The sequence below is a fragment of the Cricetulus griseus genome, chromosome 3 (assembly GCF_003668045.3).
Source record: "Cricetulus griseus strain 17A/GY chromosome 3, alternate assembly CriGri-PICRH-1.0, whole genome shotgun sequence".
NCBI lineage: Eukaryota > Metazoa > Chordata > Mammalia > Rodentia > Cricetidae > Cricetulus > Cricetulus griseus.
In genome coordinates, this window is record NC_048596.1 from 16579195 (window position 1) to 16714081 (window position 134887).

The 134887-nt window shown below is 44.7% G+C and overlaps 1 protein-coding gene, 1 long non-coding RNA gene and 1 other non-coding gene across 5 annotated transcripts; 1 reads left to right on the forward strand and 2 right to left on the reverse strand.

Moving 5' to 3' along the window:
* Positions 1-8115: 8115 nt before the first annotated feature.
* Slf2 (SMC5-SMC6 complex localization factor 2) lies at positions 8116-59164 on the reverse strand. Of its 3 annotated transcripts, none has more exons than XM_027407209.2 (20): positions 58861-59163; positions 56025-56068; positions 54744-55483; positions 53194-53248; positions 48578-49548; positions 47517-47587; positions 42496-42618; positions 41617-41784; positions 40049-40151; positions 36227-36302; positions 34440-34584; positions 26682-26784; positions 25923-26099; positions 25300-25397; positions 24111-24198; positions 22154-22285; positions 21756-21833; positions 18469-18555; positions 12855-12923; positions 8116-11324 (listed from the first exon to the last, which is right to left on the reverse strand). In XM_027407209.2, the coding sequence occupies exons 1-20, from the start codon at positions 58998-59000 to the stop codon at positions 11289-11291; spliced, it is 3504 nt and encodes a 1167-aa protein (XP_027263010.1). In that variant the 5' UTR covers positions 59001-59163; the 3' UTR covers positions 8116-11288. The 3 variants fall into 3 exon arrangements, 2 of the variants coding, with proteins under 2 accessions (XP_027263010.1, XP_027263011.1); XM_027407210.2 differs by having other exon boundaries at positions 34440-34581; positions 58861-59162; XR_003483690.2 differs by lacking the exons at positions 8116-11324; positions 12855-12923; positions 18469-18555; positions 21756-21833 and adding an exon at positions 22571-22700 and having other exon boundaries at positions 22212-22285; positions 58861-59164.
* On the reverse strand, positions 45786-45893 carry LOC113831573. Its single transcript, XR_003483739.1, has one exon. It is a non-coding gene; the product is annotated as a U6 spliceosomal RNA (small nuclear RNA).
* On the forward strand, positions 58754-78074 carry LOC113834820. Its single transcript, XR_003483691.2, has 3 exons — positions 58754-58856; positions 77096-77163; positions 77924-78074. It is a non-coding gene; the product is annotated as an uncharacterized LOC113834820 (long non-coding RNA).
* Positions 78075-134887: the final 56813 nt, after the last annotated feature.

Sequence of the window (134887 nt, forward strand, 5' to 3'; positions counted from 1 at the left end):
CTGGGCAGAGTCAGTTAATGGGCCTTTGTTAATTTTGTCCTGTTTTCCCTTTGTTTTTTCTTTCCCATTGGCCTGAGAGCTCCCTTTGGAATTTCTCTTTAATTAGACACTCTCTTTGGCATTTTTCTCTGAGGGGGTGCACATCCCTGCCCTGCCCATGCGAGTCCATACCTCACCCTCTGGCTGGGCATCTACACGAGTCCCTACCTGCTAGACCTACCTGCTGGCAGGCGGCACAAGTGTGAGGGGGTGGGAGTGAGGTGCAGGTATCTAGTTCCGTGAGCTGCACAAGTGTAATGTCTGTGCAGGAGACTGCAGTGTGTGTGAGACCAGGTAAGACCTAAGCAATGTGGAGACAGTGAACAGTGGGATTCTGAGACTCCTGGCCACCCTTAGTCCTACAGCCGAGGTGGAGGTGGGTGACATGGCCTCCCTCTTATCTCCAGGGTATTTCCAAAGATTTCCTGGGCTGGGCAAGGTGTGGAGGAAGCCTGATCCACCCAATGTCATCAGACACCCATAGCCAGGGTCAGAGGGTGTCACCAGCCTCTCCTTTCCTTCTGGGTCAAATATTAACCATATGGCCCTAAAGAGAGGGGAGGAATCTGGAGCTAGTCAGAGGAATAGCAGGAATTTGGAGGGTCTGTTCAGGAGTTAAAGGTGAGCATGCTACGAGAGGAAGAAAGGGGGGTCTCTACCACAGAAAGGGCCTCCTCAAGCTCCTGTTTTGAGGGCTGGGGCAACAGGAGGTTTCAGGCTACCTGAGCCCCACCTTGCTGTAAAGGCACACCTGTTTGCTTTTGGGGCCTCCTATTTGCTCAGCACAGAAGGGGAGCCCTAGGGCTAGCAGAAGTGGGAATTAGTGCTAAGGGTCAGGCAGGAGCCAGTCAGTGTGGAGTGCATGGGTACATGTGTGCATTTAGTTTTGAGTCACATGGTTCCTGAAGAATGTGACACACTTGCTCACAGGTGTGCACACATGTTCAAGTAGGCTGGAGAGCACATGTATTTACAAGAGTCATGCACACACCCCCACAGAGGCTTAGCAAAAGTATGTTCACACAAAGGGCCAAGGCCGCACAAAGTAATACATACACATAAGGTTGTGCTTACATGCCATCCATCCAGTGGTTCACAAATCCTCAGAGGCGAACAAGCCAGGTACATACATGCTTCCTATTCAACAGGAGTTTCTTGTCCACACACATTTGTATAGGGGCATGCGCACAAAACTGTTGATAGTGGGCCAGGCATAGTGCACACATGTATTCAGAGTTCTCAAACACAATTACATCCAGGCAGAGACAAACACTCGTGAAATGCATAAGGGGTACGGCTTTTGCTGCAGGTTTGGTGGCTGCTAGTGTCTGCTGGGGTGAGACGCACAGCAGAAAATCCTGATACCTTTTCTGAAAGTACTGGTTGTAAGGCCAGCTCTCTGTCTGTCTCTGTGTGTGTGTCTGTGTGTGTGCGCGCACAGGCGTGTGTGTGTGTGTGTGTGTGTGTGTGTGTGTGTGTGTGTGTGTGTTTGTGTGTGTGTTGAGTGACCTGGGGTGAGTGACTGAAAGGGAGAATGGAGATAACTAACCCAGAGAGGAGGAGGAGGAGGCCCTCAGATCCAGTGAAGGGAAAATGGGATGCTACCTCAGCAGCCTCTTTTCCCTACAGACTGCAGCTCTAGCTCGGAGGAGCTGGCTGAAGCGTTCAGCCCCCACTTAACCTGTTGGGAGGGCCGGGTTAATGGGCAAGGTGGTGGTGGAGCATGCCACCCCTCCCCCAGTACGAGGAGGGTTCAAGGTCTCCAGTTCACACCCCATACTTGACTCCAAGTTTGGGTTCCTTCCCAGGGCCTGCCTGCTGAACTCTGATCATCTTCTGTTAGATCCTAGGGTGGAGAAAACTGGGGAGGGGAGGACTCCCCCCAACAACAAGCTCAATAGGCTCTCGACCTTCATCCCTGATGTCCACCCGCCTGGGGTTAGCAGTATTTCCCTCTGCCCAGTAGGATGGCGGTCTCACCTGGCGTGAGGGCGCCTCTCCCTCATCTTCCCCTCCCTCCACCATCCTGAACAGTCCACCGTTCTCTCCTTTGATCAGATCTAACCTCAGTATCTACTGCTGCAGCTCGAGGACAAGCTCTCCTTCGATCCCGCCGGACGTCAGAAGACATGACCCAGATCCAGGGGAACATCGTTCTCTACCCGGGTCCCTGGCCCGCCGCGGACCCCGACTCCGCGAAAGCGGGTCTGCGCCCTGCGCGACCCTGAGGCCTGGCCCGAGCCCCTCTAGAGCCTAATATGCGGGACCGGGGGTCTCGGCGGCGAGAAAGGCCTGGCCTAGCTTGGAGGGTGGAGTGGACGTGGACAAGGCTTTGCGCGACCGCGGCCCCCGGCCCTGCCACCGCCCGCACTCCCCGCCTCCCTCACCTTTGCGCTGGGATCCGGGGCCATAGAGACAGCGGCGAGCGGCTCCGCGGCCCCACAGCACAGCACAGCACCAGCTGCGGGAGGAAGGGGCCGCGGCCGGAGCGAGGCGGGGTGGAGGCGGAGCCGGGGGTGGGGCGGGGGCCGGCGGGCCGGAGGCGGGGGCGGGGAAGGGCGCCCGCCTTCCTTCGCGCCCCTCACCACGCACAATAGACACGATTTGTGGGAAATACTCGAGGCCCACGGCTCCTGGCGTCCCCTTTCTTCCAGGCTCAGTCGATCTGGGTACCGCCCGCCCCTTAGTGGTGGTGGTGGGTTCTCACCACTGCGTGCGCCCTAAAACTGGCTGAGCCTGCCTGTCTGTCCTGGTCCTAAGACCCCTCCCATTTACCTATTGCAGGGACGCGTAAACCTCGGGTCCCGAGTCCTGTACTCTGCTCTCTAACCTGCACTTCTTGCAAAACATGTTTACCATGCCCTCCTGCCTTTGGCCTAGGGTGCGTGTGCGCAGACGGCGACTACAGTAAAGGCACCAGGCTTCTTCTGCGTAGCTCCTGGTTCCTAGTTTAAGGTGTATGGTTCCCCCATCCCAGCCCCGCCATGCTGTTCAGCTTGACGTGTGAGCGGGTGAACTGGAGGCCTGGAAGGATGGACAACACACAGAAAATGTTCTTCATGCATAAATAAGTCACGGCCATGCACACGGATTCATTCAACAAATCTTAGTCCAAACCGAGGCTCACCCTCAGGGACTGTTTCTCATTTTCCACCATTCTTCTCTCCAAACTTTCAGTGTTCCCAGTCAACCAAATAGCCTTTGCTTCCCAGCCTCAATCTCCTTTAGGATGGTCTTGCCTGCAAACTCAGGCTCTCCTCCTTCCCGAGGATTATTAGAATCAATCTAGGGCTGGGGTTGTGGCTCAAGGGTACAGTGCTTGCCTAGCATGCAAGACACCCTGGTTTCATCCCCAGCACCACAGAAAACCAAAACCAAAATCAACAGCGAACTCAGCATTAAATCCTAGTGAAACTTGAGTTTTGGCCACCAACACCCCCACCCCACCCCATGACAATATTACGATGGGCAAAGAGGACCAAAGTAAGTGCAAAGAACACATTTGCATGTACCCAGATGTTTGAGTGGGCTTCTAGTAGTACATCAAACTGATGAGCCTGAGGAGAAACTTCATTCTTCTTCCAGGATTCCCCAAAGCTCATACAGTTTGGCACTCAATCCATACAATTTCTCAAGAGTCTGGACTGTGTGTGACTGCAGACTGCTAGACAGAAGGGCCCAGATCACACTTCCACCCCGTCAGAATGTCTCCTGGCACTCTGCAAACACGATACTTACTGTGTGTGGGGTGCAGCAGGGGAGACTGGGAGAAATGCTTAGATTTAAAAGTGCACACACTTTCAACATTTCTGATATTTACTTTGTATGTCACCACCCATATGCAGCAGTCCAGATAAATTGCAGGAGTCTGTTCTCTGTCCACCATGTGGGGATAAAGCTCAGAGGTTGTCAGGCTTGTGACAGACAGCTTGTATCTGCTGGGCCATCTCACCTCCCAAGCCAAGCACACACTTTGTAGGCTGCCCTGACTCACTTCTTTTTCAGTGTCCCCATCCCATTCTGAGGAGTTCATAGCTTCATTTTATAGCTGGGAAGACAGGTTCTAAGCAGATTGTAACTTGCCCTGAAATATGTCTATGTAGGACGGAACTGGAGGAGTCTGAGAAGGGTTAGCTGCTGGGCAAGCCTAGGGAAAATGACCAGGACAGGCTGGAGTGGAATAGAAAGAAGGGCATATAAAAGGCTAGTGGGTTTGCTCTAGTGAGACAGGAGTGTTCTTAGAGGAAGACAGAGGTCAAATAATAGCTTAGAAAAACTTCAGAAGAGCTGACAGATGCAGTACAGGGTGAATGAAGACTGTAGGCTTTGTAGGAAAGCGTGGAAGAGGACGGAAGACTGCCAGCCCCAGTACCTGTCATTGTGGAGAAACTGTAAGGCCCAGTGAGCTAAGAAATCTGGCTCCCCAAGTATACAGACTTGCAATGCTGACTCCACATGGCTTAGGAGGAAGCAAGTAAGCCAGTGTGGCAGGTTCTGCTGCTCACTGAGCTGTAGGGAGCTGAGGAAGCCTTCAGCGAATGTGTAAAGAACAGATGAATTCCTGAGTGAATGTGTAGTGTTTCATGGGCATGGCATGTCAGGGGCCGCAATACCTCAGGCCCCTGGGTGACCTGACTTTAGTGGGCGTTTGTGCAAGTATAACAGTGCATGCAAGACGATGGTGTGTGCAACTAAAGGTGCTTACGAATGGTTGACCAAGCTGGGCGGTAGTGTTAGCGCGCGCCTATAATCCCAGCACTCAGAGGCAGAGGTAGACGGATCTGTCAGTTTGAGGCCAGCCCTGTCTACAGAGTGAGTTCCAGGACAGCCAGAGTTGTTACACAGAGAAATCCTGCCTCCCCCCTCCCCACAAAAAGAATGGTTGACCATTGTTCGTAAAAACTAGCACCTGCAGCTTCCTCCTCCTGGCTGACTGCAACCTGAGTTTGCTCCCAATAGAGACCCCTTATGGAGATGAGCTTACTACTTCCTGTGCTGTACACAAGAAATTCAGAGGGTCCAGTTGCTGGTGGCTGCTCCATCAGAGTGGAGCATAGCTCATGCAACCCCAGCTTTTCTGTACGAGAGACAGACAGAGAGAGAGAGAGAGAGAGAGAGAGAGAGAGAGAGAGAGAGAGAGAGAGAGAGAGAGAGAGAGAGAGAGAGAAAGATCCCTTCATTCCCCCTCTGCCCTAGTCAGGTTTCCAGGTCCAAGGCCTGCTAGCACTTAGCTCTGAGGTGAGATTTTCTCTGAGTGGTTGTGATGACTGATGTAGAATCTTACACCTTTTTGTTTTGTTTTGTTTTACTGTTGTTGTGTAGCCTGGGCTCTCCTGGAACTCCATCTGTAGACCAGGCTTACATTGAACTCAGAGATTTATCTGCCTCTGCCTTCTGAGTGCTGGGATTAAAGGTATGCACCACCTCCACTAGGCTCTTGCACCCTTTTAAATGAATAAAATGTATGGTTTCAAAGCCATGTTCTAGGATGGTGCTTGTAAAACTGTCTTGGGCATTGACTTCAGTGTTTCTGGCAAGACAGAACCCATTCCCTCCTGCTCTGCTCACACTTCATCTCAGCATCCCCCACCTTTCTGAAGGGAACTCCCTCAATAGACAACTCCACTCCTTGCAAATCAAGCTGGTAAGAGAAAAAGTCTTGACTGTGAAAAGAATTGAAATCCAAACAAACTTACTGGAACAGGGTTGTTGGGACACACCTTCCATCTTTGCAGTGGAAGCAAGAGAATCAGTTCAAGGTCAAACTGAGCTATATAACAATTTATATAGCTTATTATATAATAAGATCTTGTGTCAAAAGAAAAAAAATTAGCTCTAATATAGTAGTGACTTTGTTCCCTGGGACTCAAGGAAGGCCATTTGTTGAGTGGGGTGTTATTCATCCTTGATATCACTGTTAGCTGCTTCACAGGGCAGATAATATTTGGAATTCTTTGGAGAACACAAACTTTTGCTAGACTGCCTTCCCCAGTTCTGCTGTAAGACAAATAAGTGACTGAGGCTGGTGACGATGGTGTCTTCACAGACACTTCAGGGCTGGCTGGCCTCTAGTATTGGCACATAGAAGTGAACTCCTTATGTTGGGGACTTGAGAAGCCTGCTATGTTTTCCAGATCTTTCACTACTTGGAGTCAGACCCAAAGCTGGGCCTTCTGGTTTGACTTCCCCTGACTCCAGGCCTGGTTAGCAAGAAGGGTGTGTCAGGACATGTCTGCAGGTGCTGGAAAACTACCCTCCATCAGCACGCTCAGCAGTGGTGGTGAAAACTGCCCTCCGTCGTCATCAGCACGTTCAGCAGTGGTGGTGACCCAGGACGACCCCAGATTTGTGGCCCTGCTGCCTCTGCCTCCCATGTGCTGGGATTATAGGCATGATGAGCTGTAACACTAAATCAGAATCTTATTTTTGGCAGCAGAACAGGGGTGGAAGCTGCTACAGTTCCCAGTCTGAAGAAGCAGCATCCTCAGCTGACTGTTGGAGTTAAGGTCTTATTTAGAAGCAAACACAGCCACAGTTGCCTGCTTCTGACCGATTTTCTTTTTAGAATGAACTGATTAGTTAATATTTTATGGGTGGGTGTTTTTTTCCCTACATGTGTAACTAAGCATTAGGTGCCCACAAAGGTCAGAAGAGGGCATAGGAGTTACACTTGTTAGCCACCGTAAGTGATGGGAATCCAGATCCTTGGAAGAGCAGTCACATTAACTACTCAACTATTTTCTCCAGGAACATCAAAATCTTTTTCTGAGACAGAGTTTCTCTGCCTAGCCATCCTGGAACTCATGTTGTAGACCAGGCTGGCCTCTAACTCACAGAGATCCACCTGACTCTGCCTCTTGAGTGCTGGGATTAAAGGTGTAGGCCATCACCACTTGGCTCAACTTTGTTTTCTCTCTTCTTATGGGGGTGGGGTGGGGTTTCCAGACAGGGTTTTTCTGTGGCTTTGGAGGCTGCCCTGGAACTAGCTCTTATAGACCAGGCTGGTCTCAACTCACAGAGATCTGCCTGCCTCTGCCTCCCGAGTGCTGGGACTAAAGGCATGCACTGCTGCCACCACCACCTGGCTTCAACTTTGTTTTCTTTAAAGAGCCTCCTTGGGGAACAGGAGAGTTGGCTCAGGGGTTACGAGCACCGCCTGTTCTTCCAGAGGTCCTGAGTTCAATTCCCTCTACCATCTGTAATGAAGTCTGCCCTCTTCTGGCCTGCAGGGATACATGCAGGCAGAATACTGCATACATAATAAATCAATCTTAAAAAAAAAAAAAAAAAGCCTTCTTGGAGCTAAGGTTTGTTCTGTTCATGCTGTATGTCAGACTTTGTGCTGAGTTATTCCTTTCAACAGGCTGAAGAAACTCAGGTAACTTGCCAGTATGGTGATCTGAGGTTGGCGGCCAAGCCTAAGTCCTTTCTTTAAACTACAGGCCTGCCCAGCAATGCCTGCTTCTACCTGGGCTGTCACCATCCATCTTCTCAACCGTGTCTACCATAAGGGAGGAGACACTGCATGGCCGTGACACTATGGCACTGACAACAATGCCTAGGCCTTCTATGAGGTGAGGTCACACACTTCTGAGTGTCAGCTTTCCCACAGCTGGCATATCATAAGCTGTAACTGTCTGCCAGGTCCCAGGTGGCTCTGAACCCTTCTGCATTGTAAAAATCACCTTTCTTGACCCTGGGCTCTAGAATACAACACCCAGGTCAAGGGTACTTTTTCCTCTTCTGTCTGTTTTCCCCAGATACCAGCAGGTAAGAGTCATGAGTTTTGTATTGTTCACCACCAAATCCTAACATGTAGGTACTCAAGCAGCCGAATGGATGTGGAGAATGAAATAATAAGATTATTAAATTCCTGACCGTAAAGTATATAGCAAGTTATTAATTGGGTGATGTAAACATGAACTGTAGACAGCTGTGGCTTTGTTTTCCACAGATAAGGAGACATCAAGTTAAAAAACCCCTGGAGAATCCAGAGCAAGGAAGAAATCATTTAAAGACAGGACATTCCAGATACTTAGCCACCTCCACTCCTCAATCAAATGTCACCAGACACAATTAAACTGAGAAAAGTTTTAATAACACATACACATACATTTAGAGGACTTTAAACAAGACATAGTATAAAATCTTAAAGAAAGGGAGGAAAGAGGAGGAAACATTGCATTTACTGCCTAAGAGCTAATAGATGAAGTGGCTGGCAAGAATGCCCGGGGAACTGACACACAGATGATGAGGCCTGCCTGCACCATCCAGCAGGCACACTCACTGAGATTGGACTGCGCTGACCGACTCCCAGGCCCACCATCTATCTATACCCTACCCTTGCCTCCTGAGAGACAAGCCAAGTCAGTTCTCTTAACTCAGCTGCTTGTCAATGAGCCACTTTTCAAATGTAAAAAAAAAAAATTACTCCTGGTTTAAGACTGGACACATTATTACTGGCCAGGCCCCAACAACTGTATGCATTTGATTGGAAAGGAAAAAAAAAAGAAAGAAAGCAAGAAAGCAAATGCTTCAATAGAGCCTGGATGGTAACACACTATCTTATCTATCTTTTACTGAGGATATATATATATATATATTTTTTTTTTCTTGTAAAGTCAAAAGCAAGCTACTACTTGCACTCAAAACAAAAACAAATGCCAACCTTCCGAGAGGTGACAAAGGCACCACTGCCACCAGGAGGAGATAAGACAAACAAATGCACAAATGCTGACTTCAGTGCTAACACAGATGACTTGTGTACGGAGCCTCTTCACGGAACGATATTACAGAACTGTATTTTCAGATAACAAGAGAAGCAGGTTAGAAAAGGCAAACAGTTACACACAAAAGCATAAACACAAGTACTTTAATTTTCAGCTTGCAGTAAGGGTAATAAGTTTGACATATACATCCAGAAAATTAGACAAGGTGATTTTTTGGCACAGTAAGATTGCCAAACACACCACCACTCAGTGCAAGCTTTGTTTGCCAAGTCCCAAAGGTGGCCTGACAGTCTTTGTGCAATGAGCATTTTCTCCCTCTTTACCATCCCATTTTCTGGGCAACAACAGCTGGAGGGAGACAAAGCATGGGGACTCAGAAGGAGATGGAAAACACTTGATTTGGGAGAAAAACCATGAACTACTTGTGCTAAAATAGAATCACAAAGTTTCTATGAGAACCCAAATGCAAATACTGACTGGACTCTGACCCGGAGACTGAAGACTGCTACCAGAGTCATAAATACAAGGGCCTAAACTGTTGTCTGGCCATTTATTTTAAAGGGAAGGATAAAGTATTTTTCTCTCATGGAGAAAGACAATTGAAAATAGAGATTTTACTCTTATTGGAACTGCTAAATAAGAATGTATCAAAGTGGTTTTAAATTTGATGGGTGGTTATCAGTTGAAACTGCAATATAAAAGGGTCACTTAAAAACCTGAATAACCCACTTGTCCCCGTCAATGTACACAATAGAAAATATTTACACACTGTAATTACAAGCAATATAAGCAGATTTTTATACTTTTGAGATTTTGTACACTTTACACAATGCAAAATGAGAAAAATATGAACACTTATAAAATTACACACAAATAATGTATCTACAAGGTATTAAATTACAGAGTGAAAGCCCCCATTGTTGGGCAGATAGATGCCAGAGTTTCAAGCTTCTGTCAAATATAACTCTTTGTATCTATCTCTTTAACCATAGTGGCATTTTGTAATAATACCCTTGAGAGGTAGCATCAAGATACTATTCTTACCAGTAAACTCAACACAGAAGAAAACTTTTGTTGGTCTGACTCTTGGAGCCTCAATCAGCCTCAGTTCTTGAAAATTTGATTTGTTCAGTCTTCACTATAAAATCTCTAACTGCCCAATGCTTGACATGAGCTCAAAAGTTACTAATGTTATTTTAAATGATAAATTTAAGATAAAATGGTTTTTATTCCTAAGCCTCAATTTAGAGGTAGAAAGTTAGCTCTCAGAACTTATTTTCTCCTCTCAAACCATAAACTTTGAGCCCAGGTCCCTTTTCACCCCCAACCTGGACCCACACAGACATGAGCATGCTCAGGAGGGAGCAAGCCACTTCAGCCAGTTTTCAAAGAATAAGCAACTGGCATCCCTTTTCAGGAAGCAACCCTCCCTAGACAGACATCGGTCAATTAAGAGTGTTACTACCAAATGTTTCAGAGAGCCTCAGGCTCAATCTAGCATGTGCACCTCTGCTAACCCTCTACCATCTAAACTAAAGGATGGCTTTCCAGTGTTTAAAAGAATTTAGAGCAGCTGTGGTTTTCAAGTGCAACAACTTCAAGATACAAACGCTCGAGTGAACACGCGCGCGACACACACATACACACATACACACAGTGTCCCCAAAATAAACATCATCAAGGTCTCTGCTAAATTATATACTTGTGGGAACAAGGTTTTGGAAACTTCCAGATTTTTAAGCCTTTATACAGAGACTTTTGTAATATAGTTACCAATGGCCAGAATTCTGGCTTAGCTAAGATTTTATGATTGAACCAGTATTTTAAAAATATATGCATTTACAAGAAATCTTAAACAAACTGCCCATGAATGTTCTGGCATTTTAAAAACAGCCACTACTTTGTAGCTTCATCTCTTCCTCTAAGGGCAATCTGACAGCTTGTTTGTTCCTTAATTGACTTTAAATAGGTTTAAAAACTTCAGATTTGTAATCTTGAATAGTAAAGGGACAATGTGTGGACTGAAACTGCCTATGGTTTACAGAGTTACAGAAGAGACCCACACCTCTGATTATAGAACTCTACTCTAGGCTTTCCCTTTGTATCCTAAAATAACCAAGAGGGAAATGAAAACCAGATGGACCTTGGCCTTTGTTTCAATGTCCAACTCCTCAAGCTGGTCCACACTTTTCCTAATTTTCTGTGATGATCCAAGTGCTATGACGCCACCTAACATGATAACTCCTGAAAACTTAACAAGAACTGCTAGGAAGGGCAGGCTGGATTCTTCTACCAGCTGAGCCTACCTCCACCCTCCTTTTATAGACCCCCGTTCCTTCCTCTAAGGTCAACTGCAAATGGCATTTCATATCTGCTTCAGAAACGGCCAAGTCTTCATCACCAGCTTCACACTACATATGTGAGCGGCACACAGCTGTGTTCCTTAGCATCTGCTGGATCCCACAGTAACCCTCTTGGAAAGACCCTTCTGGCTTTGTATTTCTGCTGCTGTAACTCCTGTTAAGAATCTGGCACCCAGAAGTCATGAAGCTGCCCCTGGAGAAGAGGGGGGAAAGGAAAATTTAATCAGATTATGAATTAATCCTTCTAATCACTGGACAGCAGTAAAATCATCATATATACACATCTCTGAAAACATCTTTCTTCTTTTGAGACAGGGTCTTACTATTAGCCCTGGCCAACCTTGAACTCCCAGAGATCTGCCTGTTTCTGCCTTTCAAGTATTGGGACTAAAAGCACAAAGCCACTTGTGCAGTTGAAAATTTCTTATGATTTTTTGGCAATAAAAAGGAATAATACAAATATAGAACATTTTTCTCATGGGCACACTCACAAAGAGACATATTTAAGGAGATTACTATGTTAAACTTATTAATATAAAGTTTTGCTATTAATACCACATTGGCACAGAGCACACATATTTTGAGGGAACTAGAGAGATGGCTCAATGGTTAACAACACTGACCACTCTTCCAGAGGACCTGGATTTAATTCCCAGCACCCACTTAGTCGCTCACAACTGTCTATAACTCCAATCCCAGGAGATCTGATACTTTCTGGCCTCCAAGGTTATCCAGCATGTGAATGGTACATAGACATACATTAGACAAAAAACTCATACACACAAAGTAAAAACAAACAAACAAACAAAACAAAAAGCCCCATAACCCTGCACTTAGCAGAAGTCTTCCTAGCATGCACAGGACCCCAGATTGACCCTCAGCTCAGAATGAACAGGATGTGGTGGTGTATACATGCAATCCTAGCAGTGGAGGAAGAGGGAAGATCAGAAGCACAAGGTCACCCTTGGTGTCACAGAGTTTAAGGGCACCCTGAGCCCCAGACACCGAAATGCTGTAAGGCACAGAGATTCCACCCAGAATATGCTCAAGATATTTTCCTTTGAACATAAAAACTTGTATATAAACAAGGAAAAAATCTTGTTTGATTTTGAAACAGAGTTTCTCTGTGTAGCTTTGGAGGCTATCCTGGCACTCGCTCTGGAGACCAGGGTGGCCTTGAACTCACAGAGATCCACCTGCCTCTGCCTCCTGAGTGCTGGGATTAAAGGCGTGTGTCACCACCAAAACAACTTGCACTTATCTTGTAAGTGGATAAAAAATGTTATGTATCCATACAGTCAAATATCGTTTAGCAGTAGAAAGGACATACATATCACAACATGGATTTCTTTATCATTTTTAGGAAAAAGAAGCTGGCCACATAAGACCACATAGTTTATTTATGTGTAGGAATCTAGAAGAGGAAAATCTCGACAGAAAGCAGATAAACATCTGCCTTGAGCATAAAGGGAGCAAAGAGAGGCATGAAGGCGGTGGAGGAGCAGGGAGGGGCTGCTGAAGTCCAAGTGTGGTGATGGCTACACTAGTCACCACAGACTAAGTGGTGACATGGACAACATGCATTTTACCTTAACAGACTGTTAGATTACTCATGAAATAACCTGACACTTTTAAATGGATGCAAACAAACGCCCCAAATCAGACAAACCATACATCATGCAGTGGGTTTCATAATAAAATAAAACTGTTAAATAAACGACACCTGAGTAGGTCGACAGTTGTGGATTATTTCCTGCCATTTTCCATGTATCCGGGCAACCAAATCTTTCACCTTAAAAATAACAAAAAGAGAAAAGGGTATCACAGATCAGAATACGCTCACTTAAAATCAACTTAACACTTGATACAAAACATCTCATAGTTGCTGCTATAGAGCTGCATGGCTATACTCCCAGATCTCAGGAGGACTGTTCAAAGTCCAAGACCAGTTTGAGCCGTAGCGTGAAATCCTGCTTCAAAAACCCAAAACAAAACAATAACAACAAAAATAAGTATAAAAACCACATATACCTCATAGCTATCACGGGCATGTACCCAACAATTCTATTTGACCACAGTCAAGAAAAGGCTACTCATCTTTTGGGGAGGCTTTCAAACGACAACATGTCTTATAATCACAATTTATGTTTTCACAATCTAAAATGTCAAATGATTATGACTTAATTTACTTATTTGTTTTTTGAGACAGAGTCTCTATATATAACCCTGGCTGTCCTGAAACTCCCTACTTACACCAGGGTGGCCTCAAACTCAAAGTAGAGATCTACTGCCCCTGATTCCTGAGTGCTGGCATTAGGTATGAGCCAAAACACCCAGTCCAGAAGAGGGCTTTAGAGCCCCTGGAACTGGAATCATTACATATACAGTTTGTGAGCTGCGTATGGGTGCTGAGAATCTAATGTGGGTCCTCTGGAAGAGCAGTCAGTTCTTTACCACTAAGTTCACCTCGCTAGTCCTTAATTTCCTTTTTAAAAATTATTATTCTATGATACAGGGTTGCCCTATATAACCCTGGATAGCCTTAAATTTAAAGCTATTTTCCTGCCCCTGCCTCCCAAGAACAGGAATTACAACAATGCACCACCATGCCTGATTTCCTGTTATGAAAGATAGTCCAGATGGTCCAGAGAACTACAACTCTGCCTTCAAAGAAATTTCTACTTTCTACTCTCTGGCTTTTGAACACCCAGCTCGGGAAGCTGAAGGGGACTGTTTTATAGGACACAGTGCATTGGCTGTTCCCAGCCTTACCATAGCTTGCTTTTAAAAGGCTCAACAGAAAGACAACAAAAAATGTAGGATATGGCTCAGTACTTAAAAGCACTTGTTGCTCTTGCAGAGGATAAAGGTTTGAATCCCAGAACCTACTTGTTAGTTCACAACCATTTATAACCCCAGATCCAGGGAATTCCATGCCCTCTTCTGATTACTGAGGGTACCAGGCACAAACCCAGTACTCAGACATACAGTCAAAGGACAAAGACATAAGATTACACAAATCTAAACTGGGCGGTGGTGGCTCACACGTTTAATCCCAGCACTCGGGAGGCAGAGACAGGTGGATCTCTGTGAGTTCGAGGCCAGCCTGGTCTACAGAGCTAGTTCCAGGACAGCCTCCAAAGCTGCAGAGAAACCCTGTCTTGAAAAACAAAAAAACAACAAAACAAAACAAATCAAAATCCCACAACTCTAAAATATTTTAATGTGTCACCGGCTCCCTCCACAGAATCAGAAGATCCAAACTCAATGTCCCCTCTCTGTAAATGCTACACAAACCTCTGCACTTGGCACCTGCTGTGAGCAGAGATTAGACCAGTCTGCCAAACTCAAAGGTTTCCACAAGTGAAGCTCTCCCACCAGGGCTTCACACTACCAAACGAGCAAGGTAAATGGAAGGCCCATTTAGCATGCTTGATTATCTCTTGAATTTCGATGCTTGAGAAAAACATTTCTCTGTGTTATATATGTTTTGAGCAGGGTCTCATGTATTTCCCAGGCAGGCCTCAATCCCCTTATGTAGCTATAGCTAATTCTGACTGGTTTTTCTTTTTTCCCCTGCCTCTACCTGCTAAGTGATGGAATTATTGCATGCTCCACCACAACCAGAATTAAAATATTTAAACAAGTCAGCAATATTTTTTGGGGGAAACATTTTATTATGGAGAGCTGTGGTGGCCAAGAACTGGTTATGTAGACCAGGCTGGCCTTCAGCTCACTGAGATCTGCTTCTCTGTTTCCTGAGTGCTAGAATTAAAGAAGTGATCCACCATTCCTGGCCTTAAGTCAGGAAGAAGCAGGCATAGGAAGCACAGGCAGATAGATCTGAGTTCGAGGCCAGTCTCTACAAAGAGAGAGCTCCAGGACAGCCAGGGTTAAACCGTTTAGAAACCCCGTCTCAAAAACAAACAGAAGTCAATTAAAATCTCCACTTTCCCCAGGATGTAAAGTTTAGCAAACCATCTTTATGACAGCTACCGCTTCTCTAATAGAGGTTTTGGAGAAGTATGAAACTACTAACCTATTTCAATGAGCTCATCCCCTGAAGCAATTAACAGGGACCACTGGCTCACCCTCTAACAGAGGCTCTGGTAACAACCTTGATAGGCCAGCTTTAAGAAACAAAACTCAGGTCAGTGAATGGCTCAGTGGATAAAAGTGCATGCTGTGTAAGTCCAGTGGCCTGAGTTCCATCCCTTGGACCGTGTAAGTTGTCCTACAAACCCCCACGTGAGCAGTGTGAAAAAAAAAGGAATGAATCATAAACCTTAGTGGTCCCTTTCAGGATGTATATCACAGCAGCTACACGCACTACATGCACAGGTCAGGAGCTAGTCACACTTCAGAGTACACCTTGAGGCTTAGGCTTCCTGTATGAGACAAGGACCACTACTGCCTAGTGTATTTGGAAGTCTGACTCAATTTCATTAGTTGCTCATTTTCTTTTCTTTTCTTTTTTTGGTTTTCGGAGACAGGGTTTCTCTGTGGCTTTGGAGGCTGTCCTGGAACTAGCTCTTGTATACCAGGCTGGTCTTGAACTCACAGAGATTCACCTGCCTCTGCTTCCAGAGTGCTGGGATTAAAGGCGTGCGCCACCAACGCCCGGCATTAGTTGCTCATTTTCATATTTACTTGAAAATGACTAAAACACTCCACAACACACTCCCAATGAGTACTGTTCAAATAACCAGCTTTTGCAGCTAACTGATATAAAGATACAAAGATACCAGGCATTGGTGGCACATGTCTTTAATCCCAGCACTCCGGAGGCAGAGGCAGGTGGATCTCTGTGAGTTCGAGGCCAGAGCAAGTGCCAGGATAGGCTCCAAAGCTACACAAAGAAAACCTGTCTCAAAAAACAAAACAAAACAAAACCAAAAAAAAAAAAAAAAGGATACAAAGACACAGCCCCAAAAGCCACTATCCACTATGCAGACATAAGCCAAGAAGGGATCCACTTTATACGACAAAAATCTGTCAGTTATTTAAAAGAAAAAAAAGTTCAGATATTTGTAAAAGTAATTTTTGTGTGTTTCAGGAAGATTTCAGATCAGTCTATTAATATTAAAGTTGCTTTTCTTCTCCATTCTCAACAATATGGTTTTCTACTGTTTTTTGTGCATTAAAAAAAAAAACCTGAAACTTTAAGAAAAACAAAACAAGAAAAACCTTGGTAGCTGACTGCTGAATCAATTCCATCTGACAACATGGGTTAGGTGATACAGAACTCAGATTGGAGTCTTCCTAGAACAGACTTCAGGGAGGCAAACGGTAGCAGCTATTCTAGTTCTTCTCTATAAATAAAAGGACTTTTCCACCATCATGAAATTTTATAACCATTGTTTCGTAATTATATATAGGTATAAATTTAAATAATGTCTCAATCTTTATAGTGTCTTCCTCCATCATCAACCTTATTTTTTGAGACAAGGTCACTCACTGAACCCAGAGTTCACAGACTGATGAGCACTGGGGGGAAGGGGTGGATTGGATGACCCCGTCTTTCCCCAGCAGGAGGGCTACAGATGCTCTGGGATCCAAACCCAGATCCTCAAGCTTGTACAGCGGGCACTTCACCACTCCCTGGGTAAGTACTTTAATTTGTACAATGGAAAAAACCAGAAAGTCCCAATAGTGGAGAAAGAAATTTATGCTTTGCATGTCAGGAATTTCAGAACAGAAAGTAAAGTGAAAAATGTATTTGCATATATATATTTTACTTGTACTTTCAACCTAGGTAGAAAAGTACTTAGTAGAAGCTAATTTGTTATCTAAGACCTAACCCTTGGAATAATTAGCACCTGTATTCCAAGTACTAGAAAGGCTGAGGCAGGAGGACCAAAAATCTGATATCTGGCTATTGAGATAATTTAATAGGTGAAGACACTTGACACCAAGCCTAACAACCTGAGTTTGGTACTCAAGATCCACATGGTAGAAGGAAAGGACCAAACCCACAGGTTCTCTTGTGATCTATGCACCCCAATAAGTGTACATACACTGAGGTATGTGTACCCCACTCCCACCCAGGAAATAAATGAATGTGTTAGAAAACAAAAACAACACAAAAAATCTCCAGAAGATTGAGGAAAGGCAGGCACAGTAGAGGACACTTGTGATTGACACTGGAAGGCAGATCTATGTGAGGTAAAGGACAGCCTGCTCTACACACTGAGGTCCAGGCAAACCAGGGCTACATAGTGAAATCCTGTTTCAACAAAACAAAAAGAGCTCGGGGCAAGCCTGGGCTATATAACTAAAATGTCTTCACTCAAAAGAGCCCACTTTAAGCCGGGCGTTGTTGGCGCACACATTTAATCCCAGCACTTGGGAGGCAGAGGCAGGCAGATCTCTGTGAGTTCAAGGCCAGCCTGGTCTTTAGAGCGAGTGCTAGGATAGGCTCCAAAGCTACACAGAGAAACCCTGTCTCGAAAAACCAAAAAAAAAGGCCCACTTTATGTTCTTTGAAATATATATACATGAAACGAGGGTCCAATGAAGTGGCTCAGGCACACCACCACTAAGCTATACCCACAAGCCCTTATAATGTTTTTTTTTTTTCCCTCCAAAGAGTGGCTTGTGTATATTTCTTGCTTACATTTTCTTGTTCTTCCAACAGGGTCTCATTGTGTTACATAAGAAGGCCCAGGACCTGGTGATGGGGGATGTCCTGTATATGTTTCTCTTATTGGTTGATGAATAAAACACTGTCCAATAGCCAGGCAAGAAGAATAGGCGGGGCTACCAGACCAGGAGAAGGCTGGGAAGAGGAAGGCAGAGAGAGGCCACCTAGAGATGCCATGCTGCCCAAGGAGTAACATGATGGATTATGGGTAAGCCACAGCCTGGTGGCAATACACAGATTGGGTTAATAATTAAGACAGAGCTAGCCAGTAAGAAGACCTAGCCATCAACCAACAGTTTATAAATTAATATAAGTCTTGGTGTATTTATTTGGGGCTAATTGGCTGTGGGACCAGGCTGCCTAGACACTCCAGCTACAACTTGGGTTTTCCTGCCTTAGTCTTCCAAGCGCCAGGATTACAGGTGGCACTGCCAACAATACATAAAAACAGAAAGCAGGGCACTCAGTGAGTGAAGTGCTTGCTGTGTAAGCCTGAGGAATGGAGTTCAAATCCCCAGAATCAATGTAGAGCCAGGTGTAGCAGTACACATCTGTAATAACTGGAGACTCTAAGGACTAGTCTCTTGTTTTAAACAAGGCAAGGGTTGACATTCATAACAGCCCTCAGACATCCCCATGTTCACCACCTCTCAGCATGTGGACACCGCACACCCAACACATATCATACACTTACTTTAGTTCTGTAGAAAAGCCTTGCATCTTCCCGAATATCACATTTAACATGCTTTTCCAAAGCCCCACAAAGCAGCACGAAGTGTTTCTATGAAAAACAAAACAAATGCAGTAGATGAAAACAATTCTGAAGCTAGTCTTGAAAAGTAAACGACTATGCAGTTAAAAGAATCACTTAAAACTTTTACTTGATGGAGTCCTACCAGTGAAAGGTGTTGAGTTTCATAAGAACAAATGGTTATGGCTCATTGCTAGTTAGTTAAAAAACACACAAAGTGCCGGGCAGTGGTGGCGCACGCCTTTATCCCAGCACTTGGGAGGCAGAGGCAGGTGTATTTCTGTGAGTTCAAGGCCAGCCTGATCTACAGAGCAAGTTCCAGGACAGGTCCAAAGAGAGACAGGACTGAGACAGGAAGACCAGTTGAAGATCATTGTGACAAAACACTGAGATTCTCTCTATTGGAAAAAAAAAAATCTGGCCCATTAGAATGATTCAGTGGGTAAAGTCCCTGATGCCAGGCCTGACCTGAGTTCAGCCCTCAGCACCAACCACACTGCCTGCCGAGTGGGCTTTGGCATGCTCATGTGTACATGATGTAACTCCTACTGCTTTCCTCCACCTTCTGAGTGTAGAATTCTGGGGCTGCAGGTATGTGACCTGCCTCCTTGTCCTTTACTGGGCTTGGAGAGATGACTCAGTAGATTTTGGTTCCTAGTATCCACATTAGGCATTTCTCAACCATAGCTCCAAGGATCTGGGGTCTTTGGCCTCCAAGGCCTCTCATGTGATTCCTACATGAAAGCACATACACCTACATGAAAGTAAGACTTTTTAAAAGTTAAAAAAAAAAAAGCTTTTATTATTATGTAAGTATACGAGTCTGCATGGGCATGAATATATTACTATGCACGTGTGGAGGTCAGAAACATCTCTGTAGAGCTGGTTCCCTCCTTCCTGGTTAGTAAACTAGGGTAGCAAGGCTTGCTTAGGAAGCACTTTACCTGCTAAAACAGCTTGCTGGTCTCTTCCATGATTTTTTTTTGGGGGGGGGCGGGGAGTTCAAGACAGGGTTTCTCTGTGGCTGTCCAAGAACTAGCTCTTGTAGACCACACTGGTCTCAAAACTCACAGAGATCCACCTGCCTCTGCCTCCCGAGTGCTGGGATTAAAGGCATGCATCACCACCGCCAGGCTCTTCCACGATTTCTTTTTTTAAAGATTTTATTTATTTATTATGTATACAACATTCTGCTTCCATGTATATCTGCACACCAGAAGAGGGCATCAGATCTCATAACAGATGGTTGTGAGCCACCATGTGGTTGCCGGGAATTGAACTCAGGACCTCTGGAAGAGAAGTCAGGGCTCTTAACCTCTGAGCCATCTCTCCAGCCCTTCTTCCATGATTTTTAACTGTGTATTTTTCTAGTTTTCTGAGAGGTAGTTTGGCCATATTATTCAGACTGGCCTTAAAACCTTAGGTGCAAGCAATCCTCTTACCTATTCTCCAGAGTAGCCAGTATGAGCCACAACATCTGGCCCAATCTCCCCTTTCACCAACAATTGATATTGAATAAGGTATCTCTAACAAGCTAGAAAGTGTTTTATCACTGAGCTACATTCCCTTCTCACAAACAGTCCAAACTGGCCTTCAATTTGTGATACCTGCCTCAGCCTCCTGGGCAGATGGGAGTACAGGCTTGTAACACTTGTCTTTTTTTTTTCCAGTGCCCACCCACCCCCTCCCGGATTTTTGAGACAAGGTTTCTCTGTATAGCCTTGGGTATCCTGGAACTCTGTAGACCAGGTTAGCCTCAAACTCACAGAGATCAGCTTGCTTCTGCTTCCTGAATGCTGGGATTAAAGGTGTGCACTGTGTGCACCGACACCATGCAGCATTTTTTTTTTTTTTCTTTTTGAGGTAGGGTCTCACTCCTTGGCTGGCTTGGAACTCATTATGTAGACCAGGTTGGCTTCAAACTAACAGAAACCTGCCTATCTCTGCTGGAATTAAAGATAAGCAATACCACACTAAAGTAGGCCTGGTTTGCTGTTTTTTTTTTTTTTTTTCTTCCTATTTCTGAGACAAGGCCTCACTATATAGTAGTGGCTTTCAACCTGTGAGGCGAGACCCCCTTCAGGGATCACCTATCAGATTTCCTGTATATCAGATCAGATATTTATGTTACAATTCATAATAGTAGTAAAATTAGTTATGAAGGAGCAACAAAAATAATTTTATGGTTGGGGTTCACCACAACACGAGTAACTGTATTAAAGGGTCACAGCATTAGGAAACTTGAGAACCACTGCTCCATAGGCTAGCCTGGAATTCACTATATAGCCCAGGCAAAAACTCATGGTAATCCTCCTTTCTTGGTCTCCAAAATTCTGGGATTATAGGCACAAGTCAGTATAACCAGCAAGCATAGGCTTCCATTAATAGAGAATCAAATTTATTTACTTAAAAAAGCTTCCTAGTCTGGAGAGGTGGTACATACCTTTAATCCTAGCACTTGGGAGATGGAAGGAGGATCAGAAGTTCAAGGTCACCCTCATCTATATCAGGAACTGGAGATCAGCCTGGGCTATATGAGATACTGTCTTACAACACACAAAATAGTAGCCTTGGTAGCACATGCTTTTAATCTGGTTCTTGGGAATGCTTGGATTAATGGTGTACACTTCCATGCCTGGCTTCAAAAATGAAATTCTTACTGGGTGGTGGTGGTGGGAATTGAACTCAGGACCCCTGGTAGAGCAGCCAGTACTCTTAACTGCTGAGCTATCTCTTCAGCCCAAAAGAAATTCTTAATATGGAAAGATAATTCAGAAATGCTTATTTGAAGTAACGTGGAAGGCAAACATTTCTAAATAATATTAAAAATTTAATTTTGTGTGTGTACATGTGCCATGGTGTCCACATGGAAGAGATAATTCATATATTGGCTTCTCTTTCAATCATGTTGTGCCTGGGGTTGAGTTCAGGTTGTCAAACCTGTCAGCAAGGCCCTTTACACCACTAAATCACCTCCAGGTTCCTCTAAATAAACATTTTTAAAGGCATTTTAGTTTTTCTAAAGGAAAATGAAAGTGAGTGGAGTTTCAAAGGAAGAAAAGTAAGGAGAAGCCAGCCAAAAGCTGGGTATGGTCACTAAGTTCTATTCCAACAAACTGTTGAGACTTCTTCTTACACGCACGCACGCACGCACGCACGCACGCACGCACGTGCGTGCTGACTCATTCCACCAATGGAAACACCTATCTATAAAACTGAATATTACCTACCCGTTGTCCAGAAGAAAAAGAATGAGAACAACTAACTTCCCCAACTAAATGAAGAAGAACGTAGGTCAGGTAATATGCCTGTTAGAGAGATGAAGAAAATTACTAGTCATGAAAAAGCTGCATAAACACCACCCCAGTCTACCGATTAGCAAAGCTGCCCAGGAGAAACAGTATTTAACTTTTCAAGGAAGGAAAAGTCATGCACTTAAACCAGACTTTCTGGTTTCTAAATTAAGTGCTTTCTTTTTACCACCTTACAAATGTCTTAGTACAGGGCCAAAACAGAACACATTCAATTACTAACATCTGCCCTTTGACCCAGCTCGCAATTCTGAAGGCTTTTCTGACATCATCTATTGTATGTTCCTATGTGTTTTCCGAGCTGTAGCTCTGGATACCTGCTTTTCTAGTTCTAAATGAAGGCTGTCATCAATAGTTCCATTTGGTTCTTCAGCCTTTTTCTTCAAGACCATTTTCTTCAACAAATCAGAAGGCTTCATCTGCACTAGGTATCGGTGTAGAACTGAGATCTACCAAGGGAAAAGAGACTCAGTCAATTCTAGTGTATGCTTTATCTTGAGCTAATTGCAGGGTGCCCACTGTCATTCTGGCTCCTTTTCCTGGCGTGGTAGTTCTACAATACCCATGTTTTTCTTTATTTGAAAGTCTTCAATTGCTTAAGAAGGTGTTTTATGTTAAGACTTAATATTTATAATTTAGGTTAAATGCTTAGAACAAAATCAAATGATAGTTTTATAGAAGTCACTAAATTCTAAAAATGAAGCACTATATCCAATGTGGTGGCTCATGCTTACATTCCAACCTGTGATGCTGAAGCAGGGGGATCACTGGGAGTTCAAGGCTGACTGGGCTATTAGTGAGTGGCAGGTATGGCTGACGTCAAGTAGTATGCCTGATGGTTAATTATTCATGCAGTTCGCTTTTCTATAGATATAAAAAGGAAAAGGTGATGACAAGATCCTTGAGGCTATAAATATTGCTGAATAGAATGAGGACTTTTAATTATCTTAGTGGCTCAGGAATGGTGCCCATGTATCTGCATCAAATCTGCTTTCACCTAACTGGGGTGGCAGTCAGTTCTGTCCAATGGTATCTTGTGCATATTCTAACCCTGCTCTCACATATAATGGTTCATACTACTAGATTATGTCTTCTAGAGCACAGTCTCACAGTGAACTGCAATTCAAACAAGAATAATACAGGGAACACAATGTTCCAATGAATTTCCAAATCCAACTAAGGGCAGCCCTGTTCATAGTTAAAGTTTCTATTACTGTGATGAAACACCATGACCACAGGAACTCTTACAAGGAAAGCATTTGATTGGGGTGGCTGGATTACAGTTTCAGAGGTTCAGTCCATTATCATCATGGCAGGGACCATTGCAGACATGATGCTGGTTACATCTTGATCAGAAGGCAACAGGAAGTCAACTGAGACACTGGGCGGTATCCTGAGCATAGGAAACATCAAAGACTGCCTCCACAGTGACATACTTCCTCTAACAAGGCCACACCCACCCCAACAAAGCTACACCTCCTACTACTGCCACACCCCATGAGATACGGGGGTCCTGTTGGTGTTACCACGTTTGCAAAGTCATCAGAACTCAAGAGTGGTGCTCCTAATAAGATATATTTATACACATTCATATATATCTGCCATACCCTCTACTCAACAAGTACTAGAGGCAAACCACATTAAGTTCTATGATCCATAAAGACCACCTCTATTAAAATAGGTGTCAGATGTGGCTAATAGCTTTGCAATTTCTAATCCTGCTAATCTTGTGAAAGTGAATACATTTTCAATGTCATACCTGCTAACAGCATATTATGGTTTTCTCAGTTTAGTAACAGATTAATTCATCTGTCTATAACAGTCCTATAGGATACAGGCTATACCACCTCCATTTTATAGTTGATAAACTGGGTCTTTCTTTATTAGGTACAATGCAAAAGATTACCTAATCATACTTGAAAGTTAAGTTTAATCAGGACTTAGAGGTGTTTTTTTTGTTTGTTTTTTGGTTTTTCCAGACAGGGTTTCTCTGTGTAGTTCTGGCTGTCCTGAAACTCACTCTGTAGACCAGGCTGGCCTAGAACTTAGAGATCCATCTGCCTCTGCCTTCCAAGTGTTGGGATTAAAGTTGTGAGACACCACTGCCCAGCACTAACTAGTTTTGGTTTTCTGAGACAGGGTTTCTTGCCTTCAGAGTGCTTGGATTAAAGGCATGAGCCACCACATCCTGCTAGTCAGGACTTCTGATTTAGGGTTCATCAAATTTCCCAACACCTCATTAACTCTCCCATTTATTACAAAGTATATTTATACCTGAAGATTATTGATATTAGGGATATCTTCGTGTTTTTCATCCAAAAGCTTTGAAATAATCACCAGACTGAGGCACTGCCTCAGTTGCCTAGAAGAAGAAATGAAAAGTTTTTATAATGTGTTTTAGCAATACTATTTGACAAGCAAGCAAATGAGCCAAAAGGAGCCTTAGTCTCAAGGTTTTTTCAGAACCAACCAATTGTTATAGAGCAGCAGTGCTCATGTAAAATATGTGCACATCAAGTTAGAATTGCTTAGAGCTGGGGGTAGTTCAGTGGGTAGATTGTCTACCTAGCATGCACTAAGATCTGGTGTGACAAGGCACACCTGCAATCCTAGTGCTTAGCAGGAAGATCAGAGTTCAAGATCATCCTCCCCCACAAGGTGAGCTCCAGACTCTGCTTGAGCTCCTAAGAACTTGTCTCACAAAAGCAGAAAAGAAAGGAAAGCCGAGTGTGGTGGCACATGCTCTTAACCGTGCACTTGGGAGGCAGAGACAAGCAGATCTCTGAGTTCACGGTCAGCCTAGTATACAGATAGTACCAGAACAGCCAGGGCTACACAGAGAAACCCTGTCTCACCCTTCGCACCCCCTGCAAAAAGCAAATTAATTTTTGCTTTGCATCATCTACACCATCAGTTCTCAATCCCTGGCAGTGGGGTGGTGGTGGTGGGGGATAGTTCCAATGACTCTTTCACAGGGTAACATATCAGATATCCTGTATAACAAATATTTACATTACGATTCATAATCATAGTAAAATTACAGTTATGAAGTAGCAACCAAAGCAATTTTATGGCTGGGGGTCACAATATGAGGAACTGTATTAAAGTGTCACTGAATTAGGAAGGTTGAGAACCACTGATCTAGACTGACTTAAAAGCTAAAAATAAAAACCAACACTAGTCATGTTCTGAATTAAGTAACATAATCAGGATTTCTACACATTTTCCCTCAATAAAATAAAAGAACATTCAAAAAATGATGAGTAGAAACAAAAGTCCCAAGTTGGGTGTGGTGGCATAGGCCTGTAAACTGAACACCCAGGAGAGGATGAGGCAGGAGGATCGTGAGTTTGAGGCCAGCTGAGGCTACATAGTAAGACCCTGTTTCACAATAAGAATTCCAAAGCATTTAACTAGCAAGAGCATTGTAAAACATCTTGATGCTTATCTCACTTTTCAATACCTTCCACGAGATGTCCAGTTAGGGACCAGCTGTACCAGCCACAGAAGGTTGTGGGGATGACTGGAGAGTTCATTTATGCCCAGACAGAGTTCATGCACCTGGAAAAATAGAACGTGCTCAGATCAGATCTATAGGCCTTCTTGCCTTAAAGGAAGTCACTAAATCAGAACTGTGAATTATGAAAATGCATGCCATTTAGAACCTTCTAAAATGCATATAATGCAAATTCTGTTTTTCTTAAAGTACCCTAGAATGGCCACATACATCTGCTTGTATTTCATGTCACTCTCAGGCTGTTGCTATACTTTACATATTTGGTGGTCCTTCTTGAAAGAATAAAGTATTCAAATACCAGTTTCCCCAAGTGTGTATAACACACACACACACACACACACACACACACACACACACACACACTCACACACTCACACACACACACACACTCAATCATATATATTCAAGACCTGAAAATTCTTGCATGCTTGGATCCTATTTCAATTATTTTGTTTTCTTCTGCTATGGAGTCCAGCCTTTTACTTGCTAGGCACATACGTAACTACTGAACTATGCTTTAGTTCTCTAGCCATACTTGGTGTTAACACCTAAATTTTAAGAAATGTTACCTTTGTGTTCCAATCTCTGATGTTTTTCATGAGATTTATCAGGAGGCTTTGAAAGTCTACTAATGGAATCTGTTTCAGCTCTTTTTCCAAACTCATTTTAAATAGCATTAAAATCAGCAACATTATTTCTCGATCTTGGTAACCTTCCGGATGTATAGATGTACACAAGCCTAGGAACTGTCAGAAATGCACAAAGGAAAAAAAATTACCTCAAGAGTTTAAGTCTTGACAAAGATTAAAAAAAGGGACCCCCCCACAGATAACAAGTATCAGATGTCTAGAAAAGGCAAGAAAGTCAACACAAATAAGTATTTTCTTCTCCATTTTTCAATATTATTGATTGGATTCAGCAACTAAACTATTTTCACACTGCAATTAATTCTTGGTCACTAAACTATACTGTAACACATTTTTTTTTCCCAACATTTTATTTATTATGTATACAATGTTCTGCCTGCATGTATGCCTGCAGGCCAGAGGAGGGCACCAGATCTCATTATAGATGGTTGTGAGCCACATGTGGTTGCTGGGAATTGAACTCAGGATCTCTGGAAGAGCAATCAGTGCTTTTAATCTCTGAGCCATCTCTCCAGCCCTACTGTAACACTTTAACAGTGAAATTCTGAAGTTCCCTTTAGCTCTTATTTATAATGGAAATACAATTCCTAAGACCTTTCATTTGGGAAGAAACCAGTGAAATTTTAAACAACCACAAAACTGGTTCCAACTTTTGCTACAGATATACAAAGTCTTTCATACCTTAACTACATTTAAAATGTTGGTTTCAGGAAGAGTTGAAAAAACGGGATCACAAGACGAGTCTTCACTTCCTCTTCCCCCGAGCGCTTTCCGTGTTTCAAAACTATTGAGAAGGGAATAAAGCATGTGTTTCAGAGTCACTGAGAAAGCAGTATGGAGTCAGGCATAAAACACTCACTGTAGGAAACTATGAACAAGTACTTTAAGTCAGGGTCTCACCATGCTGCCCAGACAAGCCCTAAACTTATACTCAACTGCCCAGTCTCCTAAGAAACTGGGATTACAGGTGCATGCCACTGTACCCAGTTTAGTTTTTATTTGAAACGGCTACTTTCCAAACCGGACGGTGGTGGCGCACACCTTTAAATCCCAGCACTGCACTCTGGAGGCAGAGGCAGGCGGATCTCTGTGAATTCGAGACCAGCCTGGTCTACAAGAGCTAGTTCCAGGACAGCCTCCAAAGCCACAGGGAAACCCTGTCTCGAAAAAACAAAAACAAAACAAAACAAAACAAAAACAAAACAAAAAAACCCAAAACAACAACAAAAAAACCGGCTACTTTCCTTAATGTCCCAAGTCAGAAAGCTATGTAAGACAGGGCTGACATAACAAAAGTGAACTGATGACTGTTACAGGCCCTCTGAGTGGCCTAAAGAAACTGCCAAACTAAAATGAAGAGGCAATCAGAGAGGCTAAGATGTCTCAGTTCTACAAAAGCATAAAGACCTGAGTTCTCATCTCTAACAACCTTGTACAACCTGGAAATCCAGCACTGGGAGATGGGAACAGGAATATCTCAAGAGCTCACCAGCCAGCCCATGTTTCTGGTTCAGAGAGAAGACCTTGCCCCAAGGCAACTGTGTGGGAAGTCATATAGGAAGACACTCAACCTGCTCTGGCCTCTGCAAGTGCACACACAGAAGAGTAGGGACAGGCATACTGATGTGTATATACCACATACAGATACATGCAGACTTGCCAATTCTAAGCATCTGAAAAAAGAAGATGCATGATCCTAGCTGTTTAATTTTTATTGTGTATATGCGTGGATTTGTGCACATGAGTACAGTGCCAAGGAGGCCAAAAGAAAGCATGGGAACCCCTGGACCTACAATTACAGATTATGGGGAACTAAACTCAGGTCTTCTGTAAGAGCAGTGTGTGCTTTTAACCACTGAGCAATCTCTGCAGCCTTGGATTTTGACTTTTGAGACATATTTTTACTTAAAACAACAACAAAAACAGAACAATATTCATTTGGCAAAACACCAAAAGCAGAAAACCCCACAATGTATCAAATGATTTGCCTTCCCAACTGGACTCTCTCAGTCACTTGCCTCCTCTTCCTATAGCTGCTATTGGTTTTAATCCCTCCTCCCCTTCTACAAGTATCTTACACATAAAAAGCAAACAACGACATAGGACCCTGTGCTTTGAGAACATACTTTGGTCTTTGTTCCAGGTTCCAACAAGAGCTCTTAACTGCTGAAACTCCCTTCATGCAGATAAGGTGACTCATGAAGACCACAATAACTAGCCTGTGATAAGACGTTAGAAAGTGAGCTCCACACAAAGGGACTAGAGATCAAATTGACTATCTAATGGCCAAGTCTTTCATCCACTGTGTCCTTGTGAAATAGAACCTCTATAAGAACTCTTAAGTTGGACTGGAAGAGGTGGCTTGGTGGTTAACCCCCCCACACACACACACATATTTTGATGTTTAGGTGAAAACCCACATATTTGGTGTCAGAACAGAATGTTTCCAGCCTTTTACAGGGGCCTCTGTACCCACTTTACCACAAACAGTGGCATCCTATACACTGTTCTCCAGCTTTCAGTCTTCTCTTAGTGAGGTACTGTGAAGATCCCTCCATAGCTTCCTCTCTTTTTCTCCTGTGCCTCATTACCTTTGATAGGGACTCTCGAGTGAGCATGACAGGGGTTTACTTCTCGGCAAGGCTGTTACTAGTGGCCATAGCAAACAGTAAGACAATCCTGCTCTCCTTGTAATCACACTGATTACAGCTCCTCAAGAAGTCTCATGCAGGTAACCACTGCTAAGTTTATAGGGACAACAGCCATGTCATGCCCAGAAGACAGCATTTCACAGTTCTCCTTCCTAACTTTCAACTTGTAAACTCTTCTGTCCTCTCTTCTGTGATATTCCCTGGGCTTTTTTGTTTTTTGTTTTGAGATGGCCTCACTCTGTAGTCCAGGCTAGCCTGGAACTATGTAGCCCAAGCTAGCCTCTAATTTATGTTGATCCTCCTTCCTTAGCCTCTCATGCTGGGGTTACAAACATGAGGCACCATACTGACTTAAAAAAAAAGTCAAGTGGTGGTGGCACTCATCTTTAATCCAAACACTGGGATCTCTGTAAATTCAAGGCCAGCCAGGGCTACATAGAGAAACCATTTTTTTTCTGCTCAGGGTTTCTCTGCGGCTTTGGAGGCTGTCCTGGAACTAGCTCTTGTAGACCAGGCTGGTCTCGAATCCACCTGCCTCTGCCTCCAGAGCACAGTGCTGGGACTTAAAGGTGTGCTGGTGAAGCTAAGAAACCCTGTATTGAAAACAAAACAAAACAAAAAAGAGCTGGGAGTTGTTAGTGCACCAGTTTAATCCAGAGATTAAAAGAGAAACTTTGTCTCAAAAACAAAAAAAACAAAACAAAAAAAAAAAAAGGAAAAGAAAACTAGGTAAGTATAGCCAAGGTTGCCCTAGAAATTCCTATTTATCATAACTGTGATACTTGAACTCATAGCATTCCTCATGCCTCGGCCCCCCAAGTGCTGAGATCACAGGTGTGAGCCACACTCAGCTTTTTTCACCCTTTTTACAAGTAGCATCTTAGTGGATCTTATTTTCCCTCTTTGTATAACTTTCAGCAAATTACTTCATCTTTCTGTGCCTAACTCACTTGTAAAATGGGAATGAATTACTAGTAATATCTGTAGTTAACTATATTAAGATACTATGTTAAACCTTCAACAGTGTCTGGCACACAGCAAGTACTATATAAAGGCTGCCAACAGTGATGCAATGTTCAAAAATAACAGGCAGATCAATTTGGTAAGAACAAAAGGCTAAAGAACAAAACAGAAAATTGTTCAGAGGCCCAGTATTTCACAGCTCTTAGGTTTAAGCTGGAAGCTCACAACCATCTGTGATGAGATCTGATGCCCTCTTCTGGCCTGTGGGCATGCATACAGGTGGAACAGTGTGTGCATAATAAATAAATAAATAAATCTTAAAAAATAAAAATAAAAAATCCTGCTAAATTAACCCAACCTATATATTTTAAGAATGTCTTAACTTCAGAATGGAAGTCAAAAAATATGCTGCATTAGGAAAGGTTATGCTTTTGTTTCCACAGAAAACAAAAAGTTATGGCTCTCTTAAAAATTAATAGAGATCAGATTTGTTTGGGAAAAGACCTCCTAAGGATCTTTGCTATAGACATTAATCCCAGCACTCGGGAGGCAGAGGCAGGCGGATCTCTGTGAGTTCAAGGCCAGCCTGGTCTCCAGAGCGAGTGCCAGATAGGCTCCAAAGCTACACAGAGAAACCCTGTCTCGGAAAAAAAAAAAAAAGAAAGAAACCAAGACTACAGGACAGGTGACATATAGGCTAAACCTTCTACTACATAAAGAGCTCTGAGACTGGACAAGACACAGTAAATCTTGTTGGTAACAGAGTCCTCATGACTTATTACTACATGCCATCCTTTCCTATGACATGAAGATTTAGTTTGGTTATATAGTCCAAAAAGACTTATAAAATTGACAGATGCCTTTCACCTGCTCAAACCCAGAACAGAAAATCTTTAGCTGACTTGTGTATACCACATATTCCATACCTGTGTTGATGCAGATATACGTTACCTTTAAAAGTTTGTGTTTTTAGAAACAAAACAAAACCAAACACCAATGAAGACACAGAGCCCAGGCAACCCTGCCTCTCAAAATGCCTGTTATTCTTTCCTCAAAATTCTGCAACCAGAACCACTTCAGTGCTGCTAGCTGAGATGGTGCAGCCTCAGACTACTCCAGCCAAGACGTCAGATAAGCTCTAACTTTCCAATCACACAGAGACTAAACAAAATAAACAATACAGCTAGCTCTCCCAGGACTTGAATATTGTACCAATTTTCTCAGGATCTCCTAGAGATGCTGTCACCCCCAGACAACAGGAAGCAGTTTATAGAACATGACGCCCACATTCCCAAGAGGTGAGATGGATGCTTTTTGGTTGTCCAATGGATTATGGATGTTCATCATTGTTTGTAAGTTGTTACTGGTCATGGTAAGGGAAAAAAAAGTGCAAAGGCTTACAAAAGAAAACAAAATGGGTATAGAAGGTCATAGAAAAAAGTAGTTTATGAGCAAGATAGTCTTTAGAGAGAGAAGAAAATAGAAAAGGATAAGTCATGTAAAGATGGAAAATTCAGAGAGTCTAGATCCTATACGATGCCTAAAGAGGGACTGCTGAATTAAAACCAGCCTAAGTGTCTTAACCCTTAAAATGGAAGCCAGAAAAAACACTGCTTTGGGAAAGAGGTTATGCCTTTGTTCCCATGGAAAAGGCTGTGGATTCCTTCAAGGTTGACAGAGATCATTTTGGTCAGGGAAGGCCCCCCCCTGAAAATCCTGACTACAGACATGAATAGACCTAGAAAAACAACAGCACAGGTGACATATATGTTACTTGTTCAAACCTAAAACAAAAAATCATCTTTGGCTGGCTTGTGTACAATGCACAGGCCAACTTCAGAGGGTCAGCTTCCCCATAGTTAGTGTGCCCAGGACTTGACCTTTATCTCAATTGTCCCAAACTCCCTAAAGATGCCATTGTCTACACACGTCAGGGACGTCTAGAAAACCCAAGAGCTGTGGTGGGTGGCTTTTGGTTATTTGGTGGGTTATGGATGTTCATCATGGTTTGAGGGGGGGAGACTGGTTACAATCTGTTATTGTCATGGTCAGGAAAAAAGCTGAGCCAAGGAGATTAGATTCAGGGATCTCTTTCTGAAGGGGAAGGGGGGAATACAGTATAGAAATGATGTGATAAAAGGGTGGATTATTGAGTCTATTTTTGAACTAAAAAAACTGGTAATCTCAAATATTTTACATTGGTATGGATTTTTGTATACCGGTACAATTTTACAGTTACTTATTATACTATCTGTATGTTACTATTTTTTGTTTAAGGTATTGTAACTATTCAGCTCATTTAACAAAGCAATGTAAATTTCTAGTCCTTGAAAGTTATTATTATAAACTATTTAGGATAATTAAATACAGGTTAGTAGGTAGTTATCTAACAATCAAGCTGTGGCCATGTGAGGTATGTTTTCAAGGTCAAACAGATATATTTAAAATAGTTTTCAAACACTTTAAAGTCCTAAAGAACATGGCATTTAAAATGTTTTAATCACAAGGCTTTTCATGACAGTGAGACATGTCTACTTCTAACAGCACCAATTTACTTGAAAATAGGATGATGGACATCAAAGAACCTCCATATGGAGTTTGCATTCTGCCCTTGCCTTGACCCTAACAATACGCTGTCCAATTGAGACAAGCAGGACACAAAAGAAGGCTGCCAAACTTCGCCAAGACAAAATAGGACAGTCTTTCAAAATTCCTGCTTCACAGAAAAGCTTGTCAGATAATCTAGGCCTGTAGGCCAAAGATGTGTGCCCCAACATTGCAGGAAGAGGTGTCTAGCTGGCCGAGTGTGGTGGCACACATCTGCAATGTCACGACGTAGGGGGCAGAGGCAGGAGTTCAAGTTTACGACAGCCAGAGCTGCTTCAAAACACAAACAGAATGCTTTAATAATGTAAAAGGACTTTTTTGATAGGCTAGGAAAGCGTTATTTCTTCTATTTAAATTATTAGAACATGTCTAAAATTTTGCTGTTCAATGTATTTTCTGATATGAAGTGTATGTACCTAAGTAACAAGGGGTCCAGTAACAGTGAAAAGAGAATTGTAGAAGTGAATTTGGTTTTGGACACACCATATTATAACAATTTGCATTTTTCTTATGAGCCAAGATGAATATGTGCTCGAAATTGAAGAATGGCTTTTACTTCTTTTTTTCTGCAATTAGTTCATTTCTTTTGCCCATTTAGTAATGTTTCATACTTAAAGCAAGCCCTTGTCTGTGGCCAGGCGGTGTTCTTACTTGTGCTCCCACCATGCTTTCTTCTTCCCCTTTATTTCCAAGGTTCTCTTTAATATTATTTAAAATTACCATTGCTGGGGCCGGAGAGATGGCTCAGTCATTAAGAGCACTGGCTGCTCTTCCAGAGGTCCTGAGTTCGATTCCCAGCAACCACATGGTGGCTCATAGACATCTAGAGTGGGATCTGTTGCCCTCTTCTGGCATAAAGTCATAAATGCAGACAGAGAACGCATTAAAAGAAAAAAAGAATCATTGCCAAGACTTCAAAAATGTGATCAAATTCACATTTCCTTTCATGAAGGATTTTACACATAAACTCATCTTCTCTTCTGTAACTAAGGCCAGTTTTGCCTCATATTTCTTTTCTTTTTTCCTTTTGTTGGTTTTTCGAGACAGGGTTTCTCTATAGCTTTGGAGCTGGAACTCACTCTGGAGACCAGGCTGGCCTCAAATTCACAGAGATCCGCCTGCCTCTGCCTCCCGAGTGCTGGGATTAAAGGTGTGTGCCACCAATGCCCGGCTTCATATTTCTATTTTCTATACATTTGGAATCATTTGTATGGTATCCTTCCTATTGCCCAAATCCTGCTGATATTTGGTCCTACATCTGAATACTTAGGCTAGAATTCCATGTTAGAACACGTAGTATGATTATCGTGTACAATCCTTAGTAATTTACATACATACATATCTAGTTAGGTGTATTTCTAGATTTTTTTCCCCCCTACTGTCACTAAATTCCTTTCTTTTTGCATACTTTTAACTAGTTACTGATCAGATACCTGAAGGTTATTGGCTTCTCTTTATAAATTTTACTCCCTGGTGTCCATACCATATCTGTCAGGGTTTCTCAGTTGACTCTTAGGACTTTATGTGTAGACTAAGTCATTTATCAAGTTCTTTACCAAGTTCTTTCCAATTTTTATGCCCCCCCACTAGGTCTAAATGCTTTGACCAAAAAATATCTGCATAACATTTAAAAAAAATTAAATGTATTGAGGGTGGGGTTGGGTATATAGATAGGTAGATGATGTGTGAGTTTGGGTGTGTGTGCCAAGGCCCCTTGGGAGTCAAGTTATTTCCTTCTACCACATTTCCCAAAGACAGAACTGAGGTGAAGCTATCTGGCTTGCATGGAAAGTGCTTTTACTTGATCAGCCATCCTGCTGGCCTGGCAAAACAATGTTAAATAACAATGAGAAGACTTTAAAACTCTACAAGAATGTTTCTATTATTTTCCCATTAAACTTGACGACAACTTTTAGATTAGGGAAGAGATTAAGAATGTAAATATTTCTAGATTGATTACAGCTTTAAATTTAAGAATGAATACTGAATTTATTAAATCAATTACAATGACAATGAAAGGATATCATTAAAATTTTTCTGTTTGAGCACAGTGTGGTGGCGCATGCCTTTAATTTCTGCATTTGAAAGTCAGGCAGGTGGATCTCTGTTTTCCAAGGCCAGCCTGGCCTACAACATATCAAGTTCCAGACCAGGTAAGATACTGTCTCAAAAAACCCAGAAGATCTTTTTTGGCATTTACTATGAGAAGAAAACTTACATTAGATTGTCTTCATTAAAGTCTGGCTGAAGAGTCTCCAGGGGAAACAAAGATCCAAATCCAACGCCCATGTTTAAAAACACAGCTGCTATATCAGACAATGATGGGATCCAGGGCCAAACTGGTGAGTCACTGAAAGTATCTGCTTAACATAAGAAATTATTTTATTGGAACCACTCATGCACAAAGGCTCACCACACAGCTGCAGTCAGCCTGTGAAGCAGATTACTATCACTTTTTCCCCCCTTTCACTTCTTTTTTTTGAGACAAGAGTCTCACTATACAGCCTATGCAGGATTATAGGCACATGCCACCATGCTAGCTGCTAATGGTATGTTAACATAATTAATGTACATCATAGAAAGTGTAACTTACCAGATTGTGTGAACTAAATAATACAAAGAAAATATCTGAGTGATCCATTAGAGTGTAAGTCATAAGGAAATAACACTTTTTGAAATGACTACAACACTGGTTAAAATCCTAACTACCATTAACAATGGAAGATTTCTCATCTTAAGTGGCCTTATAGTTGCCATCCCTCAAATAAGTGATTGGCTAAATCACGATGCTTCTTGTAGTAAAAGGGCCTTCAAAGGTGAGAAAGCAAAACTCATACAATAGAGTTTCCATCTGCCTTAATGCACTATTAACACAATACTGTTGTTAAATCATAAGCAATTAATATCAGTTGGTTAAATCTGAGCTCAGAGGTATATACTTGTAACCCTAGCACTCAGAAGACTGAGGTAGAAGGATCAACAGTTCAAGGCCAGCCCAACTTACAAAGTTAGTTTGAGACAGCCTAAGATGCATGACACTGTGTCAATAACAATAACTAAGCCTAAATAATAATTTTAATTGGGTGATTTAACGAATGAACAAGCTTTCAAATATTTCTAGTGACCCTATAAAATAACTCACGTGTTAAATATTAAGGGTTGTCATCTGTTAAGATCTGAGAGTTTTTTTCCTCAAAGAACACAGAAAATCAGACACTTGTTTATGATTGGTATATCATTTCTTTCTTTCTTTCTTTTTTTTTGGGGGGGGGGGTTGTTTCGAGACAGGGTTTCTCTGTGGCTTTGGAGGCTGTCCTAGCTCTCGTAGATCAGGCTGGTCTTGAACTCACAGAGATCGGTCTGCCTCTGCCTCCAGAGTCATTTCTTTTTTAAAGATAATCGATTATAGGGCTGTAGAAATGGCTCATTGGTTAAGCACACTGACTGCTTTTCTAGAGGACACAGGTTCAATTCCCAGCACCCACATGGCAGCTCATAACTGTGTATAATTCTAGTTCTAGGGGACCTGAAACCCAAGGCAAAACACCAATGCACATAAAATAAAAATAAATTAAAGGGCTGGAGAGATGGCTCAGAGGTTAAGAGCGCTGACTGCTCTTCCAGAGGTCCTGAGTTCAATTCCCAGCAACCACATGATAGCTCACAACCATCCGTTATATGAGATTTGGTGCCCTCTTCTGGTGTGCAGATATACACAGAAGCAGAATGTTGTATACATAATAAATAAAATCTTTAAAAAAAAAGAAGAAAAAGAAAACAAATCATTAAAAAAATAAATTAAAAAGGTGTGATTACAAAAAATAATTGTAGAGCTAGGGATACAGGCCAGGTAGAGTGCTTTGTTTAGCATTCATGAAGCCGCAGGTTTAATCTCCAGTACCAGCAAAAATCAAAACAACCAAAACCACAATTCTAACATTAAGCAATATGAAAGAGATCATGAAATAAGTACAGCACACACTGCAAATCAGTTTATGTACTCACCATTTCTAATGGTGATCTCCATCAAAGTACTTAAAATCTGTACTGACACAATACAATTTGTGTGAACTGACATCATCTGTCAAAGATATAAATAACAAAGTGTTAGAAAGAAAGAAAACATGAGTTTAGTATTTGCTAGGCTTGTATGAAGCTATTTTAAGTTTGGTTGTTAGTATTTAGATATCTGTATAGGCCTGTCCTTGGGGTTCTGACAGGGTACGCCCTCAGCTGCAGCCACTAAGAGCCCCACCTGTGCATACTCACTATGTTCCCTTTTAAAAGGGCTCTGCCTACCTCCCATCTTTCTGTCTGTCTTTCTCTCCCTCTGTCTCTCTGTCTCTCTCTCCTCCTCTCTCCTGCTGCTCTATCTCTGGCGGCTGGTCTCCTCCCTCCCATTTCCCCTTTTAATGATCCCTTTCCCTAATAAAAAACCCGTTTGAACCTGTTCCACAGCATCTTTCTCGAGCCGCTTCTCTTAAATTATAACACCGGTGATCTGGAGAATGTTCTTAACCCTAGCTCTTTAGGAGGCTAAGATAAGAAAATTGTAAACTTGAGTCCAGCCTGGGTAGAGCAGTGACATCCCAATCCAAAATAGTTTCATGTGCACTTTACTTAACACAGTAAGTTAAGAAGAATTTTCATTATATTTATAAACAAACAGACAAATACCTTACCAATATATTCATTAATAGATACAAAGGAGGTGGAACCAAACACAGGTCTAGTCTCAGGTCAGGCCTCTTTCTAACAGGCTATTTGGTTTCTGCTGTTTGTTTTTATTTTTATAACTTCTACTTGTAATTAGGTAAGTAACACTTGAAACTATAAAGTTACTTTTCTATGATGTAGCACCACTCCCAAACTATACATGAAGGAGGGGCTAGAAGACTTAGTTGTCAAAGTGTTGGTGAACAAGTGTGAGGACCTGAGTTCTATCCTTAATACCCACATAAAACCCAAAAATGGCTGGGTGTGGTGGTGCGCACCTTTAATTCCAGAACTTGGAAGCCAAAAGCAGGCAGATCTCTTGTGAGTTTGAAGCCAGCCTGGTCTATAAGGATTCCATACCATTTAGGGCTATGCGTAGTGGTGTTGTCCATTTGCATTTGTGTATTTTGTTACTTTCATGTGCATGAGTGTTTGCCGGATTGTGTGCCTGTGCACCACATGAATACAGTTCCCATGGAGGCCAAAAAGAGGCATCAGATCCTCTGGGACCGCAGTTTAGACAGTTGTGAGCTGCCATGTAGGGCTGAGAATCTAATCCGGATCCTTTAGAAGAGCAGCCATCCTCTTTCCCACTGAGCCATCTCTCCAGCAGGGTGATATACATTTGTAATTAATTCTCAGCTTTGGGGAAAGATACAAGGATACAAGGATCCTTGTAGCTCCTTGGCTAACCCAGTCTAGCCAGTAAGAGAGCTCCAGTTTCAGTGAAAGACTCTGTCTCAAAAAATAAAGTGGAGAACAACTGAGGACACCCACGTCTACCCATAGCCAACCCATAAAGAAAAAGACTGCTCCTAAAATGCTCATGGGCAAAAATCACACAGGGCTGGGAAGATAGTTTGGTTGGTAAAATGTTCTCTGTGCAAGAGGACCTGAGTTCAATCACCAGAAACTGTGAGGAAAAAAGCCAGGTGCCATGGTTTTGAGCATTCAATCCCAATGTTAGCTAGTGAGGCAGAGGTGAATTCCTGGGGCTTGCTGAATGTGGTGGTTTGAATGAAAAGGGCCCCATAGGCTCATAGGGAGTGGCACTATTAGGAGGCATGGCCTTGTTGGAGCAAGTGTGACACTTGGGGTAGGCTCTGAGGTCTCAGAAGCTCAAGCCAGGCCCAGTGCCACACTCTCTGATATCTGTTGATCCACATGTACAATTCTCAGCTTCCCACCATAACAATGGACTAAATCTCTTAACTGTTAAGTCAGCCCCAATTAAATGTTTTTCTTTATATGAGTTGCTGTAGTCATGGTGTCTCTTTACAGCAACAGAAACTCTTAACTAAGACAACATGTAATGGAGTGTTCTGATACCAGTAATACCTGGGTCCTCTGCAAAAGCAGGCAGTGAGCTCTTAACTGTTGACTTATCCTCCCCACCCCATTCAGTAACAGGTAAGGTAGATAGATCTCTTTGAGTTGGAGACCTGGTCTACACAGTGAGTTCCAGGCCAGGGAGGGTTACATAATAAGACCATCTTTAAAAGAAGATAGGGTTTCTAGGACAAGACTTTTGTGTGCATGTACATGAAGGCATACACAGGCCCCATGAAGACAAAGGTCAACACTAGCTGTATTCCTGTATGACTCCGACCTTCACTTATTGGAGGTGGACCAACAAATGCATGGCATGGCAAGCCAGTGGTCTGAGGACAACCTCTGCAGCCTGCTGTCTCCTACCTTTTGGGGTCTAGACACTGAATCCAGGCTGTCAGGCTTGGAGGCAAACATCCTTACTGAATGAGACAACTTGCCCAGCCCACTTCACCTTACTTTTTGAGAAAGGGTCTCTTGCTGAACCTAGAGCTTATTCATTCAGCTAGAATAGCTGGCCAGTGAGCCCCCAGGATCTCCCTGTATTCACTTCCAGCTGTGGAGATGCAGAGATGTGTTGCCACTCCTTGCTTGCAGACTGGTCCTTAGAATCTGAACTTAGATCCCTTGTGCAGGAAGATTTTATGTACTGAGACATCTCCCCTGCTGATATGGCAAACTTTTGCACAGTGTAAAACATCCTTTTATACTTAAGAACTATTTACTCTTATTATTTTCTATACATCCAAAATTTTATCAAAATAGAACACTCCAGTAGCCTGAGAAAAATGTGACAGGAATCTTGTCCTTGGAAGAAGAATGATTTTTCCTTAGCTGGGCAGCATTGTAACCTATTGCAGCACTGAAAGCCCTAGCTTTGTCCTCCTAGCTTTGTCAAAATAGACTGTATTAAATCTTAACTTACATATGACAAGAGTTAGTAAACACATACATTCATGTTTAACATATCTAGACGAACACCAAAACAATATATAAAATCAACATTGCTTAAATAAAACAAAAATGAAGATATAGCTGGGCATGATTATGCACGCCTTTAATCCCAGCACTTGGGAGGCAGAGGCAGGAGGATCTCTATGAACTTGAGGCCAGCCTGGTCTATAGAGGGAGTTCCAGGACAGCCAGAGATACATAGAGAAACCCTGTCTCCCCCCCCCCCAAAAAAAAAAACAAGAAAAAAAAAGGGAAGGGAGGAAGATATAGAAATGGATTTAAGTGTTAAATGTGGACAAGAAATAGACAGTTGGGTTTGCATAAATACATGGGGGCTGCCAACATGGCTGAGTGGTTAAGAGTAGGAGCCTGTACTGCTCTTAAAAAGAACTGGAATTCAGTTCCTAGCACCCATATCTGGTCACCTATAAAGCCAGCTCAACTTCAAGAGATCTTACACCTCTGGCCTCCACAGGCACCTGCACTCACATGTACATATTCACACTCAGACACATACATGAAAAGAGAACATCGCTCTCCCTGCCTCATTTTATTTCCCCAGAAATCATGGGTGCAATACACTAATTTTTTTCTGCTTAAGAAGTGAAAAAATTAAGAAAAAATTTCATTCATTCATTCATTCAATGTGTGTGTGTGTGTGGGGGGGGGTGCACATGGTCCACATGGAGACCAGAGCACAACTTTCATGAGGTGGTTCTTTCCTTCTACCATGACAGGCCTGAGAATTGGCATCCTACTAGACCCTAGAAGTTTATTGAGTAGGAAATACAGCAGGAACCCACTATAAGCCCCAAACATTTCTCTTACCCGAAACAGCCACTTTAACACAGGTACAGGACACTGGACATAGTGGTATGCAGAGGTAAGGAACCCTTGTGTTGTCAAAAAAATTTGATCTGTTTTTCCTGATCTGAAAACAGAAGATCAATGATTGTTACCCATGGCAAAACACTTCTAGCACCAACACATTTGACATAATCAGAGAAATGAGTAAACAAACCTCAGTCAATGGAGATTCCATACTAACATGGAAGAGGTTTATACATAAAATCAACTAATGGCCTAGCTGACTCGATCGATGGGCTCCATATTCTTCTGTGGACAAAGGCACATTTGCAGGCAGTGCTCAGAGTCTACCAAGTCTAAGGACACGGGCTTTTGTCAATTTACAGATGAGCGCGCTAAAACTCATCACCAGAATCCACATTGTTTTCTAGACCTGAAATGCCACACACTGAGAACAACCATCCTAGTCTAGGCATTGAGCTGATCCTAAGAGATGTCGTTCCCATCCCCCCACCCTAACCCCACCCGCCCCCAATAGCTGTTGTTTGTCTTCTCACTGATACCTGAGTTCTGAAATGTAGCTGGGCAAAAATCACTTACTATGTATGGCACTGCTAACTGAAGTTCACTCAATCAGCAGAAATCAAGCACAGGTTGTATGTGCTTTCTGGGAATCTGAACCGAAAGCTGACACTATTAAGCAGTAAGATACTTTAAGTGGAGAAAAACATGGCAAAAACAATATACCAGAGCCAGGACTTCCTAGGCATGAAATAAAACAAATCTGGTTAAGCTCCTGCTATTTTGACAGCCACGGTTATTACTCGTCAGCACTGATCCTGGGAATATGTTTTTGTAGACAAGGTATTGCTCCATAGCTCAGGGCAACTTCAAATGTGCAATCTTTCTGCCGCAGGAACTCTAGGATTATAGTTGCAAACTGCCATGGCTAGATATTACATACTCATTTCCCCACTTTGACACAGTATCTCCTGCAGTCCAGACAGGCCAAGCACTTGCAATGTAGATGAAGACCACTTGGAGCTTCTCACCTTTATCGACCAAGTGCTGGACTACAGGCATGTACCACTACTTCTGATTTATATGCTGTATATGCTACATAATCACTCTACCAAATGAGCTACATTCCCAGCCATTACACATCGATCTTAATCCTAGTCAATAAAAAAAAGTAAGGGATGTACCATGGTTGAAGCTTTCGGTTTTACTTCTAGCACTGTAAACAAAAAGAAAAATCCATGTTGATGTGATGGTAATACCAGCACCCAGGAGGCAGAGGAAGAGGCAAGCTCTTTTACTTGTCCCCAACTGAAGCTTTTAAGTGCAACTTTTTTAAAAAAAGATTTTGTTTATGTGTATGGTGTTTTGTATCTGTGATGGGTATTCTTAGCTGTCAACTTGACTACACCTAGAATTAACTAAAACCCTCAAACTCAGAGATTCACCTGCCTCCTGAGAGCTGGGATTAAAGGCATGCATAATAAGTAAAGTTAATCAATGAGCCATCTCTTCAGCCCTTAGGACATTTTTTTATACAGAAAAAACCCAAATGTTTACTATTTACTTACTTGAGAATAAGCTTTTCCACAGCACTTTCACCGATAAAACCAGAGTCTCTTAAATCTAAGGTATACTGATTGAAAATTTTTCCAGAATCGAGGAAATTAAATATTTCTTCACCTGGATGATGATCAGGAATAGCATCAACTGTAACTGAAAATTTCTTTAGAAATTCCCTGAAACATAAAGACGATTGAATATCAAGGAGTTAGGATACAAGTGGTTTTGTATTTAAATATGAAGGCAGTCAGCTGGGGCGGTGGTGATGCTTGCCTGTGATCCTAGCACTCTGTGAGTTCAAGGCCAACCTGATCTACAAATTGAGTTCCAGGACACCCAGGATACACGGAGAAACCCTGTCTTGATAAGAATGTTTTGCCCTCCTCCTTAAAGCTTGTGGTGGCGCACGCCTTTAATCCCAGCACCCGGAAGACAGAGGTAGGCAGATCTCTGTGAGTTCAAAGCCAGCCTGGTCTACAGAGCTAGTTCCAGGACAGCCAGGGCTACATAGAAACCCTGTCTCGAAAAACTAAAAACAAAACAAAAAACCCAAACAACAACAAAAACAAACAAACAAAAAACCCCACTGAGTCTCTCAGTGTGAAGGCTTATGTACATGTACTACTGTCCCCACCCCACACACACACAGGGTATGTCTTCTAACTTAGATATCAGAGATCTGCCTGCCTCTGCCTCTCAAGGGCCAGGATCAAAGGCTTCTGCCACCGCTGCCCCGAGTACCTTGGTTTTAATGTTTGCTTTTCAACAAAACCCAAGTGTATCTTAGTCACTGGGCAGCCAGTCATCAGTGGCCCAGACGTTTTCTAAAAATCAAATTAAAAAATGGTAGCTAGTATGAGCTTATAGACGGTGTGAAAAGACACTACCTGTGTTCTTCCAAGAGGCCATCCTCATCATCTGTACTGTCCTGGTCACCAATTCTAATAGGAGATTTAATGCCTCTGCCTTGTCTTATATCTTCCTGTAGTTGCTTCTGTAGTTCATCTAGCCTGAAAATTGAAAAAATGTCATAATGCATTATTTATATTTATTTATTTTTAAGACAGGTTCTCTCCCTGTAGTCTTAGAACTCTCTCAAATTCAACAGAGATTCACCTGCCTCTGTCTCCAGAGTGTTCAGAGTACAAAACACACACCAGGCCAGGCTTATGATTTATTTAAAAAACAGAGCTGGGCGCCTTATATATAGTGGTAGTTCCAGGACAGCCAAGGGTACAGAAAGAAACCAACTAACCCTCCCTACAAACAAACAAAAAAAAAACCCAACAGAAACCCAGACAACTTTAGCTGTTATCTAAAAGCAGCCTCAAGGAAAACTCTCACTATATACTCTATTTTAAACAACTTCTGTTAGAATACAGGTGTAAATCCTATCTTGACAATACACTATTTAAAAAAATTCTGTTTTATGGGTATGTGTTTTGCCTACATGCATGTCTGTGAACCATGTGCATGCATCGCCCACAGGTCAGAAGAGGGTGTTGAGTCTCCTAGCACTGGAGTCACAAATGGTTGTGAGCCACCATGTGGATGTTGGGAATCAAACCTGGGTCCTCTGGAAGAACCACCAGAACTCTTAGTCACTGAGCCATCTTTCTAGACCCTCGAATATTTCTTTACAGTTAGAAATTTAAGAATGATCTGTCCAAACCAGAGAACAGAAAAAGAGAAATGGTAAATGATGAAATTTGGTTATCTTCTCTCGTCTTTAATACTCACCAGCATCCTGATGTGGATGAGATTTTTGTTTTCATCATCGTCACCACCACATCTAACACTGAGCACTTACTATGGCACACCCAACCACAAGCTCTTGGTGAGACTAAGGAAAATAAGCCATTAATAAATTCACTGTTCGCTGGGCAGCAGTGGCACACGCCTTTAATCCCAGCACTCGGGAGGCAGAGGCAGGCAGATCTCTGTGAGTTCGAGACCAGGGTTAGTTCCAGGACAGTCTCCACAGCCACAGAGAAACCCTGTTTTGAACCACCCCCACCTCCTCACCCTGCAAAAAAAACCAAAACCAAAAACTCACTGTTCTATCACTACTGATGGGTCAAAACTGTCACACCAGATGTTACTTCTGTCCTTGGTCTGAGAAAGATATCCCTACTAACCAGTGTGTTTGTGTACACATGTGCTAAAATAGGTCTTGGGATATATCCTAGGCTGGCCTCATCTTCCTGCCTCCACTTATGTGTTGAGATTACTGGTGTGTATCACCACATGTAACAATGCTTAATTTTAAACAATTTCTCTAAATTCATAGGGAAAAACTGTTAACCTAAATGTCTGAAAACTTTCTATAGTTATGTTTAACAAGTTTGAGATTTGTATATACTAACTTTTATGTAATCCAGTCAGTCAGCTAAACTTACTTTTAAAGTGACTTAAATTTGATTTTGAAAGCAGGAGTGGTGACACGTGCCTTTAATCCCAGCACTCAGATCTCTGTGAGTTCAAGGCCACTGAGCCATCTCACCTACTCCAGTCAGCTAAACTTTAAATGAAGTTTTCTGGGCTAGTTTCATGGGTAGTCTTTGAATAAATAAGGCATGTTGTTCTCATTAGTATTAAGTCTATAACTAGTCACATAATTTTTTTAATTCAAGTTTTAATTTATGTGTGTGCTATGTGTGTGTTTCCATAGAGGCCAGAAGAGGGTATTGGAACTCCTGGAAGTGGTTTTGAGGTCCAGACATGAGTTTTGAGGAAACAAAATCAGACCCTTTGGAAGAACAGCAAGTGTTCTTAGCCAATGAGCCATGTTTCCAGGCCCACTGTTGAAAATTTATTTTTTAAAATTATATTTAAGCCAGATGCATGCCTTTAATCCCTGCATTTAGGAGACGGAAGCAGGCAGATCTCTGAGTTCTAGAACAGCCAGAACTACATAGTGACACCCTATCTCAAAACACCAAAACCAACCAACCAAAATAAGATTTGCAAGTATGTATGTGCATGTGTACATACATACTAGGTGTGTGTGTAGTCAGTGGATAACTCAAGAGAGCCAGTTCTCTCCTTTCATTATTTGAGCCTTAGGGATTGAAGTCTGCATGTCAAGCAGAAAGTGCTTTTGCTCACTGAACCATCTCACTGGCCATTTATTTATTGAGACAGACACTGAACTTGTAGCACTCTTCCTGCCTCAATATTCCAAAATCTTCAATTACACCAATTGCCACTATTTTCATCAGGGAAATTATGGCCCTCAGGTTTTTTATTTTTTTGAAATTCTGATTTTTTTTGACCCTCAGTGCATAAAGTTGCCTGCTTATCATCATTTTGAACTATTCTTCCAAAGAGTAACATGATTTAGGAATACATGAGCAGTCATTTTGGTCATCAGTTCTGAAACTTGTACTTAATGTTGGGCATAGTGGTACACACCTGTAATCCCAGAATTTGGGGAGACAAGGGGCAGAAGAATTCAAACTTTGGGGCCAGCCATGGCAACATAGTGAGATCATGGCTAACTAAGCAAATAATCATTCCCCTAACCCAAGAAAACAATAACAAAAATGCTTATTTCTGCAGGGTGGTGATGGCTTGTACCATTAATCCCAGTACTCAGGAGGCAGAGGCAGGGGATCTCTGTGAGTTTGAGATTAGCCTGGTCTACAAAGTGAGTTCTAGGATAGCTAGAGCTACAAGGAAACCCTTTCTCTTGAAAACCAAAACAATCTATCTATCTATCTATCTATCTATCTATCTATCTATCTATCTATCTAGTTTTTCGAGACAGGGTTTCTCTGTGTAGCTTTGGAGCAAATCCTGGCACTTGCTCTGTAGACCAGGCTGGCCTGGAACTCAGAGATCCGCCTGCTTCTGCCTCCTAAGTGCTGGGATTAAAGGCATGTGCCACCAATGCCTGGCTTGACTCAATTTATTTATAACAAAGAATGGTTCCTTACTCAAAGCAGCTTATATCCAAATTATATGAAAATTGTGTTTTCTCAGAGTTAAATGCTACTAACTTGTTTTTGTTTTTCAAGACAAGGTTTCTCTATGTAACAGCCCTGGCTGTTCTGGAACTCTCTCTGTAGACCAGGCTGTCCTCAAACTCACAGAGATCCACCTGCCTCTACCTCCAGAGTGCTGGGATTAAAGGCATGCACCATCACCACCTGGCAAATATGGTTAATTTTTTAAAAAAATTACCGAAAGCTTCATAAATCTGCATGTCATGCTTGGATAAGAGTCCTGCTAATCTTTCCTGTATTATTCCAATTTTAGCATATGTTGCTGAAGTAAGCCCAACATAAAAACACTCTAAGAAAAGACCCTCCTCTCTTTGAGCCAACAGTAAAAATAGGCAAAGCCCCCCCCAACAAACATTGCTCCAAAATTATGAAAAGCCTAATATAACACAAAAATATATTTAAAATGCCAATCAAAATCATGATGAGAAACTGTACCATGCCCTTTAAGATGGCTATTACAAAAGGAAAAAAAGAACAGTGAGAGAGAAAAACAAGCTCTAGAGAAAATGTGGAGAAAAGAAACCCTCATGCATTGCTTGCTGGTGGTTATACAAAGTGCTGTAGTTGCTGCAGAGAACAGTGTGGTGATTCTCCCAAACCCCAACAATCAATTCATGATTCATTAAGTCTATGTGTGGGTATATAACCAAAATAACCGAAAGGGGAGACTGAAGATATATATATATACACACACAAGCATAGCATTTTTCCTACAACAGCCACTAAGTGGGCACTGCCCAAGTGGCCATTAATGAATCCATGAACAAAGTGTGGCATGTATGTAAGACAGGACAGTCAGCCTTAAAAAGGAAACTCTGACCCAATCTTCACCACAAACAAGACTTTATGCTAAGTACAATACTCCTGATCTAACAAAGAAACTACTCAATACTATCATATGGCATATCCAGAGTAGTCAACTTCATAGAAACAGGAAGAAAAATAAAAATGGTAGTTTGCCCAAGACAGGGAGGAAGAGCAGAAGGGTAGTAGGCATAGAGTTTCCGTTTGAGAAGATGAAGACTGTCCTGGAGCTGGGTGGTGGTGATGATAGCTACACTGATATTAGTGTACTAACCTAAACTGAACTATTCAAAATAAAATCTAGGGCTATGGTAAGAGTTGTGAGTATAGTACTGGCTGCACAAGCGTCAGGATCTGAGCTTGAATTCTCAGAACCCACATAAAAGCCAGAACCCAGTAGGCAGTCGGAGTCAGAATTTTGTAAAGCTGATGCCAGCTACACAGTGACTCTTATTTCAAAGACAGGGCAATGGATGCACCATGTAAGTGTCTGTAATCCCAGTCCTCCTACAGGAAGATGGGAGGCAGACAGGAGTCTCCCTGAAGCTCATGGGCCCACTAGCCTGGCATACACAGTACTGATGAGACTCCCTCAACACAATGGAAGGTGGGGACTGACACCCAAGGCTGTCCTCAGAGTTTCACATGCATGCTACAGCAAACACGCACTAGCACTCTCATGCATGAACTGTGCATACACACAATGAAAATAAATCCTACCCACGCTTTCCATTAAGGTATCAGTTAAGATACTGTTATAGCAAGCAGAACGGAATTTATAATAATGCAATACAAGTATACTGTAAAACCCTGTGTCTTTTGATACCTCATGAATAAGAAAGCACATCTTATTTCTACAACAATTACAAGAGAACTGTAATAATGGTACTCCTACAAGTGCATGTTAATTCTAGTTCCCGTGGGATTTCTAGTGCTGGAGACTGAAGTCCAGGCTTTGCATTTGCTTGGCAGTCACTTTACCACTGAGCTAAATCCCCAGACCCATATATACTAATTTATCATTATGAGTTAAATTAAAAGCCAACCACATTAGCAGAGCAGTTTGTTAAATTTAACTGATTATGATTTTAACTAACCTTTGTGTGTCTTCCATCTCCTTTACAAGACGCTCTAAAGTATTTGTATAAGTTCCACTCTGAGCATATTCCTAAAACAAAAAGAAAGTTTGAAAAAATACTTTATAATTTATCTTAGTAGAAGAACTGGGATATTAAGTTACTCAGAGTACTATTGACTATTTTCTGTTGGTAACCTGGGTCTGGATGATACCCTTCTTAAAGAAAAAATTTCACCACCATGCTTTAAATCTAGCATTCTATACTGCAGGCAATTTTATCCCAACATCCATTAGGAGGGAAGCTGCCTGTAAAACCCTGCTAACCTCAGGATCTGGATGCAAACACCCAAGGGCTCTGTGGTGTCCCTATCTTTGCTTCTGCATTCTATTTTAGTGAAATCAAACTACTACTAATTTTTAGGTGTTAACATGGAATATTATACCTTCCCCACCAAACTTTACAGAAATGGTAAAATTAATACAGTTTACTCCCAAGATAGAATGAAGCACTTTATAAATAAAATTGCACACCACAATTAACAACGTTTCTACACTCTACCTTCATTTACAGCAGTGGTCTCCAAAGCAGGGGGTGTGCAAGGTGATCCATTGGGGTGCAGGAAGAAAATAATAGAACTTCTATTTATATGGAACTTCTATAGAAACTCCAGAAGAACTTAATCTATAGTAACGTCTATGTAACTGCCACAGGAAAATACTTAATTTTTCTTTTTCCTTCTAAATTCTGTTTTTGTATATACTTTATTTCAGTACACAATATTATAGTGGTACATGTATAGATTCTATAAGTTGCATATATATTGGGGTACATGCTTAAAGTTTTCTTTTAATAAAAAAGTACATGTGATCAAAAAAGTTTGGAGACCACTGATTTACAATAATAAAATTGAAGATATGGGGAACTCATTTACCAAAAGAGAAATTGACACCCATGTTAGTCAGTCTAATGATGAGTTGTAGTGGTAAACACTGAATTTAAAGTAAGTTAGCAATCTATCTTCTTTAATTAATCCATCTTTTCCCCGTCAAGTGAAGACAAACAATCACAGAACTACTTACTATGTAGTCTGATGACTGGGGTTTAAGCCCCTTGGAAAAGGCAGGAGGCTTCCCTGAAGCTGCAGGCCTGGGCTGGTTGAAGTTCAAAGCCATTATTTCTTCCAGTGATTTTAATGTTTCCTCTTCCTCATCACTCTCTAAGTTGTAACCTAAACTTTCTTCATCGCTATCAAAATCACCCCCGAATTTCCTTTTCAGTGCACTGCTACCTGCATTGGAATTTCCTGAACTCTCTTTATCTGAAGGTGCTGCAGGGCTTGGGACACGCGGCACAACTTCCAAGGCAGCTGGGGGAGACTCTGTAGGAGGGCTGTACTCTGAATGCAAAGATCCCCCAGAACTTTTCCCTGAAGATTCATTAGAAACAGCCTTTATAGTCTTTGCTTTGTGTTCCTTGTGTTTGGAGGATTCTGTAGAATGCCCAGAACGTTCTTTAGAGGAGGAACGCTCTTTATCTTTTTTAGGAACTGGAAGAGTGCAATTTTTAGCATTTAACGGTACTCGAGAGGAAACAGCACTTGGAACATGGGAAAGTAAAGGTAGTTTTGTCTCTTTTGATGTCACACAGCCAGCCGGTTTACTTTTCTGAAGGTTGCCAGCTCTTTTAATTGTAGATTTTTCCTGAGGTAAAGGTAAGTGGGGTTTCTGTATTTTAGTCTCTTTGGTACTTGTTGCGTGGACTTGGTCACTATTCCTGGAAGAATGGTGGCCAGAATTTGAAGGTGCCAAGTCTGCAGAAGAACGATCTCTTTCATCATCAGGTTCCTTGGCTATGTCTTCCAAGCGCAGAACACCACCAGGTGTCTTCAGTGCAATGTGTCTTATAAACTTTTCTCTCTGATGTGATGTGTCTGGACGCTTCTCTAGAAAGGACTCTTTTGCTTTTGGTATGATAGATTCTTTTGTGCTTTTCAGATCTGAGTCCACAGAGTTCCTTTTTCTTTTGTCGGAGAATTTATTCTGCTTAGAGCCTAAAATTAATTTTTGTCACATCAGTGAAAAGTATACTGTTCTGTCTCCAGGTTAGTCACAGAACACTCTGATGAAATGCTTAAATTCTAAGTTTATGCTGAAATTATTCAATATATCTATATAAGATGAAGAAAGAGAACAGATAGCGATGTCCAAGACATTTAGAACTAACGACATATGCTTATTTTAGGGCTAGTCTACTAGGTTACTATCTTACCAAAGACATCAACCACTCCTTAAAACTTAAGACCTTGTACACTGGCACTAATGAAGGGATTCTAGAGTACTTCTGCTCGAAGTGAATACTGTTTTCAAGCCCCAAGCCACCTCGTTATAGAGGAAATGAAATACGTCTACATCTAAAGGTGTGGGGTTTAGATTATAAGCAGATACAGGATTAAAAGGCAGATAAATAACTTATTTAAAAAGAGATTCACTGGGTGTTGTGGTACATGCGTTTAATACCAGCACTTGGGAAGCAGAGGCAAGGGGATCTTTGGAATTCAAAGCCAGCTTGATCTACATAGAGTTCTAGAACAACCAAAACTACATAGAGAGACCCTGTCTCAAAAAATTAAAAAAAAAAAAAAGCTGGGTGCTGGTGGCGCATGCCTTTAATCCCAGCACTCAGGAGACAGGGGCAGGTGGATCTCTGTGAGTTCAAGGCCAGTCTTGTCTACAGAGCATCTTCCAGGACAGTCAGGAATACACAGAAAAACCGCTGTCTAGAAAAACAGTAACAACAAAAACAATGCAGGAAGAGCAGTCAGCTGACTAAGAGACAAGTTTGAGGTAGTTAAGCAGAGAATCTTAAGTGTGATATTACAAAGACAGTAACTACAGAGCTGGGTTTTGTCCCAGCATACTAGGAAAACAGATCATTTATATATAGACAGAGGACAAAGTCTTGATTTGGTCAGAAATATCTAGAAACACACAAACATTGCTTAAGAAAATACTTTAGGACAAGTCAGATTACTAAGAGTTGTTACTATTTCATCTAGGTATAGTGGTCCATGCCTATGAGCAGAGTACTCTGGAAACAGATGCAGAAAGATCTTGAATTTGAGAGGACTGAGCTAGTACCTCAGGTAGGCTTCACTTTTGTGTGTGTACAAACATGTGGGAGCCAGAGGTTGATGGCCTATGCCTTTGCTCGATACCTTGTTTCTAAGGCAGTCTTTCATTGAAGCTGGGATCATCATTTTGTCTAGACTGGCTGACCAGTGAGCTCCTGGACATCTTTTTCTGTTCCCTGGACAATGGGATCACAGTCTCACTAACCCTAGCTTTTACATGTGTGCTGGGGATCCAGACTCAAGTCTTCATGCATGCACAGGAGGCATTTCACCCAGGGAGCTGTCCTCCCCAAGCCTGAAGTGCTCTTTTCTAGGAAGTAGAGAAGCTGAAATTCTTCATTTCCTTTTGTACTTCTTAATCTACAGGGTGGATGGATATTTGTTTCACAGTACTTTGATTATTTATTAGCATTTATTAGTATTTAGTTAAGAGATGGGTTGAGCTTCTACAATGTCAAAAAGAAAGAAAGAAAGAAAGGAATCCAATGTTGATTAATTAAGAAGACTAGTCATTACACTATCAAATATAGCAGGACTAATTAAATTTGAGTTCAGGATGCAGCCAAAAGAAAGCTTTGGAAGGCCAAATCTGTAAGTCTACTCTACCAAAAAAAATCCTTAAGATTGTAGCAACTAATAATAGTATAAATTTATATATGTATATAACTATATTATCACATTTGAGTGTAATAGTAATAGACTTAACATTTGCATTGTGTGTATGTTCAAATGTGAAACCACACATGCACTCAAGCATAAGTCTTTATGTAGGCGTGTATGTATGTATATTCCCTAGTGCGTGAAGGGTCTCAGAGGTCAACACTGGGTGTCCTCAATCAAACTTACCTTTCTTTTTTGAGACAGGGTCTCTTATTGTACCAGGAGTTCCTCAATTCAGCAAAACTAGCTGTCAGGCAAGTCCCAGGGTTTGTCCTGCCTCCAAGCACTGAGATTATAGGTGAGCTCTGCCATGTTAGGTTTTTACACACAGAAACTAGAGATCTGAATTGTGGTCCCTGGACAATAAGTGACATCAAGTGAGCATCTCTCTAGCTCCTTTTTGTTTTCTGAGACAGGTTTCTAAAACTGCTTCAACATTCTAGGTGCTGCGATTATAGGCATGAATTAGCATGTACAGCTTCATTTTTAATATTACATACAATGACACAAGGAACACAGTGACTTTGCTGAATATATCTTCCTGAGTGTAGGAAGAATCTATACAATTTGTTTTTCAAAGTTTGAAGTTACGGCAGAAAAAGCTAGAGGTTTTTCATTTCTCAGTAGTAAGTTTTTGCATTGTTAAATTTTTAGTACTATAATTCTGAATCCCCACTTTAAATCTTTTTATACATGGTTGTCATCTGAAGTTGTTTCAGATCTTTCTGAAAGCAAAAGAGATTTAACATATGCATGATGCTTTCTAGACTCCTGTACAACACTAAATCAGGTTCTATCAGGCTCACTTTCGGGGTTTAAATTTTAATGTTCTATTTTTCTATTGTTAAGAAAAGATACTTAAAGCTGGGTGGTGGTGGCACCGACCTTTAATCCTAGTACTCGGGAGGCTGAGGCAGGCAGATCTCTGTGAGTTTGAGGCCAGCCTGGCCCACAAAGCTACACAGAGAAACCCTGTCTTGAAAAATCCAAAAAGAAAAGATACATTAAAAAACTCCTGAGTTAGGTGGTCATGTTAGCTCATGCCTTCAATTTCAGACTGGAGAGGCAGAGGTAGGTGTACCTCTGTGAGTTCAAGGTCAGCTTGATCTACACAGTGTTCCAGGAAGCCAAGGCTATAAAGAAAGACCATGTCTCAAAAACAAAAAAACAAAAAACCAGAAACACCAAACCATCAAAACAAACAAAGGAGTTCCTGAGTTAACAGTAGCTATTTATGATGTGTCTTCTCAATGAGCAGACATTAAGGTATTAATATCTTATAGATGTCCTTGAGATGTTAATTAGAAAGGCATCTTTGTATTTGGAATATTTGAATCTTGTTTTAACTTCATACAAAGTATTCTTAACAGTACACCAAGAATACAAGTATATGCTGCTGCTCCTTCTGGGACAGCATCCTACTGTAGCCCATGCTACCCCAAATTTGCACTCCTCTCCCTCAGTGCTAGAATCACACGTATGTGCCATCAACCTAACATCAAAGTATGTTTCCTGATGTAGCTAAGGATTCTGAAGTGAAACACTCAATACTAGTATAAAGAACACACTGTTAAAACACACTATTAGGAACTCCTGAAGAAGGCAGAGAGAAATCAAGACAACAGATTATGAAGAATAAACTCAAGCACTTTTGTTTGTTTGTTTTTGAGGTCAGATCTTACTCAATGCATTTCAGGCTGACTTCAAACTCTAGATCCTCCTATGTGCCACCATATGTAGCTCTGAGTATTATTCTTTTGAGATATAATTTTTACCCAACTCTTATTAGCTGAGACATTTAATTCTAGGATGGAAACTGAATATGAATAAATTTATTTTTAAAAGTGATATGAAGAAGATGCAAACTTACTTAGAAATTGTATGCTTAAGTCTGATGCTACCTACCTGAAAGTTCCCATGAGTCTGAAGATGATCTTTTTCTTGAGAGATGTCCATTTTCCTATGAGGAATTAAAGAATATGAATTTACATTTGAACAGACTTCTAGACCAATAATCTAGCACCTATATTCAGAGGTAGCTTTAAAAAGAAAAGGAAAACTTTAAAGATCTTAAAAAGAAGGGTATGGGCCGGAGATGTAGCTCAGAGATGTAGCAGTGCTTGTCGGGACACACAAGGCCTGAATGCACTATCTAGCACTAGGGAAACACACACAGCCATCTATCTGTACCATAAAAATGGGAAAACAAATAAACAAACTAAAAAAAAAACCACAAAAATGAAGTCTATGTTTCACAAGGTAATAGTAATTTATATTCATAACTCAAAAATTAATAGTTGAAGACTGTTAGGCTATGAACCAAATATTACATCTATTGATCACCAGCAACATTAGTAGTAAAAGGACAATCTTGTTGCAAAGAGGCTGCTAATTTACAAATACCTTCTAATAATACACAATGCTAGGATTTCTTTACATTCACTCCTAGAATGTCCAGTTTTTGGTTTATCTGATTTGAAATTTTCATAGTAGCTTATCAACACTACACTTCTTTGCAGTGTTGAGGACTCAATCCAGGGCTCTTCACATACTGGGCAAGCACTCCACCAGAGCTGCATTCCCAGTTCTACACTGTTTTTGTTTTTGAGACAGGACTGGGTTATGTACGCCAGTGTAGTTAACTTTCTAGGGAAGAGGGAAAGCTTTGAGGCTGAGTCTGTGTTCTCAAAAGAAAAATGATAGGAATAAAAAATACATGCAGTTTTCTAAGTCATCAGTTATATTTCCAAAACCCATACTCAATCAAATCATAACTATCTAAGATTTGTATATGGGGCTGGAGAAATAGCTCAGTAGTTAAAAGTTCTTGTGCTCTTGTACAACTTGAGTTCTTAGCACCCACGTCAGGCAGCTCACAACTACCTGTAACTCCAACTCCAGAGGATTTGATGGCTTCTCCACATACCGATTCAAATAAAATAAATCAAAGATTTATATATATCTGGAACAGTGATTCTTGAAGTTTTAGAGTACATCAGTTATCTGTGGACTTATAAGCCAAAGACTCCTGGGCTCCAACTCCACTGTTTCTTACTAGGTGGAGACTACATTTCTGACAAATTCCCAAGTGCTGCTGATGCTACTACTGCTCCAAGGACATTTTAAGGACCACTGCTCTAAGTTGTTTCCTGTTCTTTTATATTTGCCATTCCTTAAACACCTCTTTTTGGAAATCTTAACTTTAAAAATGACTATACTTGCCTGAAAGAATGTTTACTTTCCATTAGAAAAGATCTTTGCTCCTGGTCTGAAAAAATTAAGGTAAAGAAATTTACTGAATTCAATGAAGGGTAGTTGGAGGAAATCTAATGAAGCCAGTGTTAGATCAAATTATGCACCTGCATTTCCTTAAATGTTATAGATCAGTATCTTTAGACTTAGGATCTAACCATGGCACAGCAGTGGTAAAGCTCTACTTTTATTATTGTACATACCAGATTTGAAAGATTACTCTTTCCAGGTGCAGCATCATTCTGTTTACTGTGTTCATGCCTTGGCTTACATTTTTTCCCTACACTAGATGATTTTAAGGAAAGATTGCTTGTTTCTGAGAGAGAATTTTCCGAGTTGATTCTCTGTTCCATTTGCTGTTCCTTTCTCAACTTCTTCTGCTCTCGTTCTCGGCAGTAAGAAGCTAATGACAACTGGAACTTAGCTCCCAGAGGGCTTTCTCCTGGGTGGTGCCGGGACAGGCTGCTTCTGCTGCTAACACTCCTGGAACTGTTCTTGAAGATGTCACCTTCTGTAGTCGGGGACTGCTTTCTGGAGTCTTCACTGGTCTTGCCTCGATCTCTGTCATTCTTTTCCCTGTTACTTTCATGAATGAACAGTGACTTCCTTCTCTCTGGAGATCTGTGTTTTTTCTTCCGTGTCTTCACCTCTTTGGACAATCGGTAAGAGGAAGGAGCATAGATACCTGCTCCTTGGAGTAAGTATTTGGAGCCGACTGACATACAAGGCTGCCGTGATTCATGTACGCCATGATCTTTGTGGTGCTCTTTCCTACCTTTCATGAAAGCTTCTAAAATAGGACTTTCTTCTGATGACATTCGTTTGGGTTTGGGTTTTTTTGGTGAAGATAATTTCCTTTCAAATTGCTCTGTCCCACTGATGGATACTCCATTTCCTCCATATTTGATGTTTGATTTTTGTGGAGAATCCAACATATGTTTGTCTAAAACAGCCACAATTAAAACACATACAAATTATGTTATTAAAAGTAAACTAATGTTTCTATTAACTATCAATTTATAACTGTACTGAAGCTACTAAAAAATTCAAGCCAATTACATTATGGAAGAGAAATTAAGAAATAGGTTTACCTTTTATGAAGTAAAAGCCCTTCTGCTATATCATCTAACCTCCCTAAGGCTCTATTTGTGAGCTACTGTACTAGAGAATAAAAATAATATGAACACTGGGAGGCAGAGGCAGGCAGATCTCTGAGTTTGAGGACAGCCTGTTCTACAGAGTGAGTTCCAGGACAGCCAGGGCTACACAGAGAAACCCTGTCTTGGGAAAAAAAAGGATAAAAAAATATCAACACTATAAACTGGATTATTTTAACTGTTAAATATGTAGAACAGATGGCTTAATGTTTATCACATCTTCATTATAATTGTATAATTTTCAATTCTGAACAGTATAATAAAAAGTTTGGAGGCCCTCTTCACCTCTAAAACAACCCATCAAAAATACATTAACAATATGCATACCTTGTTTAGAAGCTGGCTTGAAGAAATCTATGATTGATTGTTTCCTGAAAATAAAAGCACAACTAACATGGCATCACAAAACCAAGTATTAAAGCCTCCATATTTTAGATTAAGTGGTAAATGTTAGATTTATATAATATAGGCTTGATTCCACTAACTGAATTAACTAATCAAGTTCTGACAAAGATAATCGTACTTTGCCATGCTACAAGAAAACTGAAAATACAACCAATTTTCTCTACGTTTATAAATACAACTGATATAGCACTAAAATGGCAAAACTGAAATGTGAATCTAGGGAACTGATGAGTACTGTTTAGTCTGGAAATGCTCACACCTACATGCTAGGGTAGAAGGCCCTGGGGAGAAACATCTGATTCTATTTGTTGTAACCTCCAATGACTGGCAAAAAATACCATTCAAACAGAAACCTGATAAGTAGTGGAGATCATAAACTCTAACAGACTCTTGCAGCAGGAGAGGAACAGATGGGAGAATGAACAATCCAGTTGATCTGGGGAGGTAGTTGAAAGGAATGTGCAAGGCAAAAGCAGAAAGGATCATGTATAGGTCTTTATCTCCTTTTGGTTTATAAGATGCTAATGTAAGTAACAGCAAAAACTAGGAGCCACAACTTGTGTTTCAAATGTTTTTTATCTAAGATTCCTAAGTTTAGCCAGGAACAGTGGCATACACCTTCAATTCCAGCACTCAGGAGACAGAGGCAGGTGTATCTTTGTGAGTTTAAGACCAGTCTGTAGTGAAATCTAGGCCAGTGGAGGGCTATATAGTGAGACCTTGTGTGTGTGTGTGTGTGGGGGGGGTGAGCGCCAACAAACACACACACACACACACACACACACACACACACACACACACACACACACACACACACACACACACCCCAAAAACAAAAAACCCACAAAAGAGTTCAAGGAGATGGCTCAGTGGTTAAGAGCACTTCCTGCTCTTGCAGAGAAGTGGATTTGGCTGTTTACAAATGTGATGCCCTCTTCTGGTCTTCTCAGGCACCAGGCACACACATGGTACAGATATACATGCAGCCAAAACAAAACACTCATAAAATAAGTAAAAAAAAACAAAAAAAAAAACTCTTGAAATGAAAAAGACATGAAAGTTAACAAGTAAAAGACAAAAAACCAAAAACCAAAATACCCCAAACCAAATTGGTTTAATTTTTATGGGTTACTGTGCCCTAACCTATACTCTTGATTTGTTCATGCATGTTGAGTTGTCAGTTATAAAAGGGAAGATGTTATATGTAGGAAAAAATTGAGTATCTTATACATTTTACTGGTCACATCAGAAGAGCAATGTATATACCTTTACTGGTTTACCTAGACCCCACAGGTATGTTGATAGAACCTTAATGGTTCTGAGTGAAATGTAAGTGACTGGTTATAGAATACATGCTTTTGTTTACAGAAAGTAAATTACATTAGGTAAATTAACTCCATCACTGAGTAAAGAAAGAAATGCTGGAGTATGCAAAGGGAAGACAAATGATGCCCTATTGTTGGTAGTTGGAAAGGTGCAAAAGAACACAGAAGCAACTAATTCAAATCAAGATTTACTAATGCCTCTTTGCTAAACATAACAACATATCTCTCCCCCTAAAGTATTAAACCTAATACTCTTTTTCAATACACCAGAAAGAGGGGGAAAAATGGCTTTGGGTAAACCATGTAACCACAAATGAAACTTTCCAGAGGTAAAAAGAATTACTTCCCAAGTTCAAATGCACAGAAATGACCATTACTTATCTATAACTGGTTTTAAAAACTAAGTCAGCCTCACAAACCTTTATCTGACAAGTTCAGACACCAAACATGTGTTAGAATTCTGAATTTATTGGATTTCCAAAAGGAAATAACTTGGATATATTATGTATGGCCCCCAGCAGGGTCTGGTGTTGCAACCTGTAGTCAACCATATTAATATTTCTCCAGCAAAGCTTATGAGCACACAGTAGAATAAAGACCACTCACAACCTTTTATTAGCTCTGGCCGGCCTGGCTTGGCTGCCAAGTAGGCTGTGGTAGAAACCTTAATGAAAACGTTTGCTCTTCATAGCTTTCTGGTTTTCAGAATTAAGATAAAGGATTGTGAGTCTGTGTCACAATATTAAAGCATCCATTTACTTTAAAACGTGTTACCACTTTTATAAATCAAAATAAAAAAGACAGTACCAAGTTCGTAGATAATTTAAACATGTTTTATTGTCAGAGGATGTCATTTGATGAAACTCTCCATTATTACATAGCTCCCAGAAAATCTTTACCGGAAAAAAAAAAAAAGAAAGAAAGAAAGAAAATGAAAAAGGAAAAGGTTCTCTTAGAGACGGAAAGTTCCTCAAAGAGAAAACAGGCGCATTCCAAAAATGTTTTTAGTGTGAATGATCATGTATGTACACGGTACTATAAAGTAATTCGTGGGTTTTCTTTACCACATCTTACATAATTTCACTCACAGTGTAGAAACCTCCAGGATCAGAACGATCTAAACAGATGCATCGAGAAGGGAGGGTCCCAGGTCAAGCTCTCGAAAAGAATAAAAATAACCTCTACCTAAGGCGAGCTCTCCGCAGCCACCGAGGCTGGTGGTCACTAAGACCAAAAGCAACACCCCAACTACAGAAAAGGAGACTCCAACTCCCAGAAGCCCCCGCGCGGAGGCGGGGCGAGGGCTTGCAGGCCCAGAACATCAAGGCCTGAGCTCGCTGAGGATGGCGGGAACTGAAGAGCAGCCGTCCGCAGTCCTCCCTTCTACCCGTGCCCCCGCGACCCGGCCCCGACTCAAGCCCCCTGCACGGTACCTGTCCCCAGGACTCTCTGTTCTTTTTCCCGCTGCAGCAGGGGCGGTACTACCGGGTCTCAGATGGCAGCGCGGGGGCGACGACCCCGGGGCTGGGGATGAGGGGAAACCTGGCCTAGCGGGCATGCAGCGCCTTGTCATGTCGGCGCCGCTGGCGACGGCGGCATGAGCTGTGGCTGGAGAAGCTGGGTGCGTGGTTGCCGTCTTGCTGCTGGGACTCGGGGAGGCTGTCGGTGCAGAGGTGGGCGGCACCCCCTACTCTCTTCATGGCGGTTCTCTCTTCGGAAGTGACTCCGGTGTGAGCGGGAAGGAACCTGAGGACCGCCAGGGGCGGGCCTTACTCGAGGTGCCGCTTCCCGATTGGCTGACCTGGGGGTCACTCTGGCGGCGGTGCAATAGAAAGCCTCAGCCTGCAAGGAGAAGGCGGGGCTTTCTGGAAGGGGGAGGGGAGAATGAAAACTGCCCTCCCCAGACCCGTCACGTGCGCCTGGGGCGCGCGCCTCCGCGTCGGGCCCGCGTCGGCCTTGGCGGGTGCGTGGGAGTGGGAAAGCGGAGGCTGTGGCCGGTGCTACGACAGCTGGCGACACCCGCCCGATCGAGGGCCAGGAGTGAGGTTTGCAGAAGTAAACCCGAGCCTGCAGCTGTTTGCAGTGAGGATGGCCAACGGTTGTCACGATTGTGCCGCAGAAGTGCACAGCTGCGCCAATATTACACAGTCACTTTTGCATCTTAGGCCAAAGTGCCATAATGCTGTCACCATTTCCTCAGTAACCCGCTCTGTCCATTGTGATTTGACCGTTCGGTGAGGGATCTAATATACAGTAATATGGTTTTTCCCTGCCCCCACCCCAAGGGCAGGGTCGGGAGGACACCTAACCATTGAATTAGACATTTTTTATTCTGTAAAAGTGTTTTGCCTGTAAGGGGTTTCCCATCAGGTCCCTGCAAATAGACGTTTTCAAAGATTTTTGGACGTACCAATCTTCATCTGTAAAGGGTTTCTGCTTTGAAGGCTGTTAGGCTGGGTTTTCTCTGCAAACCGAGAGACTGGTCAGACAGTATTTCTGAGCCTCATTTTCCCTGTATATAGAATGGGTATATTCCTCACTTCTCTGGGTAATTTTAAGCAATAAAAAACAGCAGCGTAGCTGGGCGTTGGTGGCGCACGCCTTTAATCCCAGCACTCGGGAGGCAGAGGCAGGCGGATCTCTGTGAGTTCGAGGCCAGCCTGGTCTCCAGAGAGAGTGCCAGGATAGGCTCCAAAGCTACACAGAGAAAGCCTGTCTCAAAAAACAAAAACAAACAAACAAAAAAAACACAGCAGTGTTAACAGGTTTAGATTCAATCATGTAATTGGTGCAGATACATGATTTCCTTTCCTTTGTCCTTCAGATAGACTCCTGCAGTAACAGGCCGGTTGCTAGAGGGAAGGCTTGAGTCCTAGCACTTGGGAGACTGAAGCAGAAGGGCCAAGAGATTGAAGTTATGGCTATGGCGGTAGTTTAGAGCATAAAGGAACTTGCTTTCATGACCACATGGCAGAAGGAGAGAACTGATTCCATTCAGGGAGTTATCCTGTGACTTGGCAGCATACACATACATGAAATAAATGTAATAAAAGACAATTTTTTTTAAGAGAGAGAAATAGCTGCGTGGTATTGGCATACTCCTTCAGTCCCAGCACTTGGGAGGAGAGGCAAGTGGATCTTTGTGAGTTCAAGGCCGGCCTGGTCTCCAGAGTAAGTTCCAGGTCAACCAGGGCTATACAAAGAAACCCTGTCTTAAAAAAACCAAGAGAGAAATAGATATTGAGGCTAACCTTAACCACATAGCAAGATCCTGTCCCAAAAAAGCTAAATAAAATCTTCCAGAGACTGAAAAACATCCTATTATAATGCTTGTTAATAAACAAATTATCAATCTCAAAGATGTCCGGGCTTTAATTAAGAGAAATGTTCTCTCAGTTGGATAGAACAAATTCCTGAATGACACACACAAAAAAAATTGAGCAGGTCTTCCAAATTTATTGTACTGAGATTGAATTGCTTCTGTTTTTAAGCGTATTAGACTGACCTGAAGTTCACCTCTTTTCTCTTCCCTGGTTGCCCTCAAGAGGAAGAATTAATGGGAATAAAAGGAGCAAAAGAGTAAACACAGGTCTTCCCAGAATGCACATCTGTGTGCTAGGTGTTGAAGGTATAAGAAAAGAAATAACTAAATCAAAGGCACTTTTTCTGCTTCTTATGACTGAGTATTTACTGTACTGCTTATATATATTATTCCATACATTAAAAAAGAACACAATAGGTGTGGAATAATGACATACGTTCATTTATGTCTTTTTATGTATATTGCTTCCTATCCCTTCTGTGATTTAGTACTTTCTGTTGTCTATTTCTCCACTAGGAAGTCCCTGCTTTTCTAACAGCACTTCCACCAAACCTTTAAGCCGATTCCTTTCGTTGCATGTTCAGTCCATAAAAAGAATAAAACCTAAAAACATTCTGCCTGATCAATTAGCCGCTTTTCTTGGATTATAGTATTTGAATCATCCAGCCTCCAAAGTATCGCTTTAAAGTCTCTACTCATACTGGCAAACAATAGTTTTCACATTTCCTTAATCTGATCAGCAGATTATGAAGTTAAGTGAGGCAAGAAATCCCTTGATCAATAAATGGAGATGGAGTCATAATGAAAGCACAATTTAAAAAAAATCTCTCCTTAACTGGGAAGTAGTTACCTAAATCCTCAATAAACATCCAGGCCTGTCTTTGCTTAAGCTGCACAGGAAAAAATACAGATTTGGGTTGCAGGGTGAGATGCATTCAACATACTAACAAGTAGCTACAGCCTGAGATGCTCCTTTCCTCCAAAGAGAATTGGACCTCTATCTTGTGTCTAACCTCATTTTTCACTTTAAATGTGTACATATATACTATGCACAGACTTTTTGTTCCTGCCTAAAGGCTTCCCCAACCTCATGGAGGATGGAATTCGGAGTCTCATGTATATGAGGAGAGCACTCTGCCACTAAGCTATTCCCAGTTTGCTGAAAGCCTTTTGGTTTTTTTCCCTCTTTTACTTTCTATTAGACTGAAAATAGATGGTCAGGGAACTATAAACTGTAAAAGCTGTCAAAAGAGCTCTCGTGTGTGTGCTCTTGTGTGTGTGTGTGTGTGTGTGTGTGTGTGTGTGTGTGTGTGTGTGTGCGCGCACGTGTGTGTGCTCTCATGTGCGTGTGCTCTCATGTGTGTGCTTGTGTGTGCTCTCGTGTGTGTGCTCTCATGGGTGACAAGACAGGAGGGAAAAACTGGGGTGTGGATGGGGATGTGGTGATGAACAATGTCAGCCAGACTAGGTGAGAGCTAACAACTCTCCAGCCAGTATTGAAAAAAGAATTTGGAGACAGGAAGGCTGAACTGTAAATGGCTAGCTTGGTAAGAGCCCAGAGATTAGGAAGCAAAGGCCCAGACAGGGTTTCCCTGTGTACCCCCAGCTGTCCTCAAACTTGATTTGTAGACCAGGCTAGCCTTGGACTCACATATTCACCTGCCTGTGCCTCCTGAGTGCTGGAATTAAAGGTTAAATAATTTATTTTTGAGTGTGTGTGTATTCTGTCTACATGTATGTCTGTGCACCACTTGCATGCCTGCTGCTCATGGAGGCCAGAAGGTAGAATTGAATAACCTTGGAACTGGAGGTGACAGACAGCTGTGAGCCACCATGTGGGTGCTGGGAATTGAACTCTGGGTCCTCTGGAAGAGCAGCCAGTGTTCTGAACCACTGACCCATGTCGCTAGCCCTGCCCACCCAGTGACTTCTGTATATGAAATATTTGTGAGCTACAACTCAGCCCACTCTAGCAGCAACTCAGTAAGTCAGCAGGCTTTGATACTGATGGGAAGGGATGGGAGAGATAGCCAGGGAAAACCTTTATGTGAACAATGGAGCAAGTTTGCTAGGAAAGGCAAGCTCTGGGTGGGAGTCCTGGGAAGAGTGACCATCTAAGGGATGCCAGAGATCCCAGGCAGTCACAAAGATTTGCTAAACACTGTAGGCAAATGATGTCAGAGAACCTGGGCACTCAGGGATTAAGAGACTAAAGAGACATCAGTGCCTAACAAAGATTCGCTAAAAAGCTGGAAACCTGCAACACAACTTCTGGCTTTACAAGAATGACATGGTTTTGTGTTGAGATTGTTCTACTTGGAAATTGACTCCAACGCTCTCAGAGGGTGCTGTAGGGTAGGCCAAGAGACAAAGACCCATGTGCTGGGGAGAGGGTGGGGGTAGGAGCGTATGGAGGGTGGTCTGAGAGGTGGGATAAGGAACAGACTCAGAGAAACAGGAAACAATTAACTTGAAAGCCTGACAGAGAAAGACAAACCATATGAGGGTCTCAAGAAGGGAAGGTGGGCTCACTGTGGCTCAACACACACACACACACACACACACACACACACACACACACACACACACACACACCATCACCACCACTGCAAACAGATGTCAAATTCAACAGGACTGAGCAAATGCTTGGGAAAAGCACCAGTTTAGCTTTAGGGACCGCCTGCAAGGTGCCAAATTTAATATAATGCCATGCAATCCAAATGTCCTGGGAGTAAATAGTAAAACTGCAAAAGCTGCAGCTAAGGACGCCTACTTTATGTTATTTCCCCATGGAAATGTTTCAAGACAGTTTCCCACACAGACACACTAGAAATATATTTGTGGGTTTTGCCATAACTAACAACTTCCTATACTATGGCTTAGTTACTTCATTCTTTGTCATCTTTGCTGGGGATCAAATCCAGAGTCCTGTCCATGCCAGAAAGTGTTCTACCATCCAACTACATCCCCGACCCTTGCTGTTTTGAGACAGAGCCTCACTGTTTAGCTCAGGCTGGCTTTGAACTCACTAGGTAGCTGGCTCATCTTCTCCACAATCCTCCTCCTAAGAACAGGTATTATAAGTGTGTGCCATCACAGCTATTCTGACAAACATGTAACATACATGGTACACACACACACACACACACACACACACGCACACGCACACGCACACATGTTCGACGGGCTTTTTTTCTTTGTGACATATAGCTATGTTGTTGTGGGGGAGGAGAGAATGAGGTCCAAGTTTCTACAGTGGTAGTAGACTTATCTACTTAAAAATGTGAGAAAAGTTTTGGGAATTATTGGTTTAGAGACTCCAGCCAGGCATTTCTCACACATGGTTAGTGAGCCATTAGAAGGTTTTGAAACTGGTAATGAGGCACAGATACACTAAAACAGTACCAACTGCCCCAGGATGGGGCATAGAGAGTGTTGGTGCAGTGCACATGGTATATGAACTCAGACTGATTTCCATCACAGATCGTCTTTCCTGAAGACTTGAATGTTAACTTGCTGACAGGGGGAAAGAAATCCCTATACATTTCACTGAGTATAGTAGGAGACACTACTTACTATTCTATTAGTGTTTCTTTTTTGTTGTTGTTTTGTTTTTTGAGACAGGGTTTCCCTGTGACTTTGGAGGCTGTCCTGGAACTAGCTGTTGTAGACCATGCTGATCTTGAACTCACAGAGATCCGCCTGCCTCTGCCTCCCAAGTGCTGGGATTAAAGGCCACCGCCGCCACCACCACCACCACCGCCACCACCACCAGGCTCTAATAGTGTTTCTTTTCCTTCCTGTACTGTAGCAGCTTCTTGATGGAGAGGAGGCTGCTGTATCCTCTCTCTTCAGTAACCTAGTGACATGCAAGAAGGATATGGGTGAGAAGAGATAATGACAGACAAAAAGAGAACTTATATTCCCTGTTCAAACTGCCCTTCAGGGAGAACTTGAGTTTCCCTGAGCTGTAGAGAGCCTTTTGGGGTAATTATTTGATGTCAGATCTTTGCAATACTCTTACCAGAATTCAACATACTAACTGTGATGTGTATGTTTAGAATTATTTTTTATTATTTGTGTACAGGTATTTTGCCTGTATATATGTCTGTACCATAAGTATGCAGAGGATAGAAGAGGGTACCTGATCCCCTGGAATTGGAATTACTTATAGTTATGAGTCACAATGTGGGTGTTAGCAACTGAGCTCACGTTTTTGGAAGAGCAACCAGTGCTTTTAACCATTGAACTATCCAGCCTCAAGCATGATGCATCTTATGGTGGTTTTTATGGTGCTAGGGATCCAACACAGGGACACACACACACACACACACACACACACACACACACACACACACACACACACACCACACACTCACACACCACACACACACTACACACACACACACACACCACACACACACACACACACACACACTCACACACACACACACACTCACACACACACACACACACACACACACACACACACACCACACACACTCACACACACACCACACACACTCATACACACACACACACACACACACACACACACACACACACACACTCATGCTGCCACTGAGTTATACCCCTAGCCTTTCTTTAACAAGTTCCTTTATCTTCAAACTTTAAGCTTCAAAAACACTATAATGCTGAGCCTGAGTCAGTCATAAGATGGCCTCCTGGGATGGTGTGCCCTTTACTCTGTTATCTAACCTGGAATGTACTATGTAGACCAGACTGGCCTGAAACTCATGAACACAGAAGGTTAGGATTATAGGCCTGTATTTCAATATCTAGCCCCAAATCATTTTTTTAAAGACCTGGAACAATGTTTAAAATTCAAGGGATTCTATACAAACTTCTAGATTTTGCTTTGTTTTGAGTAGCACAATCAAGGTTCTCACACTTAACCCTACAGTGACTAGGTAGGTAGTGAAGAAATATTAATAACTGGGAAGCTGCCTTCAATCTCAGCATTGGGGAGGCAGAAGCAGGCGGTGCTTTGTGAGTTTGAGGCCAGCCTGGTCTACATAGAGAGTTCTAGGACAGTCAGAGCTATACAGTGAAACCCTGTCTCAATAAATAAATAAAATAAAAATAAAATCAGATCCATTTTCCTGCCACTTATAGAGACATGGAGTCACAGAGTATTTCTTAGCATTAATGATGTCCACAACAAGCACTCGTTGGCCATGTTGTAGATCAAAACCTATTCTGAGTAGTTTCTGGATTCTGACCCATTTAATCACCACATTCCTACAAATTAGAAAAGTGTCCTTGTCCAGTGTCCGTATCGGCATGATGATAAATGGTACCTGGTACTCAGCCTCAGTGTGGAAGGAGGTGGGACTGGGAGTGCTGGAGGGCACATTCCTGACTAAATGAGGGCAGTATCTCCAGGCCATAATTTCCACATGGGAATGTGGGTCTGTTCCCTTTCCTCTCGGCACCAAACCCTGGGGGACTGTGAATGAAACATGACAGGCCTGCTGTCAAAGCAGGCAGTTAGCAGTGGTTTCTATAGCACTTGTTTATTTCTGTAGCACTATGAGGTCATGTTCACACCCACCACCATAACCCCACTGTTGAGCCCAGTAATAATGAGTGCTTCAGTGCCCAGAGGGATGTCCCAGAGAGTAGGCAAGATACTGAATAATTTTTCTTTAAAACAAGGTCTGGTCAGGTGGTGGTGGTGCACGCCTTTGATTCCAGCACTCAGGAGGCAGAGGCAGGTGGAGCTCTATGAGTTCAAGGCCAGTCTGATCCACAGAGTTCCAGAACAGGCTCCAAAGCTACACAGAGAAACCCTGCCTGGAAAAACCATGAACTCTGATGTATATAGACAAAGGTTGTCGGGGCCCATAAATATGGCTCTGCTTCATCTTGGCTTAAGGTCAGAGAGTTCAAAATTACCCTTACACTTCCAAGGTTAAAGTCATTAGACCTAAAGGTCTAAGGTGTGGCTGCTGTGGGATGTTTGAACTTGGTCATGGATACTGAGACTTGCTCTGAGGTGTGATTGCTCTTAACCCTCAAGGCCAGATAATGAGAGATTTAGTATAAGGCATGGTTACCAATGCTTGGAGAACTAAGGAAGAAGTTCTGTTTCTTCCTTGTATCTTGATAAAGAAGTCTTTTGCCATGTTCCCCCTTTGGTTGGGGTATTTAAGAATGTTGAAGACTAGCTGGGTGTTGGTGGTGCACACCTTTACTATCAGCACTCTGGAGGCAGAGGCAGGTGGATCTCCATGAGTTCGAGGCCAGCCTGGTCTACAGATCGAGTTCCAGGACAACCTCCAAAGTAATACAGAGAAACCCTGTCTCGAAAAACAAAAACAAAACAAAAAGAATGTTGAAGAATAAACTTGGGGTATCCAGTATTCACTGGATTGCCTTCCGGACTCTATTCTGTGTCTCTGTCTTTTTCTTAGAGTCTTTATCTGCCGTTTCTCAATCCACAATTCCCCTCTTAGGTATGAACCCGGCAAGTTGGCTGGATCTGACTGAAGCCCCACAAAGACTTGTTACAACAAAAGGTGACCTTGAACTTTGGATTCTCCTGCCTCCACTTACAGAGTGCCATGATTATAAGTGTGAATCTCCACACCAGCTTTGTGCTCAGCATCAACTCCAGAGTATCTGATGTGCTAGGCAAGCACTCTGCCAACTGACTACATCCTCATTCTCTAAGAGTTCTTATTTAAAGAAAGTACCACATGTACCAATACCTGTGGTCATCTACAAGGACCAATGATCAATATCAAAAATATAAAGTGTGCATGTTCTTACACATCTTACAGATAGACGTGAACATTCATAAAGATCAATGTGTGAAGGCACTTCTTGCCATATTGTCAGTAGCAAAACATTGAAAGGGAACTGACTAGTTAAACAAACGATGATAGAGCCACACAGAACACTACAGGCAAGGTGTTGTATCTGCAGGGAATGTGTGGTTGACATGCCTCTGACTGCCTAGCCTTCCTTGCTCACTCTCAGCCTTCTTGTGTTGCCAGGCTGCAGATCTTACTGATTTTGCACCTTAAATACCTTTGTAAGCCCCTCTTGTTCGTTGCAAATGTAAAATATATAGATACAAAGAATAACGTAAGTATACATTCAGTAGTTTGCATTCCCAACTATTAATCTTTTATCTAGTTTAATTCCTCTCTTTCCCAGTATTGTGGTTTTGATGACAACTGAAAGGCATGCATATTTAGCCAACAAGGATATGTAGGATTACTTTCTGTATATCTTAAAATATGCGCATGTATATTTTATTTGTGTGTTATACATTCTTATACATTCTTATTTGCCCATGACAAACCATGCTGACGTGGGCATCTCAGTCCACATGTCTTTGAGTCTATGTGCAAGAGCCTCTGTGGATTGTATAATCAGAAGGGAAATTACAGGGCTCTGGGGTAGTTGCATTATCAAGTTTACTGTATGCTTCCAAATTGCTTTCCATAAATGGCTGAATTAATTTACTTCGCCCATCAATTAGAATATCACTTTTCCTGGTGTGGCCTCCAATATGTCATTGTTTTATTTTACATTAACCTTATTTGGTTTAATATCTATTTATATATTTATGGGACAACTTGAATATCTTTTGTTAATTGCATATTTCTATATTTTACTCACATTCTCTCTCCTTTTTTTTTTTTTTTTTAATGTGTGTGTGCATGTTTTGAGACAGGGTTTCTCTGTGTAGCCCTGGCTGTCCTGGAACTCGCTCTGTAGACCAGGCTGGCTTCAAATGCATGGAGATCTGCCTGCCTCTGCCTTCCAAGTGCTGAGATTAAAGGCTTATGCTGCTACTGCCCAGCTAGAAGACTCCATAGTTTGAATACTCAAAAGTCCTTTCTATCTCTCAGCTGCACCCTGACAGAGGTCAGCGGTCCTTAGAGTTTCTTGTAACAGCTTCCACGATGGCCGTCCTGTCTTCCACTTTGCTTTGCTTTAAGCCTCCACTATCTCTAATAAGTCACTCTGATTGTGCCATTTCTAAATTCATCACATAAAAGAAAACTAAATGACATATCCTGTAAGACATGCCCATCCCCCACCCCTCCACCCTCTGCCAACTTTTAAGATTTGCCATGCCAGATGTGACATTTCTGATCTCCCCCACCCTATCTTCTGTGTAGAGCATCGTCCTTCTTGATGCTCCCTAGACTGAGCCAGTCGTAGGAATGGCCATTGGACATCTTTGAACATGTCCTCAGCGTTGCTCCTGCTTCTGGGATTTGGTACAAGCCATTTGTGGTGCATCTTGTTCTTGTGAACATTTCCCTGATATTCCTAAAGAGACCTTGTCGCTTCTTGCTCAAGCCTCACAAGTACTGGGTTCACTGTGATGTGTGACCTTATACTGAAATAACTTACTGTGGGTGTATCTTTTCTCTAGATTAAAAGCTTCAGGTGGACAGGGCTCTGACTGCTTGTCTCAAGAGGCAGAACAGTGGGGTGTCTAGGAGTGGACACTCTGAAGCCAGCCTACCAGGGTTTGAATTGCCTTTTTCACTCTTAGGGAAGTTACTTAACCCCTCCATGCCCCAGAGTTCTCATTGGTTTGTGTTAATTGAGTTAATACATATAAAGAGCCTGTAATAGTGTCTGGCAGAATCTAGTAAGTGCTCAATAAATCTTCATTCTGATGATCACTGCTATTAACTAGTTACTAATAGCTATCATTTATTTATATCATTCTGGATGACACTTGGTAGGAAGATGTACCCAAGGCAGAAGCAGTGCTAGCCCAGGTAGCACCTGGACATTCCCAGCTGAAGGTCCAGGAGTCACCCAGTAGTTACTTCCTTCTGACTGGGTCCCTGATGGTGGTGTTTTTATTCCTGGCCTATGTCCCTTGACCCTCCACCCCAGTCACTTAACTCTTTGCCAGAAACAGCTAGAGGTGCAGGAAAACACACTGTATCAAAGGTGCCTTTGCATCTTTGCATCTGTAAAACCCTGGTCACCACTCTGGGCTGCCACCACCCCAGTCTTCTCCATCCCACTCACCAAGTCTGCCTTTTCAAGTCTGAGCTCTCAGTAGGTGGCAAGCTCCAAGCCTCTGGGCCAGAATTCCTCCAGAATCCAGTTTCTCGGGTTGAGGGGCTCACATGCCCTTCACTATAATGCTCTCTTTCTGAACTCTTCCAAGCACAACATTTTTACTTTGTGTTCTTCTTATGACCTGGGCAGAAAGCAGCCCTCTGAGCACCCAGGAGCAGAAAAATTAGCTTGATGTTTGTGTGATAGAGCAGAGCCAAGAAGTGCTACGCCTGATTTTCTAGAGACCCCAGCTGCTGGCTTCCATCACAATGAAGCACTTAACTGTGAACAGGTGTGAGAGTCAAGGGCTCAGCCTGGGGATTTGGAGTGGCTCTGGTTCAGCCGAGCAAATGGGGAAACAACAGGTGTTTGCAGATGCAACCCATGAGACACTGTACCCACAGCTCACTTTGAGACTGAATTCTCATGAAATCGGTCCCTTTGTGGACCGCCCCCCCCCCCCAACACACATGTACATACACTGGTTCTCCATGGAGCTCAGAAACTGCATCCTGAGAACTTCTGCCAGCCTTGGTTACAGGTACTTGGAGGTTAGGTGTGACTCAGGATTAGCTGCCTGGGGGCCGGAGTTTCTGGCATTTTTAGGCTGTTGGTTGGTCACAGAACACTGCAGAGGTCTATGTGCATAGTAATTAAGAGGGATTTTCTTGTTTGAGCACAAGGTTAGAATCAACAAACTGACAGGACATTGGCCCACTGAATGGGGTTCCCCAATCTAGGGTGCTCCAAGTCGCTAAGATTTCTCTGAAAATACGGCACCCTCAGGCTTCACAAGCAGGCATAGTATGGGAGGAAGGGTTAATCTGACCTCCCCAATACTAGAGTTAGAAATTCGGTTGGAGAATTCTGTAAAATAGGCATTTCCCTTATTCTGGCCTCAGGTGGACAGGAGTCAGAGCCAGTACCTAAATCATGCTTGATGAGTTTTTGCTATCCCTTCTTACATTGTGGAGTGATGGCAAAACCCACTTAAAACTGAAATGTCCCAATGTTGATCACCAGACAGGAGAGTTTAGGGACAGAAGGTTGCTCTTTAGCCAAGAAGAGGTAGACAAACTCAAAGGACAAATGGCAGCCACCCAAGGGAAGAGAAGGGAGCATGTAGAGTATCTGGGTCTGGCGCCAGAAAGTTTGGATGAGGGTCACCATGGAAACAGCTGAAAAGAGGAGGTGAGCAGCCACAGAGTTCATGGGTGAAGGAAAGCCACCTGCAGCAATATTCATAATCACCAAAATGGAAGTAATTCAAGTATCCATCAAAGGACAAGCAAGTACCCCACCAAACAACTTTATCCTGGAATCCTATACAACCATTAAAAACACTGGAGAAGATATAGTGTGTGATGTAAGAAAGATGGCTTGAGATACCGGGAGAAGAAGCACAGTGTACCAAGTGTGCACACAGTGAAATCCCTTCTGATTTCTTAAGATCAGGCATGGACTGTTTACTAACATAGTCTTGTATTGCATAGACAGACATGTCTACAAGGAAACACAGTTGCTCTTTGACTGACAGCGGTGTTACAGCCTGCTAAATTTACGGCAAATTGAAAACACTGGGAAATGCGTTTCATACATCACCGTCTAGCTGCACAGTTCACTGTAGAGCGCTGCTTGTGTCTCCTGGCTGATGAGGAACTGCAGCTCACACACAGCCCCTGCCCAGCACCCACCAGAGAGTATTCTGGAGCATATGGTAGGCCAGGGAAAGATCACAATCCCATTGTACACTGAACGTGTGTTGCTTTGACACTGTCATAAAGTCTAAAGTCATTAAGTGGAACCACCATGAGTCAGGGCTGTTTGCACACAACCCAGCTGGCAGCACCTCCACCCTGTCCTCCAGGATTGGGTTGTAAGGGAGGAATCCGGGAATTGTTACTGTCAACTTTGTAGTCTTTGATATGGCTTGCCAATGTTTTATGTGCACAGTATTATGCCTACATGTATGTCTGTGGGCCATTCGGGTGCCTAGTACCCATGGAGGCCAGAATACAATGTCAGAGCCTCTGGAACCGGCTTCGAGCCAACCATGAGTGCAGGGACTCAAACCTGGGCTGACTAGAAGGGCAGCAAATTGCTCTTCACCACGGAGCCATCTCTGTAGCCCCTTGGATTGACAATTTTAAACAATGTTTTTACTTTTTAAAAAATTCTGTTTTAAAAAGGCTTTGATGATTTTCGACAAGGTGAATTTCAGGCTGTTCAATATAGCAACAGGCCCTCCATATCAGTAGATTCAATTGTGTGAAGCTGGGACAGGAGAGTGGCTTGGGGGCTGAGGGGGGTTAAGACTGCTGCTCTTCCTGGCCCCCCGAATGGTGGCTCATAATTGGCTGTAACTCCAGTTCCAGGGGGTGCTGAACCCCGTTCTTGCCTCTTTGAGCATCGGGCATGCACATTCTTACATGAAGGCAAAACACTCATACACGTCCGATAAAGAAAGATAAATAAAAATTTTTTAAATTTTATATGAAGATTGAAAATATTTGAGGAAAAACCTTTGTTATGAATGTATACAGACTTTTTTTGTCATCTTCTAAACTATATTACAACTAATTATATGGCATTTACATTGTATTAGGTATTATAAATAATCTATAAGTAACCTAAAGTGTTATGTGCAAATAATACAAAAGACTTGAGCAACTTTGAATTTGGGTTTCTGAGGGGATCCTGAGAAACCACTTAACTTGAAAGGTTTCCTTCTCCTTCTTTTCTGCCTTCTCATCTTTCTCCTCCTCCCTCCCTTTCCCCCTCTCCCTGTTCTATCTACCTATCTCCCCTCTCTCTGCAATGAGAATGGAACCCATTCCATTGTGAGAGCCTCACACATGCTAGATGAATGAATGTTCTACCCCGGACCTACATTCCCAGGCTGAGATGTTAATCGTACGAGGAATGTGGACTTTAGTCTTCTGATTTCTTCCTGCATTAAGGATGGTAGACAGCACTGCATCACTACTTTACATTCTTTTCAAGCACATGTAGAATATTAGCAAAACAAACAAAAAGCATAGCAAGATTCAGTGAGATCTCAATAGGATGGTAGCATGCAAAGAATGCTCTATTCTCTAGTGTAATAGACTTAGCAATAAGCAAAAGTGTCACATATTAAATAACCGTTAAGTAAGAGTGTATAACTACCTTTTTTAGCAGCGGTAACAAAGGCAAAACTTGTGCAGGTGAATTTTCTCTGGTCTTGTTTTTTTTTCAACCTTCACTTCCAATTACAATGACAGAACTCGTTGCTCCTGTGTGGAAATACCTCTGAATAAATGATCAGGTTAATTTGTATCTCACCTCTTTCCTTGAAGGATTGAAGGCAGGTCCGTTGCTCACCAGTGCAATTCGGAATCTGAAGAAACCTTACTCTCTGTGGTTATAATGCTCACTCACTAAAGCATGAAAATTCCACCAGGAGTCTAATGCGTGGCTACAAGTGCCACTGTCTGAAGAACCCTGTTCTCTCTGGAGAGGAGTCCACACCTGCCAGTCACAATAATGCTTAGATATTGACAGGGACAGATGTCCAAGATATCTTATGTTGGGGGAGGGACGGAAACCAACCCAAAATCCACAAACCACAGCCAACTCTTGAATGCACTGGTCGATTATCTACTGTGCATGCATATAGTTTAAGCATCAAGAGAGGAAGGAGGAGCCACAACTTTTGATGTTCTTTGTTTGTGATGCTAGAGATAAACCCAGGCCTTGCACTAGACAGGCAAGTGCTTACTTACCATTTGGAGGGAGAACAATTCTCTCTCTCTCTCTCTCTCTCTCCCTCTCACTCATTATTATTTATTATTATTATTATTAATTATTATTATTATTGTTGTTGTTATTATTGGTTTTTCAGGACAGGGTTTCTCTGTGTAGCCTTGGTTGTCCTAGAACTCACTCTGTAGACCAGGCTGACCTTGAAGAATAACAATCTTTTTGAGAGGATACATTTTCTAAGAGAGCACTGAGATAATGACTGGGGCGGGGTGAAAACTTGGGGTTTTGCTTGTTATTGTTTAGCTTTGTGTTTGTTTGTTTTTGGAGACAGGGTTTCTCTGTCCTGGAACTTGCTCTGGAGACCAGTTTGACCTCGAATTTACAGAGATCCACCTGCCTCTGCCTCCCGAGTGCTTGGGATTAAAGGCGTGCGCCACCACCGCCCGGCTTGTTTTTTAAAAGATTGATTTCTTTCTATTTTATGTGTATGGGTGTTTTGCCTGCATGTATATCTGTGTGCCATGTATGTGCAGTGTCAGTGGAGGACAGAAGAGGGTGTCATATTCTGCGGAACGGGAGCTGCAGATGTTTGTGAATGGCCATGTGAGTCCTGGGAATTGAACCAGGTCCTCTGGAAGAGCATCAAGTGCTCTTACTCTCAGAGCCATCTCTCCAGCCCTATTTAGCATTTTTAATGCTAACATAGGTGAGCTGAGGGAGCATGGTTAACTTCAGGCTTAAGACTGCTTAAGCTCTAAATGGCCATGCTAGGAATTTTGTAACAATTTACAAATGTGTGCATATCAAAGGTGTCCATTTCTACAGAGAAAGCAATCTAGATACATGCACTCAAATGTCATTGTGATTATGTCTCTGAGGGCTAGGAGGGCCACTTTTACTTTGCCTATTTCTCTTATGTTTGGTATGTTTACAGTGGGTATTTGTAGCCCAGAAAACTGAAGATTAAAACCAAAACAAACTGCCGGGCCATAAAACAAACTAGTTAACATGTCTCATCTTGCATCTTTCTCTTTTCCTCCTTTTTAAATAAAAACATAACACCGACAATGGGTAGTTAGGACTTGTCCAGGAATAGCTGGCTTCAGATTTTCAGGTTTCAAGTGCAGGAATGACATCATCTTTCCCTCAAGCCGGCTCCCTAGATCTCACCACTAACTCACAGCATTGTTCAGTTTCCTCTGTGCCCTCTCTTTGTTGCCTCTGACTTCCGGCCCCACCCCCACCCCATCCCAAATCTGCCTGGGCTCAGCTGACATTCTGATTATTAAGATTTCGAATTCTGAGTTTGTTTATAATCCCAGATACACAGGAAGCTGAGGCAGGAGGATTGTTTGGCCTGCCTAGGCAACACAGGAACCCCATCTCAGAAGAGAAAGAAAAATGGAAAGGAAAAAAGTACATTCTCCATTTTTCTTTTCCAGCTTACTGATCCCATAGAATAGACATCTCCTTGGGCCTTCTAATGAAACAATGTTTTTTCCTCCTGAATGTTTTCTTGTGCATTTCAGTGCCTTAAGAGGCTAAATAAGGCCTTTCCGTGGTGGCACACACCTTTAGTCCTAGCACTGGGGAGACAGAGGCAGGCAGATCGCTGTGAGTTTGAGGCCATCCTGGTCTGCAGAGCGAGTTCCAGGACAGCCTCCAAAGCCACAGAGAAACCCTGTTTCGGAAAAACAAAACCAAAAACAGCAACAACAATGACAAAAAACTAGATGAGTGTAAAATTTGGATGTAATGAATGAAATATTTAACATGGAGAGTTTTCAAAAAGCTGTGTCAAGGAGCCAGAGAGATGGCTCAGCAGGTAAAGGGGTTTGCCTCCAAAACCAGTGACCCTAGTTCAATCCCCCCTACAAGCCATGTAAAATGCTGAGTCATAGTAAGCGTCTGTAATCCTAGCACTCCTAGAGTGAGCTCCATAGGTGGTAGAGGCAGGAAAACTAGCTGGGAGTTCATGGGCAAGGTAGCTTAGAATAGGCTGTGCTGCAGCAGAAATGCAAGACCCTGCCTCAGCAAGGAGGAAACTGCCCAGGAAAGCTGTCCCCTCTGACTTATACAAACACTCCGAGGAAAGCATAAGCTCCAACTCCAAACACAGAGGGCCATGATTAAACCGGAAGCAACAGCTGGGCATTGTAGTATTTATTTGCAATCCCAGCATTCCTGAAGTGGAGGTTAAGAGAAGCAGGGGTTCAAGGTCAGCCTTGAATACATCTCAAGTGTGAGGTTAGCCTGAACTATATGAGACCCTGTCTCATAAACAAGAGAGGGACTGGGGAGATGGGTCAGCAGTGAGAGCATTGGCTGCTCTCCCAGGGGCCCTAATCCAGTTCCTAGCACCATATAGCAGTTCACAACCATCGTGACACCCGTTTCCTGTGGTCCAGCACCCTCTTTTTGCCTCCACGAGCACTTCATGCATGAGGTGTACAGACAAACATGCAGGCAAAACACCCATGTATATAAAAGGAAAATCATAGCACAGGACAGCACAGCATAGTGGCGCACACCTTTAATCCCTTCTCTCCAGAGGCAGAGGCAGGTGGGTCTCTGAGATTGAGGCCATTCTGGTCTACATAGCAAATTCCAGGCCAGCTAGAGCTACATAGCCAGACCCTGTTTCAAAAAGGAAAACAGGCAAAACAAAAACAATAAGTAGTAATAAATAAGCAAAACCTTGGAGGTAAGCTAGCCTTTCTAGTCAGTTTCATGACTGAAAGCAGCACCTGGAGTGAGGTGGTCCCCTGGATGAGTGAGAAGACTGCGGTTTTTGAGTGATGGGTCTACCCAGTGGCAGGAAGGACTTTAACCAGCTGAGAGGCTTCTCTGGGTGGAGCATTCTTCAGGGGCTGGAACTTCCTGGAGAAAGGCTGTTGGGGCCAACTGGGATTTACTGGGGTTTAGCTAATAATCCTTGGTCTGGAGACAGAGATTGCTGTCTGCCTATTTTTTTCATGTGCCATACCAAGATAAAAGCCCAGTAAACGAGAGGCCTGGAAGTGAAACCCCAAGGCCACCCAAGCAGAGAAAGTGGGGAGCAACATGGGACTCTGGAACATAAGAGAAGGGGTAGTACCCAAGGAGGCCTTCCAGAAGTCACGCTGGAAAGGATCAAGAGCCAGACCCCAGAACCAACCCTTTTATCACCTGGAAAATTCTTTACTCTGCGTGGCTTCCTGGGTTGTGTTTTTCACATTTCCTACCCGTTTCCATGGTGATTAGCAGTAAATCAGTTACAGTAAAAGCTGAAAGATAAAATGTATCTTTAGGGTCAGGCAGGGTGCAGGGAGCTCAAGAGTCTTGCAGAGTCATTCCATCAGGAGAAGAAAGCAGCCGTCTTCTGGAAGTGGAGTTATCTGTCCTGGCAGCGACCTCTGGGCAGAGGCGGCTTGGGGAGCAGTGGCAGGCTTAGTTTTTGTAAAATGTCCACTATTATTTTATTTGTCCCTGTATAGTATTTAATTCACACCAAATTACAGGTAGTAATTTTCCCTGTATTTGTTTTTATATTCTAGCTGACTCAAAGAATGGAACCATGATGTACACACTCCCGTATTCCAGGGTACCTGCTATACATAGCCTGGTAAGGAACTGAGCAGATGTCAGAGGCTCAATATAGTTTAGTTCCTTCTTTTTTAGTTGAAAATATTTCTATGTAAGACAGGTATGGTAGTGCACAACTTTAATCCCAGCACTCCAGAAGCAGAGGCAGGTAGATCTCAGTGAGTTAGATAGAGGGTAGCCTGGTCTATAAAGCCAGTTCCAAGCCATTGAGGGCTGTATAGTGAGAACGTCTAAAACAATTTTTAATGCATATACAGGTATAATACATCACTATGTCCTTCCAGTTTAACTTTTCTCTTAGCTCGTCCTCAAATTCTTTTTTTTTTTTTTTAAGATTTTATTTGTTTATTTGTACACAACATTCTGCTTCCATGTATATCTGCACACCAGAAGAGGGCACCAGATCTTATAACGGATGGTTGTGAGCCACCGTGTGGTTGCTGGGAATTGAACTCAGGACCTCTGGAAGAGCAGTCGGTGCTCTCATAACCGCTGAGCCATCTCTCCAGTCCCATCAAATTCTTATAATTATATGCAAATAGGATGCACATACAAATACAAGTTTTATCAATATGTGTCTTTCAAAAATGAGATTCCATCTTTCTTGCTTTTCACTCAGTAGCACCCTTTGGAAATTTATCAAGAAGACTTCTGAAGGATCCATGCCTGCCCAATAGATAATGAAGCTGGGACTTCCTTCAACTGAAGGATGGGCATCTTGAGTCCCAGTACTATATAGCTGGTTGTCCACATCTCTTCACATCTGTTTTTTTCCCCAGTGACATCAACTGCTGACTTGAAATCGGGCATGGTGGAAGGATTTACACCATAGAAATCTCCAGACGTTAAAAATGATGCTTTGGACTGGGCAGTGGTGGTACAAGCCTTTAATCCCAGCACTGGGGGGAAGAGGCAGGTGGATCTCTATGTGTTGGAGGCCAGCCTTGTCTACAGAGAGCGTTCCAAGACAGCCAGGGCTACACAGAGAAACCCTATCTCGAACCACCACCACCCCCCCCACACACACAAAAAAATGGTGCTTTGGGTGCTGGAGAGATAGCTCAGCAGTTAAGACCTCATATTTCTTTTCCAGAGGACTCAAGTTCAGTTCCCAGCATCCACATGGCAGCTCACAACCATTTCTAATTCCAGGTCCAGGGGATCTGATGCCCTCTTCTGGCCTCTGCAGATATTGCATGCACATGGTGCACAAATACAGATATGTGGGCAAAACACCCATACATAAAAAATAATTAATCTTTAAAAGGGGAGGACTTTTCTTTTAATTTTAATTAGCAGATCATATATCCCTATTAGTTTGTTTTTGATCTCCCTGCTCAAGGTTGTGAGAAAATGACTAGTACAATTAGGACTGATATGCACACATGCATGCAAAGCACAAAAAAAATATGTGTATATATACATGTGCACATACATACATATGCTTACTAGTGTTTGTATATATATATATATATATATATATATATATATATATATATACATGTGCACATACATATGCTTACTAGTGTTTGTATATATATATACAGGTGGACATACATATGCTTACTAGTGTTTGTATATATATATATATACATGTGCACATACATATGCTTACTAGTGTTTTCATTTCTAGGGCAACTAAGAGTGGGATTGATGGATCAAAAGAATACATATCTTCAGTTTCTAAAGCTGTTGTTAGTTTACAAAGGGTCATAGAAATGTACATTTCTATCATCAATGGGAAATCTGTTTGCCTTCATTCTGGCAATGGACACCACCCTCAGTTTAGCTCTTGCCATCTGAAATGGATGAAGTAATATCTCATTTGATTTGTATTTCCATGAGTATTAGTAGCTGCGAGCAGGGCTGGAGGGAAGGCACAGTGGTTAAGAGCACCGACCGACTGCTCTTCTCGAGGTCCTGAGTTCCATTGCCGGCACCCACATGGCGGTTTGTAACCGTCTGTAACTTCAGTTTCAGGGCCTCTAACCCCCTCTTCTGGCCTCCAAAGGCACCAGGCATGCATGTGATGCCCAGACATACATGTAGACAGAACACCCATACACATTAACAAATTAGGTAAGTCTAAAAAATTTTAAAAAATTGTTGTGAGCTCCTCCATCTGTGCTTGCTGATCAGTTAAGTGCTCTCTCATGACGCGTTCGCTGCTGCCAGTCGCTCATTTTCCTGCTGGGTTGTTTGCTTGCTTTTTAATCTACTTATAAAACCCTCTTATTTGCTATTACTTCTAATTATCCATTTCTCCTGTTCAAGTTTGTACATTTGTCTACTTAAAAAGTATTTTATTTTACTTTATGTGCAAGGGTGTTTTGCCTGTATGTTTGTCTGTCTACCATGTAGATGCAGTGCTCACAGAAGCCAGAAGAAGGTATCAGATCCTCTGGAAGTAGCATTACAGATGCTTTGTGAGCCATCACATGGTTGCTGAAAATCAAAAACCCTGGTCCTCTAGAAGAGCAGCCAGTGCTCTTAACCACTAAGCTGTTTCTTCAGCCCCATGCCTATTGTTTTTATTTTTTTCTTTTGCCATGTACAACTTTAAAAGAAAGTTGTTATGGGATAAATATGTCTATACTTTCATTTATAGCTTCTGGGTTTCCAGTCTTGGTGTATAGAGTGCCCCTCCCTGTCTCTGTACCAAGCTTATAGCTTCCTAAATTTTCAAGATTGTTATTGTCTTATTTTTTCACATTTGTCTTTAATCTATACAGAGTTCATATTTGTAAGTAGTATAAAATAGGAATCCAGTTTTATTTCCTTCCAAATGGAAGTTGACTTGGCACCATTTATTAAATAATCCATTCTTTTTCATGGAATTGAAATACCAACTTTGTCATATAGTAAATTCTCATATGTATACTTGGTCTATTTCTGGGCTCTCTTTTATTCCACAGATCCATTTATCTATTCCCATGCCAATACCAAAATTGATTTAATTACAGAGGTTTTATAGTTCGGTCTGACATCTGGGAAGACAAGTCTCACTCTTTATTTCTCCTTTTTCACATTTTTATTTGCTCCTCTCAAGTATTTATTCTGCTGTGTAACCTTGAAATCATTTAATTCATTTTCCCCTCCAAATAAAACCTTCTTGTTATCCAATTAAAATCACATCAAATATGTACATTAATTCTGGTAAAATTGATTTTTCTATCAGTATTCTTTTATTATTTCTAAAGATATTTTCTGAGTACCTACTTCATGACAATCTCACAGGGTAAAACAATAGACAGATGTGGTCCCCTTTCTCTTGAAGGTTGAGTTACTCTGTTTATGATAAGTAGACTTCCGGTCCCCCTCTGGGATATATATTCAGTAGAAATGATTGCTGACAGCCACCACAAGATAGTACAAGAACACTAATGGCAGCTCTATGCAATAAACAAGAAGGAAGGCACACTACCATTCCAGTAGAAGCAGGGATAAATAGTGGTATATTTTATAGTGGGATACCACACAGCCATGAAAAGGAACAAACTTCTGATACCTGCAACAACGTGAATGGATCTCATAGGCATACTGAGCACAGGAAGGGAGATATGAGTATTTGGTAATTGCCCTGTTTGTATCGAGAGAACAGTGCCTCCTTCGAGAGGTAAATGCATATGGACTGTGAGGGGCCAAGGGCAGCTTCTGGGATGGCTTATGCTTTGTGTTTGTCCTGGCCAGGGATCATACCTACTTACTAAGTCATATACTTGATAGCATTTGCTTTACTGTTGTATTCCAATCAAGGCAAATAAGAATAAAGAAGGAAATTTGCCGTCACAAAGGTTTTCTGAGGGTGTTGAGGATGTCTGTGTGGGTCTCTGCCGTCTGCATTCCCTCTCTGCAAAAATGACTTTCCAGTGCTTTCCAGGCTGGGCTTTTGCAGTCAATGATCCTATCATGATTTTCTAGCCTCTCTTTCCTTAATAAATGGACTAAAAAGCATCTTTAGGTGAACTACAGTATGGCTTGTAGAGAAGCAACAGACTTGGACCAGCCAGCTTCGACTCCCTCTCCCCAACTGGTCAATAAGAAACCGCGGGTTTTTCTGCCTTACCCCCAAAAGAGTTATAAAAGTTCAGTAAGTGCCTGGAAAGCAGGCAAGACTCTGAGATGCAATCTGGATCACCCATTACCAATTTGCTCTGCTCACCCACCGTAGTGGCTGGGCCTTATGCTTCCCAGGGCGAAATGAGCAGTTTGGATGCTTGCTCCCTCCTTCTCCCTTCTCCATCTCATCCACTCTCCTTTGTTCTCCATCAGTGTGTTCCCTAATGGGGGGGTGGTCTATATTTGTGGCTCTTTGGGGAGAAAACTTGGAGCCCAACTTGGGGTCTCTCATGTAACCCCAAGACTGCAAGTGTGAGATGTTGCCTGCAGCAGTTCTAAAATGCAGCTTGCCATGTGGCACTGCTGAGTTGCAGTTATTTCCTGCCATTTTGTATTTCTATCTCTGGGGTAGTGAGTGACTCGTGCTTTCCAGTTCAATGTGAGGACATGTCCCACAGAGTTGGCTGCCTGATGCTCCTTGAGGACATTCCTAACCTACCACTCACCAAGTTATTACAAGTCTAACCCCTGAAATCACTAATCCCCAAATAGCCTCTGTTCTCTCAACTGCTGGCTTCCATGCTTTGATTTTATGCACAGTAGTTCCCAACTCAAGGCCAAAAATTCTACCCCATGCAGAGCCACTTTCAAAGAAGAACCAATATGCTAGGACCGGAGGGGGGTTTTGAATAGCGGCTAATTGTCAGTTTGTCTAGTGAAAAGAGCTTCCTTTCCCCCCCAGCAGGCTGGTTATTTGTTAAAGTTTTCTGGGGTTTTGGAGCACCTCACTGTTAGGGGCAGTTCAAACTCAGCGGTTTTAATTATTAATCAGGTCAAAGGCGGATGACAATTTTTCTTCTCTTCAGGGGAGTGTCTTAAGAGTTCACAGGAGGGCACGTCCAGGCCCTTGTCCTGTGATGGATAGAAAGGAGAGAAGTGGGCAAATGATTGAAGCCAGACCAGTCTCGAGTTCTTAATGGTTCCTTACAGGACAGACTGTTTGGAAAGTCGAATAAGCTGCCTGTGGGCTCATTGTAAGGAATGTAGGTCTCTATCCTTCCCAAGGATTGGTGGTTTTCCAAGTCGAACAACTCCAGGTTAGTAGCACACGTGAAAAAGTGTCCTGTTGTGTCTGCCCTTGTAAACCAGAACACAGAGGAGGTGGAGACTTCATATGTGTCCACTCTGGGGTGTCGGTGGAAAGGCCACCTCTTTGCAAAGCACGCTGTGGAAGAGACACAAGGCCTTTTCTAGTTGGGGTCTGTAAAGTCTCCACTACTCTGACTTTGTGTTTGCCCTGCCTCCCCGACATCTTTTTAGATCCCTAGAGATCACCCTTCTCCTTTTGGCTTGAGACCTCAGCTTGACAAAATCCAGAAAAGGCTTCCTGTCTCCCTATTCGTCAGCCATTCCAAACAATCCCAGCAGGCGCTGCCTCTCGCCCTTGTTGCTAGGCAGATTCCCTGGTTGCTAGGCCACCACTGTTTCTTCTCATCTTGGGAAAGACATACAAATTTCCAGTGACCCACTGAATCGTCTAGCTGCCCACCCACTGACAAAATGAGTAGATCCTAAACTTCATTGTGTGTGAACTCGGTGCCCAATGATCAATTCCAAATGGGAAAGTAGGCAGCAAAGCCAAGGTGTTTCTTGTAGAGGTGACCCAGCATGCCTCTTGGATGATGGACAGGCCATCTGGGAAGTTTCTCTGGACAAGGGCCTGGCCGTGCCCCCCCTGTGAACTCTCAAGACCCTCTCCTAAAAAGAGAGGAAAAATTTTCATCAGCCTTGACATGAACTTGGAGAATTTTCTTTGGTGTGAGTTTTGACACCTTCAGCCTTACTGGGCTTGGGAAACACTTATGTGCAACTATAAACAGTCTCTGGTCCCAGTGGTAAAAGAGTATTAGGTTTGAAAGACTGAATTTACTAATATATAATGAGATTATCACATGGATCTAGAATAATTCTATAAGGATATTAACTTTGTTCGGTGGTTGCAGAGTTTTCAGGGAACAGGATATAATAGAATTAGTATTGACACCAGTTTGTTAAGAAAGATTTATAGCTACTTTTTAAAACAGTCCTACTATGTGTCAGGCAAAATACTGGGTGATTTATAAGATGACATTCAATTTCCCACATCAATTATGAGAAAGACAAAACACGTAAGCCCATTTTATTAAAATATTAGTTCAGGGCCATCAGAATGGCTCAGTGAAGGAACAAGCCACCAACCCTGACAACCTGAGTTTGGTCTCAGGAACCCGGATGGGGAAAGGACAGCACTGACATGTGCAAGCTCTTCTGACCTCCACACACAAAATAACTGAAAAAAAATTTCCTTTAAGCAGTTTGGGTTTAAATCATTACTGTCTAGGGGTCTTGATTGGGTTCATTTTCACTTCTAATTAAAAAATTAAAAGGCAGAAAAGCCCTGGAGTGTGACAGGTGGCAGCAGGGAAAATCTCAGACTGGATCAGCCTTTGGAGAACAGCGTTTGTTAGGAGTGAGGGAACATACCTACAGCAAGGCACAGAGAAAGATCCAGAAAAGCAGGCATGGGGGGTGGGGTGATGGGAAGGGGTAATTATACTGAAGTCTGATCTCTCCTCCAGGGCGGGGGGGGGGGCTTTAAAGAGTCTTTGAGGGGGGTCTCCCTCCCCTAAGTTAGGGTTGGTCAGTTTAAACAAAGACAGGGAACCTGACAGGCCCACAACTTTTAGGTAAATATGTTCTGGTCTGGCCTTATACTTGCTAGACAAGTCTGCCAGCAGAGGGGCCTGGAAGAGCAAGCCTGCCAGGCCTTTGTCACAGGTCAGGGGGGTGAAGAAGAAGCCAGAAGTTAGCCATCTTCATCTGTGGCTCCTCTCCCTGTCTCTTTACTGGGGATATGTCTAATGCTTATTCCCTCAAAATGAGTTGAATGGAGGCTGTTCAGCTAAGATGTAAGAGAACCAGGATTTGAACCCAAAGCTAGCTTAATTGGTTTCAGTTGTCTGGAAATGTGCAGGTGTAGGTTGGAGGAAAGTTGGCTAATGGATGCTGAGGTGCTGGTGGGTCAGCCAAATTGGGGTTTCCTAGGAACAAGGGCCCGTGTGGGTGCAGGACTTGGCTGAGCCTTGATCAATGGATGAAATTATAAGCATCACCTAGCATGCCTCACTCCTGTGGAGCTTCTTTGAGAGAAGGGCTTCTGGATTCTTGTTGGCAATGGGTAAATATTTGTGACCAGTAGAGTGATGGAATATAGGACTCTGGTTCAGTAGGCATTCGAATGGTATAGGACAGGCATTTTAAAGGGACTGCCACTGCCTGGGAACTCTGAGAGGGAGGATCCTGGGGAAAGTGTGGTTGGATTAGAACCAGTGAACTCTGCAGAAGCCTCCAGAGCAGGGGTTCTTAACCTTCCTAATGCTCTGACCCTTTAACACAGTTCCTTATGTTGTGTTGACCCCCACCTGAAAATATTTTCATGCTACTTCATAACTGAAATTTTGCTATGGTTATGAGTTGTAATGTAAATATCTGATATATAGGGGGTCACCGCCCATAGGTTGAGAGCAGTTGCTGTAGAGACCTGACACAAAAAAGTCCTTCCTTATCCATTGGTCTAAGAATACCCCATCCCGGTGCTGAGCACTCAGGTAGTAAATCCTAGATCCAGGGACCAGAGCCATAGAGGAGCCTGGGTGGCAGGTTCTGAAAGCCAGTGAGAACACACTGAAGCCTGGCAAAGGAGTTGACCTCTATCTGAAGCTAAAGTCTGAGCATGTTCTAAGCCAAGCCCTGACGAACTGAAAGTGAGGAACAAGGAAGTCTGGGGATCCAAAAGGATTGGTACCAGAAATGGGTTGCCAGATGATACCAGAGAAATCTGGGTCTCCCTCTTAACATTCTTAGTCTCATTAATAAAATAAGTTAGAAGGGACTCAAACAGACACTTGAAGACAAATTTAGAAGAAAAGGCCAGAGCAGGCAAGCTGTAAACTCAACAGCTGCCAGGAAGAGACGCATGGAAGGGAGGGGGGGGGGCGGAGGCCATGCTCATTAAGACAGACAGAGGCCAGCCAGGACAGTCAGCCACAAGGCAGGGAGGAAGCTTCAGGGAAACATTAAGGAAGCTCAGAGTCTTGGGGAAAGCATGCTTGGAACAGAGATAAAAGAAAAGAAAAGGTATCCCCCCCACCCCCAGGTAATTTAGAAAAGCAGGCAAGCTCACAAAGCCTCATGATTGTGGTTCAGGAATTCTGGGAAGGAAAAGTACATTATTTCATTAAAGGGGAAATTATTCCACCTATCTCTTTAGTATGACTGATGGTAAACCTGCCTTCCTGGGGGGTGGCCCTGCCTTCCTGGGGGGGCAGTCCCTTAGCCAGCCCAGAGGTTTTTAAGTTTCTTGACGTTTTCCCTCAATGGACCTATGTTGTCACTCTGACAGATCTACTTTTCTCTTTTCTTCCTCCCTCCCATGCCCTTTCCCATCCTTCCTTCCACCTTTCCTCTCTCCTTTTTTTGGGGTGGGGCGGGGGTGGAGGTTGGCTCAAGGGATTGAACCTCGGGGCTTGCAAGTGCCAGGCAGTTGCTTTACCACTGAACTATAACTCCAGCCCTCTTGTTTTTCACTTTTTGTTTTGAGAAGTCTAAGTTTCCCAGGCCAGCCTTGAACTCAATCTGCAGCCCAGATGGGCCTTCCGTTTGTGATCCTCCTCCCTCAGCCTTCCAAGTAACTGGGTTATTAGGCCTGCACCAGCAGTCCTGCCTGGGCTGTATCCTTTTTCTTGCAACAAACTGTCCTGGGATTGGATGAGAGTTATTTGGGAGAATAGTCTGTGCTCTCTGTACATTGTCTGATTCTTGGCTTTTGTAATTTAGTTTTTTGGCTTTCCCCCAGTTTCCCATTGAAGTACTTTCTGAACAATCTCAACTTTGTCTGCACACCAGAAATTTGCCCAGCTTTGGGCCAAGACAGCCAAGGGGGTTCCAGGGCCCCTGGAAATTGAGCAGGATGGGGTTAGCAGCTGTCTCAGCTGGATTTGCATGAAACAGCTGGTGGAGCCAGGGCAGAGAGAGGTCAACTCCCAAGAGAGGAAGAAAGAGAAAGAGAGAGAGGGAGAGAGAGAGAGAGAGAGAGAGAGAGAGAGAGAGAGAGAGAGAGAAAGAGAGAAAGAGAGAAAGAGAAAGAGAGAGAAGCAGCTGCAGTTGCTAAGGTCTTTCTGCCTGGACCCTTCCATTTAGAGACTGCTGGGTTGCTGGGCCCTTCTACTGCAGAGGCTGCTGGGGCTCGAGCTCTCTCCACCTGGCTTTATCCATAAAGCAACACACAAGTTAGTTACATTGAAGTCCTGCAGGCTGTAAACAGTGGGTGGGGACAGAGTTGAGGCCTAACAGCAGCTGGGGTTTGACTGGGCTGAGGGGAGGGTGGTGGTGGATGACATCCCAAGCCACTAGACTGTGAGACTGTTAGGGGCTTAGATCCAATCTGGATACATGACAGTCAGTTGAAATAGAAGAGAAGTAGAGGAATTTGGGCCACTTCTGTTATTTTAGTAACCTGAGAGTCTGTCAGAAATTTGTGAGTGGTCTGGCTTGTGCCCGCTTGGAGGGTCTTCCCCCACTTCTACCTTTCTTAGGTGGGTGAGCAATCATTTTTACCTTATTTTAATTTTCACGTTAAAAATGGCAGAATAACCGTGGAAAGGCAATGATGACCTCTCTTATGCTGGTTGGCCTTTTGGAAGGAAGGTTTAGAAATTTGGTGGGAAGACCTTTCTTCTGTCCCACTGATAAATTTGCAGTCTCAAGCTTGGTTCCTAGGCAGCTGTGGTTAAAGTGAAATCTTGATTCTGTTAGTAACTTGATGGCTTAGTTTAGGCCGCAGGTTGCTGTTCCATGAACTGCCTTGAAATTTAATCACCCAAATTTATTTCCTAGAGTGTTTTTCACAGTCTCCTCCTCCATCCTGTGACCTGACAGAGCAGTTACTGAAGTCCCTGTGGTTCTTCACACTAGATTTAGGAGTGTGGGTCACTCTGGAGGCAAGTTCTAACTTGAGTCACAGTTGGGTGAGTTTTCCCTCTAATTGTTGTGAATCCTCTCCAGGGCATCCTGGAGGCCCACAAGGAGAATACCTACTTCCTATTCTTTCTTCAAAAGAGAGGTGGTAATTCTCCTAGGACTGGTGTTCTCAGGCTGGGAACTATGTTGTCCTTTGTCCCTGGTCACATCACTGACATTGCCCACCTTTGGTGTTCCTTTTAATAAAATGGAGATAGTATGCACTTTTTTTTTTAAAGATTGTATTTATTTATTATGTATACAACATTCTGCTTCCATGTATATCTGCACACCAGAAGAGGGCACCAGATCTCATAACGGATGGTTGGGAGCCACCATGTGGTTGCTGGGAATTGAACTCAGGACCTCTGGAAGAGCAGCCAGTTGCTCTTAACCTCTGAGCCATTTCTCTAGCCCAGTATGCACGTTTTAAAAATGTTTTCCTGTAGCTGGGTGTCGGTGGCACACACCTTTAATCCCAGCACTCGGGAGGCAGAGGCAGGCAGATCTCTGTGAGTTCAAGACCAGCCTGTTCTACAAGAGCTAGTTCCAGGACAGCTTCCAAAGCCACAGAGAAACCCTGTCTCGAAAACATTTCTTTTATCCCCGGCTGTCCTCAAATTTCCTACATAGCCAAGAATGACCTCAAACTTCTGATCCTCCTGCTTTGGCCTCCCAAATGTTGGGATGACAGCCACCGTGTTCTCTGTGGTGCTGGGGACCAAACCCAGGCTTCCCATGCTGATTAGGCAAGCTCTCTTCCAACTGAGCTACATCCCTAGTCCAAGATAACATACATTTTTTTCCATAAAAAGGGGGGTACAGGGACCGGTGAGATGTTCAGCAGGCAAAGGTACTTTGCCAGCCTGGTGACCTGAGTTTAATACCTGGGACCCACACAAAGGTGGAGAGAACCAACCCTACAGAGTCGTCTATGACTTCCATATGTATGCACGCGTGTGCGTGCACAAACACACACACACACACACACACACACACACACACACCCCAATAATAAATGATTTTAATAAAGGAGTGTAAAACTAAACCAAACGAAAGGGGTGGCCGTGTAGAGCCTTGCACAGCACAGCAGGGTACAACAAATCTAGCTCCTCGCTTTTTCACCTGGACAAGACTTTCCTTTTGGAATCTTGGACATTTTATTCATCTGGTTTGGAAACATCCCTACAAAATTCCCTTTCAAAAATAGTTCCATAAATCAAGCATTTGGCTAGCTCCTTCTTCCAACTGAGGGCTTCCTCTCTGGAGTAGGAACTGTGAAGCTCCAAGGTTACTAGGCAATGAGCAGCAGATGTTATATGTAGCCAGCTGACAGGGGCTGTGTAGGAGAGTCTTGACTGTGTGACCTCCCTAGCCTGTTCCCCCAGGTCTGGACACTCCTACTGTGTGCTTGACTGGCCTCTGGAGGTAACTCCACAGGGCTCCCTCCTCTGCAAGCTATGTTTGACCAGTTAAAGTTTATTCTGTAGAAACCTCCACCAAGAAGTCAAAAGATGAGTTTCCTGCTCTTAATAGATAATTTTTATTGGTTTTGCAATAAACGTATGAAATAGAAACAATAGCAATAAACTATCCCAACAAGAAATCGAAAGGCTCAGGCCCCCAAAGCCCTTCCTGCCTCTTCTTAATGAGTCTCTAATTTATAGGGCAGCCAGTGGGCCCACTTTTCTTCTCCAGGCTTTGCAAACTCTTCCATCTTGGAGGCCTGGGTTCTCTGAGGCCTGGTGGACTCATTTCCACATAGTTGCTGTAATGAAAGCTGGGACATAGTAGAGCTAGAGAAGAGGAATGGCACTATCCCAGTGCTGCTCCTTCTGACTTTGAAGGTCTTTCCTCTTTGGCTTCTTGTTTCTCACCAGAGGAGAACAACCAGGATGGGAACTCATACTTAAATAGCCGAGGGTCACAGTTTAACTTAAGAAAAAAATTACATTTACTGATTTGTTGTGTGTGTGTGTGTATGTGTGTGTGTATGTGTGTTGGGGGTTCACACACAGAGCATATGTAAAAGTCAGAGAACAACTTGTGGGAGTTGGTGCTCTTCTACTGTATGGATCGTAGGGGAACAAAGCCAAGCCACCAGGTTTGACAGCAAGTGCAGTTACCCAGTGAGCCTTCTCACCTGCTCTGCAGTTTAACTTTTGGAGAGCAGAGTGACCTGGGTAGGCATAAAATACACCTGGAGTCTTGGCCAGGGGTTTCACCTTTGAAGCCTCTGTCTTTTGGGATGTGTAGAATATTTTTAGTTCATGGTGTGAGTCTCTTCTCAGAAAACTCAACTCCGCATGCTCAACAGCACCAAGAGGAGGAATGATATTGATGTCTTTGTAGACACTAATGAGACCTCCTCCAGGCAGTTCTCAGGGGCAGCTCAAGCTGGAAGCCCTGGGTCCCTGCCCCACGGGGGTTCACTTGCTGGGTCACTGGCAGTGTCAGATGAGTGATAGCTGAAGTCAGGGCTGAACGCTCCACCTGACTGTTTGCCCTGAGGCCAGAGGCCTCAGAGAACAGGTTGCTTGTGTTCCTGATCATGCCTCAAAGGAGGTAAAGGCCTCCTCAGGGCTCTTGTCTCAACAACCAGAGAGCAAACAAGACTAAGTGGGGTTCCCAATACAGCCCTTCCGGGACTGGATAGCTCAGGGTCTGGGTGGGCAGGAAAGATCCTGGCAGTCCATGGCAAGAGGGCACAGATGGTCTTAACCGGAAGTAGTGATGTTTTCCATCAATCATGGCTAGACTGATACCCCATACGCCTTTCTGCTTGCCACCTCCTTCCGGTCCCTTCCTGTACTCTGGGCTCTTTCCGCCATGCTTCTCTGAGGTTGGAGCTGGGGTGAACCTTTTCCAGGAATCTGTAGCTGCACCCCAATTCTCCGCTCACTCCCTCATCTCACTCCCTCCTCTGGGCGGGCTTGAAGGAAAGACCGCTGACTTTGCAACCCACAGGCCCAGCAAGTCCCCATCTCTGGCACGCTGTTATGCTTCGAGGACACAGGACTGTGAACTCGAAATTGTCTCGCCTTTGTCACCTCCTGGCAGGTCTTTAGAGCTCGGGGAAACAGTGGAGCGGTACAAATCGCAGTGGCGTGGTAAAGCCCCCCTTACTCCTGATGGGCTGCCTGACTCATATCCGTTTCCCTGGCAAAAAATAAGTTTTTGTTATTGCTGGCTTGGCAGAAGCACGGAAGAGTGCGCGAGGATCTACTGCCCCATGCATCACTGGCCAAATTGCCTGAGAAATCCCAGCTCTAGAACTTTTCATCGTTGGCTGTGATGTACTGAGCAGAACGGCAGCTCCATTTCCCTAGCGTGGCTCAGCGACGCTGGCACTTAGCAGATCCGCTCTGCTTGCAACTCCCAGCAAATATGGCCTTTCCTCTCTCTTCCCCTCCCCGTGGCCCTTTTTGCCCCTCACCCTTTATCTTTCCCATCCCCCTGTCTGCTCATCAACCCCCTCCCTGCCTCTACCCAGCAGAGCCATAGCTGGAGAATCAGGAGGAGGCCCACAATGTCATTTCCCCATCACTCTGCAGCCGATTCCACACTAATGTTCTTTTAATGCTGTGATGCTGCACTAATTAATAAGCATCCTGCACAGAGGCCTCGCTCAACTCTCCTCCCCTCTCCTCCTCTCCCCTCCCCTCCCCGCCCCTCCCCAGCAGCCAAGGAGAAGGCTTCCTGTCTGACATCCTGGCATCTGGCAGCAGAGAAAGGATTTCACTCCTCTACCTGGGCTGCCTGATATTGCTATGAGAGATAACTGTATACGAACCAATAATCTAGCCTGACAATCCAATTTACTGACCAATAGCGCACAATCCACCATGTCATCGGCAGTGGGGAGGCCCATAAATTAGTTCCTAGTAATTTATTCTGATCAATAGAATGGGCAAAGTCACTTGTCTCTTTAATCAAAGGCCCTCTCAGAGATGTCAGTGCAGGCTGCCGTGTGGGAGGGAGCCAGGAGGCCGTGGGTTCTTGGCACAACACCCTGGCTTCCAGCACCCAGCAGAAAGCCCCCTCCAAATAGGAATGGTAAGGAAGGGATCTGTGGCCCATGCCTATCTCAAGCGGGGGACACTGATCTTCAAAGAAACCAAGGGCAAAGGCGACCCAGACTGTGGTAAACAAGCGCTGGCTCCAAGGGCATCATATCTCTTTGGAATGTCCAGTATCTTCCTTCCTCCCTCTCATAGTCCTTGTACTGTCTGTAAAAGAAGATTCCCAGGCGATGGGAATGTGCCCTTCCAAAGCCTGCTGTGTAGACATGTTCCCACTGGCTCTTGGGCAGCTCAGCAGGACAGAAGACTAACTCTGAACTTCAGTCCATTTCTGCGGATCTGTATTTAGAGAGGAAATCCACATTGGGCCCTAGTAAAGCAAACAAGTGCTTATCTGTCTTATCTGGCGGTAGGAGAGGTCCTGTTCACACTCCTGCCCCCGGATGTCACACATTCTTTAGAGGGCTATCACCTGAGAGATTTTACTTGCATAGTAACTAATGGCTTTCAGTTTTCATTTCCCCTCTCTCCTTTGTGTAGCTCACCCTGTCATCCACCAGGAGCCCCAAGCCCCAATTCTTTTGTGTGGCCTAAAAATTTCACAAAGGCATGGTGGCATATTTCTGTAATCTAAGCAGTAGGAAGGTGGAGACAGGAGGACTGAGAGCATAGGCCAGTTTAGACTACACAAAAAGTCCAGGCCAACCCTGGGCTCCATGGTAAAACTCAAATAGTAAAAGCATAATACAATCATTCGGTCACCTGGAACTCAGTGTGTGTAGGATGCACGTGTGTGTGTGTGTGTGTGTGTGTGTGTGTGTGTGTGTGTGTCTGTGTGTGTGTGTTTCTCAGTGTGTGTGTGTGTGTCTGTGTGTGTGTGTGTTTCTCAGTGTGTGTGTGTGTCTCTCTGTGTGTGTTTCTCAGTGTGTGTGTGTGTCTGTGTGTGTGTGTTTCTCAGTGTGTATGTCTGTGTGTGTGTCTGTGTGTGTGTTTCTCAGTGTGTGTGTGTGTGTCTGTGTGTGTGTGTTTCTCAGTGTGTGTGTGTGTGTGTGTGTGTGTGTGTGTGTGTGTCTGTGTGTGTGTGTGTTTGAGGGGGCAGAGGAAGAGATGCCTGGTGTCTTGCTTTATTACTTTCTCTACCTTATTCCCTTGAGACAGGATCTCTTACTGAGACTCTACAGCTAGGCTGGAGAGATGCCGCAGAGGTTGAGAGTGCTCTCTACTGGAGTAGAGGACCTGGGTTCAATCTCCAGCACCCATATGATAGTTCAATTCCAGGGGATCCAATGCCTGAATTTGAAGTCCTTATCCAGTGCCCTCATCTGGGCTCCACAGGTACAAACATGCTGTACATACACAACACACATGCAGGCAAAATACTCATACACATAAAAATCTTTTTAAAAAAGATTTTATCATGTATACAGTGTTCTGCCTGCACACCAGAAGAGGGCACCAGATCTTATCACAGATGGTCGTGAGCCACCATGTAGTTGCTGGGAATTGAACTCAGGACCTCTGGAAGTACAGTCAGTGCCTTAAGCTCTGAGCCTCTCCAGCCCACATAAAAACAAATTTTTTTTTTGCTTTTTTTATTGATTTATTTTCTACATTTCAATTCCCGTTCCCCCTCCTCCCTGCTCTCCCTACTCTCTCCCCAGCCTGCCACCTGCTCCTCAGAGAGGGTAAGAGTTAGATGTTGGACCCACTGCCATATTATCCCAGCTGCACCAGTGTCACCTTATTAAGGGACTCTAGTTTGGTCTTATTCGCGCCCCCACCCCCACCCCCGTTGTCAGATCTAAGTCAGTGATCTCTCAAGAGCTGATTCTGTGGGTTTCCCCTCATGGTCTTGACTCCTTTATTCATATTATTGCTTCTCCCTCAATTGTCCTCCAGGAGCTTGGCCCAGTGGTTAGTTGTGGATTTCTGCAACTGCTTCCATCTGTTTCTGGAAGAGGGTTCTAGCTTCTCTGGGGTTGTGGATTGCAGGCTGGGCACCTTTTGCTTTATGTCTGATATCCACTTATGAGTGAATACATACTATATTTGTCTTTCTGGTTCTTGGTTACCTCACTCAGGATGGTTTTTTTCTAGTTCTGCCCATTTGCCTTCAAATTTTAGGATGTCCTTGTTTCTTATTGCTGAGTAGTGCTCCATTGTGTAAATTCACCACATTTTCTTTATCCATTCTTCAGTTGAGGGGCATCTATGTTGTTTCCAAGATCTGGCTATTATGAAAAATTAAAAAACAGGCTGGGCAGTGGTGGCACATGCCTTTAATCCTAGCACTCAGGAGTTCGAGGTCAGCCTGGTCTACAGAGAGTTCTAGGACAGGCTCCAAAGCTACAGAGAAACCCTGTCTCAAAAAACAAAACAAAACAAAATAAAACAAAAAAACAACAGCAAAAACAAAAAGAAAGCCTCGGCGGTCTTCCTGTCTCTCCCCAAAACACACACCTGAAATGCTGGGACACAGATAAGCCACGTGTGGCTTTTTATGTGGATTCTGCATATTTGAAGTCATCCATCTCTCCAACCCAATCTGGCCTCTTTTTCAGTCTTATATTTTATGTGGCTCTTGTGCATGTACGTGCAATGCATTTGTCTCTCAGTTCTGTTAACCTGTCTATTGTCGGTTTACTTCATAGACTAAAATATTGCCCTTTCAGAGGCAGGGTGAGGGAAACTCTGCTCTGTACTATCTGGGTAGATAAGAGCCAGAATGATTGGCTTTGAATTCTGGCTCTGCCACGTCCCATTTGTGAGACCCGGGGCAAGCTGTTCAAACTATGACTCAGCGGGACAAATAACTATCTGCTTCAGAAGAGTAAGAGTAAGTTAGTAACTTAATCAAAAGATACAAGATTATTTACTAAGTTAATACCTTGAGACAGTCTTATGCCACCCCATTGGTCTGAACTTGCTCTGCAGTCAAGGCACACCTTGAATTCCTGATGCTCCTACCTCTATCTCCTACCTGGTGGTATTACAGTCACCAAGCCCAGCTTAAATTTACAGAAAATGAAATTAGCAAATGACTAAGTAATATGCTTAGAACAGTACTGACACATAGTAAGGTTATTTTAAGAGTTTTTTTTTTTTTTTCCCCCAAGACAGGGTTTTTCTGTGGCTTTGGAGGCTGTCCTGGAACTAGCTCTTGTAGACCAGAGATCCCCCTGCCTCTGCCAGTTATTTTAAGTGTTTGTTAGTGTAAACAAATCCACAGAGATCAAGCGACAATGTCACTGGGACTCTGAAGACAGGCCAAGTCCTTGAGATACTCCACTTCCTGAGAAAGTTCTGCCTTCCCCTTCACTCCTTGTCTTCCTTCTCCAAATAGATAAAGACTTTGGTCAACTGCTGTTATCTCTTTGGAGCAGCAGAGAAACTCCAAATGTTTCTCCCAAGGCTTATTCCCTCCTCCAGGCGCCTGGGGTTAGCCATGCACTGGCCTTGGGAAAGACCAATCTTGTTCTTAGCAGGTGGGAGGAGAGGACAGTCTGGGGTTGTGATGGCTATAGGTACTTGGTAAAGGACACCATTCTCTTTGACATGAGCAGGATGTAGAAGACAGCAGAGTTTTGTAATGAACAGGAGTCAAAGACTGGTTAACTTGGGTCCTTCTCCTAACTCTGTCACTGACTGAGGGACCTTGACCAAGTCACTTCAGATCTGACCTTGATTCCATGTTTGAGACAGAAAGGAAGAAAAATCTCTCAAGTCCCCCCCTGGAACATTGTGGAATTTGAGTTCAAGAAGAGGTCTGTTGGATTTTCTCTGAGTCTCTTTTCCTTTGCTATGTCCCTCTCCCCCACGTAACAATCTGAAAATCTTTAAACTAATATCAGCATCAGCAATACAGGGAAATCTAAGAGGTCTCAGGCTATTGTAGTCACTAAGTGCAGCTGACTTCATTCCCGAAACTGGAGTGTGGAGAATGGAGGTTTCTATGTCCCATCCCTTAATTGTGACTTCGGGGACTTCTATTCTGTCAAGGTCAAAGCTGGGACTTCTTATTGTAGGGAAGCCCTGAAGGCCTTTCTGAAAATCCTACTAGTTTTCAGGTCTACTTAGGGCAGGGAAGCTCATGCTAACATTCGATGAGGTACAGTGAAGAAACAGCAAAATTCCAATTAAAATTCTAAGCTCCCATGACTGTCCTTGGACCCTGTTCTGGACTCCCATCCCCCTGTAACTGAGCTGGGCTGGAGGGCTGGGGTACATAGTCATTGGTGTGATGGGGCCAGGTTGGAGGCCCGAGGCCAGCCCAGGGTGGCTACATGGCAGGTGGACACAGTTTCTGGTGAGCAGGAATCTGGCACCCTCTGCTGACCCCGCGGCAGGAGACAGCTGGTCAAGCAAGCTAGGGCTGCAGCCATTGGGAAGGGGGAAGGGTGGGGTCTACGACTAAGTGGCAGCTTACTAGTCAAAAGAGCAGTTCCCTTCTCCGAATAGATCATTTTTATTGGTTTTGCAATAAGCTTATGAGACAGGAACAATCGCAGTAAACAAACTGAACAAGAAATCGAAAAGATGGCCCCCGAAAGCTGTTACTGAGCCCTTCACACCTTTTCTTAATGAGTCTCTAATTTATAACAAACTGATCACACCACCATCTCCAGGGTTCTGAGGCTGTGTGTGGTTTGTCACTTTTTAGGTGCCTGAGACCTGGTTCCAGAAGTGGCAGGAGGTTCTGTAGAGTAGGAGGCAACATGGGTCCTGGGAGTCTCCAGTCAGGTAGTCATGGCTACCTCTGTGTGTCCCTACCTTAGATCTCTGTAGCATGGAGGAGCTGACTCTGGGGACCCCATTTATGCCAGTCCTATGCCCCAGCCCTCTCACCGGCCTTAGGCTGGTGATGGAAGCCAGCTTCTTTTGGACTTCCAGACTGGTGCTTTATGTGGAAGGCTGTAATGGCTTGGGCTTCTATTGTCCTCAGAAAGGGATGAGGCACCAGCATGGGGCTGAGTCTTTTTGCTCCTCGGGGTTAGAGGCTCTGCCAGGGCAAAGCCACGCTTTCCCCTATCTCACCCTGCAACAGGTTAAGGCTGTAAGGAGGGTAAACACTCCCTTGCAGTCTGGCCTTGCATGAGGACAGGGCTTAGTCTCTTCTTGGTGGGGTTACCTGGGGAAATCCACATCTATTTCTCAGCCCTCAGCTCCTGGCTCAGGGTCAGTTTCCTGTCAGGTGGAGGCTACAGAAGGGCACAATTCTGTTTCTGCAATAGACTGAAGTTCCCTCAGGCATTTACTTTCTCCAGCCCTTTATGTCATCAGGTGGAGGCTCTTCTGAAGGCAGCCTCCTGTCCCTTCACCCGACCCCCCAAGATGTCCTTGCCAGCCTACTGTGTGTTTCTTTGTAGCTGAGCATGGAGGAAGGCTTCCAGGGATTGGACCTGCAGTTCTGACAAGCTATGACCCTGGTCCCCTCTGTAGGGGACCAAGGGCCTCATTGAGATGCCTGCAATCCTTAGAGGTGGCCACAAGATGTCAGTGCCAGGCCATACAAATGGCTCCTGTCCTACAAGGCCTGGGAGGAAATCAGACAGCAGCCAGAGCTTGGCAGCCAGCCTCAGCCCTCTGCTTCTCTGTCTCTGTCTCTGTCTCTGTCTCTGTCTCTGTCTCTCTCCTTCCCTCCCTCCCTCCCTCTCTCTCCAAACTGTTGACAGTTCTCTGTATCTCTGTCTTGTTCCTGATTTTTTGCTAGGAGGGTTGAGGGTGGGTTTCTGAGACTCCTTGGCATCCTGCTCTGGGAGATTACCCCCCCCCCCCGTGTGTGTGTGTGTGTGTGTGTGTGTGTGTGTGTGTGTGTGTGTTGTTCAGGTCATCCTCAAAATAAGGCATGTACTGAAATTAACTACATAGTCTCCATTAAAAAAAAAACAATTTTTACAATTGTAAAAAATTTTATAACTTTTCATTATATAGAAATGATAAATGGCCGGGCATTGGTGGCTCACGCCTTTAATCCCAGCACTTGGGAAAGGCAGAGGCAGGTGGATCTCTGTGAGTTCGAGGCCAGCCTGGTCTACAGAGTGAGTTCCAGGACAGCCTCCAAAGCCACAGAGTAACCCTGTCTCAAAAAACCCCCCCCCCAAAAAAAGAAAGAAATGATAAATGTTTAAAGAAATAAATACACATTTAAACCATATTTAAACATTTTCAGCACATGCATGTATTGAACATTAATACTTCATGTTAATACGTACACATTTTATGCTTTAGTCTATCAGTTAAAAAAACAAAACAAAACTGGGAATGCTAGCTTTGGGGTTGCCTGACTTTGTGTGTGTGAGGCTGCAAGTATTTGTGTGTGGACAGACAAATTCAGATCTGGAAGGTGGGTGGCCTTACAAATGTTCCTGTTCTAGTTGGCCATGTGACTTATGCCTATGATCATATAATTCCTGCATTCAGGAGGCTGAGGCAGGAGGATCACCAGAAGTTGGAGGTCAGCCCGGATTACACAAGGAGCTTCAGGCTAACCTGTGCTACATGATGAGACTTTTTGAAATGTGGGAGAAATGGTGAGAGGAGGGGGGAAGAAATAGCCCAGCCAAGCGTCTGGTTTTATAGATGTGGAAACAGTGGCCCACAGTCTGCAACTGAGCTGTCCTGTGGACCTCGGACCCTTGCATGTGTGCTTCTGTCTAGATGCCCTGGCCTTAGAAAGTTCTCAAACTTCCCTCAGCCAGCAACTTTCTGGACAACATCAGAAAGAAACACAAAAAAGGCAGAGATGGAAGGAAGAAAGGAAAGACCCTACTGTGTGGCTCTTTGCCAGTTTGGTGTCTTCCAGTGGCAGGTGTGGACACCTAAGAATGACTGTGTCTCACTGGAGCAGATCTGCCTACCTGTGGCAGGTCCGAGTTTCCCTGTTTGTGTTTGAGAGAGTCCAAGACCCGTTGTGAGTGCCTTTCGGAGCTATGGCCTCTTTGAGAAGGTGGTGGTGCTTTGGGCTGGCATTTTGGGAGCCAAGGTGTATCAGTGTTAGTCTGTGTGCCTGCGAGAGGTGGGGTAACCCTGAGAGAGAGATGCTGCCCCCTCTCTAGCTTCTCTGCCCCACCAGACTGTCTCCCCACAATCCCAAGGGTTTTGGTGTCCCTGCCCCAGCAGCAATGAAATTCTTTATCGGTTGAGGCACCAGCCCCCGTGTCGGGATTTCAAGGTTCCTGTCGGTTCCATCCATCTTCCGGGGCCTCCTGGTATTAGCATTGATCTACAGGGGAAATGGAGAGCGCGGCTGGGTTATTACGCACCCGCCCGCCTTCCCTGGGCTGTGATTGAGTGCACACAGAGAATTTTTGAAACATGGCCACCCTAACTTATTCTGTCTTCCTGCCAATAGCGTGGCATGGGTCCAAATTACGGGTCGATACCAGCTGATCTTTTTATGTTAAACTGTGATGAAGTTGCTTCTGTGTGGAGATGGGATTAGGCCCTGGACCCTCATTTAATGGAGAACTTTTGGGATGGGAAAGGGGGGAAATCCCAGAGTGGGCAAGGGGAGTGGTCAGCGAGGCATAATGTTGGGTGGGGTGGCTGAGGGCGCACGGTATGCAGTGCGCACAGGCTTGGCTCTGGGCCTGGATTGCACGCATGCTTGAGGGGCATCAGAGCCAGCTGCCCCGGGGGCCCCCAGGCTCCCTGATTTATTCCCTTGTGGTTCTCTCCACACAAGGGACCCTCAGCTCCCCCGTCAGACCTTCTAGTGGGTCAGCCAGTCTGCCCTACAGAGGCCCCTCCTTGCTCCCTTCCAAGGATAGAATTCCATTTCCCCCCAGCCCTTTCCACTCCTTTCCCCGCCCCCACCTCTACACACCTGCACCATCAAACGGGTTTGTCTTTAACCTCCAAACAGGGAACTTTAATTAAAGAGACAGTGACCCCTTTTATGAGTTTGGTCGAGTTGGGTTTCAGGGCCCTTGTCACTAGTGGCTCACATAACGCTAACAAAAGCTTGCAGGCCCCAAAAGGAGCAGACTCCCTCACAGACATTGCCACGACCTGGTGCAGGGTAGCTATGGGGGAGGCATGGGAAGAGAGCATCACAGGGCCAGGAGCCTCAGTGACTGAGTCTGTGAGACTGGAGTTTAAGAGGGTGAGCTAGCATTGGGGGGTGGGAGTTGGGGGACACTGAGTGTGCAGTACTTTTGGCATTTAATCTCACAAAGGGACACCTTCTGGATCCTAACAGTATGGTGGTGGCTCCTTGTGTCATGCATCAACTTCCAACAGGGCCTCATGCGAGTGTTCAAGACTCTTATCTCACTTGCTTGTTGGTTTACATTCTTACACTATAAAACTGGAAATAATTTCCCAGAGGAATAGACTGGATAGAACTCACTCTAAGAATAGCTGGTTTTTTTCTTACATCTTTAAGGAAAAGTGACTTTATGATAAGACGTGATTGCTAATAACTATAATGACACCACTCAACCTATGGCACAGGATATGAATTCTGTCCTGTGTCTGGAGGTTCTGATGCTGACAACACACACACTGCTTGAAAGGAAGTCACTCCTTCCCATGCAGGAGTCAAATTCAAGCCTTCATGTGCCTTCCTCTCACCATTTCACCCCTTCCCCGTCTCCCCTAAAGACCCCTAAGACCTCCACTGTTGTTGGGCTAGTGTTATGAGTTTGAAGGGCCCTTATCTTATGCTTAATCACCCCCTGACTGTTGATTTTTAACCAAGGGCTTCTCTAGGTCCTGTACGGGATGTTTGCTCACTCTTTGATCTGGTTCTTTGATAGCCTTTGAGAATTCTTTAAACTGGAGAGGGTGCCCAACCTGACACACTTATTCATTCAACAAACTTTGGCTGTTAAAAGGAATCATTGCATAATTGATTATTTCCGACAGGGAGTGTTTCCCCAAAGTGGGGTACACGCCCATCGCCTACTTAGTCACCTAAATGGCTTATGACAGACCTAGGACTGAGCCCAAAGTAGCCCACTTCTTAATTTCTTCTGCTATCGTGATTCCCTGGCCAGCTCCATCTTGTGACTCATGTACCGGCCAGACAAAGACACTTTAAGTGGGGCTTGAGGACAACAATTTGGAGCCAAATGATGTAGACACAAGTGTGTGTGTGTGTGTGTGTGTGTGTGTGTGTGTGTGTGTGTAGACAGCACACAAACCAGCACTAACATCTTGAGGCTACCCCTTCCTATCAGTGGTCTGCCCCCCGTACACACAGAGCATAACCTAGGCACGTGAGCAATGTGTCTATGTGTGTGTCTGGGAGTGCACACACCCACAGAGAGAGGTCACAGCCTCTTCCCTGCTCTCCAGAGGAGGGATCTGGAGGCCAGAGGGGTTGGGGCATAATTGGTTTTGGCATTTCCTACCTCCGCTGTCCGGGAAGCTCTCTCTGTTTCATCTACAGCCTGATCAATCCTTAGTCATGTGCCTTTCCACATGGACGGCCCCGACCCCCCAACTCACCATGCTCTTAGAAACTTCGTTAGTACCATTAATCTGCTGACCCAGGCAAATGGCCATTTCTTCCTGCAACTCAGCCTCTCGTCCCAACCCTGAGCCACCTCCGAGCAGGCAGAAATACTCTCTCATGTTCAATTTATACCCCCCTCACTTATTGACTGCCTCATCCTCCTCTCACTTCTCACCCCTGTCCATTAAGCTTTTCTCAAATGTGGCATTTTGTTTGTTTAGTTCATGTTTGCCACTAGTCCCTAGAAACAAAATGGGTCCCATGTGCTTACTCCTTAATAGCCGAGGTGTAGGGTCAAACTATGGCTTTAGGAAGCATACAAGGGAAAAACTGTAACATGTATGACATGTTTACAGTATACAGGCATTAGGTTAGATGCCTTTACACAGGCTATCCAATCCTCAGTACCTAAGAGAGAGAGGTGATTTCCTGAACATCTTTTAAAATTGCTGCGACTGATGCTTGTTTTTGAGACTGAGTTTCATGTAGCCCAGGCAAACTCCAACTTACTATGTAGCTGAGGACCTTGAATTTCCTATCCACCTTCTTCCACCCACTGAGTTCGAGAATCATAGGTGTGTGTCTCACCACATCTGGTCTTTAGTGGGGCTTCGTGCATGCTAGGCAACCACCCCGCTGACTGAGGTACATCCCAAGCCCTTGTCTGGTTTTGTGCTCTTGCCTGTCTGTGTGCCACACTGCACATGTGGGGGTCAGAGAACAACTTGCTGGAGTCGAGTCTCTTCTTACCAGGTGACAGGTCCTGGGGCTCAAATTCTGGTTGTCAGGCTTAGGTGGTAAGTGATTTCACCTGCCAAGCCACTGCACAAGCCGCCATTTTTTGTTTTGTTTTGTTTTGATACAGGCTTTTAGTATATCGTCTAAGCTGTCCTGGAAATCACTATGTATCAATAGACTGCAAACTTCCCTCAGTATCCTATGTGCTGGGGTTACTGGTGTGTGCCACTATGTCTGGCTCTAGTTCCCCCAGTTATTGGGGAGGAAAACAGAGGCTAGAGCAACTACTCATTAATGAACTGTAGAGAGAGGTCTAACTCAAGCCATTTTTTCTGTTTCACGGACAGGAAGAGGACCTTCCATTCTCACACTAGGTAAGCCCCCAAGGACCCTGGCCTGAGGACTGTCTCATTCACTTTGTGCCAAAACCAAGCCTTGAGGCTGAGGAGCGTGTGTGTGTGTGTGTGTGTGTGTGTGTGTGTGTGTGTGTGTGTGTGTGAGTGTGTGTGTGTGTGTGAGTGTGTGTGTGTGTGAGTGTGTGTGAGTGAGTGTGTGTGTGTGTGAGTGTGTGTGTGTGTGAGTGTGTGTGTGAGTGTGTGTGTGTGTGTGTGTGTGTGTGTGTGTGTGTGATGTGTGTGTGTGTGTGTGTGTGTGTGTGTGTGTGTGTGTGTGTGAGTGTGTGTGTGTGTTGTGTGTGTGTGTGTGTGTGTGTGTGTGTGTGTGTGTGTGTGTGTGTGTGTGTGTGTGTGTGTGTGTGTGTGTGTGTGTGTGTGAGTGTGTGTGTGTGTGTGTGAGTGAGTGTGTGTGTGAGTGTGTGTGTGTGTGTGTGTGAGTGTGTGTGTGAGTGTGTGTGTGTGTGTGAGTGTGTGTGTGTGTGTGAGTGTGTGTGTGTGTGTGTGTGAGTGTGTGTGTGTGTGTGTGTGAGTGTGTGTGTGTGAGTGTGTGTGTGTGAGTGTGAGTGTGAGTGTGTGTGTGTGTGAGTGTGTGTGTGTGTGTGTGTGTGTGTGTGTGTGTGTGTGTCGGTCCCTCCTGTCCCCTTCCTGTCCTGTCTAGAAAGGGTCCATGATGTCCAGCCCCTGCTGTGTCTTGGTGCCAGGATACACTGTCTCAGCTGGGTCCAACCTCACAGGAGATGGCCCTGCTTCTTCTCCGGCCTCTTTGGTTGATGCGCTGGGCCCATTGTCCAGGCAGGAACAAAGACTAAGGATTTAAGCCCAGTGACCAGGCAGCTCTACCAAGCAGAAAGGACTGTCCCCCCTCGAAGTTGGGCCCAGCTGGGGGGGTGATGGGGGGGTTGGGAGGGGGACCTGAGAGAAAGGGGACAGGGAACCTTTCAAAGTAACTAATTAAAGGTCCTTTGCCTGCCCCCTCCCCCGGGTGCCTAATCTCTTTGGGGCAGTAGCCAGACAATGTGCCTGCCACCCTGCCCCCCTCACTAGAGTTTTAAAACAAGAGACAACTTGAAGTTAATGAGCGCCACCTGACGGGGGTCCCCTAATGAGAGGGGGCCACTGGGCAGCTCACACATTCTCTGGTTCCATGAATAGCTCCCCTAACCCCCTGAGTTTTATTCAACTAGGGCTAGGGGCAGGGGGCAGAAAGGAAGGGGAGCACGTGGGCAGTGGTTTGGTGCTGGATGAGGCCTACCTCCCCTCCCCCATGGCCCATGCCCAACTTTGAGACTGAGCCTCACCAGGCTTTGGCTTGAGCTGGCTGAGTCCCTCAGGGCCCGCCAGCTCTGCTCCTAAGTCCTTGATCACTGGCATGGGTTGTTTGCTTTTCCAGACAGGGGCCTGAGGCAGAGCAGGGATATTTGGCTTGGTGGTAGGGCCAGAGTTCAGGAGTCAAGAGGCGTCTGGAAGTAAATCAGAAAGCCTTTCTTGGACATTGGAGAGTTTCTTGCCCATATAACTCCCCAAGTCTGACCTCATCCCTGAGTCTTTCACCTCTAATCTTTGTTGGGTTCCCACCTTTGATGTCCCCTTTCTGCTTCCCTAGATCTGGTTCTCCGGGTCTTACCTTTCTGGTAACCAGCTGTGGCTCCTTGGTCTCAAATCTTCTGTCCCTAGCCTAGGTTGGTGAGCTTGGCAGCCTCCTTGGTAGGTTCATTGGCCCCACTCCTGAAAGGGCGTAACATATGTGGGTATGCAGCAGCCTAGGGAGGGGCAAATTTGAGGACTCTTTGGGGACATCTGGGGGAAATGGCAAATAGTTCAAACTTTCCACTCTTAAACTGCTGTTGGTTTCTGTTCCAGAAACTATCCCTATATTGACTGTTCTTCTTAAATTTTAGTCCAGCCTTCACTGCAGCCTTTGGTGGGGCTCACGGTAGAGGCTGGACTCAGGTCTCTCCATTAAGGTGGAGACCCTGTGAAAATGGGGTACAGGGTACCTGATCTTCGCTCTCAATCCAAATAACAACCACCAGGGGTTCCTTGGAATTACCCTCCTCCTCCATTACCCAAGAAAGGCGAAAGCTGAGGGGGTAGCGTCCTGAAATTCCAGTGTAGCTTGAGGTGGAAGGAAGGTGTGGGGGTCTCCAGCCAGCAGAGCTTCACAGACAGAGGTGACTAATTTCCAAGTTACTCATGGTGAAAATACCACATTTCATGCTTTGTTGCCGATTCATAGAAAAATCCTATTAAAACTGGGTGGATTATTTATACAGTTTAAACAAATGATGATCAAATAGTTTACATGTTTTGAAAAGAACCTAGAGTTATGCCGCCTGCTTGCACCTCATCCATTCTGTGGCAGACTTGTATACAGTGTGTTTTATGAGTGGGTTGAGGTAAGGGAGAAAGCTTGAGGTGGTGAGCTGGTGTAGATATTCTGTCCAGCAGGGGACGCCCTCTCCCAGTTTCAATATCCCCTTCTTAGCCCTCAAAGCCCCACACAGAGGGGCAATGCTTTCATATGCCCTTTTTGTTTGGTCATCTCTTCCTCACAACTCCTGGATCTGATTCAAGTTCCCCCACAAGGAGCATCTGTAGGGCTTTGGTAATATGGTACTGAGGCTGTGTGGCTGGATGTATACAACACTAGTACTCACTAGGCTGTGTCTAAGTGTGTCTGTGTGTGTGTGGGATTTGTGAATGTGGCCATGCATGTGTGTCTCTGCTGACTGCTGCTATTTCCCTTCCTCTTAGTCAAGGCCAAAGGTCTGTGTCGTCCCACAGACCGGGCCTCTTGCACACACATTTGCATTTGCACACACACACACACACACACACACACACACACACACACACCGGCTGTGGTTGTGCGTGGGGGCCCCTCTATAAAGCAGGTGTGAAGGCTTATGGGCGTGGTGGGCAGAGAACTACAGGTCTCCCTTACTGATAGACATTAGGCACTCCGGCCTAGGAATCCCCACCCCAACTTTAAAGAACTCTCAGGAACACCCCAAACTTGCCCAACCCTACACTGTGACCAACCCCCGCCCCAAGCCCCAGAGAAAGACATTCTCAGTGGTTGAGCCCCCATCTGGTCAGTCTACAGGTTCATCGTGGGAACTTGGGTCTAGTTCAGCCCCAGGAGTTAGAAGAGCAGACTGGAAGGAAAGCTGGAGGGCCCCTGGGGCAGGGACAGAACAGTCCTACCTCACTCGGGTCCCCTTACTGCTTGTCCCTGCCCACCAGGTCCTGCCTCAGCAGTTTTATTACCACAGGGAGATAATGCCTGCAGGGAAGCAGCTCGTTCTGAAGGGGAATGTGCAACCCTACCCCCACCCCCATGGCTCAGCCTCAGGGGCCAGGCCTGGGCCTCCCTTGATTTCTGGTCAGGTGGATGGATCTCCAAGGGACTCAGCTGGGCTTACCCTAAAGAGGCCACTGACACCACTAGTCCTAGACAGTCCTGCATTGGGGGTGGGGGGGGTGGGATCAAGGGTAGGCTTCCTTGAAGGAAGGCCAGGGAAGGTTTAATTGGGCAGATGGTGCAGGGGGGGGGGTCTGGAAGCAGTTGAGGATGGATGGACTCTCTGCCTCTCTGGGCATCCCCGGCAGAGGCAGGGTAGAGTGGGAGTCACTGAGGCCACCTAGTCTATTGCGAGCTCTCAGTGCTGTTGAAGGTGTAGGTGACATGAGATTAATGTGTGATTTCTGTTGGTATTTATGTTATTTGCATGCAAGTCGTTCCCACAGCGACAGAACTTTCCAGAGCTGAGCAGCTAGGTAAGGAACAGGCCCCTCTTAGGGATATTCAATCATTTCCTCAGGGGAGCCCTGTCTATGCATCTTCTTTGCTGACTTGCTTCTCTCTCTCTCTCTCTTTCTCTCTCTCCTGTTTTCTTTCACCCTTTCTCATTCTTTTTGAGACAAGGTCTTGTTATGTAGCCTAGGCAATCTAAAACTCACTATTCTCCTTCCTCAGCCACCCCAGTACTGGGATCACAGGAGTTCCTTATCTGGTCTTGCTTTTTTTTTTTTTTTTTTTTTTTCCCTCCCTAGGTTGGAGCCTGGGACAGCAGTGAGTCCTAAAGATTTCCATCAAGGGAGAAGAACTCCACAGCCTGGCCTAGAGGAGCCAGCCCCATCCTCGCTGCCTTCACCACAGCCTGCACTTTATTAGAATTTATACGTTGCCCCGATTGAGGGGGAAAATAATTAACATCCCTACAAATATATCGTAAACAAAATATTTATTAGAAATAAATAACTCATTTATTTTACATATTTCATTTCAACAATAACATTACCCAATTTATCATTTAACATTTTTGCAAGACAACTTAACGACTACTTATTAGCATTTCCATTTTTCACCCGCGCACCATAAAGCACGGGCGCTCCCCAAATGGCCTGGCACAGGCCTAGCCAGGAGCCTAGAACACCCTGGGGAGGGTTGTGGATCCCCTGGCCCTTTCCCAACTCTGACACACTGCAATGTATGGACTGCTGACAGCTGATAACAAGCACACGTATTCACCTTCAAACACAGACACCTTCCACCTAAACAGACCGCACTGCTCCTCATGGAGCAACACCCCAGAAGAGACACGCAACACTGTGCAGGTTCATTTCTTGACTCACTCCAGATACGTGTATTCATTCACACAGCCCCCACTGACACACATTCACACACACACACAGGCGTGCATGCACACAGGTGCGTGTTCATACAAGATCGCCCCGGTCCACACTCCACAGCACACAGTCAGAGGCTTTTGCACCATGTCCACCTCAGATCTCACATAGTGAGGTACAGAGAGGAACAGCCATCTCTCCATCTGCCCCTTCAGAGTGGGCTCAGGTAAGGCATAGCACCCAGGTGGGACCCGAGACCCCCTCCACTGCTCCAGGCCCTGCCTGGGACTGTTTAGGCCTCTGTGTTCCTTTTCTGTCTCCCCTCCTCAGTGGAGACTCTCTGGGACCAAGTGCCCATTTCAAACTTCAGCTTAGGGAGGTCATCCTGAAAAGCCTGGCCTAAGTTGTCCACTCCCAAAGCCCGGATGTGTCAACTAGAAGTGTATGGGGGCCAGGTCTCCCTCAGTTGTCTGGGTTCTGGGTTGGGAATTTCAGCCTGGGGCTCTGATCTATAATCCTGGGCCTGGGTGAAGTGAGGTCAGACCTACCTGCAGATATTCAGTGTATTTGAGACCCCCTACCTACCCAAGGTCAAGGCTGAGTCCACCCCCACCCCCACTTCCTTCCTATCCCTGTGACAGAAGGAGAGAAGGGAGCAGGGAGAAAGTATCCAGATGGCAGTCAAGGCTGGAACACCTTATGTTCCTACCTCCAGAACTGATCTGGGGTCTGGTGGGTTCCCTGGATCAGGATGTCTATCAGGTGCCACTAATTGCTAATAGAGTCGATCTGTAGCCCCCCCCCTTGCCCACCTTCTTCTTGATTACCAAACAGTACACATTCTAGCATATCTGTGCAGCCTCAGGCTGAGGAAACAGATGGGTGCACACCCCTCGAGGACACACATACATGTGCACACATGTGTGCGTCACTGTGAATTCTTCCTGGCCAACTCACCCCGCTGCGTTCAGCGTCAGCCCAACCTGTGGTAGATTAGATACATTTGATGGGTGTTGAGGGTGAAGGCTGAGAAGCTCCCCCTGAGTGTGCAGAGCTTCTCCGCTCTAACACTGGGAGGTAGAGGTGGGAGGCAGGGCAGGGCAGGAGGCCCTTTGGAGTCAGCTTAGCCAGGGGCTGGGGGCTGGGGGGGGGCTGGGGCTGGGGCAGGGCCCATGGGGAGCACACACAATAGCTGGAGGTTGGAGGGTCTGAAACTGGAGACTTTAATAAAAGCCACTGACAGCAAATAAAGCTACCAGGGGAGTCCCATTACCCACAACAAGGACCCTTTGTGAGCCAAGCGGGGCTGCACTGACCCTTCTCCACCAGGCTGGCTCCATCCCACCCACCCTGGGCCACAAGTCCCTGCTTTCAGACTGCATTGCCTACTCACCATCCTGGCCCATCCAGCTCAGTGTCCCTCCAGCAATAACAGAATCACAGCGGTGTTTGCCCACAGTCCCGAAACTCCCTTCTCTGTCTACCACAAGCCAATCGCCTTTGAGTCTGATGCCTCCAGCTCAAGCTGTTTAGTCCAAAATAAGCCCACTCAGAAGCATCTCTTGCCAAATGAGCCCATGCTGCAGGCTCCTCTTGCCTAGCCCAGTGGGAGGTTGGGGATGGTGGTGGAGTGTGGCATCCATGGATGGCTTGATCTTGAAGTAGACCCTGACATAGTCTTTATAGTCCTTAACCTAAAACCGGCCTATTCCTCTCTGGGTCCCAGGACTGATTCCAATACCGTGGTGTGTCACAAGGCTGCTGCACTAGGGTCAGGAGACATGACTGAGTCCCGGTGTCCATCACTCACTGTTCAACCTAGAGTGAGTCACTTCTCCCCTCTGAGCCTAAGTTGCCTTCAAAGTGGGGTTGATGTAAAAGGATTCCATTGAAGATTCATGCATGGCTCAGTGTGGATCCCACTTGCAAACTTTAGAAACCCTTTTTCCCCAACGATAGCCATCATAACAACTTGCTTTAGCCTTAATTTAGACTTGTTCATTGACTTCCAAGCAGGTCAGAGTCCTGCTCTCAGCCCATCTTAACTATATTGCTAAGGGAACAGGCACCTCCACAAACAGCTGCTCTATGGAACCTCTAGCTTTTGACATCAGCTCATTCATTGGAGGAAGGTTTAGAAGTCATGCGGGCGCGCGCGCGGCGGGGGGGGCGGGTTGGGGCACTTGGCTTGGAGTTTGGGTAGACCTGGAGGCGAGATGAGAGCAGTCCCCTAGCTCAGATATGTTGGGAGTGAGAAGAGGGGAATTTCTCTGAGGTTTAGAGGTAGAAGGGGACAACCCCTCCCCGCCAAATCAAGAGGTAGAAGGTGACAACCCCACAGGATTTGGGGTTGTCCCTTTAAGGGCGAGGTGGGGCCTGAGATGGGGCACCACCCACGGTGACAAGATGGGGTCCGGCCATCACAAGTCCCTCCCAGTCCGGCAGGAGGGGATTCTGGTGCTGGGCGGGGAGGGAGATTAGGAGGCGCTCTCAATTGCCTTAATGGGCTCTAAGAGGCGGGATCCTATTACAGCTCGGGGTGCCCCGGGGTGCCTTGCTGGGAAGACAAGCTAATCTGCCATGCAAATTAAATCCTGCCTCAAGACGCAAGGCCTGCTTAATGTGATCCATTACACAGTTTACTTGTTTATATCTAATATTGGAACAGGCAGCCCGGGCGGGCGGCAGCGGCAGGCGGAGCGGCCCAAAAGCAGGAGAGTAAATTACTAGCAAAATGAGCTTTTCCAGCCTCCGCCGCTGCCGCCACCCGCGCAGGCCCGGCTCCCGCGTCCCGGGCGCCCCCCGCCCGCCCTCGCGCCCGCCCGCAGCGTCCCCTCGCGCGGTTTGCTGTTCCGTTTTCTCTCGGTTGGCCTTTGAGCCTCTTTCTTCTCTTTGTCTTTGCTGTTCCTCTTCTGTCCCTTGACCACTGTCTCTGTCTCTGTTTCCTTGTTCTCTTTCTCCCTCGGTCTTGGGTTCAGCCTCAAGCCTCTCCAGGTTGAATCCGATTCATTTTTGGCTTTCTGTCTCTCACTTTTGGCTCTCTCTGGGTGATTCCTATCTCTTCCCGCAGCAGTGATGGACACTTGGGTCTCAGATGATCCTGGGTAACCCTGTGGTCCGGTGTAGGGAAGTGGAGGCTGAACTCAGCTGGGCTCACACACCTGCATATAGCCCTGCAAGGTGGGCCTGGGGATGCCTGGCTTGGCCTCAGAGAGCAGAGCTATTTTATTAGTGACTCTGTCCTTGGCTGCGAGGGTGTGTATCTGGAAGGTGTTACTCTGGCTCTGTGTGTGTGGCTCCTTATATGTGTCTGCCAGAGTGGGTATGAATGTGCATCAGAGACCTGCTGAGTGTGTGTGTGTGTGTGTGTGTGTGTGTGTGTGTGTGTGTGTGTGTGTGTGTTAGGGGTAGAGGTAGAGTATTAATAAACTAGAGAATTTGTCTTCCATCTCTTTTTTTTTGACTTTCCTGCACCTTTGGTCTAGTTCCATGTGGGCATGAAGTCCCAGGACCTTCCTCACACTTCCTGGCTGACAGCTACCCTCCTTCTGGCTCTTGGCACAACTCCACAGCTTTCAAAGCTCCCAGGTCCACTATTCACCACCGGTGAGTGTGGTGTGTAACATTTTTCTTTACCATGGCCCCTCACCGTGGTCCATATCCTCTGTGGAGATCACCTTCAAGTAGGAAACCACCAGGCCTGGGTCAGAAGCAGGCTAGAAAAGGGTGAAAAACAACAAGAAGGCCAGAGAGCCAGACACAGAGGTTGCGGTAGACACAGGATAGACACTCAGAAGGACTCACCCTGGAGAACAGACACAGGTTGGGAGGACAGAGTGGCTGAGTACTTGCCACTAGGAATTCATGCTCAAGCTCACAGCAAGTATGGAGCTGTCATCAAGGGGACATTTGATTGAAGCTGGGGGTACAGGAAGTGCTATGGGCATAGGACAGGGCACCTGTCCCGTGGCCTCATGCTGAGACACGAATGAATCCAGCTGAAGTCTCTGGACCCCTGGTTGGGCCTTTGGGTCTGAGGGGATCTCAGGCCCGGAGCAGGCAGGGCAGAGACATGTCCACAGCCGAGCTTTTGCACAGTGGCTGCTCTCATGCCAGGCCCACAGCACACACACTCCCACCCACATGTCACGTGCCTTGCTGGAGGCTTGCCAGTGAGGTTCCCTGGCTTTGGTCTATAGTCCTGAGCTGGGACCCCAGTCACACAGCCTTTATGGCCGTGACTTCTGAGGAGTTAATCTCCAGCTTTGTAAGGGCCTTGCCCCTCTCAGGTCAGTGAGTGGTAATGACCCCACTTTTCAATCCCAGCCATCCAGACACCTGGCCCCCCATTTCTTTTGGATCCCCAAGAATCTCAAATGCCTCAGTTCTTTTAACTTCTGTGGACATGTCTTCTTGCCCCTGACCTCTGGCCCTGTTTGGGTGGGGAATCTGCTGAATGGAGGGTAGGAGGGAAGGTGTGAGTCTGTATGTCTGTGTGGAATGGGGGCTGTTTAGATAAACAGATGGCAACAAATGGCATAAAATTATATACCCATAATGTCAGTTCATAACATTTTGTTCGACATACTTGATTTAATCGCTTAGCTGACGATTTGGCTTTTGGGCCCATATGGTGGGGAATGAAGCTGCGTGGCACCCGCTCCAATCTGGCTCTTTTATCGCCAAGGCTGGAGGGGTGGGGGTTGGGGATGGGGGGGGAGAAGAAGGGATGCAGATGGGATGAGAATGAGCTGACAGGAGAGGGGCCGGGGTGGGGGTGACTATAGGGACTAAGGGGGACTGGACCCTGGCAGGGTAGAGGACTTCTGAAGACAGCGTGGGAAGGGAACAAATCAAACCGGGTGGAAGGACTGTTCCTAAGAGTCCTGGACTCCATGCCTGCCACCACTTAGTGTCGCTAGGGCTGTGATTTCAGTGACCCAATGCTGTCTTTCCTACTTTCCAAACCCAACATTCTCTAGGGCTATCCTATCACTTTTGCTAAATTTAGTTCCTGTGTGTGTGTGTGTGTGTGTGTGTGTGTGTGTGTGCGTGTGCGCACATGCACGCACATGTATCTATTTGTGGGTTCATGGGAGGGTGTCTGGGAGACTGTAAAGTGTATTGTATGATAGGTTAGGTCTGTGTAAATCACCTTTCACTTTGAGCAACTTCGAGGCTGTGAGTGAGAGTTGGGACAATGGCTTAGGTCTGGCAAGACTGACTTCTTGATGTGAGTAGGTGTGTGAGCATGAGTTGGGGTAGTGGTGAGGCAAATGTGGGGTGTGTATGCAGTGGATCTGGGGGCATGGAGTTGAGAATTGTGCAGGGTGTGACTAAGTGTGCAAATGCTTCTGATGGTTGTGGCACATGGTACATGTTCAAACAGTACTGGCAAGCCGCCATCTACTTAAAGTTTGTTGTAGGTGTGAATGCTGGTCTTGGGAACACATTATGTGTGTAGGAATGTATATTTAAGCTCTTCCATTCAGGCTTTGCATGGGGTCCCCACTCAAATCTCCTGGCTTTCGACACAAATCACTGGTTAATTTAGCTCTAGGCCATTGCTTCAAAGAAAAGTGCCAACAGAGATGCCTACCTATTTCCCATCACCAGTCCAGCCTGATTTGCTTACCCAGGACCTTCCTAGTCTCAAAGCTGCGCCAGCCCCCACAAGCAAAGAATCTGGGCCCAAATCAGCGCCCATCACTCACTTCGAAGCCTCATCTACCCCCTGCTGGGTGTTGCCCGCTGGCTCTGGAAATAGGGGCTGGCACCTGCAGAGGGCTGGGAGCCCGCTTTCCTCTCCCCAATCCTCATGATCCACATCCCCCCACTCCAGCACGGGCTTGGTATGCTGACGCTCCTGTGCTTGGGGTCTTACCGCCTGTCCTGAGTCTCTGTCACTGTTTTTGCTTCTCTTCCATGTCTTCATGGCACTTTGCCCTAGACATTCCTTCAGTCTTTGCTTTTCTGATGATCCCTCCCTCTCTGCCTTCTCCCCTGCCCCCAGCTCCATCCCTTCTCATACTCTCTCCCCCTGCTTTTCTTTCCTTGTGCCTCTGGCCACACTTTTGAGGGGCTGGGGCAGGGTTGGGGGGGTCATAGGCCTTAGGATGACCCTCTGCTTTTGGGAAAGCCTCTTATCATCCTGCCTTTGAGCCAGGAGGATGCAGGAAGAACTAGTGGTGTTGGGTGGGAATGTGACAGGCAGCAACGGGCACACTGGCTGCTGGTCTCTTCTCTAAGCAAGTGTCCCAGCACCTTAAACCCCACTGGATGCTGTGGTCTTCTCAGGCCACTTGGTCATTAATTTGATCAGTAATCATGGGTGCTTGTGTGGGAGATCGTATTATAGCCCAGTGGTAGAGGCTTCTTAGCATTCCTGAAGGCCTCAGGTTCAAATCCCAGAACCACAAGGAAAAAAGTCCATAGGGTACATCGGATGAGCGAAGCACTGCGGTAGGGCAATGGATCTGGGGGCCATGGAGTTGAGAATTGTGCAGGGTGTGACTAAGTGTGCAAATGTTTCTGATGGTTGTGGCACATGGCACATGCTCAAAAGTATTGCTGAGTATGATCAAGCAGCCATCTATTTAAAGTTTGTTCTAGGTTTGAATGCTGGTGTGCAAGCAAATATTGATGCCAATCATCTAGGAGGCAGGGGAAAGGCCCAGGGAGGGAGTGTGAGAGCCTTGGAGAAGGGGGTTCTCAGCTGCATTAAAACATTTTCTTTTTCACAAAAAGAAAAAAGAAACAACATATTCACTCCTTCCTCTTGTCCCCTTCACTGGAGATCAAACATAAGACTCTGTGTATACCAAGAAAGTGCTCTATAATTGAGTTATATCCCAGACGAGCATTTTCTTTTTTCTACTAACAAATACTTGCTACATGTAGAATGCTTAGAAGGCACAGAAAAGCTCAAAGGAAAACTAAAGTAAACTAAAACCCAAATTGATGTTTTTGAAGACAGCTGGCCTAGAATCAGCTGTGCCAAACTAGCCTGGATCCTCTCCTGCCTCAGCATTTGGAGTGTTGGGATTACAGGGACAAACTATCATACTTGACCCAAACAGAAATTTTTTTTTTCTTCCAAGACAGGGTTTCTCTGTGTAACCCTGGCTGTCCTGGAACTAGCTCTGTAGACCAGGTTGGCCTTGAACTCATAGAGATCTGCCTGCTTCTACCTCCCTGAGTGTTGGGATAAAAGGTATGAGCCACCACTGCCAGGTTCTACATAGAACTTTTAAAGAAGAATTCTAGGCGGGAGAGATGGTTTAGCCTTTAAGAGCACTGGTTGCTCTGCCAGAGGACTGGGGTTTGAGTCCTGGCAGTCACAGGGTGGCTCAAAACTGTCTGTGACTCCAGTCCCAGGGGATTAGACACCGTCTTCTGCACTCCTTGTGCACCCTCACATGGTGCATAGATACATGCGCAAGCAAAACCCGTATGCACATAAAATAAAGCTTATAAAGCTAGAGAAAAGATTTCAGAGAATTCTGAGAGGTGGTAGCATTTTAATTTTTTATTAATTTGTTATTTAGGAAGATTTTTCACTATGTAGCCCTGGCTGGCCTGGGACTTTTTTTTTTTTTTTTTTTTTTTTTTTTGGTTTTTCAAGTCAGGGTTTCTCTGTGTAGCTTTTGAGCCTATCCTGGCACTTGCTCTGGAGACCAGGCTGGCATCGAACTCACAGAGATCCACTTGCCTCTACCTCTTTTTTTCCTCAGTCAAGCTTTAATAAATCATAAATAATATATCACTACAGCTGGTCTCTATGCTAGATTTTGGCCTTTTAGTTGTAGAACTCACTCTCGTTTATTTTGCACCTGAAATTGGGCTGATTAGACTGTTAGCTGCCTGGAACACTTGCCCAAATTATCCTATGTTTTAGATAAGCTGCAAGTGAACAGTTGGCACTAGAGTTCCTGAAGTTTGATCCAGGCTGACAATGTCAAATATTTCATGTTTTGAAGATTATAGTGTCCGTTGAGACCTGAGTGGGACCCTTACAAGTGACCACTTCAACTCCAATTCTCCAATAAATAAATAGCATAACAAAGGTTGCAAACAATTGTTCCAGTATGACAATTAGCAATAGACACATAATTGGCTAGATTATAATCCTCGTAATTTCAATTCAGTCAAAGGACAATAACATGTTCTCGTGGTGGGCAAAGTATGAATAACTCCACAATTCTGAATCTTTTCTTGTTCCCTATCTCGAAGTCCAAGGTGTTGCTGCTTCTAATTTCCAAAGTTAAGTTTGAGATACTGCACTCCTTGGAAAGTGTTTGAGAATGTGAGCGGTGGAACTTAGCTCTATGGAGGACACTGCCTTTGTCACCGTTGCCTCCACCTCTTGAATGCTGGGAGAAAAGGTGTGTGCCAGCACACTGGGCAAGAGATGGTAGAACGTTACGAAGTGAATGTGGTGATGGTGGAAGAAACCAGGTGCAGCAGAGTTTGGAGAGACTATTACAGGTAGAGACAGGGACCAATTAGTCCAGATAGCAGTGGCGATTTCAGCTGTAAGAATGTGCCAGTGTCGCTGAAGGCCAGAGCCGTGTGTGCTGGCTGATGGGGAACTTTACTCTTCAAGGAACCTGTATGTGAGGAGCCATTGAAGGGCAGCAAGCAGGCAGATTCTGTGGTCCTGTTTCCCACTTTAGAAGATTGTGAAGGATGGGGAGAGGTGGTTGGGACCTAAGCAGAAAGATCAGCTAAGAAACCACTAAGAAGGCAGTGAAAGGTGACAACTGGGTCGTACAATGGACGAGGGGAGAAACCGAAGGGAAGGTGATGAATAGGAGTGGTAACTGGCTGGAAGTGGGGATAGGAGTGCGAGAGAAGAGAGCCAGGAGGGAAGCCCGGGCCTTTAGCTTAGTCAGTCGCAAAATTCACCGTGCTGCTTGTTAACTTGGGAAACTGAGCAAGAAGGGTTAGGGCAGAGGCTGAGGAAGTCCTGAGCTTGGTTTTGAATATGTTGAGCAAGAGAGGGAGACATCTATGCAGAAATGTTCATTCAGTGCTGGATCACCAGCTCTGGAGCTGGGAGTGTAGATTTGGGGTAATCTCTGTATTAATCAACAGATGTCCATGAGTGTCTGTGAGAGATTGGGCTGGGGTTGAGCGTCTGTGAGAGGTTGGGCTGGTGCTGCTGTGGTGCCGAGGCAACTTGCCCTGTTCCCTTGTGAGGCTCATAGCCATCAATGAGTGAATAAGCGATGTTTAAAAGTATGGGGACAGTCCCCAGAAGGAGCGGAGGGGATACTAATGTATTGATGCCAGCAGGTCATGTGGGAACCAGGGTGTCTTCTCGCACATTCCAGAAAGCCAGCAATGACTGGATGTGTCCTGCGGTCCCCGTTCTCCAGTTCTCCCCGTTCAATGTACTATGGGTTCTCATGTATGATTGTGAGGTAGGTAGCCAGGCTCCCTGATGCTCTGCTCCCACTCATGGAGCTGAGGAGGGCTGAGGAGGGCTGAGGAGGGCTGAGGAGGGCTGAGGAGGGCTGAGGAGGACACACTCAACAAAAATGCTTCTGTCCAATCTATAGATCCTTCTCTAACCCCTGACACTGAAGGGAAACCAGGGCTCCTGGGTATAGCCTTCAAAGTTTTCTATGACCTGGCTTTGCCCGACCTCTGTCTTGACCACAGCCAGGCCTTCCAGGCATCATAACTCTTTTCCAAACCAACTCCCAAGGCCTCATCAGCCTCACTCCCTCTAGCTCTCAGATTTTTACATTCTTTCCCTTGATACTATCTCTGTCTCCAAATCTGCGCAGCAGACCCCCTGACCTGACTTAAGGGGCTTCCATCTAGGAACCTCCCCTGTGCCTCTAGAAGCCTGCATGGGCCTTCTAATGGTCTTGTGCAATGGTCTGAATGTCTGTGCGTGCCTTCTGCAATCCATGTGGAAATCTTGACCCTCACAGAGATAATGTTAGCAGGTAGAGTGTCGGGAAGTGATTAGGTCATATGGGCAAAACCTTCACAAGAGGGACTCCTACTTACTATTTCCTTCTACCATTTAAGAATACAGCAAGAAGTTGCCATCTATGAAGAAACAGGCCCTAACTAGCCACAAGCCACTGGTACCTTGACCTTGTAGTTTCCAGTTTCACAACTGTGAGAAATACATTCTTTGCTTTTTTACTTTTTAAAGGCTATGTTTATTTATTTTGATGAGAGAGGGTCTTATGTTGCTTAGGTTGGCTCCCAACATTTGATATAGACGAGGTTGACCTTGAACTCCTGATTCTCCCACTTCCACCAATTACAAGCATGCATCACCACACCTAGTTTTTTATGGTGCTGGGAACTGAACCTGGGTCTTTGTGCATGCTAGGCAAATGCTCTACCAACTGAGCTACAGCCTTAGACCTCCATTTTTGTTCAAAGGATACTGAGTCTATGGCATTTTGTTATAATAATAAATATATTATTTATTATATATTTATAATAAATAAGCGAACCGTTTTTCTTTAGGAAGGTCTGAGTAGCTCACACAGTGACTGTCTTTTTCTGAGTCTGTCTTTACCTCTAGGCAAAGAAATCCTTCTGGTAGGGTTTAGGGTTCGTTCCTCTCTATAGCTCCTTGCACACGTCGGCTGTTCAGAGTTATAGGTGGTGGGGTAGAGCAGACTGGTCGGAGAATGGGCTGCTGTTGGTCGAGGCTGGGTGTTGGGGTGGGCTAGTATCGGGTTGGTTACCGTAAAAGACTCAGCGTTTGGGGTGAGGACAAGGCTGTTGTTGAGACTGGACTGGTGTGGGGGTGGGTTGTGTATAGGGTGGAGTTGGTGTTGGTGCAGTGCTGGGTGTCTGGGGTGTGATGCTAGAAAGAAAAGCAATGTTAAGAGGCAAACAAGGAGTAGGAAACAGGGTGCTAGGTGTTGGGGGCAGGTGAGTGAGGGCGGGATGAGGGGGAGAGCAGAGCGCTGGAATCGGGACGTAAGAGGGCCTTGGAGACCTCTCCAGGGTTCTGACTTTCAATGCTGCTGATCCAGCGCTTCCGCAGTAGCCAGCTTCTCCCCGGAAGGAAAGGAGAGGAGAGGTCCCGGGGAGAAGAACCTGAGAGGGTAAAGAAGGATTTTCATTATGAAGTTAATTAGCTTCAGAGCCACTGCACCTTTCAGGACGAGGAATTAGAGGGATTTAATTGCTTTATCAGCCTTCCCTTTGATTTTCAGCAATCAGGCCGATTCCATTTAATTTAACTGCCACAGACGAGGAGAAAATTGATGCGCTCACCTGCCTCGGAGCAGAAAGAGAGAGAGAGAGTGGGGAAGAGGGAGAGGGGGAGCCAGAGAGACTGGCAAACACAGAATCCGCAGACTAATGAAAACCAACAGCATTTGCTCACAATTGGAGATGAAGTGTGCCCTCGGGGTGTTTGGAGCTGCGGTTGCGGGGCTCCGTGTGCTTGTGTGCCTGGCTACGTGGGAGTTTGTGACCAGGCGTGCTTGTGTGGGTGTGACCGTGGGTGACTTGGTGGATGTGGAGGTGGGTATGTGGGTGAATGCCGGTATTTGGTTGTAGGTATGTGACGTTAGAGGCGTGTGATTGGCCGTCAGAGACGCCTGGTATACTGCAAGGAGAGCATGAGTGAGGATGGTTGTCACAGCCCATGGAACTATGAATAACACAGTGACTGTACGCCTGCCATCATGTGGGTAAGAAGCCAGCCCGGTGTGTGAGCTGCACAGACATTAGTTCATTTGTTCAGGAAGCACTGAATGAGCGCTGCCAGGGCCAAAAGTACAGCTTCGGGGCAGATGATAGAGACAGGGACCCTGCCTGCGAGGCTGCGGGGCAGGAGAGGAGGCCGGGGAATAGTGCCACGGCTGTAGCACAGACCGGATGGATGACTCTGGTGGCACCCTTCTGGAAGCTCTCAGAAGAGATGTTTAAAAGACCACAGTTTCTGAGTAGAGAAGGGATTGTTGGGCACGCAGAACAGGATAGACATTACATTGTGGCCACATCCAACAATATATGGAGCATGACAGGGAGCTGGAGCTCTCAGGAGGGCAGGCCCTGGAGCAGAAAGGACTCTAGATCTGTGGTTCTCAACTTTCCTAATGCTGTGACCTTTTAATACAATTGCTCATGTTGTGGTGACCCCCCAACCACAAAATTATAACTATAACGTTGCTACTGTTATGAATCATAATATAAACACCTGATATTCAGGATGTCTGACATGTCACTCCTGAAATTGTTGAAAACAACTGCTATAGATAGTGCTGAAAAATGTGACTTTGAATGGGAAGTATCCCTCAGAGATGTACTTTGGAAAGATGGGTTTGAGCTAGGCGGTGGTGGTGGTGCACGCCTTTAATCCCAGTACTTGGAAGACAGATGCAGGTGGAGCTCTGAGTTCAAGCCTGCCTGGTCTACACACACACACACACACACACACACAACACACAGAGAGAGAGAGAGAGAGAGAGAGAGAGAGAGAGAGAGAGAGGAGTTCCAAAACAGCCAGGGCTACACAGAGAAACCCTTTCTCAAGAAACCACTACCACCACTACCACCAGCTAAAAAAGAGTTGGGTTTGGCTGCTGGGTGGAGGGATTGGGGAAGCAAGACTGGAGGGAAAATCTCTCAAGGATGAAGAGGAGAAGCGATGATAAGCTGAGCAAAGAGGGAAGAGGGACCAGGTTGGGTAAGATGAGTAGCATTTGGGAAACGGTAAGGAAGAAACAGGTGTTAGCAGTTTCTTTTTTCTTTTTTTGTTTTTCGAGACAGGGTTTCTCTGTGGCTTTGGAGCCCGTCCTGGAACTAGCTCTTGTAGAGCAGGCTGGTCTCAAACTCACAGAGATCCGCCTGCCTCTGCCTCCTGAGTGCTGGGACTAAAGGTGTGCACCACCACCACCACCACCCGGTGTGTTAACAGTCTCTAAACAGCAAGGTAGTGAGTGGTCCCTTTAAGGATTATACTGGAGTAAAGCAAGATGGAGGTTGAGCATGATAACTCTGCCTGGAACACATGCAGTCTAAGTTACTAGGACATTAGAGTTGCTGTATCCATTGAGCAACCAAATACAGGGCTGGAGTTCAGCAAAGAGAACTAACCTGGAAACATAAGAATATGCCCAGGAGCAGAGAAGTGTGTGTGGATGAGCTCTATGGTGGAACATTTATCTGACATGTATGAGGCTCTGGATTCCATCCCTAACTCTGCAGACAAAAGAAACAAATCAAAGACCAAAACCATAACCAACCAACCAAAACAAGTCCCAAACCCAAGAGTATCCAAGGGCAGAACATGGTGGTACATGCCTGTATTTCTGAGAAGGCTGAGGAGGGAAGATTGTGGACTTTTGGAGGCCAGGGGGAGAAAAGAAAGGGCCAGAAAAATGGCTCAATGGGTAAAAGCATTTGCTACCAAACCTGATGACCTGAGTTCAATCCCCAGGACCCATATTAAGAAAGGAGAGAACCAATTCTGGAGAGCTGTCCTCTGACTTCCACAGGCACACTAAGATATGTACACTCTTACATAATCAATCAATCAATCAATCAATCAATCAATCAATCAATCAATGTTAAAAAACATTTAAAGAAGAAAGGAGCAGCTGGAGAGAAGGTTCCATGGTTAAAAACATGTACTGCTTTTGCAGAACATTGGGTTCTGTTCCTGGAACCCACACCAGGTGGTTTATAACTAATTGTAACTCCAGTTCCAGGTAATCTGATGTCCTCTCCTGGCCTCTAAAGGTACCTTGCTCATGGTGCACTTAAACTTATGCAGGCTCACGGTCGTGCGTGCACTTGCACGCGCACGTGCACACATACGTGCACACACACATAAATAAATAAATAAAACAAATAAATCTTAAAGAAAAGAAAAAGAAAGAGGCTGGGGTTGTAGCATGGTTGGTAGACTGCTTGCTTACTACACAAAAAAAACCCTAGTTTTTTTTTTTTTTTTTAAAGGATTTAGTTATTCAAGTATTTGTGTGCCCTGTCTTCACGAACACAGGAAGAGGCAGTCAAATCCCATCACAGATGATTGTGAGCCACCAAGTGGTTGCTGGGAATTGAACTCAGGACCTCTGGAAGAGCAGCTGGTGCTCTTAACCTCTGAGCCATCTCTCCAGCCCCCAAACCCTAGTTTTAATCTCAGGATTGTTATTAAAAGGCAGGGAGGGGTGTTGGGTTGTGGCAGCACATGCCTATAATCCCAGCATCTGGGAGGTAGAAACAGGTGGGTCAGAAGTCCATGGTTATCCTTAGTAACAAAACAAGTTCAAGGCCATCTTGGACCACCTGAGGCCTTGTTTCAAAAAAGCTAATAAACCAAAAGATGAAAGTTAAGGGCAAAAGCATGGCTCACACCAGGTGGTGGTGACACACTTGATTGTCTCTGAAATCAGAGCTGGAGACATGGACTTGGGTACAGGCTGTACATTTGGGAGGTGACGCCAGGGAGCAGGGATAAAGAGCAAAACAGAAGAAAGCTGTTTGCCACTGCAGACAACTGAAGCACAACTGTTATTGAGCCTCTGAGGAAGCATGTAGGCTGCACTTGAGGGCAGGAATCAGGACCTTTACCTACTGAGTTAGTCCCCCTTAGAAGGTTGCTGTCAGAGCCTTGACATGTCTCTTCCTGGGCTAGTTGTCCTGACACTTGAAGGAGGCTGGGAGGAGGAGTTGCTATGCCCATTGGAAGGCTCTGCTACACAGAGACAGACACTTAAGATTAGAGGGGCTGGAAAATGGTTTAGTTGTTTAGAGCATGCATGCTTTGCTCTTGCAGAGGACCTGAGTTTGGCTCCCAACTCCTACATCAGGTGACTCACAACTGCCTGTAATTCTATTTCTATGAGATCCCATGTATACTCCCCAACACACACACACACACACACACACACACACACACACACACACACACACACACGTATATATATTTAATTAAATTTATATTATTATTATTATTATTATTATTATTATTATTATTATTTAGACTGAGTCTCTCTATGCAGTCCTGGCCATCCTAGAACTCACTGTATAGGTCAGGCTGGCCTTGAACTTATAGAGACTTGCCTGGCTCTGCCTCCCAAGTACTGGGGTCAAACGCGTGCACCATCATACCTGGCCCTTAATTTCTTTTAATTAAAAACATTTTAAAAAGAAGTGAACCAGATAGGGACAGGCTAGGGCAAGATGTGGTCATGTGACTGCAATGTGGTCATGTGTCTAGGCAATTCAAGGTAAAGAACAGAAGGACCAGATAGAGGAAGGGCTGTCTTGAAGGTATAGAACTAATTGCACTTGGAGATAAATTCCACGTTTAGCATTTGTGAGAGACAATAACAGCCTACAACAGCCTAGTCCAGAGAACCTGTAATTACCTTGCAAAGCTGGAGGAGTCATAGTTGCCAATGGTCACCGTGTGCCCCAAACCCTTATAGACAGAGACAGGAGAGTGCCTCTCAGAGGCTTGCAATACCTCATTGTCTCAGAAGATGGAGGAGCCATGAGCTGAGGGATGCAGGTGCCCCCCAGAAACCGGGAAAAGCCAGAGAGTGAGTTCTTCCTTCCAGTCGACCAGAAACAATGGCCCTGTTGACACTCTGATTTGAGCTCACGGAAAGATAATGAATTGGGGTTACTGTAGGTCACTAATCATGTGCTGTCTGTTACAGTGGCAAAAATGAAGTAAAAGGGAATCCGAGGATGAGGCTGGCATGGTTCCTGAGGAAAGTTCTAGCATTGACTGGATAGGGATCTATGTATTTACTTACCAAATTTTATTTTATTTTGTGTGTATGAATGCTTTAACTATATGTATGAATGTGTACTGCATGCATGCCTGGTTCCCTAGCAGGTCAGAAGAAGGCATAGGATTCTTTGGAGCTGGAGTCTATTAACTGTGAGTTGGTTGCCATGTGGGTGCTGGGACTAGAACCCTGGTCCTCTGGAGAGCAGTATGATAGATATATATATATATATATATATATATATATATATATATATATACACACACACACACACAACACACACACACCACACACACACACACATATATATATATATATATATATATATATATATGTTGCTTTGGTGTTTGCCTGCATGTATGTCTGTGTGAGGGTGTCAGATCTTGGAGTTACGCATTTAATCCTAGCACTCAGGAGGCAGAGGCAGAGGCAGAGGCAGGCAGATCAGCTTGGTTTACAGAGTGAGTTTCAGGCAGCCAGGACTCTTACACAGAGAAACCTGTCTCAGAAATACATAAATAAATAGAGATAAATAAACAAGCAAACTGCCCAACCACAGAAATTTCATTACAATGATTACAGTGACAAAATCTGAGCTACACAAGGCTCTGTACTGACGGTGTTTTTGAAAGCACAAAAAGCAAGTGAAGTTGCTCAGCACTGGCTAGGGACAGAGCTGGGGGGCAGGGAAGGGTTTTAGGGCTGATCCCCTGTTGATCTTTGTTAGCATCTAAATCAGATCTGTGGCCTCTGTCTCTCTCCTTCGGTGTCTTCTACTGTCCCCAGGCACCTGGCTTTGCTGGAGGTGGCCTGCAGAGCCTCTGTGCCCTGTTACACCAGTTGTGAGTTGCATGACTTAGAGGCATGAATCACAAACACTGCAATATGAATTTCTTAGGTTCTCAGGTGCACAACCTTTCCTGGGTTCACGAGAAAGAGAAGGGAAAACTGGATGGTGTGCTCACTTTATTTGGAGAGATAGAATGTGATTTTCTCTTGACTCCTGAATACAGTCTCAGCCTTGCTCAGAGTCAAGAAAGCGGAAACAATTTTAGGCACCAAGGCCCTGGCAGTGGGAACAGTCGGAAAGAGATCTGGCCCTGGAGGCCAGGCTGTCAGGTGTCCATGCCTGTGGCCTGCTGTCAACCCCATTCCTTGGGAGGACAGCCTTTCCCTCTCCCACCAATGCCTTTTGATTAGAATGTGGACTCTAAGTTGGAATTAACCTGATTAATGTAATGAAGGCAGGGCCGGCTCAGCACCGCCTGGTGATGAGGGGAGATGGATTGGGAGCCAAGGCGCTGGGACGGAGGTGCGGCCGTAATTGGCGCGTTTACTGCTGCCTGCCTCGCTGACCCCGCTGTTTAGCCCATTAATGATGATGCACAGGCCTCACCGTCCAAAGATAATGACAGAGAATCTCAGGGGAGGGGCTAGACCTGGGACCTGGGGTCCTAGGAGCCACGTATCGGATCAGAGGGTGGCATGGGATCTGAGTCATGGCATGGGTAAGAGGGTGCCCGGCTAAGGGTCTCTGCAAAAAGGCTTGGGGTTGCAGAGCTCCTGTCTAGTAGCATGATTTGGAATGACTGACTAGCTTTCCAAGGGCTGCTGGACAGGAGGGAAGCAGTCATACATTTCCTGCTCAGAAGGGCTTCTGGGAGGAGGACTCTAGGAAGGAACTTGGAAGTTGGGATCTGGGTAGGCAAGAGCTGACCAGTGCTTTCCTCACGCACCAGCCTGGAGCAGAGAGGAGTTGGTAGAATGAAGGCAGGGGTTTGGGGGTGTGGTGAGGGCACACTCTTGTGAATTGACTTCAGAGGACCTGTGCACTAACTAGTGGGAGGTCTTGTGCTTTATTCAATTTCACCTTGATGCCTGCGGTGGCTTGAATAGGTAAGGCCCCCATAGACTCAAGTGTTTGAATGCCTGGCCTACAGGGAGTGGCACGATTAGGAGGTGTGGTCTTGTTGGAGTAGGTGTGGCTTTGTTGGAGGAAGTGTGTCACTGAGAGGTGGGCATTGAGGTCTCAAATGCTCAAATTACACCTAGTGTGGGACACAGTTCACTTCCTGTTGCCTGCAATCAAACCGTAGAACTTTCAGCTACTTCTCCAGTACCATGTCTCCCTGCATGCTGTCTTGCTTCCTGCCATGATGATAACGGACTAAACCTTTGAAACAGTAAGGCAGCCCCAATTAAATGTTTTCCTTGTAAGAGTTGACATGGTCATGGTGTCTCTTCACAGCAATAGAAACACCAAGACAGCTTCTAAGAAGATGAAATGTCTATCCCGAGTTTCATGCTGCCTTTCCATGAACTTTAGCCTATTCATATCTGTTTGTTTGTTCATTCGTTCGTTCATTCATTCATTCATTCGTTCATTCATATAGTAGAGAGCTGTCTAGTGTGGTGAAACTTGCTATTGTCACTTGTCAGACTCCTTTCCCTCTCTGGACTTCAGCTGGCTACTCTATAAGTAAGAACAGGGTGGTCTGTTAACAATGCAGATTCCATGCATCTTCAAAACACTGTGCTCTGCCTTGATGGCTGTGCTAGTACTGGACCGTCTAAGAGCAGACAGGGGAAGGTGTCTTTCCAGCACACTCTGGGCTCCATCAAAGCTGCTCATGCCTACTTCCTAGGTTTTGACAGCCAGCTATCTTTGTGAACCAAGACTGGGTGTATGGGTGCCAGGGATTACTTTCATTTTCTCCTATGAACCACTGGCAAACCATGGCTTCCTCACAGACAGCACTGGGGCAACCGATTTAAGACAAATATCTCTTAAATTTTGGCCTATTATCTTAAGATGTCTGTGAGATTTTTAATACTGTCTTCTGTAATTTAACAAGTTTTATGACTGCTGAAGATCTGAAGAAACAAGAACTAGGAAAAAACAAGAATGAAGTCAATGCAAAGCTCTAGAAGTTTCCCTTTAGCCCACTTCCGTCTATCTTTGCAGCACCTTTCTCCCTTTGGGCGGCTTCTTCTTCTTCTTCTTCTTCTTCTTCTTCTTCTTCTTCTTCTTCTTCTTCTTCTTCTTCTTCTTCTTCTTCTTCTTCTTCTTCTTTTTTTTTGATTTTTCGAGACAGGGTTTCTCTGTGTAGCTTTGGAGCCTATCCTGGCACTCGCTCTGGAGACCAGGCTGGCCTCGAACTCATAGAGATCTGCCTGCCTCTGCTTCCTGAGTGCTGGGATTAAAGGTGTGTGCCACCAACGCCCGGCCGGGTGGCTGCTTCTGTGGAAACCTACTTTGGTCATTGGTATGCACAAATGTTCTGTTTGGTGCCCAGTCCTTAAAGATGCGTTTTCCAGGCATTTTTGTTTTTCCTTTTTAAAATTGAAAATAGGTTCTTCTCTCATATACATCCTCACCGCAGTTTCCCCCCTCTCTACCCCTCCCAACACTGCAACACTGGGCCTATAAATGGCAGCTCCATCTTCCTCCCGCCCCACCCCATGGTGGACATGGAAACTCTAAGGGAGAAGGTGGGGGCTGTGAGGAGTGTTACCTGTGCTTTGAGAGAGCTCTGTCCAGTTGGGTCAACCTTAACTTTTTTTTTTTTAACCTCTGCTTTATTAGTAGGTACTTTTAGATGTTTTAATTTATCTATTACTACATCTGGTATGCTTGGTCCCTTGGTGGACCAATGTACTCCTAGAAATTTTACTTCAGTCATGGGCCTAGTTACCTTGTCCTGGTTGATAGTCCATCCTTTGGTCCTTAAATGTGTAATAAGTTTATCTAGCTCCCTTTATAGGACCTGTGTATCATCTCCCATAATCGTCATGTCATCTACATAGGTTAGAATTTGCATTTGGGGATCTATTTGTAAATCTTGTAGAGTTGTCATGAGGGTGTCATGTGCTGTTATGGGGGTATACAGGTTGCCTTATGGTAACCGAAGGAATCTGTATTGCTTTTCTTGCCATGTGAATGTTGTCATTTCACTTGCAGCAGCAATATGCCAAAGAACTTATCCGATAGGCCAATGGTAGCCATAATTTTTGGTGTCCTATTTTTAATTCTTTTTTTGAAGTGGTTTATTTGTTTTATTATAGTTTGTTTTTTAAATTAGAAACAAGATTGTTTTTCATGTCAATCCCAGTTCCCTCTCCCTCCCCTCCTCCCCTACAACTCCTCCCCCCCAACTAAAACCCTACCTATCACATATCCTTTCTGTTCTCCTTGGAGGGTGAGGCCTTCCATAGGGTGTCGTCAGAGTCTATCATATCCTTTGGGATAGGGCCTAGGCTCACCCCTGTGTGTCTTGGCACAGGGAGTATCCCTCTATGTGGAATGGGCTCCCAAAGTCTACACCTATGCTAGGGATAAGTACTGAACAACTACAGAGGTCCCGTAGATTTCCGAGGTTTCCTCACTGAAACCCATGTTCCTGGGGTCTGGATCAGACCCATGCTGGTATTCCAGCTATCAGTCTGGGGACCAAGACCTCCCCGATGTTCAGGTCAGCTGTTTTTGTGGGTTTCACCAGCCTGGTCTGAACCCCTTTGCTCATCACTCATCCTTCTCTGCAACTGGATTTCAGTTCAGTTCAGTTCAGTGATTAGTTGTGGGTGTCGGCTTCTGCTTCCACCAGCTGCTGGATGAGGGCTATCGGTATTTCCCACTTTGTCTTCTAGTAGGTTCAGTGTGGCTGGATTTATGTTGAGATCTTTGATCCATTTGGACTTAAGTTTTGTGCATGGAGATAGACATGGATCTATCTGCAGTCCTCTACATGCCAGCATCCAGTTATGCCAGCACCATTTGTTGAAGATGCTCTCTTTATTCCATCATATAAATTTTGCTTGTTTGTCAAAAATGAGAAAACTGCCAAGGCCCAGGTAACAGTTCCACCTCCATCTACCAGCCCAGGTAGGCCAGGGGCTGTTTCCGGTTCCATTTCTGCGGCCCTGCTTGGGGACATCTGATGCCAGGGGTCTGCTAACCGGATCCGAACTTGGCGGTAGGATCCAACACACCCAGAAACTGCCAAGGCCCTGGTAACAGTCCCACCTCCACCCACTGGCCTAGTCCCAACACAACGGTAACTTTTTACACCAGTGTTTCTCAACCTTCCCGATGCTGCAGCCTTTTAATACAGTTCCTTACATTGTGGTGACCACTAACCATAAAATTATTTTCTTTGCTACTTCAGAACTGTAATTTTGCTACTATTATGAATTGTAGTATAAATATCTGATATGCAACCTCTGTGAAAGGGTCATTCAGCTCTCGAAGGGGTCGTGTCTCACAGGTTAAGAACCACTTTTTTAGTCCCAGCACTCAGGAGGCAGGGGCAGGTGGATCTCTGTGAGTTGGAGACCAGCCTGGTCTACAAAGCAAATTCCAGGATAGGCTCCAAAGCTACACAGAGAAACCCTGTCTTGGAAAACCAAACCAACTCAACCAACCAACCAACTAAACAAACAAAAAAGAACCACTTTTTTGGTTGTTGTTTTTGCTGCTCTGGAACTCACTCTGTAGACCAGGCTGGCCTTGAACTCATAGATAGGCCTACCCTGCCTCTGGAGTGCTAGGACTAAAGGCGTGTGCCACCATTATCCAGTTAGAACTGGATATATATACATAATATGAATGCTAATGGAAGACAACCTGGTAGATTCACATATTCAAATTAAAACATCACTTATAATCCCTATATTGTCACTTTTAATATTTTGGTATGAAGTCTCCCAGGTTTTGGTTTTTATGCACACATAATTGACATTTTATTTTTACAAAGATAGAATTATTTAATACACATGGTTTTGGAAGCTTTATTTCTCAGTAACATATTGTGGAAAGTTTTTCATCTAGTTGTGTAGTAAATATTACTAATGATACATAAGAACCTCCTGTGAGGATTGAATAGTATTTTGTTGGTGGATACTTGTTGCTGCTTTCTCCTCTTTTTTATTATTATTAGTTTTTTATTAGTTCAAATTAGAAACAAGCTTGCTTCACATGTCAATCCCTTCTCCCTCTCCCTCCCCTCCGCCCACCCTCCCACCAGTCCCCCACCTCATACCCCTCTGCTCCCCAGGGAGGGTAAGGCCTTCCATGGGGGGAATCCCCAAAGTCTGTCATATCATCCTGGGCAGGGCCTAGGCTCTCCCCCATGTGTCCAGGCTGAGAGAGCATCCCTCCATGTGGGATGGGCTCTCAAAGTCCCTTCTTACACCAGGGAAAAATACTGATCCGCTAACAGGGGCCCCATAGAATGCTGAGGCCTCCTCATTGACTTCCACTTTCTGGGGTCCATGTGCTCCCCCTTTTTCAGGTCAGCTGTTTCTGTGGGTTTTACCAGCCTGGTCCTGGCCCCTTTGTTCTTCATTCCTCCCTCTCTGCAACTGGGTTCCAGAGTTCAGTTCAGTGTTTATCTGTGGGTGTTTGCCTCTGCTTCCATCAGCCACTGGATGAGGGCTCTAGGATGACATATAAAGCAGTCATCAGTCTCATTATAGGGGAAGGGAATTTAGGTTATCCTCTTCACCATTGCCTAGATTGTCAGTTGGTGTCATCCTTGTAGATCTCTGGAGATCTCCCTAGTGCCAGATCTCTCCTCGGACCTATAATGGCTCCCTCTGTTATGGTATCTCTCATCCTGCTCTCCTCTATTCTTCCCCTGCTTTCTCCTCTTATAAACAATAGTGTAAGGAATATTCCCGAATCGTCATGTCTGCATCCAAGAAAGGAATGGGAGGGTGCCACTGTGACCCCTGCTTCAGAAGTTTTCTAATGAGGTCAGATTGGCTGAGGCTTTTAATCTACCATGAGAGGTGAAGAGTGACCAGATGGAGGAGACCCGACTGCCAGCAACCCTGCTTCAAATGAGCAGATGCTGCTAACACTGCCCGGAGAGGGTGGCTTTTCAGACCCCAAGTGTGCCCACTCCGGCGAGGACTCCACAGCAGCCACCAAAGGAAAAAGTAGAGGGCTAGACAAAGCATGTTGCTGATTGAGAAAAACAAATGGCGAAAACAAACAAACAAGCCAAATTCCATGTATATACATAAATGTGTATATACATGTATGCATAATTTTTTCAAGGAAATTAATTAAATTTTTTTTTTCGAGTCAGGGTTTCTCTGTGTAGCCCTGACTATCCTGGAACTTACTCTGTAGACTGTAACAAGTCTTTTTCTGTGCCTCTAGTCAGTTCCCAAATAATGACATGGAGATTCATTATTAATTATGAAAGCTTAGGCTTGTTCCACTAGCTCTCATAACTTAAATTAATTTATTTTATTAATCATTTATATTAATCTAAGCCCATTTATATGAATCTAATTTTGCCCCTTTTCCCTTTTTCAAAATCCTTTTTTCATTATGTATGCTCGACTCCTCCATGTCTTGGTGTCTCACACACCTCTAGATTCATTTCCCCCTTCCTCTCTCTCTGAGCTGGGAAGTCCCACCCATGTCTCCTGCCTAGTTATTAGCTGTTCAGCTTTTTATTACCAATCACAACGATACATTTTTATACAGTACACGAATATCCCACAACAGTAGACCAGGCTGACCTCGAACTCAGAGATTCACTTGTCTCTGCTTCAAGAGTGCTGGGATTAAAGGTGTGTGCCATCACCACCTCGAAGAAATTAATCTTTTTTAATAAGGCAAAAACATTCTCCCTGAAGTCTTCCTTATTTACAGAATCTTGGCCCTAAAAATAATTTTTGCAAATAGCTTCCCTTCCATTGTGGTAGAAAAAGAGAAGAAATGAGCCATTTTAGTCTTTACACACACACACACACACACACACACACACACACACACACACACACACACACACACACTCTGAGGCCAGAAGAGGGTGTCAGATCCTGTGAAACTAGTTACAGATGGTTGTGTGCCACCATCGGGGTGCTGGGAATCTGGGACTCTAACCTGGGTCCTCTGAAAGAGCATCCAGTGCTCTCAACCACTGAGCCATATCTCCAACCCTTATTTTAGTAATTTTTAAGTGTTCATTGATTATTCTCTGCGTTGTACAACTACCACCAATATCTATCTAAAATATTTTAATTACCCCTAATAAAAATGTCATACGCAGTTAACAATTGTCACTCCATCCCTCCTTTCTGCCAGCCCCTACTGTCTGTCTTTATGAATTTGTGTACTCTGGGAACTGTGTAGACATGAATTCATGTATTTGTCTTTTGCATCCACAGTCATCAGGGCTCATCCCTGTAGAGGTGTGCATCAGAGAAATCCTTTCCTTCTGTGACCTAGTGCTGCCTTATTGTATGTTTATGGCACGTTTTGTTTCACCAATCATCTATCGATGTGTAGACATTCCCATCTTTAAATCTATTCCTTCAAATTGATGTTCTGTGCCCAAACACTAACTGGGAGCTTGTTTTCCATTATTTCAAATAGGAAGAATGTTAACAGGCTGCATGTCAGCTCAAATCAAGTGACTTCTTGAAACACAACTAAAACCCAGAAAAGACCTGTGAAGTCTTCTTCTTCTTCTTCTTCTTCTTCTTCTTCTTCTTCTTCTTCTTCTTTTCTTCTTCCTCTTCCTCTTCCTCTTCCTCTTCCTCTCCTCCTCCTCCCTCCTCCCTCCCTCCTCTCTCTCTCTCTCTCTCTCTCTCTCCTCTCTCTCTCTCTGTGTGTGTGTGTGTGTGTGTGTGTGTTGTGTGTGTGTGTGTGTGTGTGCACGCACGTGTGCGTGGGCGCCCAGACACACCTGTGCTATGGTACCCATGCAGAGGTCAGAAGACAACTTGTGGGAGTCAGTTCTCTCCTTCCTCCGTGTGGATTGTGGGTTCTGGAAATCAAACTCAGGTTGCTGTGTGCCTTTACCCATGAGCCACCTCACTGGCCCCAATACAAAAGGTCTTATGTTAGGATGCAAAGTGCTTAACAGACTGCTTCCTGGGTACCAAACAATGACTATGGCTGGCAGGAGGAGGACCTTGGTGTTGGCCACACTCCAGGCTCATATCCACTTGCCCCCAGGTGATTTTTTTTTTCCAGACAGGGTTTCAGTAGCCTTGGCTGTCCCAGAACTCAGAGATCTGCCTGTTCTAACTTCTGAGTTCTGGAACTGAAGGCATGTGCCACCACCCCAGCTGTGATTCCTTTTTGTTATTTTTGAGGCGGGGTCTCACGTAACCCAGGCCGGCCTCAGCCTTGCTATGTAGCTGAGGATGATTTTGAACTTCTGATCCTTTTGCCTCTCCCTCTGGCATGCTGGGATTACAGGTGTGTGCTCCCACACCTATTCGATGAAGTAAATATAGGACTTTCCGCATGCTGGGCAAGCACTATACCACTGAGCGGCAGCTCAAGCCCCACACGTGTTCCTGACACCCTACCAAATCTATCAGAAAGGCAGCGTGAGCTACTTCCTGCACCCCACTGTGTTTAGAATATCAAATGGAGATCGGAGGATGTAGATACTGTGCTCACTTTCCCATAATCAATAATCGTTTCTAGAATTCTTCCAGGAATCAACATCTTGACATCTGGATCCTATACTTATATACTAGAGCTTACATCTCCAGGGAATGTTTGAAGATTTGGGCCCAGACAGTGGTGCTATTGGGAGGTGGTGGGGATTTGAACTCTGGAGTCTCATTGAAAGAAGCAGGTCACACGGGGCCAACCTTTGGAGGGTATTTTGGGGGTACCTCCTGTTGTTTCCTGGCTTCCATGAGATGAGGCATGTTCTTGCTTTGCTCCCTACATGCTCCCCGCCATGAAAGTTTGCCTCACCATAGCTCAGAAAAGGGGAGCCAAGTGATCATTCATTGTGAGCCAAAACTTCCCTCCTATTAAGTTGATTTTCCCATGTATTATTACATCAAGCAATGAGAAACTTAGTGCTGTCTGTGCTGTGTGGTGACTACTCCACGGCATCTTCCCGTGTGTGGTGACTGCTCCACGGCATCTTCCCGAGTGTGGTGACTGCTCCACGGGATCTTCCCGTGTGTGGTGACTGCTCCACGGGATCTTCCCGTGTGTGGTGACTGCTCCACGGGACCCTTCCCGTGTGTGGTGACTGCTCCACGGGACCCTTCCCGTGTGGTGTGGTGACTGCTCCACGGGACCCTTCCCGTGTGGTGTGGTGACTGCTCCACGGGACCCTTCCCGTGTGGTGTGGTGACTGCTCCACGGGACCCTTCCCGTGTGGTGTGGTGACTACTCCACGGGATCTTCCCGTGTGTGGTGACTGCTCCACGGCATCTTCCCGTGTGTGGTGACTGCTCCATGGTATCTTCCCGTGTGTGGTGACTGCTCCACGGGACCCTTCCCGTGTGGTGTGGTGACTACTCCACGGCAACTTCCCGTGTGTGGTGACTACTCCACGGGATCTTCCCGTGTGTGGTGACTGCTCCACGGGATCTTCCCGTGTGTGGTGACTGCTCCACGGGATCTTCCCGTGTGTGGTGACTGCTCCACGGGATCTTCCCGTGTGTGGTGACTGCTCCACGGGACCCTTCCCGTGTGGTGTGGTGACTGCTCCACGGGACCCTTCCCGTGTGGTGTGGTGACTACTTCACGGGACCCTTCCCGTGTGTGGTGACTACTCCACGGGACCCTTCCCGTGTGTGGTGACTGCTCCACGGGACCCTTCCCGTGTGGTGTGGTGACTGCTCCACGGGACCCTTCCCGTGTGTGGTGACTACTCCACGGGACCCTTCCCGTGTGTGGTGACTGCTCCACCGGATCTTCCCGTGTGTGGTGACTGCTCCACGGGATCTTCCCATATGTGGTGACTGCTCCACGGGACCCTTCCTGTGTGTGGTGACTGCTCCACGGGACCCTTCCCGTGTGTGGTGACTGCTCCACGGGACCCTTCCCGTGTGTGGTGACTGCTCCACGGGACCCTTCCCGTGTGTGGTGACTGCTCCACGGGACCCTTCCCGTGTGGTCTGGTGACTGCTCCACGGGACCCTTCCCGTGTGGTGTGGTGACTACTCCACGGGACCCTTCCCGTGTGTGGTGACTACTCCACGGGACCCTTCCCGTGTGTGGGGACTGCTCCACGGGATCTTCCCGTGTGTAGTGACTACTCCACGGGGATCTTCCCATATGTGGTGACTGCTCCACGGGACCCTTCCCGTGTGTGGTGACTGCTCCACGGGATCTTCCCGTGTGTGGTGACTGCTCCACGGGACCCTTCCCGTGTGTGGTGACTGCTCCATGGTATCTTCCCGTGTGTGGTGACTGCTCCACGGGACCCTTCCCGTGTGGTGTGGTGACTACTCCACGGGATCTTCCCGTGTGTGGTGACTACTCCACGGGATCTTCCCGTGTGTGGTGACTGCTCCACGGGACCCTTCCCGTGTGGTGTGGTGACTGCTCCACGGGACCCTTCCCGTGTGGTGTGGTGACTACTTCACGGGACCCTTCCCGTGTGTGGTGACTACTCCACGGGACCCTTCCCGTGTGTGGTGACTGCTCCACGGGACCCTTCCCGTGTGGTGTGGTGACTGCTCCACGGGACCCTTCCCGTGTGTGGTGACTACTCCACGGGACCCTTCCCGTGTGTGGTGACTGCTCCACCGGATCTTCCCGTGTGTGGTGACTGCTCCACGGGATCTTCCCATATGTGGTGACTGCTCCACGGGACCCTTCCTGTGTGTGGTGACTGCTCCACGGGACCCTTCCCGTGTGTGGTGACTACTCCACGGGACCCTTCCCGTGTGTGGTGACTGCTCCACGGGACCCTTCCCGTGTGTGGTGACTGCTCCACGGGACCCTTCCCGTGTGGTCTGGTGACTGCTCCACGGGACCCTTCCCGTGTGGTGTGGTGACTACTCCACGGGACCCTTCCCGTGTGTGGTGACTACTCCACGGGACCCTTCCCGTGTGTGGGGACTGCTCCACGGGATCTTCCCGTGTGTAGTGACTACTCCACAGGGATCTTCCCATATGTGGTGACTGCTCCACGGGACCCTTCCCGTGTGTGGTGACTGCTCCACGGCATCTTCCCGTGTGTGGTGACTGCTCCACGGCATCTTCCCGTGTGTGGTGACTGCTCCATGGTATCTTCCCGTGTGTGGTGACTGCTCCACGGGACCCTTCCCGTGTGGTGTGGTGACTACTCCACGGGATCTTCCCGTGTGTGGTGACTGCTCCACGGGATCTTCCCGTGTGTGGTGACTGCTCCACGGGACCCTTCCCATCCTCTGTGAGTCTCCCAAATCCCCGTCAGCAGACTTTCAGTGCCGTATGTCAGGACTTTTAAATTACAGTTTTCCTCTACTTATGGTGTGAAATCACTCACCCTAACATTCTGGAAACAGAAAAAATTAGAGGACTCTCTCTGTCTAGGTTGAACCTGCATAATAACCTTCTGACCTAAGGTCCTGAGCATTAAATGAACATTTATCATGTTTAGTCAGATCAGTAATATATAAATATATTCTCAACAAAATGCAAACATTAGAGAGGAAGCTAAAGATCTCATTCACCACCTATTCTAGTCCATTTTCCATTGCTGATGGTTTGCCATTTATTTTTTCAGAGGTCTGCATTCATTAACATACACCCATACAGCTTGCTTTTCCTGCTTAAACTACATAGAAAAATTCATAAATACTTCCTTCCAACACCTCTAGGGTTTTAACACCCAACTTTATGTGATACATGTATAGCTCAACATTTTCCCAT

Coding starts and splice junctions, on each gene's coding strand:
- Slf2 (XM_027407209.2), bottom strand. CDS start 59,000: ATGACAAGGCGCTGCATGCCCGCTAGGCCAGGTTTCCCCTCATCCCCA. Junction 21,834..22,153: donor ATTTAGAACTAGAAAAGCAG/GTATCCAGAGCT, acceptor TCTCTCTAACAG/GCATATTACCTGACCTACGT. Junction 12,924..18,468: donor GGCTTTTCTACAGAACTAAA/GTAAGTGTATGA, acceptor GTTATTTTTAAG/GTGAAAGATTTGGTTGCCCG.